Source organism: Mastacembelus armatus, chromosome 7 (assembly GCF_900324485.2).
Source record: "Mastacembelus armatus chromosome 7, fMasArm1.2, whole genome shotgun sequence".
NCBI lineage: Eukaryota > Metazoa > Chordata > Actinopteri > Synbranchiformes > Mastacembelidae > Mastacembelus > Mastacembelus armatus.
In genome coordinates, this window is record NC_046639.1 from 17,868,697 (window position 1) to 17,995,143 (window position 126,447).

The window sequence follows — 126,447 nt, forward strand, 5'->3', positions numbered from 1 at the left end:
GAAGAATTAGTCTGGGATCTCTTTAGTGGAAATCAATTTCCAGGGGGCGGGCCAATGGATGCAGAATAAACCAATCAGAGAAATGAAGGATATGACACGGGCAAAACTACAGTGAGACCAGCGAATGTTGTAGAGACACTACTACAAGCTAGTTGTTATTTTTGTTGTGAAAACATTAGAATACATGATGTTATCACCTGTTGTGTGCATATTTTTGATTGGAGTAAAGAGCAAAAGCCACTTGTAGAAAGATTTGTGGACTTGGGACTGGCATTGAGAAATGTTGCAAACGACACAGTGCATTTACAAGGTTTGTATAAGTCTGGCTGGACAATGAGCGTAAAGCCCGACCATTTGCAAATAAATGGCTGTGATTGGCCCGGCTCTTTTGAGGCCAGAGGAAAAGCCTCCATATGGCAGGGGGCCCAGATTCTTTCACTACGAAAGGAGTGGGTCCTGGCTGGCCAGGCTGTAGTGTTGTTATCACAGTTAAATAAGCAGATAAACACAGAGGGCTGTGTAGAGTCTTCACTAAAAGTAAAGTGAATCTGTTTTTCAGAAAAATGCAGGGAATGGATTTTGTTTCTCAGTGACCTATTCATGGAGGTTTGGTGTAAAACCTTTGCTCAGGACTCAGACTTTTAGAGGCATTAGTGAGTCCACATACCACTGAAAAAGATGAGAAGAAACCCTTATTGTTGACTTCCAGATGGATTTCTGTGACAGAAGTAATCTCCAATGAGAACATATTAATCATTGGATATGGTTGGAAACATCAATTCATCATTTCTGCTGAATAGTTTGTCTGAGTTGTGTAGAAATAACTGGACATGTAGCAGCTAAATGTTACTGTACCTTTAAGGAAGCTTCTATTTTGGAAACAAACAGGAAACAGAATGTATGGATTCTTAATGAAAATGTTGTAAACCTCTTTATTCTGAAGTCTGTGAGGGTCTGATGGGACATTTGGAGCAAAGATTTTATGGCATGACTATAAATGACTAAAGCTAATGGTATGATGGTTGTGATCCAGGTCCTCCCGGTGGAGGAAAGACCACCAGCATCTTGTGTTTGGCCCGAGCTCTGCTAATTTCTTGTTTTCATTGTTATGCAGGCATCACACTGATATACCTTCCCTTGAGAACTGGTGACCTCAGAAGCCTAGCTGCTACTGTTTAAGGTCTCAGGGATGTTAAATGTCAGATGGTACACTACTTTTTCCAACTTTACAGCTCAAAAACAGAAATTTGAATGTTCAGCCCCCAAAACCTCACAGCTCCATCTCTTTGGGTCAGCTACCAACTTATCAAAAACCCACAGCCAAAAATCTAAATGTAATTTAGATATAAATCAGATGCATTTTCTGGTGTGGCTGCTAGTAAAGTCCCAGTCACACCATAAAGTGTTACTGTGAAATCATTGAGTCCCAGTCAGTAGTTTTATGGATGAGTTTATTTGTCATTTAGCAAACTCAGAATGACACTGAATGCAAACATTTTGCTCTACAGGATCAAACAGTTGTTGGAAGCTGTGTTGCCAGTTTGTCACTGAAATGTGATTTCAATAAGAAGACCAAACCAGTCCCAGCATGTCTGTGGTGTGTGTTATATACAGGCAAGGCAAGTTTATTTATATAGCACAGTTCATCACAGAGTAATTCAAAGTGCTTTACAGAAATAAAAGACAAGTTGAAAATACATAAGCAAGAATCAAAATAAGAAACAGCAAATAATGAAATTAATATTAAAGGAAACTGAGTGCAGATACATCACTTTGGATAAAACACGGTCAGTTGTCATGTGTTATATGCCACACTAAAAAGAAAGGTTTTTAGCTTGGACATAAACATTGCCAGACATGAGGCTTGTCTAACATCATCAGGAAGACTATTCCAGGTTTTAGCTGCATATGACTGAAACGCTGCTTCTCCCTGTTTAGTCCTGACTCTGGACACGAGCAGAAGGCCTGTCCCTGATGTTCTCAGAGTTCAAGATGGTTCATATGGTATCAACATGTTAGACATGTAATGTGGTGCTGAGCCATGAAGAGACTTATACACAAGCAGTACAGTTTTAAAGGCTATTCTCTGAGAGACAGGAAGCCAGTGCAGAGATCTGAGAACAGGAGTAATGTGGTTGTACTTCCTGGTTCTAGTCAGGACCCGAGCAGCAGCGTTCTGAATGTACTGTAGCTGCCTTACAGCTTGTTTTAAGAGCCCCGTAAACAGGCCGTTACAGTAATCTAACCTGCTAGAGATAAATGCATGGATGAGTCTTTCCAAGTCTGATTTAGACATGATCCCTTTGATTCTGGCAATGTTTTTGAGATGGTAAAATGCTGACGATGTTATCGATTTAATGTGGCTGTTAAAATTCAAGTCTGAGTCCATGATTACCCCTAGATTTCTAACTTGATTTTTAAATTTTAGAGAAAGAGACTCGAGGTGACTGCTGACACTTTCTCTTTGTTTCTGAGGCCCAAAGATGATTATTTCAGTCTTGTCACTGTTTATTTGGAGAGAGTTGTTTTGCATCCACAGAGTGATCTGTTCAGTGCAGTGGCAGAGTGAATCAACTGGTCCATATTCACCAGCTGTGAGTGAAATGTAAATATGAGTGTCATCTGCATAGTTATGGGAGGACACATTATTGCTGCGGATTAACTCACCTAAAAGAAACATGTAAAGATTGAACAAAAGGGGTCCCAAGATGGACCCCTGGGGGACCCCCACATGTCAACGCCATTTGGTCTGAGATACAGTTCACTTCAATGAAATACGTCTTGTCTTCAAGATAGGACTTAAACCGTTTAAGGCAGTACCAGAGATGTCTATCCAATCCTCTAACCTCCATAACAGGATCACATGGTCCACTGTGTCAAAAGCAGTACTTAGATCCAGCAGTACTAAGACAGAGACTCTGCCAGCATCGTTGTTCAGACAAATGTCATTTGTAACCTTGATAAGTGCAGTTTCAGTGATGTAATGGGGCCTAAAACCTGACTGAAAATCATCAAAGCAGTTGTTTAGCATAAGAACATCAGTAAGTTGTTGTTAAACAACTTTTCCAAGGATTTTGCCTAAAAACGGCAGGTTTGATATAGGCTGGTAGTTGTTCAGTACCACAGTATCAAGACTACTCTTCCGGAGAGGCTTGATGACAGCAATTTTCAGGGCTTTTGGAAATGTTCCAGACTGTAATGAGTTATTAACTAATTGAGTGAGTTGTGGTAACAAACTGCTTAGTACTGATTTCAGAAACCAGTGGGTAAAACATCAAGGCAACAGGTGGATGAGCTCAGACTTGAGATGGTCTCTTCAAATGTTATGTCATTTACTGGTGTAAAGTGTCAGTTCTACCAAGTGTTTCCTGGATGGCTGCAGAGTTGGTATCTGCCTTGTGCAATTTATTGTTTGTTTAATACCCTGAATCTTGTCATTAAAAAATAATGCAAATTCATTACATTTAGATGTTGAAATTAGTTCCAGTGGCAATGGAGACGGAGGGTTTGTTAACCTACTCACTGTAGCAAACAGGACATGTGAGTTGTAACTGCTGTTGTTGATTTCTCTCTTTCTACGTAGTTTCACTGATATCATAATGCCATAATATCATATCAAATATCATAATGAACCTGGAGCTTTGATTTACACCATTTTCATTCGGCCTTCCGGCACTCCCTTTTCTCTGACCTGACCGAGTCATCATTCTCCACGGCGGTTTTTGCCTGTTTCTGATTAATTTATCTTTAACTGGAGCAATCACACCTATGACATTTAGAACACTTGAAGTATATGAATTCAACAAATCTTCAACATGAGAGAAAGTGGTGTTTTCAAACCTAATTATCTACATAAACATTTTCCTGGTGTTATCACTTATGTGTCTTTCTGAACAAGTGTCCAGTTGCATCTTTGGGAATTATGGACAATTCAAAAAAGACACAAAAATGGTCAGACAAAGCAACATCAATCACAGTGACATTAGAAACGTTAACACCCTTAGTAGTGACAAGGTTCGGAGTGTGACATCTGGTATGGGTCAGCTCTCACTTGCTGACCCATACATGGCCTTAGAGCATGCTGACTAAGGCCATACGTTTCAAGGACGGCAGAAAGTTCTTTAGCATATCTGTCACAGGCCTTTTCCATGCGAACATTAAAATCACCTGTAATAACCAAACAGTCAAACTCTGTGAAGACAACTGAAAGCATCTCAGTAAATTCATCAATAAAATTTTGACAGCATTGGGGAGGTTTGTAAATTATTATAAAAAGTACAGAGGGAGATAATTTTTGCTCCATTTTAAAAGATACATACTCAAATGATAAGAACTTCCCAAATGACAGCCCGTGGGTAACCATATTATCCCTAAAAACGCACAGACGCCACCACCCTTTTTCTCATGTTTCTGATAGAAATGTAAAATTAGGTAGGGTGGATTCAATAAGAACTGCATTTGCTGTCCTGCTATTTAACCATGTTTCTGTTAAAAACATAAAATCAAGATTGTAAGAGGAGATACAATTACTGATTAAAATTGATTTGTTACATAAAGATCTGACATTGAGCACTGCAAGTTTCAAATTAGTTTGAGTAGGGCCTGAAACTATCTGCCTGCAAGGGATTTGAATTAGATTTTTCTCACTGATTTCTCTGATATATAGCATATATTGACTTCGGTGTGGGGAGATCAAAGGATCAGGGGTTTGAATCCTGACCAGGGCATCACCAGTGTGGGCCCTTAAGCAAGGTCCTTAGCGCTACTAGCCTACCTCAATACAAATGAGCGATAGAAATACTGGAGTCATACCGGCTCAGACGTCACCTGGGTCAACCAGGTCCGCATCAGGTGCTAGGGGACCAGGGCAACCTGATGAGAAACGGCCTACTGGAATACAACACTCATGGACGAGGGCTGAGAATAGAGAGTGCAGAGAATAGAGAACTGTTGGAATGCTACTACATGAGTAACCCCAGCGACAGGGGTGGTTGAACCCTGTGGTTGAAGAGGATGTGGGACCTATGGAAACTTCGAAACCCAAAACAACTAGTAGCTCAATGTTCCAACATCTGGAATGGCAACTGCTATCACTACTGGAGATTGAAGAGGGGCAAGGGGGAGTCAGGACGCAAGGTCAGGGAAGAAACAATTCATCCCCACCCGAGATTGGGTACCAAGCCCTGATAACAAGCCCCTACATGCTCAACACAAGAGCAGCTGACCTGAGAGTGAAGATCGCGAGTAAGATGGACACCTCGTTACAAAGACTAAGTGATGTACCCTCTGAAAGTCTACTATAAAATATGAATGCAGCATTCCAAAACAATCCCTACTGTGACCATCACTGAGACCAACAAGCTGATATACACCATGGCAACAGTGATCCTTTAGATGCTTGGCCACAAAATACACACCACCACCAAGGAGCAGTATCCTACATGGAGAAGGAGGTTAGAGGCAAAAATAAGGGTAACACGAAAAGAAGTTAGCTAACTACCAGAACTGCAGAGAAGTGGGCTGAAGTTGGGTAAGATGTACAGCAAGCTGTCCATACCAGAGGCCCTGGAGACTGCTAAACAACGACTCACCGCCCTGGCCACACGCCTGAAAAGGTACACCAGAGAAATAGAGTCAAGGAGAATAAACAGGATGTTCTCCACCGAACCGTCCAAAGTGTACTTTCAGTGGCAGGGTAGTTACATGAGAACAGACCCACCAAGGCTGGAGATTGAACAATACTGGAAAAACATATGGGAGAGGGAGGCATCAGATAACACCAATGGCCAGTGGCTGGCAGACGTCAGAGCAGACCACAGCAACCTCTCTGAACAGGAACCAGTAACCATCACAACGGCAGATATCTGAGAAAATGTCTCAAACATGAAGAACTGGACAGCACCTGGGCCTGACATGATCCACACCTACTGGCTAAAGAAACTAACTGCACTCCATGAGCGCCTGGCAGCTCAAACGAACCAGCTGCTGGATGAGACTCACCCAGAGTGGTTAACTGAAGGCAGGACAGTCCTGATCCTGAAGGACCCCCAAAAGGGAGCAGTCCCATCCAACTACCGCCCGATAACCTGCCTCTGCACAACATGGAATCTCCTGTCAGGAATCATAGCGCCTAATATGAGTAAGCACATGGCTCCATACGTGAGCAGGGCCCAGAAAGGAATGGGTAAGGACACCAGGAGAGCAAAACATCAACTATGGGTAGATAAAGCAGTCACTCAAGACTGGCCTTGGATACCGACTATGAAATGGAAATGAGCCACCTCCTGTACATGGATAACATCAAGCTGTACGCCAGGACTGAGCGAGACATCGACTCACTGATCCATACCACCAGGATATACAGCAACGACGTTGGAAGGTCATTCGGACTGGACAAGTGTGGTCGAATGATAACAAAGAGAGGGAAGGTTGTCAGGACTGAAGAAGTTGAACTTCCACAAGGCAGCATATCGGATGTTGAGGGAAGCTACAAGTACCTTGGAGTCCCACAGGCAAATGGGAACCAAGAAGAAGCCACAAAGAAAGTGTGGGGGTTTTACACCAGGTCAAGGGGTCACTTGAATGTTTACTTAACCCATTTCTGGTATGTGGTTCTGTCTGTTTTATTGGGTTAGTGTTTTATGGTTGTAGAGGGTTGTAAATAACTGCCAACAATTTGTTTAGTTCTGGTAGAGGCCAGAAGATAGAGGACACTTGAACAAACATGTAGGGTCTTCTCCAACAGGAGCCCACCCCTTGTGACAAAGATATATAAACCTGGTGTTGTAACACAAAGTCAGAGGATTTTCTGCAAGGACGTCCTCTCCGGGCCCGTGATTAAACCTGAGATGATTCATCACACTTGCGGTTGTTTCTGAGAATTAGCAACTCTCAAACTTAAAGAAATTTCCACGACAAAAGCCTCCACAGCCAAATACCTACAGAGAGTAAGGCCTAAGAAGTCAGCTAAATGGGAAGAACAAGGACCAAGCCATCAACACCTATGTCCTGCCGGTCATCAGATACCCCGCTGGCATAATAAGCTGGCCAAAAGAGGACATAGAAGCCACTAATGTCAAGACAAGGAAGCTCTTCACAATGCATGGAGGACTTCACCCCAAATCCAGAGACTGTACACTAAGAGGAAGGAAGGAGGCCGAGGACTGGTGAGCGTCAGAGCCACCATCCAAGATGAAACAGCAAAGATCCATGAGTACATCAGGAAGATGGCCCCAAGCGATGGAATACTTAGCGAATATCTCAGGCAAAAGAAGCCTGATGCAGAGGAAGAGGAGCACGAACCATCATGGCAGGACAAACCCCTGCACGGTATGTACCACCGACAGATACAAGAAGTGGCTGATATCGAAAAGTCCTACCAGTGGCTGGAAAAAGCTGGACTGAAAGACAGCACAGAGGCACTAATCGTAGCAGCACAAGAACAGGCCCTGAGCACAAGATTGATAGAGGCCGGGGTCTACCACACCAGGCAGGACCCCAGGTGCAGGCTGTGCAAAGATTCCCCTGAGACAATCCAGCACATAACAGCAGGTTGTAAGATGCTAGCAGGCAGAGCATACATGGAACGCCATAACCAAGTGGCCAGCATAGTGTACAGGAACATCTGTGCAGAGTATGGGCTGGAGGTCCCAAGGTCAAAATGGGACACACCTCCAAAGGTGGTGGAGAATGACCAAGCTAAGATCCTGTGGGACTTCCAGATACAGACCGACAAACTGGTGAAGGCTAACCAACCGGACATAGTAGTGGTGGACAAACAGCAGAAGAAGGCCATAGTGGTAGATGTAGCAATCCCAAGTGATGGCAACATCAGAAAGAAGTAACATGAGAAGCTGGAGAAATACCAAGGGCTGAAAGAAGAACTAGAAAAGAGGTGGAAGGTAAAAGCAACAGTGGTCCCCGTGGTAATCGGCACCCTCAGGCTGTGACCTCCAGACTGGGAGAGTGGCTCCAACAGATCCCAGGAACAACATCCAGAAGAGCGCAGTGCCAGGAACAGCTAAGATACTGTGAAGAACCCTCAAACTCCCAGGTCTCTGGTAGAGGACCCGAGAGTGAGGAAGACACACACACACCACCCATAGGGGTGAGAAGAGAATTTTTTTAAATATATATGTAAATATCAGAAATCTAGACATAAAGCTTTTATTTTCTCTAAAGCTGAAGCGTTTAAAAAAAACATTAGAAAAACAGCACTGAGTTTCTCTGCTTTCCCCTCAGCTCCTCAGTCACATGGATGCTCCTTCATTCTGGGCATTAATAGTTTGATTAAATGTTTGATCTGAAAACCAGTGACTGCAGTGGATCCACTGCTCATAAACACGAGTCAGTGTGTGGATGGCACAAGGTGTGAGCAAAGGTAAAGTTGCATCAACCAACTGTGGAGAATCAGAGCACCCTGGTAGCAGGACAGTTACAGCGGCTGCCACAGTTTGGTTCTGGCTGCAGATGTTTGATGCCTGTTTTCCTTCTCTCTCTGTCCATGTTTCCCGTCTGTGTCAGTGTGTGAGCTGTGCTACTGGCAAACAAAACAATCTTTAGATTTTTATAGCACCAGTATTGCACCATAATTCATCAGAGTTTCACTGATCTTTAATCTGAGTTGACCAAAATGACAAACTATTATATTGTAATACAATATATTGTGATGTGATGGCAAACTTATATATAAAATCCAGAAATGGAAATCTATAATGTACTATGTGGCTTCTAGTATAAATATTACACAAATGAAATAAACATTTCCCTGTGACAGGCTGATGATCTGTACAGGTGGTATGATTTCTCACCCACTGCATGCTGGGATTGACTCCTTCATTGTGTATGGTTCCCATGGTTACAAGTGTTCAAACTGGTTCCTTTACATTGTGACTAGAATCCTGTCCACAGTCTTTAGTGGGAAAAGCTGCATTGATGGATGACTGTTTCAGGTGGAGTTCTTTAGTGAACTGACTGTAGAAATGTGTAAATATACACACCAGAGATCTGTATTCTCAGATTTTACTTTTATATTTTTTCCATTTGTTATATATTTTTATAGAAAATAGCTAGTTTTTCATTTTCTTATCCTGCTCCTGTTTTGTATCTTGTGTCTTACCTGTTGGTGTGATTATGTGAATTTCCCCACTGTGGGAAAAGGTTGTTCTCACTGCTGACCTATGACTCTGCACGCTGAAGCATCTCTGACCTCTGGTGGACAGTCTCTCAGGTTCCATCCGATGTTCCTGAAGTAACAGTACAGATTTCTTAGCAGTACTTTACTCTGACTGTGTGGGATTAACACTGAGTGTTGGTTGGTTGTTCTGATTTTCAGTCGGATTTGGCTGAGTTCTGTCTGTGGCCCCCTGTGCTGTCAGGCTGCTCCAGCACTGACACAACCCAGTAAAAATGTCTGTTCAGTCTGAGCTGTGCTTCCACAGTGTGTGTGTGTGTGTGTGTGTGTGTGTGTGTGTGTGTGTGTGTGTGTGTGTGTGTGTGTGTGTGTGTGTGTGTGTGTGTGGGCATCTGGAAGCAGAGTTTGGACTCAGCTGCTGTCTGGACACAGACTCTGTGTCTTTGGGATGTGTCTGATTAAAGGATCAGTGCCGGCACAGCAGCGCCTCCTACTTTTCAGAAGAGAAAGTGAAAGTATTCAAACGAGGAAAACAAGATACAGCAGGTGTGTCAGACTCTGCTGGTCACAGCATGATTCATATGGTTCCCTCTGTACTTTCACATAAGGATGGCAGTTGGTTCTTTACACTTTTGTGTTCCTAGTTCAGAAACTGTAAATTCTTAGTTTACCATATATACAGGCCATAGGGGCCAAACTGATCCTGAAGCTTGATGAGTCCATGTTACAGATTCAGTGTGAGGAGGAACAGGGTCCAAGCCTTTACAACAAACATTCACTCTGTTCTGGTTCTGGAGTCTGGTCCATGTGAGATCCTCAGGCTGAAGCTTTTGCAGGAGAAGCCAGACACATCAGCCCCTGTAGAAATGGACACACAGCTTCACAACATACTGAGAAATATTGGATGACTATAGTTCAGCAGGTTTTATTAAGCTGTAATGTGTAATTATACTGTTTCTGCTGTGTTGCACATGTGATTATCATCATAGTCATTATCCTCAATAACCAGTGAAGTCTGATGCTTATCAAGCAATACATGATGAATCTATTACACATTTCCTGTTTACTTGGTAAGATATGTAAATTCATCATAGTGCAATTTTTTGTCATATTACAACTTATCAAAAAAATGCTCTCAATTTGACATCTGCAACATCTGTTACGTCACTAATGAGGGAAACGTAGAGGACCCAAAGACAAATTCAAAAACAGAGTCAATTTATTCTAACACAAAATCACTGGAGGTTAATCCACACATAAAACTCTCCAGGTGCTCAGGACAGTCTTTCCTGGAAGTACAGGGCGGCGAATGCCTTGATCAGACTGCGTGGCTCGAAGGTGACAGGGTCAGGCACACCACAGAACTGATTTTCTCACTGAGTGAAGCCGGCGAGAGGCTACCGCGTGTAGATAACGGGAAGAACTGGCGACGCTGGAGAGGTGAACCGGAACCTTTATTGACGATGGTGAGTAATTGGGACCAGGTGATGCTCATCATTATTCTCAATAATGAGTGAAGTTTGATGCTTTTCAAATAATGCATGAAGAATTTATGACACATTTCCTGTTTATTTGGTGAGATTTTAAAAGAATCAATGACTGAAAGAAATGTGTAAAAAACCTTGGATTACAGAGACTGTAGTGTTTCCATTTGTTCTTAAGCTCAATGGTGCACTGGCGATGTGTCGGAGCAGCTTCACCAATTTCACTTCCAATAGACACTACTGCACCAATAACTCCATATGCTGCCCCTGCTACATCAGCCATGATGGATCTGTTCAAAGAGACCATAATGTACCATTGTGTTGTTGAAAGAGGTGGAATTAAAGGGATGATGTGTGCATACTTTACATCTTAAGGATATTAAGAATAGGACATTAAGTTGAATGTTGAGTAAAAATCTAAATCTACTGATAGAAAAGAAGAAAACAGTTGAATAGAAAAGTTTAAACTGATCAAGTATTACAGTTAAAAGTTTCTGTCCAATTGAATTGAGGCTTTAAGTTCAAGTTTAAAATATACTGGAAACTTTTTACCACTTTGTGCAAACCACACGAGCTATATTTATATATAGTTAACGTAGCTATATTTGATTGAGCTTGCATACACATTGTGAGCGGATGTCAGGCAGTGCATGCATGCAGAAACCATCATCCAGAAAGTCATAAACATAAAAACTAGTTTGAACCAGTCCAAGTGGGGGATTTTGGCCTGTGCTCACAGTGGGGAACCTGGGGAACCACCAGCAGAGACAGAAGGTAAGCACAAGAACTCTAGGGAAGAACATCAACTAACAATTCAGCAAACAGACAAAGGAATAGGCAGGGAATGAAGGAGAGAGACAAAGGGGCAGAGCAGGGACAGGTGAAACAGATTAAGACTGATGAACACAAAGCTGTCAGGGACCAGCACAGGGCAAACAGGAAGAAAATGCCAAATAAAAATCTTCAGCGGGAAGTCCCTGACTCTGGTCATGACAATACCACTCCCCGAGGGCCGGCTTTGAAATAGCCAAAGTCCTTCTACAAACATTGAGTGGGTGGAGGGGGAATCAGGAGGTGGTCGCCACTAAGGGCAGGCAGGGGGGAGATAGTCCAAAGTCCGGAGGTCGGCCCCCATAATGGCCCAGTAGATGGAGCGAACCGAGAGGGCAACCACAGTTAAGGATCTGGGGGTGCTCTGGAGGACAGCCTCTCAGAAGAACCAGAACCCGGGTTGGTTACGGAGGATGACCCTTCGGGAGTACTGACAACTGGGGCCGCGTACGAAGTAGACCTCCTGGAAAGCCTGGAGTCTGGGGCCGCTCTGGAAGAAGTTGAAAGAAGATCCCTCAAAAAGTCTGGGGTCTGGAGCTGCGCTAAAGGACGGCCCCTTGGGTAAACTGGGGTCTGAGGCTGCATCAGAGGAAGACCCCTTGGAAGTGCCGGGGTCCAGGACCGCTTTGGAGAATGGCACCTTGGAAGTGCTGGGATCCAGGACTGCTTTGGAGGATGGCTCCTTGGAAGTGCTGTAATCCAGGACCGCTTTGGAGGACAGTCTCTGAGAAGAGCTGGAACCCAGGGGTGCTGTGGAGGAAGACCCCTCTGGCAATCAGGGACTCAGGCTACAGCGGTGTTGGTAGGGCCGGTCGACCCACTTGGATGAAGTCCAGCTCCAGGGAGGCATGGCATTAGCTGGACCAGCCGACCTGCTGGAATGAGGCCCGAGAAGGAGCTGGGGAGAAGTCTCAGCAAGGACATCTCTCTTGGCACACTGAGGTCCAGAGAGCTGTCAAAGAACCTCAGCTGGCACAATGAGGACCAGGAACTGGGAGAGGGCCTCAGTGGGGATAACTTTGTCGGCCCACTGAGGTCCTGGAACCTGGCAAAGAATCTCAGTGGGGACACAGTCATCAGTGCAATGAGGTCCTGGGATCCAAGACTCGGATGGGGAGGCTGGAGGCTCGGGCTGACAAGCTGTAGGCACAGGCAGGAAGGCTGAAGGCTCGGGCATAGAAGCTGAAAGCCTGGACAGGAAAGGCTCAGTCAATGTCGAAGGGGACTGGAGAGCTGGCGGTGGAACCTTGAGAGCCAGCGAGGAAACCAGGAGAGCCAGTGGGGAGGACTGGAGAGCCAGAGGTGAAACCTGGAGAGCCGGCAGTAATAAACATTGCTGCACCAGTAGCTTCAGATGCTGCCCTTGCTACATCAGCCATGATGGATCTGTTCAAAGAGACCATAATGTACCATTGTGTTGTTGAAAGAGGTGGAATTAAAGTGATGATGTGTGCATTCTTTACATCTTAAGGTTATTAAGAATAGGATGTTAAGTTGGATGTTGAGTAAAAATCTCTTGGTAAATCTACTGATAGAAAAGAAGAAAACAGTTGAATAGAAAAGTTTAAACCGATCAAGTATTGCAGTTAAAAGTTTCTATCCAATTGAATTGAGGCTTTAAGTTCAAGTTTAAAATATACTGGAAACTTTTTACCACTTTGTGCAAACCACAAGAGGAAACAGTGAACGTAGCTATATTTATATATATTTAACCTAGCTATATTTGGTTGAGCTTCCATACACATTGTGAGCGGATGTCAGGCAGTGCATGCATGCAGAAACCGTCATCCAGAAAGTCATAAACATAAAAACTAGTTTGAACCAGTCCAAGTGGGGGATTTTGGCAGTGTTCACAGTGGGGTAGCCCTCTATCCTCCAACTTGTGCTTAGGGTTCTTATAAAAAACCCTGATTTTGTGTAGATAAGGCTTTTCTCTGGCTCTATTTTTAGAGGCTCTGTGCTCTTTTTTTCGAAGCCCTCTGAAGCTCTCTAGTTTAGTTACCTTGTTTTGTGAAACCTAAACCCAATATATTCTGATTGACTCTTAATACTTGTGCAAGTTTTTCTTCTGAGAGAGAGAATAATTACATAAGAGACCATGGCATCTTCAAAAGAAGACTGAGATGGGCCCCCAAAGGTGAGCTGATGCAATACTCACACCTTGTCACACACAAGCTTTAGGCTCACCCACACACACCTCATATAGATTTGGGGCCAAAAATCTCAACAGACCTTTTCCCTTAATTTAGGGAAATTCCTATTTTAAGATACACCTATAACTGTTAGGGTCTTCTAGGAAGGGAGTTTCTGTAGGATTTTTGAGTTGGAGTTAAAGACAGGTTTGTGAGTTCAGTGCTAACCACAAAGTCACTGTGCTGCCCAGTTGAGTTGAGTTGAATTGAATTGAAGAGCAGGACAGCTTATGTTAGACAGATAGCTTAGTTAGATTTGCGACTCCGTAAAAGTTAAGAAGGGACCCCACCAGCACCTACAAGAAAAAGGTGATTGACTGTTTAAATCACCTAGAAAAGGACAATGCCATTGACAGGACCACCTACTACAAACTGTATCCAAGGGAGACCACCCCTGTCTGTATGGGATCCCTAAGATACACAAACAAGGAGCCCCACTCAGGCCTATCGTCAGCAGCATAAACTCAGTGACATATAACATTGCCAAACACCTTGCCACCATCTTAGCACCACTGGTAGGTCACACAGACCATCATATCTGGAATGCAGAGGAATTTGCCTCCAGAGTCAGGCATCTAAATCTGGATAGAGATTAAACTATGGTATCCTTTGATGTTACATCCCTCTTCACCATCATCCCCACCACCGATGCCTTAACATCTGTTAGGAGAAGACTAAAAGAGGACAGCACCCTGTCTACCAGGAGCAGCCTCAACGCAGACCAAATCTGCCTGCTATTGGACCTTTGTCTAAACACCACATACTTTTCATACAGAGGTGAATTTTACAGAAACATGGATGTGCCATGCCCCACTGTGTCACCAATTGTTGCCCATCTGTACATGGAAGAAGTGGAAAAGAAAGCTCTCAGTTCCTTCACCTGGATGACACTGACCTAAATATGTGGATAACACCTGGGTGAAACGTAAGACCTAGGAATTTCAAGCCTTCACAGATCACATCAATGCTGTTGATGCAAACATCAAATTTACCAGATAGGACACCAAAGAGAACAGGCCAGCCTTTTTGGACTGTGAGGTCATCCCTGGGTCTGATGGTAACCTAGAGAGTCTACAGGAAACCCACACACAGACCAAAACCTTCTTTTTGACTCCCACCACCCACTGCAACACAAACTAGGAGTCATCAGGACTTTTCGGCACAGAGCAAACTACATCCCTACCTCTATGGAGGCCAAGAGAAAGGAGGTCACACACTTGAAGACAGCCCTTAAAACCTTTGGCTACTCTAAGTGGGCTTTCAACAAGGGAACATCCACATCAGGCGTCAGCCTCAAGATGCACAGAGGAAAAACCTGGTCATTCCCTTTGTAGCAGATGTTTCTGAGTGGCTTAAACAGATTTTTGGGAAGCATCAGATACAAGCTCACTTCAAACCCACCAACACACTGAGACAGAGACTGGTTCACCCTAATGATCGGACACCAAAACAAAAGATCAATATAGATCTTTTGATCAAAAGATCAATTCCTGACATCCAGTGTCAGGAAGAATGGTCAGAACTCTACATTGGAGAAACCAAACAACCACTTAACAGGAGAGCGACCCAGCACAGGAGGGGCAGCTCCCTAGGACCACAGTCAGCTGTGCACCTCCATTTAAAAGAGACAGGACACTCATTTGAAGAAGGATGTACATATTTTGGACAGAGAAGATAAGGGGTCAGAGACGCTATCTTCCAATATCTTCCAGGGAGGACACATAGTTGGTGAATCAGATGGGTCACATGAGTCTATCATTAGATCCTAATGACCCCTGCCTGAGCTCACTTCCATTGTTCACCTAACAAGCCTATTCAGACCAGGTGTGAAGTGAAACCAACTCAGGAGTGTGGGTCTAACCACTCTCACCTGATTTACATAGCTCACCTAATGAGCCTATGGGTCTAGGGGTGGAGTGAAACCAACCTGGAAGATAAATTCGTGGTTCCATACCTGCTTATTCTGAGATTGATGAAGCCACTCAGATGGGTGGTGAAAACATTTCAACCTAAAAACTAGAAGTCCAGTTGCCATGACTCATCTGCATCAACTAGCGTCTGCTAAGCTTCAGCTGGTGGACAACCACCCTCACATTTTTGGTAAACTTGGGGATTCGTTTTTCCCTCGATAATGGCAAGTGGTCTGTAACTGTAGTTAATGTAACATCAAACTTAAAGCCTCACAGTTACAACCAGTCATTAGATTTGGGTGTTAGAAAGCATTTATGGAAAAATCTGTTTTATCAGCAACAAAGATAAAAAAGGAAATAAAAACCAACAGAGACAGAAGCTACCAACAGTTTAGTTCTGTGTGTTTTCCATATAGATTCAGGTGTCTGCTGATTGGCTGTGCAGTTGGAGGCGTGTCCACTTGTTGGTACATATTCTTGTTTCAAGCTGCAGCTCTCAGCAGATACAAACTGTTCTCCAAAGATGAAGGACTTCTTGGCACATTTTCCCATTAAGAACATCGGCACCTACACCACAGTCATTGTGGTTTTTACTTACAATGTTTTGCTAGACGTGGACATGGGATGCAAATGCAAACAGGAGCAAAAGCTTCAGTGTAATCTTTACATGACTTTACCCTTTTTTACTCTAACTGTCTTGATAATTTGTATGGACAAGACATTTCGGGGAGTTTCAAGATTTATATGTACATGTAAATGGGATGGACTGGGCAGTTGCAGATTTTGCTGGCTTTTAGTCCTTCGCATTCTTAAGGCAGGTTTAGTTGGTCTGCTGTGGGTTATAACTCTGTTGATCGATGGAGACTGGTATGTCTGCTGTCAGAATAAGAATAATAAGAACAATAGCACTGAATATTCACAGTTGGCCTGCAAAGACAAGAGCAACCTCACTGCTGAGGAACGACTCATCATCGCTGACCTGAAAAGTGAATCAAAGGTGAGTGTGTTTCTTTGTTCATACACACCATGTCCACAGTCCCTTTGTTTCACTGTGCTCTTATTCACTGTGTATTGACCTGTAGACAAACACTGTAAACTCTCAGTAATGCTGGTTTTTCTTTCAGGTGTATGGCTTCTCTATACTCTTTGGTATCATTTGTCTTGCAGCCATAATGTCACTGTTTGATTGGAGGAAATGCTGTGAAGGAAAATCAGACTGTTGTGAAAGAGAAACTTTATACGACACACTGATTATAGAAGAAGAGGAAAATGTACTAAAAGAGATTTTGAGGGAAAAAGCAAAGGAGGAGTTGACTAAAAAAATAAAGGAAAAAATTAACAGTGGAGCTTTGGGAGAATGTTTTAATGTTAGTGAAAACCTAATCAAAGAAAGAGCAACAGGAAGAATACCGGCAACAACAGAAACATCTGCAACACCAGTAACATTTGTCAGAATGGGAACTCCTGAAGCAGTAGTAGTTCCTACAGATGAAACAGTAACAATATTTGGCACAATAAGACTTTCTAGAACAACAGGATCAGCTGAAACAGCAGAACATTCCTCCTCATCAGTAACATCTGAGGAAGCAAGACCATCTGCAATACCAGGAAGATCTGAAACAGCAAGACCATCTGCAACACCAGGAAGATCTGAAACAGCAAGAACATCTGCAACACCAGGAAGATCTGAAACAGCAAGAACATCTGCAACACCAGGAAGATCTGAAACAGTAAGACCATCTATCACAGCAGCAACAGTTCAGTTGAATCCAAAACACACTTGTTTCACTGTGGACAAACCTCATAGACTGAATCTTTTTTATGCAGAATATTCTGTTCAGTTCTAACAGGATTAACATGTCAGGCTTACATCACTTCAACTAGTTTCAGGGTTTTGTTTCTGAACATGAAACTTTGACTCATGGTAGAAACTTCTCTGCAGGGGGGAGGAATTGAACTGGAATCATTGCTGAGCACTAGTAAGTATCCCCATTTCATATCATACAGAACACACCTGTCTAACACTATGAGACAAAGGCTGCACACTGCAAGTGCATGATACACGATCCGTTTTAACTCTGCTGCTGTATATAATCCACAAGGCTGGCATCAGGCACACACCCAGGGCTTCAGTCCAAAAGGTCATTGGTTATGGGAAACAATGCAGTGCAGGTATGTATGTTTTGGAAGGAGGAGGAGAACTATAGAAGAGAAAACACATCTACAGACTGATTTCTGTTAATTCTCTGCTGAGTGTTGTGTACTCCAGGTAGCCCACACTTATCACTAGTAGAAAAACAGGAAGAAACACAGTAATTTATATGAATAACTGTGTCTTGAGATGACTGTATTGTTATTTGATGCTATGGAAATAAGCTAAATTGAATTGAATATTAAAAATGTAGCAGTCGATCATGAGGAGCCACTTTTAAAGATGAAAACTGAACACTTCAGGTTATAAATGGTCAACACAGATTAATTCAAAGTGTTTTACATAAATAAAAGTTAAAGTTACACAGGCAAGAGTTTAAATAAAACAGTAAAATATAGGTTAATAGAGTAAAATGTCATTTTAATGTCATTCATTAAAATTAAATTAGAAGAGAATTAGGGCAGATTAAACACTTTCAGTTGTCATATGTAGACAGAAAAAGAGAAGTTTATAGCTTAGACTTAAACATTACAGATGAGGCTTGTCTAACATCATGAGGACTATTCCAGATTTTAGCTGCATAGAACTGAAACGCTGCATGTCCCTTTTTTGTCCTGACTCTGGGCATGAGCAAAAAGCCTGTCCCTGATGTTCTCAGAGTTCAAGATGGTTAATATGACATCAACATGTCAGAGATGTACTATGGTGCTTATGCCATGAAGAGACTTATACACAAGCAGGGCTGTTTTCTCTGAGTGACAGGAGCCAGTGCAGAGATCTGAGAACAGGAGTAATGTGGTTGTACTTCCTGTTTCTAGTTAGGACCTAAGCAGCAGCATTCTGAATGTACTGTAGCTGCCTTACAGCTTGTTTTGAGAGCCCGGTGAGCAGGCTGTTACAGTGATCTAAATAAATCAATTAATTAATTAAAAAAATATATATTTATGATAATGTAATTATCAACAATGCTAATGGAACAGCATAAGAAACATGATAGAGAAACTCACCCCAACTGGTCGAGGTAGATGGCCGCCCAAACTGAGCCCGGTTCTGCTGGAGGTTTTTTCATCCGTTAAAGGGAGTTTTTCCTCTCCGATGTTGCCAAGTGCTTGCTCATAAGGGATTTGTTGGGTTTTTAGTTTTAGTTTTTGTAAAGTGCCTTGAGATGAGTTGTATTGTGATTTGGCGCTACAAATAAAATTGAATTGAATTGAATGCTGTAGTCATGTAAATCTGCTTTAATTATCACGAGTGAGTTTATGAAATAAGTGTTGTAACAACATCCAGAGTGAATCGTTTGAGTTTGTTTGATAAAACTAGTCTGTTTGATAAAACTAGTCTGAATGATTCATTCACAAATAGAACTGATTTTTCTCGAGTTCAGCGATCCTGTCGCTGTTTGTGTGAAACTTCTAATTCACTCAGAGAATAATAATAATAAACAACAACAACAACAATAATGATGATAATAATAATAATAATAATAATAATAATAATATTAATCTTGTTCATGTCTAAGCCGTTCCTTTACCTATAAACTCTCCCTTCTGTGTCAGCCACAAAAACTGTAACCTGAGTGAAGAAGATCGGAGACAGGAAGAGGGGAACGTAAAATGTGAAGAAGAAGGTGAGCTTTAGAAAACATGCTTCATTGCTGATGTTTAAATTTTTTACATGTTAATTTTGTCATGTAAATGGTATCAGTGTTTAACAGCTCATGAGGTATGTGTGCAGAAAAGGTTTGTAAGTTGCTAATGTAATGTATATGGTGTAGTTCTCTTAATGTACAGTCTAAGATTGACAGACTTATTTTATTAGTATGTTGAAACATGTTGACTTGTCCAGACCCAGCTTGTGCAGCTCCAGCTTCTTTATTGTCTCTCATTGAATATGCAATAGTTCTAATGCTCATTGATAGTGATTGTTGCTACATATGGCAAGAAGTTAAGATAATTGGGGGATGGGGCCTTGGGGCCTGAAGTACAAATTAGCCAGGGGACCCAGAAACCCGAGCAACGCCCCTGTCCATGGCACTTTTTGCCTGTTCCTGATCAGTTTATCTTTAGCAGGAGCAGTCACATCAATAACATTTAGAACTGCATCTTTGGGAATTATGGACAGATCAAAAAAGACACAAAAATGATCAGACAAAACAACATCAATCATAGTGACATTTCAAATGTTAACAGTCTTAGTGATGACAAAGTCCAGAGTGTGACCTCTGGTATGGGTCGGCTCACTAACATGTTGACTAAGGCCGTAGGTTTCAAGGACAGTAGAAAATTCTTTTGCATTTCTGTCACAGATTTTCTCCATATGTACATTAAAATCACCTGTAATAACCAAACAGTCAAACTATGGAAACAACTGAAAGGATCTCAGTAAAATCATCAATATTTGACATGATCTTGTAAATGACTTGACTGACTTTATTATTGATTTACTGATTATTTTATTTATTTCTTGTCATTGTCCATCTTCAGTCTCTGCTGAGCTCAGTCTCTATTTCCATACAGAATCATATGTTGTGTGTTCACATGAATGAATCTGATTCACTGACAGATCATTTCCTTCCACAGAGGAAAAAACTCCGCTTGATCCAGAAGAAAAGAAAAAGCAGATGTGATGTATCAGATGCCATATACCACCATAACTCATCAAAGTTGCACTGATCTTTAATCTGAGTTTATCACCAAACAGATAGTTTTGTTTTTTTTTTAGTTTTAGTTTGAAAGAAATGTTTGATTGATTTATATTTTCTATATTGTTTCCTGTTCATTCAGAAAAAATTCTTCTTCAGCATATTTAAGAACAAATGCTGCTGTATTATTATATTGTAATACTCAGAATTATCAGGGCCAAGATAAATATAAAGTAACAACTGGATATTAAAATCTAATTCCTTATGTCTCCTATATTAATGATACAAAAAATGCATAAAAATTACACAGATGAGATAAACCATATGGGCACAGTAGGTTGTAGGTCTGAACCCCAGTGGACCTGGGGCCTTCCTGTGTGTAGTCTACATGTTGTCCCCTTGTCTGTGTGGGTTTTCTCCTCCCACTGTCCAAACACATGCAGGTTAGGATTAGGGTCTGAACCCCAGAGACCATATGTGCATAAATGCAGATACTGCATATATATATATGACTGTATGTGACCCAAGTTTCCTGTTTTCATGTAGTGTTTGATTTTATTTTTGGTGTTTCCTGTTAAGGTGTTTTATTCGGAAAAGCCTTTGAACACAAGGAAAGGAAACAGTATTAGTTTTAGTGTCAGGTTTGTGTTTTATCTTTATATATGTAAAGGTTTGCGGGTAGTTTTTACATGTCAGTTCGCTAACTTTGTGTTGTTAATGATCATTTGTTGTTTTCTACTGTTTGTTCATTCTGGTTCATTGACTGATTCCAATGTAAAGAAATAAAGGTCAGACCATCAACCAACGCTTTTTATTGACACATATATAGTTTTGGAAACAGACAATAAGTTAAAACAGTAAGTCATAAAAAGCAAATACTAAATACCTGAAATACTATCCCGTTCACACCCGTGTTAATTTGGCACCTGATTCTGATTTAACTTTGTTCTGCAAACATTTATTTTTATGTGATTGTTAGTTTTAGTCTGGTTTTAAATAATAGAAAAAATACTCCAGTGTTCGTTAATGACATTTTAGTCTTATTTGTTCTATAAAATAATTTAAAGCCCTTTAAGGCTCCTGAACACAAGAACTGAGTCACAGCTGGTTGATATAATTTCCATGTTGCTGATAACGTCTCTATACAAACATACAAAGCTGATAGTTCACCTCTTTAAGTCACTTTATGTTGTAGAGACAAACTAACTGACTTATTGTAATAATTCAACACTAAGTTTATGGAAACATCCGAGATTGATGCAGCTCAGCGTTTATAGTAATGGAGATGGAAATATCGCGAGGTTTTGCGGCGTTTTCTTGGTCAATTACCGTTATCCCCCATCGACCAATGAAGTGCCAGCCTGCTGTCACGTGGTCATCTGGGAGGGAAATCGTGTTCGCGGGCTGAGGGAGTCAACATGGAGGTGGACATGGTGGAGGCTGAGCCTGAGCAGAAACCGAGACAGAGCGCACAGAAAGCGGACACGGAGGCCACAGGAGCCTCGTCCAAAAGCTCCACTGGAGCCTACGAGCTGCCCTGGGTGGAGAAATACCGTCCGCTCAAGCTGAACGAGATCGTGGGGAACGAGGAGACGGTGAGCCGCCTGGAGGTGTTCGCCAGGGAGGTCAACGTCCCGAACATCATCATAGCAGGTAAGTCGGAGGAGAAACACCGAGGAGGATTATGATGCTCCCGTTACAGTTGTCCGCGAGGAACCTGGGTCAGAATCAGCCAGTGTCATTGTACTGCAGTCTATAATCCTGAGTATTTATACTCTCAGTAACAGATCAGAGTACTGCACAGGTCAGCTGTACAGGTGTGTTTAACATAGAGCCAGGTGTTAGCAGGTAAAGACAATGATGCTACTGCTTGTTTTACCTGCTCAGGTGTTTAGGGTTGGGATGTGTGTGTGTTAGTTGGAGCTCGTCTTCCTTATTGAAAACCATCTGTAGCCCGGGTCAGTGTGTGTTGTCTTCATGTTCGGCTCATGGTCCGCTGTCTGTAGCTGCGTGATGATGATGATGATGGTGATGACAAAGGTGATGATGGTGAATTAGCATGCACTGATACAGGGTGTTTACTTTATGACAGACAGCGACTGTCATTTTTGTTGTAATTTCAGAGAAGTGTCTGTAAGATGCACACAGCTGGCTGGTATGAATTCTGCAATCTCACCATTAGATGTCACTAAATCCTTCATATTTAAACGCCGCATCTTTAACAACACAAAATGAGATTGTCTTATCTTATTTATTAGTCATTTATGTTTCATAATCCACGTTTATAAAATCTGATTATTCAAAATGTCTCCTGTTCCTCTGCTGTACCTTCATTAAAGTTCCAGTATCTCCGTCAGTATTTTATTTGGTAATTGGGTCAAATTACACTGTAAATACTGTTTTAGTGTTTTTCTGTCTGTGGATGTTAAAAATAAAAATAATCCTATAGATCAGTTGGAGTTTCTTCACCATTGTGAGGTTCACTGACCTGGTCTCCAGAGTGGCCACCAGGGGTCGCTCCGCTGTCACTTTTCAATTGGACATGGTTCCAGCTCCAGGATCTGCGGCCTGAAGCCTCAGATCTCCATATGAACAGCTGGGCTGACTGGTAATAGTCCAGGATTGAACTGACTGGGCACATGGTGGTGCACCCTGGCAAATAATGTTCTGTGGTGACTGTAAAGATTAACTGTTGGAGAGCAGACATGCTGTGTAAACTGTGGCATATAAAACTGCACTCAGACCAGCTGTCGGGTCACCTGTTGGTGAAGCGGCACTGATTGTCCCTGCGACGACCTTCCACAGTGGGCCAACAGAACCTGAACCAGAATCAGAAGAACCTTCCCTCCTGCATGTGTCTGATGAAGTCATGGTGTCCACAGCATCCAGGAGAAACCTCTTCCTGCCAAAGAGCTGACAGCTGGACAGGTGAGTGAACCTGTGATGCAGCTGAATAACAACCTGACACTTAAGTGACTGCTGTGCTGATCAGTTGATCAGTTTGCTGAAGTTGCTGTGTTAAACGTGTGTGTGCATATGGTGAGTGTGAGGCTGCGGGAAGAAGGTACTCATAGAACTACACAATACATATGTGTATGAGACATGCATGTCACCAGAGATTCACGTTAGTTCCCTCTGTACTTTCACACAAGGATGGCAGTTGGTTCCTTACAGTTTTGTGTTCTTAGTTTAGAAACTGTAAATTATCTTATTTTACCACATATACAGACCTTCAGGTTCCAAACGGATCCTAAGGCCTGATGAGTCCATGGCACAGATTCAGTGTGAGGAGGAACAGGATGCAAACCTTTACAACAAATATTCACTCTGGTCTAATTAATTGTCTCTTCTTGAAACTGAAGACCACAGTATTGCACCAAAAGCAGAACCAAGACAGAAAAAAGAGCAGCAGCAGACAGCCTGTGGTCTGCCAGTCGTCTGCCAGTCTCGCTGATTATGAGAAATTGTTGTGCAGCAGCAGGGATGTGTGTTGCATCATCAGACCAACAGTCCACAACCAATTTTAGTCCATTTTCACCAGCCTGTCCCTGTTTATGCTGCTGCAAACATTAAATCCACTGTAACTAGTAACTGTCTTTAATCAAACCAGCTCAGGAATTTCTCACAGTCTCCTCAGGTCTGGGTTTGATTTATGGTGACGATACTGGTGATAACCAGTGGTGGAACAAGTACTCAGGGCCTTTACTGCAGTAACAGTACCACACTGTGAAAATACTCCACCACATGTAGAAGCAGGTCAGGTCGCTGTCTGTGTTTTACTGTTGTATCTGATGTTTCTGGATGAATGTTCCTGCTGTAGTTATGTACTGCGTATTTTGAATTTACGTGTGAACTCAATGGAATTAATTAATTAATTGGTTTTCTGTCGTAATTTGCCAAAAATATGGTCTGATCTTTAAGTCACAACAGTAGACAACCAGTGTTATTAAGCTGGTAACACACAGTCGCTTCTAATTTCTCCTGTCATTATTGAACACACCCATGAAACACTGTTGGAGGAAAGGTGAACCCAGACCTGCACAACATATAAAGGACCATACCTCTGCACAGAACTGCTTCAGCTCAGACGCATTTTATACGATGTCTGGTGTGAATGGCTCTCTTGTGGTCATTTCACCGCATTCGATAGGATCAAGGTCTGGGCTGTGACTCCAAAGGGCTCATTTTCTTATTCTGCAGCCATTCTGTGGTGGATTGTCTAGCTCCATCAACCAGCGTCTGCTAAGCTTCAGCTGGCAGACAGCAACCCTGACATTTTCTTGTCGGGTATTTTGGTAAACTTGGGCATTCATTTTCCCATCGATAATAGCAAGTGGCAGCCATCATGATGGTCCTTCCACCGTATTTCACCACACCACCAGTGGATCCCTGGCAGACAGGATGATGGGTATCTTGCCTATTCTTGTGGCTGCAGTCTAACTAAAAAAACTGTACATGGTAAATATACAGATTGTCGTTCTGCATTTTGGCTGCAGGCAGCATATCATTTTGACATTTCCCACATGTATTAAAATATATTGCACTACCTTAACTGTACCTCATCTGTACTGGTCCTTAAATGTGTGTTTGTTGTACATTGTCTAATGCACTGTCTTCATGGAGCTTTCATTTATTTTAGGGCTCTTAGATAATTATCAGTCAACCAGTGTTAGAAATGTTTATTATTTTATTATCTTTATGTTGCACCATGGTTCTTGGAGGAATATTGTTTTGCTTCACTATGTTTTGTGTTTACGGTACATGGATGGAAAGACAAAATCTTTTCAGATGCATCATCAGTCGTTTTCCTTTTGCCCACACTAGTGTTGTCATGATACCAAAACTATGACTTCAATATCAACTCTGAATCAATACAACGGGACAAAACTAAACCATCAAGAAATGTAATGGATTTATAAATGAGAGTCCATGGAACTTAATAAAAACAAACCAAAGAAAATTTGTTTCAACTGTGTCAGTGCAGTGAAAGAGAGAATGTGAAAAGTGGCCATAAAAACACCAGATGTGAATTCTGTTAGATGACAGTTGTCCTTAACTGGCGAAAAGAGTTTGCTTGTCACAAAATAAATCCCACTTCTTTGACTTGGCAAATGTCATCTTTTACATTGGCTAATCATTCACCTGTCTCAGCAGGTTGGACTTGTTGGCTCCGTTGGTTTGAAACATCTTTTACAGACGGGCTTTGTCTGTTTATTTACAAGCAAAGGTAACGTTCTAAGTTCATAAACCAACTGTGGAGAATCAGAGCACCCTGGTAGCAAGACAGCTACAGTGGCTGCCACAGTTTGATTCTGGCTGCAGATGTTTGATGCCTGTTTGTCTTCTCTCTCTGTCCATGTTTCCCGTCTGCAGCAGTGTGTGACCTGTGCTAATAAACCTTTAGAAATCTTTAGAATCTGGACTGAAGGACCAGATATAGCCTTTGTTTTCAATAAGGAAATAAACAAATGCAAAGTTTCCCCCATATTGAATAATGTTAAATTTCCACCATCCAGTTGATGTTTCTTGCACATGCAGACATCTAGACTGGTGTGAGAAAGGTCTGACAGACTCCTATCATTTTGAATGTTATTTCATGTTTTCAGTGAGTTCCACAGATTCCTCCATTTACATATGTGGAAGAAACAGGATTTAAATGAAGATTTATACACTTGGACTCAAGTCAAGATGTTCTCTTCAGTTTCCTGATTCATAAAAACATCTTTAAACCACTGCACATACAAGTCATTTTAAATGAATGTAACAAACTTAAAGCCTCAGGGCTACAACCAGTCACTGGATTTGGGTGTTAAACAGCATTTACAGAAAAATCTGTTTCATCAGGAACAAAGAAAAAGAAGGAAATAAAAACCAACAGAAACCGAAACTCCCAACAGTTTAGGTCTGTTTGTTTTCCATACATGTTCAGGTTTCTACTGATTGGCTGTGCAGTTGGAGGCGTGTTCACCTGTTGGTTCATGTTCCTGTTTCAAGCTGCAGCTCTCAGCAGATCCAAAGTGTTCTGCAAGGATGAAGAACTTGCTGACACATTTTTCCTTTAAGAACCTCAGCATCTACACCACAGTCATTGTGGTTTTTACTTACAATGTTTTGCTGGAGAGAGATGTGGAATGCACTTGTAAACAACAAAGGTTTCATTGTGATTTCTACATAAGTGTGCCATTCGTTGTAATATTTTTCTTGATTCTTTGGATGGATGAGACATTTCGAAGAGCTTGGAGAATTACATGTAGATGTCTGGTCAAGTGCAGATTTTTTGGGCTTTTAGTGAATCGCATTATTAAGGCCGGTTTAGTTGGTCTGCTGTGGGTTGTATCTGTGTTGATCGATGGAGACTGGTATGTCTGCTGTCAGAACAATGGGACTAAACAGTCACAGTTGGCCTGCAAAGACAAGAACAACCTCACTGCTGAGGAACAGGTGATCATTGCTGACCTGAAGAACTGGTCAAAGGTGAGTGTGTTTCTTTGTTCATACACACCATGTCCACAGCCCCTTTGTTTCACTGTACTCTTATTCACTGTGTTGACCTGTAGACAAACACTGTAAACTCACAGTAATGTTTTTTCCTTCAGGTGTATGGCTTCTCTGCACTCTTTGGTATTGTTTGTCTTGCAGCCATAATGTCACTGCAACACCAGGAACATCTGAAACATCTGCAACATTGGGACCATCTGAAACATCTGCAACACCAGGAACATCTGCAACACTGGGAACATCTGAAACATCTGCAACATTGGGACCATCTGAAACATCTGCAACACCGGGACCATCTGAAACATCTGCAACACCAGGAACATCTGGAACATCTGCAAGACCAGGAACATCTGCAACACTGGGACCATCTGGAACATCTGCAACACCGGAAACACCAGGAACATCTGCAACATCAGGAACATCTGAAACGGGAGCAACACCGGGACCATCTGCAACACCGGGACCATCTGCAACACCAGGAACATCTGCAACACCGGGATCGTCTGCAACATTGGGACCATCTGCAACACCAGAAACATCTAAGACAGGATCAGGATCAACAGGATCAGCTGAAAAAACAGAAACTTCCTCCTCATCAGCAACATCTGAAACAGTAAGAACATCTATCACAGCAGCAACAGTTCAGTTGAATCCAAAACACATTTGTTTCACTGTGAACAAACCTCATAGACTGAATCTTTTTTATACAGAATGTTCTGTTCAGTTCTAAGGGGGGGAGGAACTGAACGGGAGGCGACAGGTAAATATTCACACTTCATCTCATGCAAAACACACCTGTCTAACACTATTAGACAAAGGCTGTGCACTGCAAGTGCATGATACACGATCAGTTTTAACTCTGCTGCTGTATATAATCCACATGGCTGGCATCAGACACACATCCACTTCAGTCCAAAAGATTATTGGTACCAAATACCAAAGTAAACGGCAAAATAAATTAGCTGACTTTCTTATTGATATATTAATTATTTTATTTGTTGTCATTGTCCCTTTTCAGTCTCTTCTAAGCTCAATCTCATATTCCTTACACAGACATGTGTTGTGTGTTCAAATGAATGAATCTGATTCACTGACAGAGATTATTTTCTTCCACAGAGAAGACGCCTCTGCTCAGACAAAACAGGCCCAGGCATTAAAAGAAAGAAAAAGACATGGTTATTATATAGCATGAGTATAGCAACACAATTCACCAGTTTCACTTGCATTTAATCTGAGTTTATCCTTGAACAAACTGTCGAAAATCTGGTTTTGTCTTGTTTTTTTTTTTTGTTTTTTTGTTTTTTTTTAGTTTGAAAGAAATGTTTGAATGGTTTATATTTTCTGTACCAATGACTTCTTCAACATTTTTAGAACAAATCCTGCTGGAACTTGCCTTTGACCAGTCTTAAACAATAGAGGGCCTGAAGTTTGTGGGTCTGAACCCTGGCAGACTTGGGGCCTTTCTGTGTGGAGTCTAAATACAACAGAGTTGAAGTGGGCCCCACCTCTCGCTCTAGGCCCCCTGTGGACTAAGCGGTATAGAAGATTGATGGATTAATAACATGCTCTCCTTGTATAAAAAAGTGATTTCTGGATAAGATAAATAACACTTCCAAAATATAAAAAAGGTGCAACTAATAAATTGTCTTTTCAATTTTTTTATTTAAAATCAATGTGAAAAATTCAAATTCTGTGATTTAAAATCAGATATACTGTAAATTTTTGTTTATTTTCAATGCCATTTTGTTGTTTATGATGTATATACATTTTGATAATTCTTACGACATATATAATAAACTATAAATGTTACTTACAAAATATTGCGAGATATGCAATATATAGACCTACTATGTCGTATTTTTGGCACCTCATACTTCAATTGTAGATTTAGTTCTGCAAAAATAATTTCACTATTTGTTAGTTTTTGTCTGGTTTTTAAAAAAAGATATTTCAGTCTAGTTTTCGTTAGTGACAATCTCATTTTTTAAATTATAGCCTAAGCATTTTTACAAATGTTGCCATCTTTGTTGTGTACAGTTACTGCTAGCATCCTGAGACTGCTGTAAACACTCCTGAACACTCCCAAGGCTCCTGAACACAAGAACTCATAGTCACTATACAAACATACAAAGCTGATAGTTCACCTCTTTAAGTCACTTTATGTTGTAGAGACAAACTAACTGACTTATTGTAATAATTCAACACTAAGTTTATGGAAACATCCGAGATTGATGCAGCTCAGCGTTTATAGTAATGGAGATGGAAATATCGCGAGGTTTTGCGGCGTTTTCTTGGTCAATTACCGTTATCCCCCATCGACCAATAAAGTGTCAGCCTGCTGTCAGGTGGTCACTTGAGAGGGAAACCGTGTTCGCGGGCTGAGAGAGTCAACATGGAGGTGGACATGGTGGAGGCTGAACCTGAGCAGAAACCGACACAAAGCGCACAGAAAGCGGACACGGAGGCCACAGGAGCCTCGTCCAAAAGCTCCACTGGAGCGTACGAGTTGCCCTGGGTGGAGAAATACCGTCCGCTCAAGCTTAACGAGATCGTGGGGAACGAGGAGACGGTGAGCCGCCTGGAGGTGTTCGCCGGGGAGGGCAACGTCCCGATTTGCTCCCGTTACAGTTGTGTGCGTGCATGCGTTTGTTTTTGTTTTGGAGTTCATCTTCCTAACTGAAAACCATCTGTAGCCCGGGTCAGTGTGTGTTGTCTTCATGTTCGGCTCATACTCCGCTGTCTGTAGCTGCGTGATGATGATGATGAAGAAGATGGTAAAGGTGATGATGATGAATTAGCATGCACTGATACAGGGTATCCACCTTATGACAGACAGCGACTGTCATTTTTGTTGTAATTTCAGAGAAGTGTCTAGAGGAAGATGTGGAGCAAACCGGGATCAGCTGGTTAGGACAGAGAGAGACTGGCGACATTAACCAGCAGGTAATATGTCAGCAGTGTGGACATACAGGGCAGACTGCAGGCTGTGTGCTGCTCAGGTGTCCAGGGGAGGCAAAGAGAATACGTGGTTTAATACCAGCAGTTTGATAAAACACCACAACACTCATCACAAAGCTGAGTACACGGAGTTTGCTGTTTATTTTTATTTGTTGTTACAAGCAGAGAAGAAGATAAAACCTGTCTTCCAGTTCATTACATTTTTATCCTTATAGTTATTTTTTTGGTGGAAATATGTATGGGTATGGGTACATCCATGATGATGATGATTATGATTATGGTGGTTATGTTGATAAAGCTGTGAATCTGGACTGGACCTCGGTGTCTTGTTTGTGTTTTAAACTGCCACAACTGTGGCAGTTAACAGGTTGGAGTGTGATTCATAGTAAACTGGATTTATGGTCGACCTGTATTGTTTAGTGTGGCCACCCAGACAAGAGTTAGTCTGGAATCTCTTTGGTTGAGATCGATATCTAGAGGGCGGGTCAATGGATGCAGAATAAACCAATCAGAGAAACGAAGGATATGACACCAGCAAAGCTATAGTGATACCAGCGAATGGTGTAGAGACGCTACTACAAGCTAGTTGTTATTTTTGTTGTAAAAACATGAGAATACATGGTGTTATCACTACTTCTGTGCATGTTTTTGAACAGAGTAAACAGCAAAAGCCAGTTGTAGAAAGATTTGTGGTCTTGGGACTGGCATTGAGAAACGTTGAGAATGACACAGTGCATGTGCAAGGTTTGTTTATACCTGATTGGACGATGAGTGTAAAGCCCGCCCATTTGCAAATGAACGGCTGTGATTGGCCCGGCTCTTTTGAGGCCGGAGGAAAAGCCTCTCTATGGCAGGAGGCACAGAACCACATTCTTTCTTTCTTTAAGAAAGGAGTGGGTCCTGGCTGGCCAGGCTGTAGTGTTGTCACAGTTAAATAAGCAGATAAACACAGAGGACTGTGTAGAGTCTTTACTAAAAGTAAAGTGAATCTGTTTTTCAGAAAAATGCAGGGAATGGATTTTGTTTCTCAGTGATCTGTTCATGGAAGATTGGTAGAAAACCTTTGCTCAGTACTCAGACTTTTAGTGAGTACACATGTCACTGAAAAAGATAAGAAACCCTGATTGTTGCTTTCCAAATCGACTTCTCAGAAGTAAACTCCAATGAGAATATATTAATCAGTGGTTATGGTTGGAAACATTAATTCATAATTTCTGGTGAATAGTTTGTCTGAGTTGTGTAGAAATAACTGGTGATGACGCAGCTAAATGTTACTGTACCTTTAAGGAAGCTTGTATTTTTCGAAACAAACAGGAAACAGAATCTATGGATTCTTAATGGAAATGTTATAAACCTCTTTATGCTGAAGTCTGTGAGGGTCTGATGGGACATTTTATGTCATGACTATAAATGACTAAAACTAATGGTATGACTCTTGTGGTTCAGGTCCTCCCGGCACAGGAAAGACCACCAGCATCTTGTGTTTGGCCCGAGCTCTGCTGGGAGCCTCCATGAAGGACGCCGTGCTGGAGCTCAACGCCTCAAACGACAGGTGAGACTGGGAACATGATGCTGTAGGAGAATCATGTAACGTAAGCATGTGACCTGATGGTGGCTCTGCTGGTGTCTGCAGGGGAATTGACGTGGTGAGGAACAAGATCAAGATGTTTGCTCAGCAGAAAGTCACACTGCCCAAAGGACGACACAAGATCATCATCCTGGATGAAGCTGACAGGTGAGCCGACAGGAAGTGACAAGACAGGAAGCGACACTGTTGTTATTGAGGACTGCCGTGCGGCTGAACACAGCTTGCTGTTATGTTATGTTTTGAGAGATTGTCAGACTGGAGTGTCTGACCTGCAGCTGTGCAGTTTCTGTCACTTCAGCCTCTGTGCTGAACTATTTTGACTTTGCATGGACTTTAGGAAGCAGTCTAAGTCATGTTATGTGTAACAGAGAAACACCGGGTTGCTGTAAATCTTATTGAACTGTGGTAATGACGCTTACTGGTGGTCCAGACCACAAGGCAGGCAAGCGTGCCCAAATCATGATGGTCAATGATGATACCAAAACTATGACTTCAATATCAACTCTGAAGCAATGCAATGTGTGGCATCTGGTCGAAGAAGAAAGCCTAAAACTGATGGTTTTGTAACTTTACTTTATTGTCCTCTTAAACCAATGTAAGAGATGAACGGAGTAAAAATAAAAAAGACAGAGAATCACCTGAAAAAATGGAAGGCTTTTCAGAGCTTCACCATAAGAACAGTATTTGCCGGTTGGAAGACACACCCACCAAAGATTGCCCGGTTAGAGACAATAAGACTTTGAAGACCAGGGAGGTAGTACTTGACGTAGTGTTTCCAGAATTGGTCCGCAAGGATCTGACTGTCTCTCCATCGATGGTGACTGATCAATTCAGATTGTGGGTAGACTGGGAGTGATGCGTCTGGCTGCCCCATCAGCAAACAGTTCGGGGTAATGGGATCAAGGTCTGTGTGACCCACCGTGAATGTAGTCACATTTGTGGGTTATCTTTATATTATTTAGATACAGATTAGTCTTGGTGATTGCCTGTTTATTGGCTGTATACATTGGCCTGTTGGATTCCTGCCAGGCCAGTAGGGGGCAGTGGCGGAATGTTTGTGGCCCGAGGGAGTGTTGTCTCACTGCTACAGCTAACCTCTCGTCATTCTGCTGAGAACGAGCTGATTGATGACAACTAACCTCCTCTCTCGTAATTTATCATATTAAACAGGTCAGTTTAATACACAGCCGCACCAGATACTATTAATAGTACATGTTGTGACATTAGGAGAATGGTTTGCGATCAGGACCTGTCCTTGAAGTACTTAAAAAAAAAAAACCCTAGTATTTGTGGAATACTAACTAAAGGCAGGCAAAGGCAAATTTATTTGTATAGCACCTTTCATACATTACGCAATTCAAAGTGCTTTTGCACTAACTAGCACTAAAACTGCAGCAGGATAGGCGGGAGGCTAGTGCTAGTATGTTAACAGCAACCGAGATGATTTGGCGATTAATAATGTAACTGCTCCCACTTTAAAACTTTATGAAGCTCCCGGTTAACCAGTGCTAATGTATTCTTTGTTGAAATGTTTATCTAAAACGTTAGAGATAGTTAAGTGTTTAAATAATGATCCATATTCTCAGTAGTACGCTCATGCAGAAATTGTGATGCTACATATACATGTTGTTGGAGAGTAACAGACAAAAAGGAAAATATTATTTAGATATTTAATGTCAGGTTCTTGCACCTGTGGAACTGCAAATGTAAATTGATGTTGTATGAAAGTACAATGGGTACAGTAATTTTGCTTTTGATTTAATGTTAGACGGGTGAATAAGTTCTCATGTAACGATGTGATATTATAATGTCAATAAAATTCTGCTGAGCGCGAGCTGAGTGATGACAACGAACCTTCCTTTCTCGTAATTTATCATATTAAACAGGATAATTTAATCTGCATACGCGTCCTCACCACTGGGACCTGTAACATCTGCAACATCAGATGATGTGTATCCCAGCGGCTTTGAATTAAGAAACTGTGTGATCTCAGGCCAGATAGCAGCTAGTTCCAAGGACCACCTTTCCTGAAAGATCCACCTAATCTTTGGCCACAAAGCCCTACCACGGAGGAAGTAGACAATATAGAACTTTGTAAGACTAGTTTCAGTGCATTCGCTTGCTTCACATCCTCGGTTTCAGCCAGTTCAACACTTTTGAAGAATTGATCGAGCACACAGCCTGTAACGGGGTGGCAGATGGGAAACCTACAGCCACTGATTTCATGAATGCAGAGATAGAGTTGCTGCAGCACGCACATTAAGAAAGCTTCCCCAGAGTTAGACCAACTAAAGTCTGGTAAAGCACTTGATCAAAATAGTCGGCCTTGCTGCAGAACTTGATCCTAACACAAATCTAATCAGAGTTGGAGGCAGTTTGCGATATCTATCTTGAGCCTGAAAACATGCACCCGATCGTGCATGTGAGCACGGTGGTGGAATCAGTCCACAAGATGGTTTGATGTATGGGCAGGTCCAACTCAGAGTTGAGTAGAGTAAACAGCCTGAATGTTTTCTGGTCACCAGTAGCGATATTTGGGCCGTCCATTAATTCGGCTATACGCTGAAGGGCAAGCAGGTGTGACTGGCCATACTGCTGATCTAGGGCAGCTGTTGTTTTAGTAAAAGGATGCTGTGACTGGCAATATGAATCACCAACTAGTAAGGCTTCTTCCAATTTCAAGTATTTGGAATTTGAATCGTTCAGTTGCGTGAGCTAGGAGTATGTTTTCCAGAGCAATTTTCAAATGTGAAAACTCTCTTGGATTGGGGTGAACGAAGTCTGGAATCCTTGGAGTAGGACCTCAATACATCTGTTCTACCTCATGTGATAGTGGGAGGCTGACTTGGAGCTCAATAATTCCTCTCGGTGTCATGGGAATCCCATTGTGTAGACAGTAAGGGTCTGCCTGGTGCAGGTTGTAACCTGACACCTGATCATGTGTAGCGCTGACATGCTTCTCTGACACTCTGAGGCACGGAATTATGCATCGACTAATAAACCCGTTTTAGCCGAGTAAAGAATAATACCAATCCAGACTACTCAATAAAGTGCAGCTAAATATCAAGCATGTCAATGGTAACATCTCTGAATAACTGAAACTTTGATAAACAGATAAATACATTTGGCATTAATAAAGTCACACACATCTCTATACGGCAGCATTTTGAACACACCGGCTTATAGTAATGCCTGAAAGGACCGTCGGTCGGCGGAATATGTAACATCCACTACTTACTTGTCATGAACGTACAACAGTTGAACAATCAACAATGATAAACTTTTAAAGCCAGTGTAAAGTTCAGTCCATCTTTCATGCTCCCAATGAGATTCTCTCCTGTCTCTGTGCAGGAAGAGGAAAGGGATGTGCCTGCGCAGCAGCTGCATCTCAGGCTATCTGTACATGAATTAACTCAGAGGAGGGATGAAACACAAGGGAGCAGAGTTAGTTTATGGCCATTTTAACATCACCATAACTTATTAGCATAATTTATCCATTTCACAACGTAAAATAACAGTACATTTTAGAAACATTAATATTCTTCACAAACCTTGTTCCCCAATCTCACCGAAGCTAAACCTTTCCCTTTTGTTTCTCTTTTAGCTCATTCATGCGTCCGTCCTCTGTTCAAGCACCGTTTGTTTTTTCTCCGTTTTTACTTCTCCACCATCAACCTTCCTTTCAAATTAAAACTTTTGCCCAAAGAGGAAATTACCAAACTAAAGGCACATAACTCTTTCACATGACTTTACCGTTACTTACACAATGGGACAAAACTAAACCTTCAGGAAATGTAATGGATTTATAGATGAGAGTACAGGGAACTTAATAAACACAAACCAAATAAAATGGTTTTAACAATGTCAGATAAAATGAATTTTAAGTGAATGTAACATCAAACTTAAAGCCTCACGGCTACAACCAGTCATTAGATTTGGGTGTTAAAAAGCATTTATGGAAAAATCTGTTTTATCTGCAACAAAGATAAAGAAAGAAATAAAAACCAACAGAGACAGAAGCTACCAACAGTTTAGTTCTGTGTGTTTTCCATATAGATTCAAGTTTCTGTTGATTGGCTGTGCAGTTGGAGGCGTGTCCACCTGTTGGTACATATTCTTGTTTCAAGCTGCAGCTCTCAGCAGATACAAACTGTTCTCCAAAGATGAAAGGCATCCTGGCAAATTTTACCATTGAGAACATCGGCACCTACACCACAGTCATTGTGGTTTTTACTTACAATATTTTGCTGGATGTGGATATGGGAAGCAGACATGAACAGTGGCAAAAGCTTCAGTGTATTCTTTACATGACTTTACCCTTTTTTACTCTAATTGTCTTGATAATTTGTATGGACAAGACATTTCGGGGAGTTTTAAGATTTATATGTCCATGTAAATGTGATGAACTTGGCAGGTGCAGATTTTACTGGCTTTTAGTCCTTCGCATTCTTAAGGCAGTTTTAGTTGGTCTGCTGTGGGTTATAACTCTGTTGATCGATGGAGACTGGTATGTCTGCTGTAAGAACAATTGGACTAAACAACAGTCACAGTTGGCCTACGGATTCAAGTGGTACCACAGTGATGAGGAACAGGTGATCATTGCTGACCTGAAAAGTGAGTCAAAGGTGAGTGTGTTTCTTTGTTCATACACACCATGTCCACAGCCCCCTTGTTTCACTGTGCTCTTATTCACTGTGTGTTGACCTGTAGACAAACACTGTAAACTCACAGTAATGATGTTTTTTCTTTCAGCTGTATGGCTTCTCTACACTCTTTGGTGTAATTTGTCTTGCAGCCATAATGTCAGTGTTTGATTGGAGGAAATGCTGTAAAGGATGCTGTAAAGGAAAATCAGATTGTTGTGAAAGAGAAACTTTATATGACAGACTGATTATAGAAGAAGAGGAAAATGTACTGAAAGAGATTTTGAGGGAAAAAGCAAAAGAAGAGTTGACTAAAAAAATAAAGGAAAAATTTGAAAATGGAGCTTTGGGAGAATGTTTTGATGTTGGTTCAGAGATAATCAAAGCAAGACCAGCAGGAAGAATATCTACCACACCAGGAACATGTGAAACAGCAAGAACATCTGCCACACCACGAACACGTGAAACAGTAAGACCATCTATCACAGCAGCAACAGTTCAGTTGAATCCAAAACACATTTGTTTCACTGTGGACAAACCTCATAGACTGAATCTTTTTTATACAGAATGTTCTGTTCAGTTCTAACAGGATTAACATGTCAGGCTTACATCATTTCAACTAGTTTCAGTGTTTTGTTTCTGAACATGAAACTTTGACTCATGGTACAAACTTCTCTGCAGGTGGAAGGAATTGAACTGGGTCTACTGATGACAGGTAAACATCCCCACTTCATCTCATCTCATACAGAACACACCTGTCTAACACTATGAGACAAAGGCTGCACACTGCAAGTGCATGATACACCATCAGTTTTAATTCTGCTGCTGTATATAATCCACATGGCTGGCATCAGACACACATCCAGGGCTTCAGTCCAAAAGATTATTGGTTTTGGGAAACAGTACAGTGCAGGAGGAGAACTATAGAAGAGAAAACACATCTACAGACTGATGTTTGCGTATTTGTATTAACTCTGCTGAGTGTTGTGTACTCCAGGTATCCCACGCTTATCACTAGTAGAAAAACAGGAAGGAACTCAGTAATTTATACGAATAATTGTGAATATTCCAGGTTTTAGCTGCATAAAACTGAAACGCTGCTTGTTCCTGTTTAGTCCTGACTCTGGGCACGAGCAGAAGGCCTGTCCCTGATGTTCTCAGAGTTCAAGATGGTTAATATGACATCAACATGTCAGAGATGCACTGTGGTACTTATGCCATGAAGAGACTTATACACAAGCAGTGCTGTTTTAAAATCTAGTCTCTGAGTGACAGGAGCCAGTGCAGAGATCTGAGAACAGGAGTAATGTGGTTGTACTTCCTGTTTCTAGTCGGGACCCAAGCAGCAGCATTCTGCATGTACTGTAGCTGCCTTACAGCTCTTTTTGAGAGCCCCATGATCATTACAATAATCTAACCTGCTTCAGAAAAATGCATTTATGTATTATTTATTTGTTTATGATACTGTAATTATCAACAAGGCTAATGGAGCAGCATTCATGAAAAGATGAAAAATTACCAAGCAACAATAACAATAAAACTGCTCTAGTGTTGTATATTCAAGGTTTCTGCAGCAGTGGAACAGTTTTCTGTGAGGAATCAATTGAAATTTACGCTCACGGGTGAGTTTATGAAATAAGTGTAATAACGTCCAGAGTGAATCATTTGAGTTCCTTTCATTGAATTGGAGAAACTCATTGATAAAACTAGTCTGAATGATTCATTCACAAATAGAACTGATTTTTCTCGAGTTCAGTGATCCTGTCGCTGTTTGTGTGTGCTGGTGTGTGAAACTTCTAATTCACTCTGTGAATAATAATAATAAATAACAGTAATAATAATAATGATAATACATGTTCTTATTCTTGCCTAAGCTATTCCTTTACCTATAAACTCTCCCTTCTGTGTTAGATACAAAGCCTGTATCTACCGTGAGTGAAGAAGATCGGAGATAGGAAGAGAAATGTGAAGAGGAAGGTGAGCTTTAGAAAACATGCTTCATTGTTAATGTTTAAATTTGTTTTATCATGTAAATGGTATCAGTGTTTAACAGCTCATGAGGTATGTGTGCAGAAAAGGTTTGTAAGTTGCTAATGTAATGTATATGGTGTAGTTCTCTTAATTTACAGTCTAAGATTGACAGACTTATTTTATTAGTATGTTGAAACATGTTGACTTGTCCAGACCCAGCTTGTGCAGCTACAGCTTCTTTTTTGCCTCTCATTGAATATGCAATAGTTCTAATGCTCATTGATATTGATTGTTGCTACATTTGGCAAGAACATATGATAACTGGGGGATGGGGCCTTGGGGCCTGAAGTACAAATTAGCCAGGGGGCCCAGAAACCCTAGTGATGACCCTGATCACTTCATCTTTAGTAGCATCAATAACATTTAGAACTGCATCTTTGGGAATTATGGACAGATCAAAAAAGATACAAAAATGATCAGACAAAACAACATCAATCACAGTGACATTTGAAATGTTAAGTCTTAGTGATGACAAAGTCCAGGGTGTGACCTCTGGTATGGGTCGGCTCAGTAACATGTTGACTAAGGCCGTAGGTTTCAACGACAGTAGAAAGTTCTTTTGCATTTCTGTCACAGATTTTCTCCACATGTACATTAAAATCACCTGTAATAACCAAACAGTCAAACTCTGAAGACAACTGAAAGCATCTCAGTAAAATCATCAATATTTGACAAGATCTGGGTGACTTGTAAATGATTGACTGACTTTATTATTGATTTACTGATTATTTTATTTATTTCTTGTCATTGTCCATCTTCGGTCTCTGCTGAGCTCAGTCTCTATTTCCATACAGAATCATATGTTGTGTGTTCACATGAATGAATCTGATTCACTGACAGATCATTTCCTTCCACAGAGAAAAAAACTCTGCTCAGCCTAGAAGAAAAGAAAAGGCAGATGTGATGTATCAGATGCCATATAGCACCATAACTCATCAAAGTTTCGCTGATCTTCAATCTGAGTTTATCACAGAACAGATGATTTTGGTTTTGTCTTTTTTAGTTTGAAAGAAATATTTGATTGATTTATATTTTCTCTGTTTCCTGTTCTTCTCCTAATCATTTAGAAAAATAATTTCTTCTTCAGCCTATTTTAGAACAAATGCTGCTGTATTTGCCTTTGACCAGCCTTAGACAACAGAGAGCTTGAACGGTGAATTGTCATTTCACCAAAATGACAAATTATTATATTGTATTACTCAGAATTATCAGGGCCAAGATAAATGGAAAATAAAAAATTGGATATTAAAATCTAATTTAGTGTCCTATAATAATGATTACAAAAATGCTTAAAAATTACACAGATGAGATAAACAATATGGGCACAGTAGGTTGTGGGTCTGAACTCCAGTGGACCTGGGGCCTTTCAGTGTGTAGTCTACATGTTGTCCCCATGTCTGCATGGGTCTACTCCTCCCACAGTCCAAACAAATGCAGGTTAGGATTAGGGTCTGAACCCCAGAGACCATATGTGTATAAATGTAGATACTGCATATATATAACTGTATGTGACCCAAGTATATATTTTATTCTGAAAAGCCTTACTCACATATAAGGAAAGGTAACAGTATAGGTTTTAGTGTCAGGTTTGTGTTTTATCTTTATATGAGTAAAGATTAGCAGGTAGCTTTTACATGTCAGTTCACTAACTTTGTGTTGTTAATGATCATTTGTTGTTTTCTACTGTTTGTTTATTCTGGTTCATTGACTGATTCCACTGTAAAGAAATAAAGGTCAGACCATCAACCAACGCTTTTTATTGACACATATATAGTTTTGGAAACAGACAATAAGTTAAAACAGTAAGTCATAAAAAGCAAATACTAAATACCTGAGATACTATCCCGTTCCCACCCGTGTTAATTTGGCACCTGATTCTGATCTGAACTTTATTCTGCAAACATTTGGTTATTTTTATTTGATTGTTAGTTTTAGTTTTAAATAATAAAAAAATACTCCAGTGTTCGTTAGTGACATTTTAGTCTTATTTTTTCTATAAAACCATTTTAGCCCTTTAAGGCTCCTGAACACAAGAACTGAGTCACAGCTGGTTGATATAATTTCCATGTTGCTGATAACGTCTTTATACAAACATACAAAGCTGATAGTTCACCTCTTTAAGTCACTTTATGTTGTAGAGACAAACTAACTGACTTGTAATAATTCAACACTGAGTTTATGGAAACATCCGGGATTGATGCAGCTCAGCGTTTATATTAATGGATATGGAAATATCGCGAGGTTCTGCGGCGTTTTCTTGGTCAATTAGCGTCACCCCCCCCCCCCCCGTCGACCAATGAAGTGTCATCCTCCGGTCACGTGGTCATCTGGGAGGGAAACCGTGTTCGCGGGCTGACGGAGTCAAAATGGAGTTGAACATGGAGGTTGATCCTGAGCAGAAACCGACACAAAGCGCACAGAAAGCGGACACGGAGGCCCCAGGCGCCTCATCCAAAAGCTCGGCTGGAGCCTACGAGCTGCCCTGGGTGGAGAAATACCGTCCGCTCAAGCTGAACGAGATCGTTGGGAACGAGGAGACGGTGAGCCGCCTGGAGGTGTTCGCCGGGGAGGGCAACGTCCCGAACATCATCATAGCAGGTAAGTCAGAGGAGAAACACCGAGGCGGATTATGATGCTCCCGTTACAGGTCTGCCAGAAAGCTGGGTCAGAATCATCCAGTGTCATTGTACTGCAGTCTATAATCCTGAGTATTTATACTCTCAGTAACAGATCAGAGTACTGCACAGGTCAGCTGTACAGGTGTGTTTAACATAGAGCCAGGTGTTAGCAGGTAAAGACAATGATGCTACTGCTTGTTTTACCTGCTCAGGTGTTTAGGGTTGGGATGTGTGTGTGTTAGTTGGAGCTCGTCTTCCTGATTGAAAACCATCTGTAGCCCGGGTCAGTGTGTGTTGTCTTCATGTTCGGCTCATGGTCCGCTGTCTGTAGCTGCGTGATGATGATGATGGTGATGACAAAGGTGATGATGGTGAATTAGCATGCACTGATACAGGGTGTTTACTTTATGACAGACAGCGACTGTCATTTTTGTTGTAATTTCAGAGAAGTGTCTAGAGGAAGGTCTGGAGCAAACCGGGATCAGATGGTTAGGACAGAGTGAGACTGGCGACATTAGCCAGCAAGTAATATGTCAGCAGTGTGGACATACAGGGCAGACTGCAGGCTGTGTGCTGCTCAGGTGTCCAGGGGAGGCAAAGAGAACACGTGGTTTAATACCAGCAGTTTGATAAAACACCAAAAGACTCATCACAAAGCTGAGTACACGGAGTTTGCTGTTTATTTTTGTTGTTACAAGCAGAGAAGAAGATAAGGCATTTTTAGCCTTATAGTTTTTTTTTTCTTTGGTGAAAATATGGGTATGGGTACATCCCTGATGATGATGATGATGATTGTGTTGATGAAGCTGTGAATCTGGACTGGACCTCGCTGTCCTGTTTGTGTCTTAATCTGCCACAGCTGTTGCAGTCAACAGGTTGGAGTGTGATTCATAGTAAACTGGATTTATGGTCGACCTGTATTGTTTAGTGAGGCCACCCAGACAAGAGTTAGTCTGGAATCTCTTTGGTTGAGATCGATATCCAGGGAACGGGCCAATGGACGCAGAACAAACCAATCAGAGAAACGAAGGATATGACACCAGCAAAGCTACAGTGAGACCAGCGAATGGTGTAGAGACGCTACTACAAGCTAGTTGATATTTTTGTTGTAAAAACATGAGAATACATGGTGTTATCACTACTTCTGTGCATGTTTTTGAACAGAGTAAACAGCAAAAGCCAGTTGTAGAAAGATTTGTGGTCTTGGGACTGGCATTGAGAAACGTTGAGAATGATACAGTGCATGTGCAAAGTTTGTTTAAATCTGATTGGACAACAGCTGTGATTGGCCCGGCTCTTTTGAGGCCAGCCTCAAAGCCTCTCTATGTCAGGGGGCCCAGACCCTAATTTTTTCGCTAAGAAAGGAGTGGGTCCTGGCTGGCCAGGCTGTAGTGTTGTTGTCACATAAATAAGCAGATAAACACAGGGGACTGTGTAGAGTCTTTACTAAAAGTAAAGTGAATCTGTTTTTCAGAAAAATGCAGGAATGGATTTTGTTTCTTAGTGTTCATGGAAGCTTGATATAAAACCTTTGTTCAGGACTCAGTGCTTTACAGGAACCTTTTAGGTGCATTAGTGAGTCTACATACCACAGAAAACCCTGATTGTTGACTTCCAGATCTATTTCTGTGACAGAAGTAATCTCCAATGAGAATATATTATTCATTGGTTGTGGTTGGAAACATTAATTCACCATTTCTGCTGAGTAGTTTGTCTGAGTTGTGTAGAAATAACTGGACATGTAGCAGCTAAATGTTACTGCACTTTTAAGGAAGCTTCTATTTTGGAAACAAACAGGAAACGTATGGATTCTTAATGAAAATGTTATAAACCTCTTTATGCTGAAGTCTGTGAGGGTCTGATGGGACATTTGGTGCATAGATTTTATGGCATGACTATAAATGACTAAAACTAATGGTATGACTGTTGTGGTTCAGGTCCTCCTGGCACAGGAAAGACCACCAGCATCTTGTGTTTGGCCCGAGCTCTGCTGGGAGCCTCCATGAAGGACGCCGTGCTGGAGCTCAACGCCTCAAACGACAGGTGAGACTGGGAACATGATGCTGTAGGAGAATCATGTAACGTAAGCATGTGACCTGATGGTGGCTCTGCTGGTGTCTGCAGGGGAATTGACGTGGTGAGGAACAAGATCAAGATGTTTGCTCAGCAGAAAGTCACACTGCCCAAAGGGCGACACAAGATCATCATCCTGGATGAAGCTGACAGGTGAGCCGACAGGAAGTGACAAGACAGGAAGCGACACTGTTGTTATTGAGGACTGCTGTGTGCAGCAATCCCCTGCTCACTCCCACACCCCCAGTGACCTCCTCCAGGACCCTGCAGAGCACAGAGCTTCCCCCTGGAGGCCTGCAGCTCTCTCCCACACCCCCAGTGACCTCCTCCAGGACCCTGCAGAGCACAGAGCTTCCCCCTGGAGGCCTGCAGCTCTCTCCCACACCCCCAGTGACCTCTTCCAGGACCCTCCAGAGCCTATAGCTTCCCCCTGGAGGCCTGCAGCTGTCCCCTGCTCTCTCCCACACCCCCAGTGTCTTCCTCCAGGACCCTCTTTAGTTCTGCTCAGTAGTTTGAACTGTGGTAATGACGCTGACTGGGTTCAGTTCCTGACAGAGCAGGGATCAAGCGCTCAATGCTTTTAGGCTGGTAGAGGCCTCTGTGCTGCTGTCAGTGTTACTGTCAGTATGGAATCAGCGGTTGTTACTGTCCCTGTATGCAGAAGTTTCTGACCCCTTCAGGACTGTTCAGGGCCCAGTTTAATGCTGTTAATGAAACATCCCTGAAGCTTAATAAGACTGCACCTCCCATAATGCATTTTTAGCAGACGCTCCACAAAAATCCCCTTTGTTCTGTCCAGTCTAATGCAAGAGTCAACATCACACTGAAGGAACTGTGTTCAGCCTTTATTTGCTGTCGATAAAGTTTTTAGGTGTTAAAATGAAAGGCCACAGTCCACTGGAAGTTTTTGAAATCATTTTTTATTGATTTTATTTTGAATGTGTTTATCACACACCTGTTTGGTCTCCACCTGTCCCTTCCTGAAGCATGACGGACGGAGCTCAGCAGGCTCTGAGGAGGATCATGGAGATCTACTCAAAGACGACGCGCTTCGCTCTCGCCTGCAACGCCTCTGATAAGATCATCGAGCCAATCCAGTCTCGCTGTGCAGTGCTGCGTTACTCCAAACTGATGGACGGACAGATACTGGCCCGGCTGCAGGAGGTGGTGGAGAAGGAGGGTCTGTGTGTGTCTGACGATGGGCTGGAGGCCGTTATCTTCACCGCCCAGGGAGACATGAGACAGGTGAGGGGGGTGAAGAGTCCGACAGTTGGCTCCACACTGGAGGATTGTTTGTATTCACTTCCTGTTTATGTTTCCAGGCTTTGAACAACCTGCAGTCCACCCACTCTGGCTTTGGCTACATCAACAGCGAGAACGTCTTTAAAGTGTGTGACGAGCCCCACCCTCTGCTGGTGAAAAGCATGCTGGGACACTGCGTGGACGGGAACATCGGCGAGGCCTACAAGGTGGTGGAGCAGCTGTGGGCACTGGGCTACTCTCCAGAGGACATCATCGGAAACATCTTCAGGGTCTGCAAGACCTACCAGATGGCCGAGTACCTGAAGCTGGAGTTCATCAAGGTGAGAGAGCTCTGTCTTCAGAGAGAAAAAAATCAGAAAGTCAGAAAACACGTCCCCACTCAGATCTCTGGTTTAACAACCTGACTTTAAAAGAAGCTGCTACAGGGACCTTAAGTTACAGCTCAACAATAAAGGAACAATTCAGGGAGAGGAACAGTGGACAGAAGAGGAAGACAAGAGGGAGGAGAGGCAGGGGATAGGAGAGGAAGACAAGAGGGATAGAAGAGGGGGGGAGTGAAGAGTGAGAAAAGAGAGGTTAGTGGAGGGGAGAGGAAAAACAGAAAAGAAGAGGACAAGGAGAGAGAAAGATGGAGAAGAAGCAGAAACAGAGGGGAGAGGAGGAGTGGAAGATGAGGGGAAGGAGTGGAAGAAGGAGGAGAGGCAAAGGAGAGGGTAGGAAGGAGTGGGAGAAAAAAGAAGGAAGGAAGAGGAGAGGAAGAAGAGGGCAGGGGAAGAGGAACAGGAGAGAAAGGAATGGAAAAGGGGAAAGAAAGAACAGGAAAGGGACTTCTAACAACACCCGTCTCTACTTTACATCACGTTGGGTGTGAACTTTTTTAGCTATATGGGAAGAACAGAAGTAAAACAGCAGGATTGCTGGGCCGCATCTGTTGAACGGTCAGGTGTCTGACGAGGAGCCCTACGCAGTCATTTCGATGGTGTGTGGCTCTGAGTGTTCAGGCCTGGTAGAGTTAGCGCCCTCTGGCAGCGTGTTGGCGGTACTGCGGCTCTGGACACCATCTGTGGATCCGATACTGGAGGCCGAGTGAGTCCTGTAGCGAACCAGCCGGGTCATACCAACTGTGGGCACTGGGGGTGACACAGACACGTAAATGTGTGGTTAGTGGCAGAACAGTGACACGGGACGGAGCAGATGAATTCAGATCTGATAAGGATGAGTCTGGTGATCCACACGGGATCCACACGGAACGGGTACTGACAAACTATGTCAGTACCCGTTCCGGTTCATGGGACTGCTGGTCAGCACCCGCCCCATTTCCTGGGACTCTATGTCAGCATATGATGTATTTTTGTGAACTTGACATATTGCTCAGAGACATGACATATTAACTCATAGTGAAGTGCCTGGTTCAACAGGCAGGGGAAAATTTTGCTGTGCCGTTTCCATCAACAGTGTTGGTGTCACTCATTTAGAAGTCCAACAATTCATCAGTTAATCAACAGAACAATTAAACAGCCGTCACAGACTGAACATTTCATTTTGTTATGTCCTGCAGGAGATCGGCTACACTCACATGCGGGTGACTGAAGGTGTGAACTCATTGCTGCAGATGGCCGGACTGCTGGGTCGACTCTGCAGCAAGACGGCACCCCCTGCTGCCAGCTGAGCCCACAACTGTGAAACCTGCTGCCTCCTCCCTGATGGATTGACTCTCTAAAATCAGGCATTGTTTTAAATGCCGACTGCACTTCCTTTCAGATGCTTGTGCTGTGGAAACAAAATATGTAAAACAAAAAAAAAAAAAACTTATTTGCAATAAATCATCTGTTACTGAGAAGTGTTCACATGGTGTGTTATTGTTGAAAAAGAGAAGGAAAGAAAGGAGAGAAGAGGGAGAGGCAGATGAGGGAAGAGTAGAGAAGAGGACGAGGAGGTGAGACAAGAAGGCAGAGGACAGGAAAAGGAGAGGGAGAAGTAGAGGAGAGAGCTCTGTCAAAAATGAAGGTTCCAGCCTTAAAAGTACAGAAGGTGTTTGCCTCCTGAACCCAGACTCCCTGCTGGGAGCTGGTTCCACAGGAGCAGCCTGATAGCTAAAGGCTCTGCCTTCTATTCTGCTTTTAGAAACTCTGAACGACAAGTAGACCTGGAGGCTTTTTATGGAGTTGCTGGGACATCCTGACAGTAATTAGTTCATCTAGCCTTGAAGTAACAAATGCATGGACTGGTGCATCATTTTGACACAGGATGCTCCTAATTTTGACAATTTTGTGCAAGTGAAAGAAGGCAGTAACATCTAACATTTGTTTTACGTGTGAATTAAAGGACATATCTTGGTCAAAAATAACTCCACAGTAGTGCTGGAGGCCAGAGCTACGGCATCTGAAGTAGCTATATTGTTAGATAAGCTGTTTCTGAGGTTTTTAGGCCCAAATACCATAACTTGTCTAAATTCCTCTAAATTTAAAAGTAGAACTACTTTATACCAGCAAGAATGTTACTGTGGATATGTTTACCCATTGTGGATGTCTGGTGATGTCTAAAATCTGTGTTCTGCAGGAGATCGGCTACACTCACATGTGGGTGGCTGAAGGTGTGAACTGCACTTCCCTTCACGTGGAAGCAAAATATGGAAAACAGCATAAAACTTGTATCGTTTACAATAAATCATGTTACTGAGCAGTGTTGACATGGTTTGTTAGTCAAAAAATTCAAGCTAACATTAAATGTCTCCTACCACCATATTATATTTGACTATACTTACATCCAAAGCCCAATTTAGCTTCTTCATCTCCAAGTAGAATTAAAAATGATCTCCGTTAAACACATCACCGAGCTGGTGTGTGGCGCTGCTCTGGCACAGGGAACTGAGGCTGTGGAAACACCTGTTAACAGCAGGAGACATTGGGTGGTAAGTTTGGCCTTTTAAGAGGATTTGTGAGTAATCAGAAAACAGCAGCAGTGAAAAGAACATTGACTTACCTTCAGTTGGTCTGATGTATCTTGGTCCACAGCAGTGAAATCATTACAGCTGGAAGTTTTCTAGAAATACAAACTGTAGACCAACTCTGAGTGGCACCTCAACCAGTAAATGTTGCTTCTTACACAGTATTAAGATCCAATATTGTTACTTCGGTTTCACATCAGACTCTGAATCCAGGAACAAGTATTTCTGCATGGCAGTGAAAGTGTTTCCTCCAGGGAAGGGGATGTTCACATCAAGCCGTCTTTTTGGATAACAACTTTTATTTCATTACAAACCTGGTTTACAGAAAAAGTCACGGAGCAACATCCAGAAAGTGCAAACCCACAGTCACTAATGCTTCAGTACAAATCTCCAAAGGTCCAGTGTAACAAATAATTAGAACAACAGCTAAAGTACAGTGAGTATTTACAGAATACATGTAGTAAATTTCGGGAGCGACGGTTTGTGGGTCGACCCCAGTGATCCAGTCATGTTCCCATAATGTCATCAGGAAACAAACTTTCAGAGCCTCTGAACCTCTAAGAGCCAATATGAAGCTGAATACAAAGACCAGGACTGACCTGCTCTGGAAGCTGTTGGAGTTCCCCAGCAGGGGGCAGCAGCATCACAACCAACCAACACAGCACAGAGCTGCAGCTGCACCATTTACTGTTGGAGAAGAGTTCAGCGTCTCCATCAACAGGTCGAGCCGCACGGTCAGTGCATAGCTCATTGACTTCTGTCTGTGCAACAGTCATCAACATGTCACTGTCCAGTGAAAACTGCTTCTCTTCCTTCCCACATATCGTTTTAGCTGATGCGAAGCTGACACTGAGCAGATATGCAGTTTTCACAGGACAGCGATGTTGCTGTGACACCAGGTGACAACTTTCAGTCCAGGGGAACAAAAACCAACACAACTTTCTGTTTTGTCTATCGGTGGAGGTTGTTCTTCAGAGTGGAGAGACTAGTTTACAGCTGAACACCTCAGCTACCACTGACAGACACCACTGCACAGTTTGCATGCCAACACTCCACAATGAGCATGCTGTCACAGGTCCCATGCACAGGGAGCAGAGCTCGACTGAGGAAAGAAAATCAGCAATAGAGAAACAAATGAAGCAGTCAGGGCATGAAAAAACAATGAGCCTAAAAACGATTGAAACCAAAACTTGCCTCAGACACTAATGGCTGTCCTGCAGAATAACTGCAGTGTAACAGTGGAGCTGTTTCTAACACAATGAACTTTAGCGTCCTGTTTGAACCATAAAGCAGGTCTCAGATGACCAACCTTTTTTTTTCTCCCTTATTCATAAAAAAGGAAGTTTTACTAAAGTAGGCACATCTGAAGAAATTTCTACAAGTTTGTGCTTTTGTATTGAAGTTACTAAATCACAGAACTAAATTGGAGTTTTTCTGAAAAACAAAAACGTTTAATGAACCATCACTGCTGTGAAGCTATTTCCCAGAAAGCTGAAAAAATATTTAATCTGCTCCATAATAAAAACTAGTACTGTGAGTTATTTGGTTCTCGATAGTTTCCAGAAACTAGTTTAGGGCCAAATACATACACATTTGGTGAAATACTAATTGTACCAGCAGGAAAATTGTACATCATTTCAGAAACTCCACATTAGCTCATCAGCCAACAGCACCAGCATGAACCCCAATCATAACAACATAAGAAGAAAAAGGAGAAAGAGAGGGATCAGAACTGCAGGAAGAACAGTCCACTGAGAAACACAACATGACCGTGTATATAACAAGAAGCAGCTGAACTCCAAGTACGGTCAAATCTACAGAATCAGCATAGGGAGTAGGGCGTCACAGTACACACCAACATCAGCATCCAAAGAGCACTGGGTAACAGAGCCAACATGGCTGCCACAGACCTGGTCAATTCTAAACTTCCTGAACCCAGTGGGCCGGATTAAGAGAGGGACTTCTAACAACACCCGTCTCTACTTTACATCACGTTGGGTGTGAACTTTTTTAGCTATATGGGAAGAACAGAAGTAAAACAGCAGGATTGCTGGGCCGCGTCTGTTGAACGGTCAGGTGTCTGACGAGGAGCCCTACGCAGTCATTTCGATGGTGTGTGGCTCTGAGTTTTCAGGCCTGGTAGAGTTAGCGCCCTCTGGCAGCGTGTTGGCAGTACTGCGGCTCCGGACGCCATCTGTGGATCCGACACTGGAGGCCGAGTGAGTCCTGGAGCGAACCAGCCGGGTCATACCAACTGTGGGCACTGGGGGTGACACAGACACGTAAGTGTGTGGTTAGTGGCAGAACAGTGTGACACGGGGACTGAGCAGATGAATTCAGATCTGATAAGGATGATTCTGGTGAGGGAGACATCATCACACATCAGAGCCTTTGTTGTGTGTCGAGAAAAAAAAATCTGCAGAGCCATTTTTAAGTCTTTGAAGACTTAAAAACAGACAGTGCTGCAAAAGGTGAATCAAAGGCATCAAACTCTGAACCAATGAGCCCAGGAAACTCATTGACCTGGACTGCCACCATATTGGAAGCTTTACAAGAATGAGCTGCAACTTAAAACGAGCTGCACATTCTATCTGTTTCCACTGGACTGCACCTGTTCCCAGAACTATGTCAGCACCCGTTCCGGTTCATGGGACTGCTGGTCAGCACCAGTCCCAGTTCATGGGACTGCATGTCAGCACCCGTCCCGGTTCCTGGGACTGTATGTCAGCATCTGATGTATTTTTATGAACTTGACATATTGCTCAGAGACATGACATATTAACTCATAGGGAAGTGATAACCTGGTTCAACAGGCAGGGGAAAATTTCGGCGGCATATTTGCAGATACCGATATGTCTGCAATAGGCTCATATCGGCCGATAAAATCGGCAAAACGATATATTGGTCGGGCTCTAATGGTTTTGACTTAACTGAAAGAATAACCAGGGATTAATACTTTGAGCCAAGTTTAAAAACGGTTTATTCCATTTAATGTCATCTGCCTCAACAAGTTCTGGTTTAAAGGAAAAACCAGAATCTAAAGACTGACAAGTCTTGGATCAAAGTCTTCAGCTGCTGCTGCAGTGGAAAAGGCTATTTTATTTGGATGGAAACAGATGTGGTGTTTTATCTTCACCAGTTTGTCACCAGTACTGTTTTTCCATCCAGTAGACTCGAGCAGCCTGTATTTCTAGTGTGAACGGTGCAGAAGTGTGGTAGCACGGATGTACCATAAGAGCTGGATACTGAATCACAAGATGGTTCCCATTCTTCCCACTCAAAGTTAATCACCTGGCACATATCAAATAAACCGGTTTTAAATTTGGCATTGTGGACTCCGCTGCACATGCTCATTAGTGTTTACTGTGCTGTCCCTGCGGTCTCTCTCAAAGTTTAAAAATACAAAGTGGGAACTGACTCAGTGTTCAGGCAGAGGAGCGGTTTTATGCCTTTACCTCTGAGGTCGAATGAGAAAAAACGTTTTTTGGCCTAGGAGGATTTTGGTTTTTTATAGTGGCACCATATCCAGCTGTCATATTACAGCCATGGTTGACATGCAGCGCAGCCTGCTTGTCACTTTCACTGCAGAGGGAAAATTGGCTGATCAACAGCATGCAGACACACGCAGATATGGAGAGGACTAATGACCACAGCAGAAAAATAACGACGGACATGGAGGGGGGTGAGGAGGGCTTTAAAACCCTGGTTGAAATCCTGATACCTGATTGGCTGCTCAGGTGGTTTAAGACAACATTAGGGACTGATGGAAACAGAGAGAGAAAGAAGAACAGAGAGGAAGGCGGGCAGGTTGACAAATAAGCAACAGCTTGTACAACACACACACACATTTAAACAGTCATTTGTGTGTTGAGGAAAACCAACAGCTTCATTCAACCACTGGAACCTGCTACTTCCAGTCAGTGAGAAGCTGCTGGAGACACACACCAAAACCTGAGAACAGTGTTTAGTTTTCACTAAGACTAAACTAAAAGCAAAAATACTTTCTACAGTGTGACTGTTACTACCACAAACTGAAATATCAGGGTAGTTGGGACGTAACAGGATCGTTCAGACATCAGGGTAGAAACACGAGAAAGACAAAGACAAACAGGAAGTTGTAAACATGCCCGATCCAAATAACATAATAATCTGATCTAGTACTGGTTAAAGGTTTTACTTAATAAAAAGGAATCAAATTGTAGTATCTTCATCAAACCATAGTATCTGCTCCTGTGTGGGGAAAAGGGATGTGTGTGCGTAAAAGCTCCAGAAACATGATACTTACTGTAGCCCATCCCCTGGACAAAGTACTTGAAGGCCTCTGCTAGTTTTCCAGGCTAAGGAAAGAAAAATACCACTTCAGTTTGGCAGATGTATAGAACTGCTCATGTGACAAATACTACAATACTACATCTGACTGGCTTTTTGCTTTTCCAGTTATTCTAGTGTGAACCTTCAGAACAGGTAGTACAGAAAGCGTTGCCCATGCAATCATCTGGGATCACGTGAACATCATATGTGAACAGAGGAACAGTAAATCTGTCACAGCACACAGGGGCCATGTCTGTATGGATCTAAAAATAACAAACTTATGATTTCTAATCCACAGCATGAGACAATAAGTGGATCAGACCCACCTGTACCACCTGAGGAAGTCCTCCACAGTCTGCCATCTAGTGGACAGACAAATGATAACAGGTGGTGAGAAAGAAAGAAGTGTTTTAAACTGTTTTCAGCTTATAATTGAATCATATTACACATGGTAAACAACATCAGCCCCAGACTCACTAACAGGTGCATCAAAACAACAGCTGCACTCTCAGTCAGGAAGTACAGACCCTCAACACAGACAGACAGATGAGAAGAGACAAGTGTGAGGAGACACCAGCAAAAGGACAGACAGGCAGACAGACTGGTACCTTCAGCAGGGTTGTCTTGGTGGGGTTCAGTCGGGAGTTGCACTCCACCTGCAGGGCAAAGCAGCACGCGCACGCACGCACGCACACACAGAGACATGTTTCATCACTTCAGAAGACATCACATTCATTTCCTGGATTACTACACAGTGCAGACACTCACCACAGCATCAACAGCAGGAGACGTGTCTCCAACCACCAGCAGAGCAGGACACCTGAGAGTGACTACCGTGTTTTCATTCAGACCAGGAACTGGCCGCTCCATCTGCAGCTCAGCGCGACTAACAGACACACAAACACACACAGAGACAAGAATAAGAATAAATAGGAATAATAACAGCAGCTGAAACAGAAATTTGTTCCCAATAGGTAAAAAACAAAATCCATAGTGCCCAAAATGTCCAGTGTGCAGTGTCCTACCTGTCGTAGCTGTTGTAGAACATGGCCAGGTTATCCTGCGGTATATCCTGAGAGATGTGCCGCCTGTATGTCTGGATGATCTCCTTGTTCTCTGTTAGCTCGTCCTATAAACACAGTTAGAGTTCAGCAGAGCTTTACTAAGTGTCAGAGTTGATCCTTATAAGCCAGTGTCAGTGTCTGTGTGTTCATCCTCACAGTGCTGAAGTGGTGTCCCATGATGATGTCGACCAGGTTGCTTGTCCATCCACTCAGCTACAGGAAACAGAAACATCTCAGTTTAATTAGATATTGCATTTACTGTGATTTTCAACTGGAATGTTAGCATGAGTTCATCTCAGGATATTGTCAGTGTACTGATTTCTCCATTACGTGTGTGTGTGTGTGTGCTTTACCTTGGAGGCAGCCCAGTCCACCCAGCCCTTGGCACAGGGGTCAATGTTGATCAGAACTAAACCTTCCACCAAACCAGGTTCATTCAGCTGAAACACAAAAGCTAGTGCCATCACCGTCACCATTACAATTTGTATCATTATCGTCATCCTCATTGTCACCATTATCATTATCATCATCACAGTGAGCTGTGGATTGATGGATTGTTTCTCAGTTGCTCCAGGATTCAGACCAACAACCCTGCGGTCACTGGCTGAACTCTGATTAGCAATCGATCAGGTGAAGTGATGAACTCACAGCCAGTTTGGTGAGGATGAAGGCGCCGGCTCCAACCCCAATACCAATCACGCTCTTCACCCTAATGAGAATAAATACATAAAATATTCTAATACCTGTATGCACACTCATATCCACACAATACCTATAATATGCACATAGACCTAATTAGTAAAAACTTATGCAGTAATGCTGTATAAACTAAGAATTAACCAAGTATCTGAAGTTCCTACTACAACATCCATCATGCACTTAGACGAGACAGCAGACTTACTGCAGCTGTGTGAGGACAGAGGGCAGCATCTCAGCCAGCTCATCCACGGTGGGGTACTGGTACCTGCACGTACACAAACACTGACTGTAAGTCTGCAGAACTCTGCCACATACGAAATCAGTCTCACAAGAGAAATGAGGAAAACAGAAGCCAAAAATTACAACACAGCTGATATTTACTGGTGACTGTCTCGTACACCAGCAAATCAAGTGAGCACCTGGGGAAAACTCTGTTGTGTGTCCCAGTGGAAAATGTGTGTTTATCCCAGCAGAGGTTGGTGAGGGTGTGGTGCTGTGTTGTTAGTGAGTTACCCAGTGGGGAATATGGGAGCGTTCTCCTGTTGTCCTGGAGCATCCACATGCAGAACTGAGAAATGCTGTGTGATCTCCTGCATGTCCTCGTAGTTAAAGAGGCTGTTAAAACAAGACTTATCTACACACACACACGCCACGTGTTTAGTCTTTGTTTCTTGTATGTTTCTGTCCAAACTGTACAATGAGTGTAGGTTTACTCACGGTTGAGTCCGATGTCATGGTAGGTGAGGATTGTGGGTCGGTTGCCCTTAGCAACTCCCCTCATGGTAACGTGCAGCACACCGTGGGCTGTCTCCACATCATGCTCCTGAACAAACAGACATCATGTTAGCATGGACAACAAACACTATATCACAAGCTCACAGGGGAGTAATTAACCTTCTGCCATGCTGTAAAGTAACACTCACAGGCCAGCCTCCATTCTAACAGGAGTACAGAGTAAAACATCAGTTAGCAGCTGCTAACTGGAAAACCAGCCAGCAAGCAGAAGCTTTAGTGTCTAAGGAATGTGCACAATAAGAACACAATGCACTTTTCTGGTCAAATGTGAACACACAAAATGTGGCAATTTCTATCTATAGGCGCTGTCAGATACTGGTGGCTGGAGATAAACATCTGGCATAGATAATTCCCCAGTTGGTGCCTTCAAACCATCACAGAACAGGAAGACAGAAGTTGAAAAAGCTCCCATGAAAGGTCAAAGAAAGAAAACATGATGGAGAAATGACATTTCTTTCTTCCATGCATAGCTTTTCCACCCTGATGTGATGTTTTCAATAAAGTGCAGGCTTCATGAGCTGCTGAGGGTAAACAAGGTGAACCAGTTATGTAGCTAACCAGGTAAACGGATAACTCCTGTAAGCTAGCAGCTGGCAAAGCACAACTCAGGAGAGCAGGCCAATGAACTGGCTAACTCACCACCCCAACTCCTAAAGAACAGGAGATCTGGTGCAAATCCAGAGAGACAGACATCCGGACACAGCCAATGAAGAGTTTCAGAGACAAAGAAAAGGACAGAAGGATCCACAAAGTAATGGAGCAAGCAAGAAAGAGAGAAAAGCAACAGAAAGATGTCAAAACAGAAGAGACACAGGTCAGCTATGGTGTCCTTTAGACCTCTGCTGAGTGCAAAGTGTGGGTGGTGTGATTGGATCAACAGGAATAATCGCTGCAGTCATTGGCCGACAGCTGATCATCTTAAGGCCTGAACAGCCAGTAACTTGGTGCCCTTTGTCCAGCTCCATTTTATTTAGGGCTTCAGTCTTTCCTCTGCTGCTTTCCTTCCATATTTCCTGTTCCTCCTCCACTTGTTCCATCCCACAGGAAAACCAAACTTCACAACCAGCTACAAAAATCTATAAAAACACTTATTTAATTACATCGGTCATGGTGCTTTTAATGAAAGCTTATCTCTCACAGTTCTGACTGTCAGGTGGTAATTTACTGAAATTAGTCTCCATTACTAGGAGATACAGATGGAAATCACGCTAAAGTCTGTGGCCTTCCGAGGACTTTTTTCAAATTGACTTTAAAAATAAAGAGTGTTGAAGTGAGCGTAAGCTCAGCAGGCAAAGAGTTCCATCGTTTAGGCAATGTTACCTCAGCAGACTTGTTAATTATTGTGTGTACAAGAAGAAGAAAGAAAATGGGGGAGGTTCAGGAGGATCGGAGCGGTGTGGTTTAATCTTTGGTCCTGTTAAAAGTGTATTCTGGATAAAGTGTAACCTCTCCTCTTGTGCTGAAAGTGCATAAGCAAAAATATATACATAAATAGATGAATAAAAAAAAAAAATAACTGCAGGAGTCTGATTTGCAGTGTCAAACACATGATTGAGCAGGTCAGAAACCAGGCTGGGAAAGATGGGAAATGTTCCATAACTGTGAAAAAGCAACAACTGTTGTTTGGTAACACTGAAGAATTTACCAACCATCTCTCTGAGGTGCCAACTACAAAACCCATCATGATTTATTTCAGTGGCATCAGGAATTTACTTCCTCTCCTTTGTATTGTGTTGCAGGACAGTGGACACTAAAAGACACACACCACGCAAAGTGTTTTGTAAATGTAGCACTGTCCAAATGTGTATTTGCAGATTCTTTATTCAAAGAAGTGTCGTATGGATGCAGGCGTGCCAGACCTGGACTCAGTGTCCCAGCTCACTGCCAGATGGGGATGTGTGATTCAGAGGCAGAGCTGTGACGCTGTGCTCTAATTTAAAATAACTCATTGATGCAACCTGACCTGCTGGACTGACGTTAATCAGTTCAACTCATCAATATCTGACTATACTTGCTGTGCTGAACTAACTCAACTGTCCGATTCCTGTTTTCCCAAAGTCAGAAGACTATTCCTTTCCTCCAACGCTGCATCAAGCTGCTCTAATTCACACACGTTTGAAATACCAAATAATGTCCATAAAAATTGGAATTATGATGAAAAGACTGAAGGTGTCAGTGCTGAACATACCTGACAGTCAAAGTCCTGGAGATTTCTCCCATTCTGAAGAGACACACAAATTCTTTAGTCATTTAATTATCACAGATAATGTTAATCAGTGTCAAGGTCTGCTTTGGTTTTGTTATCTTAACCTATTCTGCAGCTGGTCAGCTACAGGTCAGTATGACTTTCTGAGTGAAAAGCGCATTATTTCCCACCCTCACCTGCCCTGTCAGGAGAGGTTTGATCTCCGTCAGCTGGACGTCATGAAGCTCTTCCATCATCGGGTCGCTTTACTGCCAGTCGACTTTATAAGACCCGCCTTCTAGACAGACACATGAAAGAAAACACACACAGAACACAGCCAGCCTGCATCAGTCATTTAAGCTGTTAAATTATCACAGGACAGCGTGTGTGTTATGATATGGTTTACATGTTTACTGTACATCATCTTACAGGTTGCAGCTAATGATAGTGTGGTCCATTTATTTAAAGGCACGGTTACAGCCATAAAGCATAAGCAAAATGCAGTCACAAGCTTTAAAAACATGTTTTCATTTCATTATTTTGGGTTACTGACAGTAACTTCATGGGCAAATGGTGCAATTTCATCCACTTAATTGTACAACAGAATGAAGTGTGAATAAACAGAATTAAAGTGATGAGATCTGAATATTCTCTGCAATGTGGTCTGTCGAACCATGTTATCCAACAGTGTGAATCTGATGGAAACAGCCAGTGATCTCTCATTGGCAGAAGGCCATCAGTTTTTTCTGTGTGTGTGTGTGGGCACACGGGTTGGGTAACAGTGTTTCAGAAGAACAGTTTGGATGGATGTCGAGTTTCCTGTGGGCTATCTGGCTTTGACCCAAACAGACAAGTGACAGTAACTCATATGAATCAAAGCTCCCACACACAGACCAAAAGGTGTACTCTTAGTTAAAAATGCTTAAATCCAAGTCCAACTGTGACAAACCATATTTGACTATTACTGCAATATGTTTCTGATGCCCTCTCAGAATAATCCTCCATGAATCCACCTAGAAATCAGAGGAAAAAGAGGCTGCAGAACCTGCTTTTCTTCAGTATCACAGTAATCAAGTGAAAACTGTCTGTAGATCCATGGTTGACTGCAGACAGCAGCTGATCACTGCTCATTCTGCTGCTGATAAATATAGGCTAAAACCCGAGAATTACAGCCCAGCACATCTGATGAGCTCTTGCTCTCCGGATGTTAACACTTGTTTCCAAATAAAAAAGCTTTTTCAAGTATCAAGCAAAGATGCCAAACGTTATTTGATTTTTGCTTCTCAAGCGTGACGATCTGCTACTTTTCGTCGTATAAGACCATTATAAAAAATCTTTTGGTCACAGTGGTGTCTGAGAAATTCTTAATGCCATGATTCCCTTTTCAAATGTTTCATATTCTAAACAATCAAGCCGTTATTAAAGAACACAATAAGCACGTTAATAAAAATAAGTGCGTGGTGTTTTGTTCCCACTATAACAGTACAACTGTTCAGACCTGACCTTTTTTTCCCTGTTATTTTTGTGAAAAAACTGATTTTGGCTTTTGCATTATGCAATTTGCTTTTCAACTTTCTTTTTGTAAGGCCGGTGTGCACTACTGCACCTGAGGGATTCATGCAATACAACCCTGTGAACTACAGTTGTTTGTCAATAACGTGATGCAGTTCTCACCTTGTACAAAACACAAACTGGACACAGGTTAAGCTTTGCACCTGAACACTGCAGCTTGCATAGAGACGAATGATAAAATCAGGGTGGTTGGAGGCTGTTTGGCTGGAGAGTAGCTGACCTGGTTCTCTGGCTTATTACAGACAGATGATGAAACGATTATCGGACAATAATCGATAGGGAAAGCTAGGGGGAGCCCTGCTCAAATCTGAGCTTCCCATGTCGAACCGAGTGTACCGATGCTATACGCCCACACACATACACACACACTCACACGCACGCACAAACAAACAACAAAGACCTCGGTATCTGCAGATGAGCTGATGTTACGGTTAAACGGGATGCTAGCTAATGCAGAATGTTAACAGTTAGCAACACACAGACCTTAGTGACACTCAGCCCCATGTCTGGACTCATGTCTCTGTGAGGACACTCACCGACATAATGCATGCCCTAACTAACCTCACTAACCTAACCCCAACCAATCTAAGCTCCACAGATAGTCCACCCCAGACCGTAAACAGCCTTTGGTTCCCTGACTGTGTCCTCACCCCTCGAGAATAACGTTAAAACTCCTAACTGGTCCTCGCAAACACACACACAGCGGGGACCAAACGCGCCATGGCCGCAGAGGACAGTCTCACACGATGCTTAACCAGCTCGTTAACGCTATTTACCGTTAGCACGCGCACGTTTAATTAATTAGCCTAAAACACGTCACCTGACCGCTAGCTGGCTAAGTAGCGTTAACAAGGTTAGTAGGAGTTGAAGCAGCTAACTAGTTAACGTTACTGAACCGAACTGATGTCACTAGTTAGTTAGCAACTCACCTTTAGCAGTTAGCTCCAGCAGCTAGGCGGGTTATGCCTTTTGTCCAACAGCTAACTATTTAACTAGTTAGCTGGTTAGTAACCGACGACCGTTGGAACGAGAACGTTGGTCGAGAGAGTCGTCACTGACTAAACTCCGCTGCACGCGGACGGCGAGGGGCGTGGCTACACCGACGTAAATACGCGGTCACATGGTCAAACACTGAAATCACAGGTGTTAGTGCATAGATGCTTACACATTAGATCGTGGCGGTATGCAAAGGATTAAATGGAAATTCACTTCACACCAGAGAGGATCTTTCATCTAGAGCAGGGTGACCAACGTTTGGTCCTTCAGGGTCACAGTCCACCTATCTCTATCCTGCTGATCACCTGCATCCTGTGTGCTGTCAGGGATAGTTGGAAAACCAGCAGGACAATGGCGTAGAGGAATATGGGGAATACGTTTAAATCAGGGGTGTCCAATCCTGGTCCTTGGGGGCCACTGTCCTGCTTGTTTTCCAACTATCCCTGCCCTACCCACTGCTGATTACCTGGACCGAGTGTGTTCAGCCAATCAGAAGCTTTCACTTTGTCTTCCCTCACTTCCACCCTCATCTGGACTGAACACACCAATCAGCAGAGGGTAGGGCAGGGATAGTTGGAAAACAAGCAGGACAGCGGCCCGTGGGAACCAGGGCTGGGCACCCTCGAATTTAAATAAAGCACAATTTAACTGAATTTGGAGAAAAACAACAAAAGAAATATAGATGAATAAATGTTGATATTAAACGCTAAAACATCTCATAGGGCTCATATTGGTTTTTATCTTTCTCAAACTGGTTTAGATGATTAAAATCTTTACTTTGTGCATTTGACTGCAATAAAGAGATGTCTCCTTTATGTTGTTACCATAGACCTTACCATAGTGGAAAGTCTGGCTCAGTTTACAGTTTCATGTCATTCTCTGCGCACAGCTCAGCAGCTCCAAACTGGCTTTTTACAAACTTTGTTTAAATTTGTTTACCTAATAAAACAAAACATAAAAGACAGTGACTGGCCGACACTGTCAAGGCTGAAAGAAAATCCATATTTAGTTATTTGCTCAATGGACCGTACTCTGTGTGTGCGTAGGAACTACTGAAACACACACACACACCCACACAGGACACGGGGAGTGTCCTGTGAACACAGTGTGACCATCTGTCTGACTAGATGTGGCCTAGCAATTGGACTATAGGATTTTGTAAATTACACAAAAATTCGGATGAATTTCTGCTTAAAGCACCAATGGATTGTACTCTGCTTTTCTGAATATGTTTTATTTTCAATTTCAGAACAAAAACCATCTTCAAGACTTCCAGAAATAAAAGCAAGTGATCATCTGGAGTAAAGAAGTTATTTCAGTTCAGATTTTTCTAGAATCGTTAAAGTATGTCCAGGATCATATGGAGCCCTGTCAGAACCAGACTACTCTGTGGAGTAATCCATAAACTACATGCATGCAGAATCTAACGATGACTCTTTAACTTGCAGATGAAGGGTTTATTTAACAAACATATCAGATCAAAACAAGAACTGAAATTAATTAAATATTTAAAATTTTAAAACCAAAGAAAACATGGCTGCACTGTGATCATACTATAAATTTAGTATTTCCAGACATTCTACAGTTACACATATATTTAGTGGTTGCAGGAAAACTGTAATAAGTTGTATCTTTGCATTTAGGAGAAAATAAATGCATTCAATCAAATGAATGGAATTTTGTATTCGGTATAATATGTTGAACCTGGCTATAGGACATGGGGGAAAATTAAAGAAGGTATGAACACAACAAAAATAATAAATAAAATACAAAATATTGATAATTCTTTTTATAAAACTCTAAAATTTATACAGAGTTTGGTTGGTAGTGGAACAACCTTTTCTGAGGGGGAATCTAGACTCATGTGACATCAAAATTTCTAAAAAGTCCTGAAAACAGGTTTTACACAAGATGTCCTGAATGAGACACATGTGTGTCCCACAGGAACTGGGATTTTAGTATTTTAATCCAAGTTAAACAGAGCAGGAAAACAAAAAGTGTGAAAACTTGATGTGCGTCAACATGTAATCACACAAACTAAACTGGGCTGCAGGCTGGAAATATTGAAACTGATGAAACAGATGAAAACAGGAATTGAAACGATAAGGGCCACATAGTTAGCAAATAATGTGCAGAGAAAAAAGTCAAAATATTTTGAGGAAAAAGTCATTTTAAGATATTACAAGAGAAAATTTGGAATAATCCGAGTTAGATTCTGAGTTGTAATTGTTGTAATATGAGAAACAATTATTGCTCTTTTTTTTCTGGTAATATTTGGACTTCTTCCTACAAATCTCTAGTTTCCCCTGATACACCAGTTGAGAATCATTACCAATGCGTCTATCAAAATAAATCTGCAGCTTTATACAGTTAGCTTCTCATACAAGTGTATAAAACATTCCTTTAGACATATTTACACTTTAAAATAGTTTCTGTGTCACAACAGGTTGGTTAACAGGTTGGTTTGGTTAACTTTACTGAAAACTGCAGATTAGACTGTTACACCGTCAAACTGACGCAGCCCATGTGTGACGAATGATCTTTTGGTTTAAATGTGTTAATCACTGAAGTGAAACGGTACAACAGCATTTTAGGATCCAGCTGTTTGCTGAAGAAGCTGTGTGTCTTAATAGGAAGCCAGGAAGGAAGCCTTTTTTTTTTTTTTTTTTTACATTATTTTCTTACATACCTGTTACATTTGTCTTTGTAAAGTCAAAGACTTTGTAGAAAAAAAAAGTTTGTATTTGTGAAAAGTCTAGAATCTAAAAAAGTCGAAGAATTCAGCTGAAACCTGAAAACTACGTACGTATTACCTTGAAACAGGTGCTACTCAAGAGGAAAAAGCTGATCGCTGTAATGTCTTTTAGTTGATACATATTTTACATGTGTTTACATTTTCTCCACACTCTGCTGTCTGGTCATCTGAAACTGACTTTCAGACAAAACCAAAATGGAAACTGATATAGTTTCAAGATAACTGCAGAATCAAACCCGAAGCTTGTTCTTCTACCAAACAGGAATCTGCTTTAAGCTCGTGTTTTATCTTGTGTTTGTGCAACTGCGTCGTAAATGCTGTCATCTGCCATCATCTGGATTCAGGCAGCAAACTGACTGTGTCTAACTGAAAGAATTATAGTCTTTTATCAGAAAGGTGGAATCTTATCTTCAGCTAAAACTTGGATGGACGCCTCCTGCTGGACAGGGCAGTGCCTGTTACAGCAGCTGCTACAAAATCCATTTAGAGTTAATGCACATATGATCTTTTTTTACTCTTTAAAAGGTGAAATAATGTGAATCCCTGAAAGAAAATGCTACAGGAGGATAAATGGACTAGTACAGAGAATAGAACTGGAACATAAATGGTCACCAAATATTTCAAGGAGACAGACAAAAGAATTTGGCTGCTCTGACCAGCCCTTAACCCCCTTCAGTTTTTAGTTAAATATGAATTGTAGAGTTTTAGTACCATCACAAAATCTCTGCTTGGATCAAATTAATGAACTGTCACTGTGGAATTTTCACTAAATCCTGGTGTGTTCAAAAATCCCTTGTGTTTGGAAGCATTGATGTTTTGAAGGAGTTGCACAGCAGGAACTTCGTCAGCTTACAAATGAGAACGTATAAGAATCAGTCTAAACTCAGTTTTTGTCTGATGCCACTGTGTGGTGTTGACCCAAGCACACAGCAACTGATCAAAAACCAGATCTGAACAAATGAATCAACATCCAAACCTGTCGCCACCATAAACAGCGTGGAGTCCTCCTGCAGGAACACTTAATAATTGAAATCATCCCCTTTGTGCAGTTCCCTACTGTCCACCGGGGGGCGCAGTTTCTCTCAACCTCTCCCCAGACTCAGCTGTGATCTGTGGCTCGTTCTCCACAAATCGTGTTAACTCTACCGCTCAGTACATCTGTCTGTTCGCTTTAAATAAGCAGCAGTGACTGGCAGGGTCAAAGGTCAGCCGGCTGAGACTGAGGAGCGGAAAGTATCAGCGGCAGACTGACAGGCGCCTCACGGTGCACAGGTCACATAGCAGCCGCCTGATTCTCTGTTTCAGCTGTGGGAGGCGGGACAAAGGGTCGGGAGGCTCGAGCTCGCCCGAGTGGTCCAACCAGGACTCTAACACTGAGATAGAGAGTAAAAACACACATGGCCAGAGTGTCAGGAAACGCATTTTACAACGAACTACATCCATTTTCACCAATCACACTGAGCAGCAATTAAGTATAGTGCAGATTTTTAAATCTGACTTCCCACATAAACAGATGAGATGATGGATTGAAGCATAATAAATGAACAGGAAGCCAAAGTGAGAAGATCCTCCCTTCTCATGGCAGTTTCCAGTTTGATGACTTCAAACTAGGAACACAAGCTCTAATGTGTCTCCCATTTATTAAGGTCCAGCCAACACACACACATTGACCAGAAACATCCTCAGGTAGATGAAACAAGCCTATAATGTTAGCTAGCCATTAGCACATTAGCAATATGTTGTTGGTGACCGTTTGTTTGTGGGGACTCAGGTGCAGTTGCTGGTTTTCAGGCTAAAACTAAATCAAAGGTGTGTGTGTGTGTGTGTGTGTGTGTGTGTGTGTGTGTGCGTTACCATCCAGCTCTCGCTCTATCAGGTCCATCCTAGTGCTGATCTGCTGGTGAAGAGACTCGACGTGCTCCAACAGGTTCAGCTGACACTCGGCCACAGATGCTGGGCGTGGCTCAGGTGTGTGTGTCTGAGCATGTTCCTCGCTGCCTGTGTGTGTGTGCTCTTCCATTTTCAAGCCTTTGTCGCCGTGTGTGTCTGAGTGTGTCACTGTGTTTCTGCTGTCGTCTTTTGTGGTGTCGGGCTCTTGTTTGATGACGTCTTCAGGCTTCATGTCCTGCAAAGACACACAAGCAGATTTCCAGTGTTAGTGAAGACAGGTTGTGTACAGGCTGTGTGTTCATGTTAACAGTTTCCTCGGTGAAGCTCTGTGCTCACACTCTCAGAGCACATGGAGGTAAAAATAGTCCCACATCTACCAGAATAAACTCAGAGCCTCAAACTGGTTTTTAGTGGTCTCATAGCAACAGCAGGAGCTGGTCTGGTGCTGGGGACATGCTTCTACTAAACGTCTGTCTCTGGCAACCAAGCTTGTTCTTTTTCCTCCATAACTACAGACTTCAACAGTACCTGACAGTATATTATCTGTATTCAAGTAAACAAGTGTGCTTGGACTTCAAAACCTACTGTATGTGTGTGTATGCATGTCTGTTTCCATGTGTTATGCAAATGTGAGGTGAAAAACTGATTTAAAAAAGATCACATGAGTTTTTACCTCCTGCTTCACTACAGCTGTCTGCCTTTCCTTCTCCTCTTTTTCCCATGATGCCCCGGGCTTCTGGTAGCAGTGCTCGCTGCTGACATAGCACACGGCAGACTCTCCTCTTGGGCTGGATGTCAGTTTTGGCCCGTCTTCTTGTCTCCACGGCAACCTCCACAGCTGCAGGTCGGGATGCGGTGGAGAGCTGTGGGCAGACGGACAAACGGACTGAATGGACGTCTCTTTTGGACGTACGCAGACATACCTGCCGTAACCGTACTTACTGTAACAGGCTGATTTTCAGCTGCAGCCCACTCATGACCTGACTCAGGCCGTGTGTGTGCGCAAGCAGATGGCTGGTGTGAGAGATCTTGGAGGCGTTGATCTCTGAGTAGTTCTCTTTCACACATGACAGGCCAAACATGTGACCGGATATCAGCAAATCAGGCTCTGACAGGAAGCGCTGGGCCCGCCTCCAACCTGAGCATGAGTTTTAAAATTAATCAGGAGAAAGGAATACACACGGAGTTTTTTTTTTTTCCATTCAGTTCAAAAGCAACAGTTTGTACTTATCAACATAATATGTAGAGGTTAAGTAGAACAAATCAGCTTTTCTAAACTAAAAGTTTAGATAAATTTTTCTTTAGCCCTTTTACGCTGCCCATCCAGAGCAGCAGTCTTCTACTCTGATCTCTATATAAAAAGCATCTGATTTCTTTAGGACGACCACAGCGCAGAATGCATTAGTGGATGTGACAGAAGAAGAGAAAGCTGAGCATTACCTGCAGTGTGTCTGCAATAGTAGCAGATGTAGTTGTGTGGGACGTTGTCTTCATATAAACCCATGCAGGTGCCATGCTGCCAGCATAGACACGACTCACACTACACACACACACACACAAACAGGAAGGATTAAAATCTCCAGATAATTGTAACGAGAAATGACGAGCTGCAGTTGTATCTGTAAAACTTCTTGCGTACAGTTGAGTGTGGTGTGTTTTACCTGGATCATGAAGTCGTTCTCCTCGTCCACCTCGCACACACACCTCACCACCTCACACTCCTCTGTCTCCATAGCAACAGGCCAACTGGACGTGTCCTCGCCGCTCTCGGCCGTTAGTGTTGACCAATCGCTGCCGTCATCGACTGAAAAAGTGGAGAGGCGCTGAGGTCAGAAACCAGCTGTTCTTTACATTCATCACATGTACCAATAGTGAACATTAACTGGGTCAATAAATCACAGGTACCACAGCAGAAAATGAAAACTTCAGTCTGTGTGTGGGTCAAACAGAAAAGAGAAAAGAATGGAGCCTGGAGAACCATGATTGTAATGATACGTGGGAGCAGCAGACTAAAACTACCAAAAGTTGTATTTATTGTTAATTTAACTGGAGGGGAAACTAATGAAACTAATGAAATTGCTCTTTGTCACATTATAGCAGACAAACTCATGGCTCAGCACACAGCCTTCTTTAAAATATATCACATATACTTAACACCGGACAACTGGGCTGCAAAGGTCAATAAAACAGACTTTATGAAAAAACCCTGCATTCCTGTATTCTAACATAAGAGCGACATGTTCAGAGTTTCTGTGTTGTGCGTCATGTGAGGTCCCACCTTGTGTGTGTGCACTGTGGTGTCCGGTCGGCAGCTGCAGAGTGACTGGGGGTCTGTCTGAGTTCTCATCGTCGCTACTGCAGATCCCTGATGAGAACAAACAGTGCAGTCAGTACTGACACTGAAACTACTGCTCACACAGTGATGCATCAGCTGAGCTTGTTATTCAAATATGATTGGTGATTAATCAGAACATGGATTTAAAAATTTTTTTATCCAGCCCGGCTGGCTGAAGGGTGTGGCTGTAACAACTGTGCACCGACTCACCTGACTGACTTTTCTTCTTCTTCTTCTTTTTCTTCTTCTTCAGTTTGACTCTCAGAAAGTTCCTCCTCTCTTTCCTGTCTTGGCCCCCCGTTTTCTCTCTCCCTCCGTCCTTCTTCCCCTCTATGTGTGGACAGGTAGGTGAGGTAGTCAGCAACACACTGCTGTCTGATGAGCTCAGTTCAGTCTCCTGTGTGTTTGTGCAGGTGCAGACCTACCTGTTCCCACAGTGCTGTGCTCTCTGTCATCACGGTGACCGGCGCTGTTCTGGTTCTCGTTCTTCCTGTCTGACATGAAGTTGCCTCCTTCAGAAGACGATCGCTTCCTCCTACAACAACCGCAGTCAGGTGTTAAACACAACCTCCCTCCTGGTCCTGCTCTGGAATTTGAGACGCAAGCCTACCTCTGTCCTTCCAGCTCGCCGCTGTGCTCGTCCAGCTGCTGGTCCGAGTGGTAGTACTTGATGTGGTAGTGCAGCAGACTCGCCTTCCTGAATGATTTGGTGCAACCTGCCGCAGGACACTTGAAGGGGTTGTGATCCAGCTCGATGGAAAGGATGGGAGGAGGCTGGTTCTTTATCACCCTGTACACTGAGAGAAAACTGGAAAGAGTGACTTTCTGAAATGGTGTGTGATGAGTCTGTAGCAGCTGAAAAGTTAGCCGTGCACAGCTGGCAAAATTAGTGGTGTAGTTTTTGTGTTGGTTGGTTCAAACTGTTTTACACTCGTTATTATTTACACAATAATGCAGCACGAAAATCCATATCTGTTTCTCTATGTTTGCGTTGTTGTGATGCATTAAGCTTTGTACAGTGTGTAGTTCATTCACTTACATGGTTCTCGGCTGAATTTGTGTGTGGTGGGCAGGTGGGCCTGACGCTCCAACAGGACGTCTGAGAGAGAGAGAGAGAGAGAGAGAGAGAGAGAAGGATAAAGACATGAAAGAGAAAGAAAGAGGCTAAAGTTAAAGTTATACACTAACCGGAAACGCTGCTAATATTATATTGGCCTGAATATAAGACAAGTTTTATTTTGTTGTTCTGAATTTATGATGATTTATTTGTCATTTAGCACCAAATCAGTGTCTCACTAAGAAAATACATGTAAAATCAAAAATCAGATATTTTACCAAGGAAAAAGATTCTATTTGTTTTCAATAGTCTCATGATGTGAATCATGCTCTTCACTCTGAACACAACGTTATCATCAGAGCTGTCCTGTATTCAGGCCAGTAATCAGCAGTCTCTAAAATACACTGGTGTTTACTTCTGTCGATGTGGGCGGGGCTAGGAGGAGCTGGCTGGGTGGACTCAGCGGTGACATAATCATTCTGAGCTCCACTGCTTCCACCTGGAAGACAAGAACCGAATAAGCAGTGATCCTACTTACTGGCCCTCTGCTTATAAATCCATTTTCCAGTAATCCAGTTTCTGATTACACTGATTCTGAAAATGATGATGAACATGTAACCCACTAGTGTCTGCTTTCTTCTTCGCTGGTGTCTGTGAGGATGGAGCTTCTGCCTTCCTCTTCCTCTCCTCCTCCCCCTCCACAGCTCCCTCCTTCTCATCTGATGCCACTTTCTCCTGCACTTCCTCTTCCTTCTTCTCCTCTTGCTGTCTTTCTACACCATCCTCCTCCTCACTCTCCCCTTCCTCCCATCCTTCGCTGCCCACAGCACTTTTCTCAGATCTGGACTTCTGGTTACACACACACACACACACACACACACACACACATATAAAAATAGAAATTATAATGAAAGAAGCTGCAACTGCTGAAGCTGATGTGGTGGTGTGTAGTGTTTCTTTTCTTACTTTCTGAAAGGGTTTGACCTTGGTGGGCTTCACAGTCCGAACCACGCCATCATAGAAGCGCACTGTGTAGGAATCTGACACACGCAGACACACACACACACTTGATCAAGTTTCTTGAACATTTCCTCCAGCTCAGTAAGGCCTGTTCCACTAATGACCAGTCTAACAACGTATCTTGCTGTGCTCTGACTGACAAACACTAATGTACAGCAACATGAGAGCAGGGGTTAAACTGAGCCTCACCGTCTTTGTTGACCCGGAGAATTTTGGCCGGGTAGAAACGACAGTCTGTCCAACAGGCCAGAACCTTGGTACCGGAAACAAACATCTGACGCAGACAGACAGAAAGAAGAAATGTGTTCGACAAGGAAAACAGAGAAGAGCAGTAAAGAGCTGTGGAAATGATATTTTTGTGAAAACTTACACATGCAACTTAATATAATCTGTTTCACCTGAACATGTCAATCAGTTTTAAGAGCTGTCAAACTGATATTTCAGACATTTTAAGGCCTGAAATGTGGGGGATTGGATTTTCAAATTTTTAAACCCTGTTGTCTGTCCCCCACTGACCAGGATGTATGAAACAACACATGCAGTGAGTATGTTGTACCGGTTGTGAGCGCATTGGGTGCAGACCCCGCCTCCTTAGACTGACTCGCTCCAGCGGCCGCAGGTACGGCGAGTTCCAATGAAACCATTCATCGTGTCGGCGACTCCACTGGCGGTAGTGGATCAGAACTCGTTCTTTGTCGTAGTCGATTTTTTCAATTGTAGCTGCGTACCTGACAGGAAAACAACATAATGCAGGGCAAGATTTTGAAAAAAAAAAATTAAAATTGGTTTAAATTTTTAATGTTAGGACATAAATTTCATTAACATCATGACCACTAGAGATACATCTGAAAAATTATTTTTTGTATTCTTTTGAGTGTTTTGTCGTCCAGACCAGTTCTTGTGGCGGTCTCGGGCCTCCAGTTGCGCTCCAACCTCGAAAGTGATTCCTGACCTGTCTGGAGCAGTCTTCATCTGCAGGAACACAGACAAAAATCTGGTCCAGTAAAATCAATGGAAACACTGCAGTTCTAAAGGTCGCATGTCTGATATGACTGTGCCTGAATTTGACAGTGTGGGAAAATTAACTTTTCTGCTTGTTTAGGTGTTTTTATCCAAGTTTCATCATGGAGCTTCAATGCTGAGGAATACCCTGAAGATTAAACTTTTTAATATTGTCTGAGTGGTACAGAGCTACATGTTTTTATCCTTTGACAACATTAAAATATAATAAAAACATGAAAAAAACACGATAAAACTTATTTTAGTGAGGGTCAGGGTTACGTCTACTGTACGTGACGTGATGACAACATAACGTTACGACGCTAACGTCTCGGCGATACATAACGGGTGCAAACGACAAACTTAAGAGTTTAATTTATTCACATACTTCCACCAAAAATGAGTTTATGAGTTCCCATATAGAGTTGTGAAAGATTCGACGTTGGCTTTAATAGGTCAAATATCAAGCAAAATCAATCAATCTTTAATCCACGAAACTCTGCCTTTGACATTTCTGTGTTTGCTGGGTTAGCCTCCTCTGCCGAAAAAGCCGATTGGCCCACAACCCGCCGAGGACACCTATTCAGACTTCTCATTGGGCACCTCTGCTGTCAGTCAAACAGGAGTCCCGCCCTAGGGAGCTGCTGAGATATTTGACAGAGGCTAACGTGCTAACGATACCTGTGTTAGCTAAAGTACAGCGAGCTGTTATGTACAATGAAACGCAAACTGATCTTTACGGTGACACGTCCGTGAAACAAACGCGTGGCGCACACTACACAACCAAGTGTTAAACAGACTTATATGTCCTCTCTATTGACTGTTAATAGATAAGCTAACAGAGCTAACTGTTAGCCTCCGCTGAGGTTAACCAGCTCGGTGTAACAGTGACAGCTGCAAACAGATAAAAGTTAATGTCGGCCAGTGAACTGTCATGTACAGGGAGAGATGCATGAACCCACCTGCGTTGCTCAGACATACTGAGACAGGTAAAATGCGAAAATAAGACTCAACAAGCTTGTTTACCTCTCGCGCTACTTCTGCACCGCATTCCTCATTCTGTGAAAGCTGAAGAGCGCATGCGCCGAGGCAGAACTAGAGCTGGTTAAGTGCTTATCTGTAAATACAATTACAGTTCATATGCACGTGTTTGTTTGTCAACAAACACGTTTAAATACTTACACGTATATAGATATATATATATATATCACATCAATGAAACAGACATAAAACTGTGAAATCAGTAATAACAGGGTTTATACTCAACATAATAATATGATGTAGAATAATGCACATACTTATGTTTGGGTTTATTAAAAATATATTTTTTTATTGTTGTATTTTCATTATGGAATAATATGATGATTGTTTTGCTTGGTTTGTAAAAATTCTGACACTAGTTAGAAATACCATTCTAAATGCTCTGTTTTATTCAGCTAGTTGTCCAAACCCAATAATCCATCCACCCATTTAATCCTAATTAGGGTCACAGGGATCTGCTGGAGCCTATCCCAGCTCTCTTTGGGTGAAAGGCAGGGGTACACTAAATAGGGATAAGCTGGTATAGATAATGAATGAATGGATAGATGATTTAATAATGCACCTTTAAACATTTTATAGACTCTTCATATGTTTTATATGTATTTTTTTTTTATTTCTAAAGTGAACAGTAACTAAATTTATCAACAAACTGTACAATATTGTGTAAGTATATAATTTATAAGTAATACTTATATAGTGTACCCCACTAATCCCAGCTGCTACAAAATACCGATTTCTTAACTAGCACTGCTGGAGTGAAGGTCTATCTCTGAACTTCATAGTTTCAAATGTTTGTAGATTCCTATTGGGTCTATTGGGTCTGCCTGTGGGACAGAAAATTAATGGAAAAATGAACCCCTTAATTATTGTTTCCAGCTCAACTGTAGGCCTTTTTCATGCTGCAACAGATTTGGTTCACCTGTTACTATACACGTACTGCAATTAGACTGAGTAACACAGTTATTAATTGGTTGAAGAACTAGGTAAGATTTATTGCAAAATACAGAGGAAAGAAAGCCCACTACTCTCCTTTAGCTGAATGAAAATATGTGCATGTATAAATGTACACATTCAATATGCTCTTTTAGAAGAAGCCAGGTGTTTGGCTCAGCTGAGCAGGTGAGGGGCCAGTCGAGGGTCTTGTTTCAGCTTCTGATCGAGGGCACGGTACTTCTGAGGCGCTGCTTTTTTGTGCCTGGAACAAACACAAATGAATGTACACGCCATTCAGAGAAATAATTTGCAGGTGGCCAAGCAAAGCTGTTACAGCTTAACATCATGTTATGACCTGTTAGAAATCTCTGGGTGTAAAAGTCTAGTTTTATGGTGTGGATTGGAAAATGCTGATGATGTGAGTGTGTGTGTGTGTGTGAGTAAGTACATGCTGAGCCGTTTCATGGCAACATGTATTTCCAGAGTTTTCTTGGAGCAGTGGATCTGGTATTCATTCTCCTCCTTTTCCGTCAGATGGAGCTGGTTCATCTGGTACCACTGCTGTTTCTTCTGCAGCTCCTGTGTCTCCTAAACACATTTTTTGGGAAACATTTCCCACAAAAAGTTTCATAAGAGTAGAGTTGTAGTGTCTCTAAATCCTGTCCTTTGTCCCCTGTGGGCTGGATCTGTGGGCATGTAAACTCTGAACAGACATATTATGTATCTGTATCTGTCTATAAACCCAACTACATTCAGATGTACACCATACAGAAGATAAAACTAAATGAGAAAAAGAGAAATATGACAATTATACATCACACTTTGTCAAGTTCCTGCAGTGCAAAAGGGCTATGGCTAATATGCATAAACGAGTAAACATGTTCTGTACCTTCTCCAAACGTTCCTGAATGAGGTTGGCATGCTCCACAAGTCTCTGTTTAAACTCGGCCAAACAGTCCTGGTGCAACTGCTTGGCGTCCTCGGTGCTCAGAGTCTCCCCGTCGTCCAGCCGGATCAGGAAAGGAGCCAGGGTGTCCTTCTCCTTCTCCTGCAGCCACCTCTGCTCCTCCATAGCCACACGCTCCTGGAACAGCAGAGGAGCAGCTGAAACAAGGTGCTACTAACATCCTGGGCTTTTGTTCTTTTCTTTATGCCAGAATGTGTTACCCGGAGACGGGGAGGCAGGTGGTAACTGTACAGGTTATGATAATCATGTCAGTGTTGGTGGGTGTCTCACCATTTCCTGTCTCTGCTGATGAGCCTGGGCAGCTCCTGCTGTCGTCCACGGGGAGAAGTGAAGCTGGATGGCCTTCTCCTCCTGTTCTCTATAGTCCAGAATGTTTCTCACCTACTCACACATATCCAAATCATTAGAGCAGCACCGTGTCAACATCTGGTGAGGACACGCTGTCATAAAAACATTAAACTCACAGAAAAGAAAACATATCAGAGGAAATGTATGGATTTTCTTAAAAGCACCAGCAGTGTGATTGGTGTTGGGTAAACCATGTTCCAAACATGAACTTTATTTACTTTATTTTTGGCTCTTAGGAATTTATTCTTAGTAGTTTGACAAATGTGCGACCAGATTTGTGACACAGCTTTTCTGTTCTTCCAAGAGAGAACATGTTACCTCTTTCTTAGATTTTTTGATTTGCAGAACCACCTTCTCCTCGTCCTTCATCAGGGCCAGCAGCATGTGATACAGAGTCAGGGTACTAAGAGGCTTCTCAAATGGATCCACCTGAATCGAAGCACACAGACAAGTGTTCTGATGATCTCAGAGGCATTTTTCAGAGACTTTTAGATTGAAAGGTCATGAAATCTCCTGTCTGGACTGTATCTGTACCTGGAAGCTGGAGACCATGTCAGCTGTGAAGTCCTCTGCCTTTTCTTGTTCCGTGGACTCCTGGGGTTTGAAGAAAACCCTTTTTGAAGGAATAAACCGGTGATCCTCGAGGTGATAGGTCACCTCGATTTGTCTTCGAGTCAGCAGGAACACTCGCTCTGCCACATCTTCATTAGCTGGTTTGGATGAGTTCCTGTGGAAACGCTCCACCACTTTCTGCTTGCATGAACACACAAACACACACGGATACATCAGTCTCCTCTCTGATTTTCAAAATTAGACGAGATGATGCAATTTCATCCACACTGGAAAGGAATTTCAGACATTTGACAGTAATGTATATGATGTCACTGGATCAGGATTATTGCATTTACTTTGTACTTAGTGACGTTCCTGCTCAGATCAGGAAGTCCTGGCTTGAGAATTGTTGTAGTGAGTAAGCAAACTGATTGTTAGTCACTCCTGAAAGCGGCCATCTGGTGATATGTTTTTCTTATTGTCCAAGAACTCAAAAACTAATCTCAGTGTCCATGTGATGGTGAAACTGCCTCATTGTAAGTTTTCTGGCTATTAGGGATGACTAAAGCAATGTTCCTGCCGTATCTGTGTTTAACCTGGAATTGTGTGCAATCTGCAGCAGTGGCCATGTCTGAAAACTGCACATGCTGAGAGAAGACGACATGCCGATAGTACAGGAAGTCGTCCCGGCCCTCAAAGAGCTCTGTCATCTCACTGGGTGAGAGCACCCTTCGCACCAGACCGTCGACATGAGAACTGCTGAACTCCATCTCATGAACCGCATCTGAGGTCTGGGATGAAAACCTGTGAACTAGAGGAAATGGACAGACAACGAACAGCACAGTGAATGTGTTGTTCATACATATTTTCAGAATTTTGTGAGTGTATTTAGTTTTTCTGGAGTTAGTGTGTCTGCTGAAGCACCAGCAGATCAGATTTACATAAAAGATGGAAATGTTGTCCATGTGTGAAGCGCTCTGTGGTGAAGTTGTCGACCTTGTTGACCTCCTTCTCCTCCAGGTAGTCATTTCTGTGCTTGTACCATTCTTTGACTCTGTCAACCTCGGTGCCTTCAGCACACACACATGTCAGGATTATACACAAACACAAATTACAAACACCTAAATCAAAATGTGTTCAGTGATCCATTTTTATATGTCTTCCTCCTTTCTATTTAATCTCAACAAATGCCAAAAAACATTGAATTATTCAAAGTTAAAGGTTCAATGTGTAGTATATACAATGATCTATTAGCAGAAATGGAATACAGTATTCATAAATATGTTGTTGTTGCTGATCACCAGAAAATACCATCCGTTTCAATTTCTACATTGTGAAACAATCCTTCCAAATCTATGTAGGAAGCGGGTCTCCTTTCACAGAAGTACCATGTTGCACCTCCATGTTTCTACAGTAGCCCAGAATGGACAAACCAAACACTGACTCTAGACAGGGATTCACATTTTGTTTGAAAGGTGATGACCACCATACCCTCCCTCATATCTGGAAACTTGGGTGTGGGGCATGCATTCTCCAATCTCACCACTAGATGCTGCTAAGTCTTTCACATTTTCTACATTGCAACTTTAAAGATAAGCACTCACAGTCCAGGTCTTTGTATACAGTGAGGCATATGACCAGGCCGTCTGGCCTCAGGTACGGTGCACACTGCTCCAGCATTGCTTTTCTGTAGTAGCTCAGCTTGTGTCCTCCTGGCCAGCGGGTCTCCAGGTCTGAATAAGAGAGGGGCACCAGTTTGTGGAGGATTTACAGCAGCTCAAATTTTTTACTCTGTCACATTCACTTTATGTGAATGATACTGAGATGCTCTGTTGCAGGAAGATGCTTACTGTTTTCATTATGATGCTGATATGATGCTATGATGCTATGATGATAGATGCTGCTAATGTGGAGTTGCTGTACCTTTCTTTGAGATTGAGATATAACTGACCCAGGACCTCGGCATCTCAAACACCTGGGGCTCCTCATCATCATCCTGCCAAACAAACAACACAACATTTACAATAAAATGTGAAAAATAAAAAATATGTTTGTTCAATCTCAATTCAACTTATTTATATAGCACTGTAGTTTAACATGAAGCAGGTCATTTGTTAAAGGCTAATTTCATGAAGGTGATAATACTCCAGCCCAACAGCAGGGGTTCCTAATAAACTGACTGGGTCTGACCCAGGGGTTCCTAATAAACTGACAAATGTTCATGCACACCTCGTCGTCATTGCTTATTTTTCTCATCATCTTAAGCTCTTTTTTCTTGAAGACATCCAGAATCAGCTGCTTCTTACTGACTGCACCGTACAAGATCGGCTCCCATGTCTTTACATCTTCCAGGTCATAAACCATATCCTACAAAGGCAAAAATAGAGCATATCTAATCTGTTTATTTATTCTGAATGACTGTTGTCTGCTAATTCTCAGCTACACTTTCTGCTGACTCTGACAGTTCTCAGGACTGGACTCACAGCGCAACCGTTACTGCAGTCCTGCATGTTGACATAGTAGTTGAGGTTGTTCCACACGCTCTCGATGCCCAGGAAGTTGTTGTGGGTGGTGCTGTAGCTGTTCCCGGTCAGAGGGTCAATGAAGAAGTTCTCCTGGATGTTCCGACTTCCTGACAGGACCAGCACCCAGCAGTGCACCCGCAGGCCCCGGAGAGGGTCATCACATGGCTGCTTGCTCTCCTGTCATTTGGTAGAACCAAAAATCAACCTCAATATATCACCTTTGTGTGTGGGATATTATTATCAGATTTTTCAGAGATATTATAAAGAAAGCTCATCTTACCTCCTGCAGTTTTTGTTTCTGAAGTAATGTAGCTTCTGCATCCTGTTTCTTCTTCTCCTGCTGCATCAGAAAGCGGCTCCTCAGCTCCTTCAGTGGTTTCACAGTGTATTTATTCTGCTGTTGCTCTGGCTCAGAGCTCACACTCTGTGCCCACAAACATACACACACACAAATGGAGCAGTCACTTTAACATCTGTGACTGTGGGAGAAACCCACATGTTCAGGCCGTTCAGAGCTGTAGGTTCACAGTCACCCGCAGAGCAGCGCTTACCTTGGCCTCTGTGTCCAGCAGGGGGCAGTCCTGCATGCTCTGGTCGAGCAGACACAGCTCTTTGACTGCGTATCCGCTGACACAGTAGGCGTCGTATTGGGCGCCGAGCAGCAGGCTGCATAGCAGGGTGGCATATTCAAAACACGTGGCTCTCTGTCTGCGCAGCACTGCGGTGGAGGAGAACAGGTACCTGGGCTGGGACAGCAGCACAGACACTGACATTGTCAGTCACTCATTGTAGAGAAGCATTGTAGCAGAGATCCTGTTCTATTACAAACAAAGGATTTTAAAACTATGGCTGACTTTCTCATCCCACCAGCTCCTGACATAAATTGATGAAATTATATCTGCACTGATTTTCTGACCAGGTTGACGGGCGGTTCCAAAGAGTCCAGAGACAGGAAGTTAGCAACGAAGCAGGCGCAGCCCTCCCAGGTAAAAAGTTCTGGATAGGTTGTTGCTGTGGGCCTCAAAGTCGTCGACACAAACTTCTGTCAGTTACAAAATATCCACAAGTATTAGACATATGCAGAGTATGGGCTGTTTGATGATGTAGGGACTATGTGGTGTTTCTGTTGAGAGAGGAAAACAGTTTGTCACCTTAACGCCATATTCATTGACAGGGCAGAGCAGCAGCGGTTTGCGGTCTGGATACAGCTGTGAGTACTGACGCTGGAAGTTGTCGGCGATGGACAACAGTCGAATCTCATCAGCAGAGTTAACCCTGTAAGACTCAGGACACAAGTCTTCTGCTTTGTCCTCTGTCAGACTGGCAAAGACAGAAAATTACTGGTCATGTGATCTCATAACCATCATCACATACATGCATGTAATGAGACTTTTCATTGTTAATAAGATTTTAGTGAACTTATACACCAGCCATTTATAACTGGCCTGTGCAAATCTGGATTTAAAGTATCTACATGTATATATTAAAGATTTTATAGAATTTCCAATTTTAACAACTGGAAGAAATTGTTCAATTAAACTAGGAAATAATTCCTTCAAACTGAAATAATTTGTTGATTCATTCATTAGCGGATTGACATAAATTGCAACAAAACTGATCACCCATTAATGATAAATCTTTTTATTCTAATCTTTCTAATTCAAGTACAAGGGATTGGGGTTGTTTAATGTTTAATCCTTGAAATATGTAATGTAATAATAGGAAATAATGCTAGCTTTTCCCTTGTTGCTCCTTCTGTGAAGATTTGTTGATTTAAACATAAACAGTTGATCAAAACTGTTGCCAAATAGTTTTCCGGTGAAAACTGAGGCCTCCTTAAGTGTGTGTGTTTGTGTGTGTGTGTTGATGCTCACAGGATATCCTGAGATGCTGAAACAGGGACGTTACTGACATCCAGGTGTCGATCATCATTCTTGCCCTGCTGTAAGTCTCCACTTATGAGTTGCTCCTCAATACTAGATTCCACCACAGTCTCCATCTCTGATGAAAGTACTAAATGTGCTTATCTGCATCTGAGGCTTATACATAAATAGAGAAAACAGTCACTAAACATTTGTGAACCCAACTAGCAGCTCATGATGAATCATATCTGCTTGTGAAACTAGTCATTTAAATAAAGCCTAGACTGGGTATAGCGATATGAAAAATACAAAGCACACAGGGGGTACAAAACCCACTGAGGACATGCGCTGGGACTAATATGTAGGTACAAGTGAATCAGTCAGTAGAAAATCTATGAGCGACTCAGGGTTTTTTATTATTTATTTTATTTTATTTATTTTACAAAGCTCTGGCAGTATTTATTGACTACAAGATAAAAGTAGCATGAGAGAGAAAATGTGCTTAAACTACCAGACACTGAATATAAAGCAACTGAAACTAGTTTTATCTGAAGCAGCTCCAAGAGTGAAGTCAGTCATTTAAATTCTATAATGTCACATAGATAATGGCTAATATCAATATCAATAAAAGCAACATTTTTTCTACAGCAGCAGCTACTTTTACTGCTGCCTAATATCAGAGGATTTCTACTGTGTTGACTTAATAATTCTCCACCTTTAATAATAATAATAACTGTGGACACTGGCCGCTGACGTTATGCGAGCTACGCTAGGCTAAGCTAAGATAAGATAGCGTTAACGTTAATAACACACAGTTGGGTCTGATTACTTCGAGTCTCGTGGCTAAATGTGCAGAATCATCACAAAGTTGTTCCCTAAAATAAAACACGTTCTACTCACTCGGTCTTACCGGCGAATAGCGGGTGATGTTAAGTTTACACGTTAAATTAACGTTAATTCTGCTGGACCAGAGCGGTAGCGCTGGACGACCGAAACTTGGAGCGTCGCGGCCACTCCGTGTCCATGGTAACCACGTAACAGCAACGTAATACGTTTTACGTTTTCATGCATCGGGGCTTTTGAGCTGCGTCTCATCCGCGGCCATGTTGGGACGGTACAACCGGTTCAAAAAGTAGAAAGTACAAAACACTTTGTGCTGGTTATGTATGTTGTAATATCAAGTAGCAAAGAAAAACAATTAACAATATTTTATTTTTTTGAACGTTCTGAGTTTGTTTTTATTGAAATACCTTAAATAACGTTAACTATTTGTATTCGTTAACTTGAAGTGACTTCTCTGCGCAAGGTTAACGTTAGCTAATGCTAGCGCTAAGCCATGAGAAGAAAGGTGCTGTGTATTTTTAGTTATTAAAGTAGTAGATGCTGACTCTCACTATGTCTTTACAAAGCAGTTTCTTCTGACTCTGATACTTGGCTTAGCTGGTGTAACAGCTACGGATTTACCGTTCCAATATGGCGATCGCATTCTTATGAGTCATATCCGGTCAACACATGCGCATAAGCTTCACTTCCTGCTTCCTCAGCTTCCTAACAACAGAAACCACCTGTGCTCGTTTCAGGTTTCTGGGTTTCGTGGGATTTTCTGGTTCCGTGTCTTTGGCTCCTCATCCCCGTTGGGTCTCCATGCGTGCTCCCGTGTGCGTGGCGCTGTTCGTGTGGCTTCTGAGCAGCGTGGAGCCGCACCAGTTCACGGAGGAGGAGATGGCTGCAGTCAGGTAAGGACAGTTTAAACATGATCCTGGACTCTGATGAACCGGGTCCAGAAACTGAAACTCCGCTCTGAAGCAGTTGTCAAAGGTGGAGTACACCTTAAGTACATTTAGGTCGAACTTTGAGATTATTTTGAGGTACTTGTACCTCACACAAGTACTTCCATTTTCTTTATACTTCTATTCCACTGTTGTCCTTTTTACTGCATTAGCTAGTTACTAATTACCAGCAGTGGAAGAAGTTCTTTATTACAGTAAGAGTACAAATACTACAGTGTAAAACTACTCTGCTACAAAAGTCCTGCATTCAACTTGTTACTGCAGTAAAAGTACACAATAAGCAACATCCTCATGGTAAACTACTTCACTTTGCAGACAACGCATCAAATCCATGTTCTACCACGCCTACAACAATTACCTGGACAACGCCTTCCCCTATGATGAGCTCCGCCCAATCACCTGTGACGGACAAGACACCTGGGGCAGGTGAAATGATGATGAAATGATTTTTAGTTTCACCATAGTTTTCCTTTAAGTTATATCATTTCCTTTAAACATTTTCTTTAGCACATTTTTTTTGATGGCAGCTTTTAATGCAAAATGACTCAGTAGTCATTCCCCCCTCACTCTTTTCTCCCCAGTTTCTCGCTCACCCTGATTGATGCTCTCGACACTCTGCTGGTAAGATCTGAAAAAAAGTTTTTAAAAAATTTCTTACATGGAAACATGATCCAAAAAGAAAAAAAAAGAACTGATTTCTTTCATTTTGTTTCCATCTTTGTGCACATCTGATTGAGAGAACTTATTCATTCCTGTGTTTTAACAGACGTCACATTGTTCTTATAATCTGAAGTTTAAAAAATGAATCTCTGAAGGTTTTGGGAAACCGCACGGAGTTTCAGCGCGTCGCGTCGCTGCTCCAAGACACGGTGGACTTTGACATCGACGTCAATGCATCTGTATTTGAAACCAACATCAGAGGTAATGACTGATCATTAGCTTTATGCTCAATACTTAATAGTCACGTTTATGTGTTTTGCAGTGATGAAAAATCTATTTACTCCAGTACTGTTCTTCAGCACAATTCTGAGGTATTAGTACTTTACTTAAATATTTCCATTTTACATTAGCTCCACCTTTACCAGCTGCAACATTAAAGCGATGAACACAATAATGCATCAATAATTAGAATCCAATAATATCAGATACATTCATGTGAAATGGGCCATTCTGCACAATGACTACTTTTACTTTGGATACTTCAAGTACATTTGAATGCTGGTACTTTTGGACTTTTACTGCAGTAACATTTGGAATGCAGGACTTTTACTTGGAACAGACGAGTTTTATTCTGGTAGTTTTACTGCAGTAAAGGGTCTGAGTATTTCTTCCACCCCTGTGTGCAGTGGTGGGTGGTCTGCTGTCGGCCCACCTGTTGGCTGGGAGGGCAGGGATGGAGCTGGAGCCTGGCTGGCCCTGTTCAGGACCGCTGCTGAGAATGGCCGAGGACGCTGCCAGAAAACTGCTGCCTGGTATAAACATACACACGTGTCTATAAATCAGCTATTTGCCCCTGTTATGTATTTGCAAAACATTTGATAATCTCAGTTTTATCTGTTTTTCTGTTTTATATCAGTATTCGTTTTATTGATGAAGTCTGTTTATACACACACATACATATATGCTGTACATATGTGCACACACATATATACATATATACAGCGAACGTGTGCTGTCAGTACTGTACGTACAAGTACACTGGATATTCAGTAAACAATTGACACCAGAATTGATGCTGGAAATACCAATTGAAGGCCTGTCACGTTCAATCCCTGTATTGCACCAATGTTTGCAGCCTTTCAGACTCCCACGGGGATGCCATACGGCACAGTGAACCTCCTACACGGCGTAAGTCCCACTGAAACCCCTGTCACCTGTACCGCTGGCGTGGGAACCTTCATCCTTGAGTTCGCCACGCTGAGTCGCCTAACAGGAGATACAACATTTGAGAATGCAGCTCGCCAAGCTCTGAGGGCGCTGTGGAAAACCAGATCTGACATCGGACTGGTACGAGTGTGTCTGGGATCTCTCACACATCCTCTCTCATACTGTCCCTGACCTGTTTACCTGTCTTTCTGTCCAGGTGGGGAATCACATCAATGTCCTGTCTAAGAAGTGGGTGGCTCAGGATGCTGGCATCGGGGCCGGTATTGACTCCTACTTTGAGTATCTGGTGAAAGGAGCCATCATGCTGCAGGATGAGGAGCTGCTTAACATGTTCCTGGGTAATCCTCACCTTACCCACCTCAGCTGCAAACACACCTGCATCCTGATATCACACAGACAATGATGCTTTAATGAAATGATGAAATCCAAGATCTGTTATTCTCAGAGTATGATCGGGCCATTCAGAACTACACTCGGTTTGACGACTGGTACCTGTGGGTGCATATGCACAAAGGAACCGTGTCCATGCCTGTTTTCCAGTCTCTGGAGGCCTTCTGGCCCGGCCTGCAGGTGCACACTAAATACACTCACACAGTCAATATGAGGCTTTTGTTTCTAAATTATTGTCATAAATATTCATTTCATTGTGTTCCAGTCTCTGCTTGGGAACCTGGACAGTGCAGCCAAAACTTTCCAGAACTATTACTCAGTATGGAGACAGTTTGGAGGTCTGCCTGAGTTTTACAGCATCCCTCAGGGTTACACTGTGGACAAGAGAGAGGGATACCCACTGAGACCAGGTCAGTCCAACAAACCAACAAAAAAGCACAAAGTAATTTTGGGGCAGGTGTTGATAAATGTTAAATACATTTTTCTGTTTGGTAATTTTACAGTTTTATCATCATTACTAAGACCTAAACTGTGACAGGGCTTTTATTTTGAAAGGCGGGAAGGTTTTTGCAGGGTGACACTAAAACCAGAGAACCAAATGGCCTTGTGTGTTTCTGTGTTCCAGAGTTAATAGAAAGTGCCATGTACCTGTTCAGGGCCACAGGTGACCACACCTACCTGCAGCTGGGCTTCGACGCTCTGGAGTCCATAGAGAAAGTTGCCAAGACCCCCTGTGGATATGCCAGTGTAAGGGCTCTGTTCACAAGGATCCGGTTCCAGGGCTTCCTAAGACTGCTAAAGGATCAGTTTGGTCATTTTATTTATTAACAGAATGTTCAACAGTCCCCCTACAGGAAAAGTCCGTCAGTGTCCGACCTGGATTAGTTTGGAGGTGTGTTAACGACAGGTTTACAAACCAGACCAACAAACCTAATCCAGGCTGGAAACAGACAGACATTAATTATGAGTTTTTGGTTCGTTGTGTGATGATCAGACTGATCTGCTGTGAAGAGAACCATAAATAAAATCTCAATCCCTAAAGTGATGAAACATAAATAAATAGCATGTCTGTTCTGCAGGTTAAAGACCTACGAGATCACCAGCTGGACAACAGGATGGAGTCCTTCTTTCTCGCTGAAACCGTCAAATACCTTTACCTGCTCTTTGACCCCACCCACTTCTTGCATGGCGGGGGGACAGAGGGTGATGGGTCATGGGAGGAGGGTGGCGAGGGAGGGCAATGTGTTTTAGGAGCAGGTGGGTTCATCTTCAACACAGAGGCCCATCCTCTGGACCCGGCGGCGCTCTACTGCTGCAGCCGTCACGCTCAGGACCACCAGGAGCTCCGCCACATACTGCTCAACCTCTCACAGCCCACAGAGAAGTCCAGCCGCCGATCAAACCCACCCACCAAACACACAGACGGCCCTTCCCTCAGCCAGTCAGAGAGCATCGCTCTGAAGCCAGGCGAGAAGAAGACACCCCCGCTGCTGTCCTGCCCCGTTCAGCCGTTCAGCGCTCGCTTCGCCATCCTGGGACAGGTTTTCACCGACAACACCTGATCCCCAGTGCCTGGAGTCTGCTTTCATTCAGCGACTGATCACACCTGCTCCCGTGAGCGGAGGATTTAAAGCAGTTGGGGGTGAATCTGGACATCACAGCCACAGTTGGCCCTGTTCCAACCTGAGGGGAATCCAACCCTGAACAGCTTCACCAACTTCTCCTTGTGACTCTGACTTTTGACCTCCACTCAGGGGTGCTCTGCTGACTCTGCTATAATTTAAATTAAGGATTAAAATATATTTTATTTATTTGAAATAACCTGGGGGTTGTGTGATTTCACATGCATCACATTGTTTTGTTTATTTTTATGTGTAGCAGGTGTCTTCATGCTAAAGGCTGCAGACAAACAACAGTTGTACTAAACAAAATCTCATCGGGCGGCAGCAACCAAAGAAATCCTGACTCCACCTCACTCCTGTCTAGACACTAAGTCAGGAGATGGTCTCAATCCTTTTATCTACACCCGCTAATAAGTGGATTGGTGGTAATGTTGAAGCATTAATCAGATTCTCAGGTTTAAAGAAGCTCTGATGACCGACAGGTTGCTGCTCTCTCCAACTCCAGACACACAGTTGGACTGGATCCTCAAACCTTTTCTGATGTTCTTCATCATAGTTTGTTTTGTTTTTTTATTTTTGTTTTGTTGGTGAAATAATTTTCATTTTCCATTCAAAAGGAAAGTAAATAGTCATTTCGGTCTATGTGGGCGAGGACATGCTGTGTTTCTCTGAAGCTCAGGAGGGAACTCATCAGTGAATAAAGAAATAAAAAGCAGCATTAAACTAAAAACAAATGGTTTCAGTGTGGACTCAGGGCTGGGCCTTAAATGTCACAAACCCAGGAAACCACAGCAACAGATGCAGAGATGAATTGTCCCAATGTGTCCTCAGAGGCCTGACTTGCAGCACCAGGTGCTCTGTCTGACTCTGTGTTTACATGGAGACCAGTATCTCACAGACAATGGGAGTAACAGCCCAGCCACAATAAAACTGCTGCAGGTGAGTAATAAATATTAGACACTTTGACTAAGATAAAGAGATTTTACCTTAGAAGCAGGTGAACTCATAAAAGAGAAGTTAATATGCAGTTTAATATTCTTGTTAAATTCATTAGTCTATAAACCGAGACTCCAATTTAATCCTAATTAAAACAAGGTTTAGGTTAAGGTGGAGATAAAGTCTTTGTGACCACAGGAACACCTGGGGCTGAGTGGGTCTGCTGTCAGCGCTCTGTGCTGCAGGTGGTCACAGCTTCAGTCACTCCTAAAGACCGCCGGGGATCGACCACATGAAGGATGCGTCCCCGAGCCCTCGCAGCTGTTTTACATCACATGTTATTTCATTTGGTGTGAACCACACAAAGATGGAGCTACAGCAGAAATCCCCTCTGCTGTCATTCAGGGTGGGACTGCCTCTCTTCTCCTTTCAACCCTTTAACGCTCTCTCCTGTTCTTTGTCGTCTTATTCTCTCCATCCTTCCTTCTTTTGGCGTCGTGCTGCCCCTGGGTGAGGTCCCTCTCTTTAATTTGACCTTTTCTCTGCTCCTCCCTCACTCAGTCTTTGTTTTTTCTCTTATTCCCTTTCTCTTCTTCCCTCTTGCCCCTTGATTTGCTTCTTTTTTCTACCTTTAACCTTACTTCCAAATGCCCTTGCCTTCTCGTCTTTTCCCTTTCCATTCTTTTACTCCTGCATCCTAAATCCTTCCATCCATTGTTTTTTTACCTTTTTATTTCTGCTCCACCTTTTTCTTTCTTTTACTCTTTAATTCCTCCCTCGATTTTTCACTCATTTGCTTTTTCTGCTACCAGTTTCTTTTCTTTCTTTTTTTTTTACTTCCTTCATCCTTTCCTCTTTTTTTCACTTTTCTTTCCTTCCTTTCTTCCTGCCTCTTTGGTTGCTCTGATTTTATTCCCCCTTCATTCCTTCCATCCTTCGTCCTCTCAGGGTGTGTCTCTGGATGTGCCTTTGTCAATGACTAACTGCTCTTACTGTGTTCTTGACTTTATTCCAGATGAGTCTTTAAAACAGATTAGAAAAATTCATACCTCACACTCCTCACTGACACCATTTCTCTCTGTTGCTGCGTTTGATGTCATCTTAGCCAGTTTTTATCTTCTTGTCACATTATTTTAAATTCTGCTTTTACAAAACCACCAAGACCCCATGAATAACCTTTTTTTTTTTTTTAGAATAAGATACACCATACATGATCGCACAAGACAACAAACCCTGCAAATCCAACAAAGGATTCACCCACAGGACACCAGCTCATGGACCTGGACCCTCATGCAGAAATACAGGCTTTGCATTTTTTTTTTTTTGTTTTTTTTTTGCATCTCTGCTTTTTCTGAGTAAAAACAACTTTTACAGTAGTTAAAGTATGTCTTAACTGCTGTCTGTGCTTTCTGTGCTGATAGTTCACACACTTCACCTCCTTTCAGGCTTCACATCTCTGGCATTCTGACTCCAGTCCTGCCCGATCTGGGTTTCTCTGCTCTGCACATCACAATAATAAAAACTGTAACAGAAACATGTGGTGATGCAATCTGCCTCCGCTGCTCTGCTTCCTCTCAGAGTGAAGTCAGTCAGAGGGGATTTCTGCAGCTCAGCATCATCTCCTCAGGCTGAACTGTCTCCAACATTGTTATGTTTGGAATTTCAAGACATTTGACCCCTGACCAGCAGCCCCCGTCTGTGCACAAACTCAAAAACAGAACCAGGTGGCCCAGAGGCACAAACAAGGTTGCTTGTTGTTGTTGTTGTTGTTGTTTTTTTTTTTAAAACACTGAGCTTTGTGCTTCGGTTAGAAAGAGAAACACAACCAGGAGCCTGACAGTCCAGGACAGACTGAAACACACCTGAAGCAGAGCTATGCTTAAAGGGTTAAATTCCTTCCAGTGAGTTTGAAGGTAAATTTGAGTTAAATCCGTTGGGTGACACCTCTATAGTCCCGCCCTCTACGCCCTGTTCCAGCTGCACATTGGACAGAGCCAGGCTCTTTCTTTATGCTGAGCTACGTTAACCCCCGACCTGACTCCAGCTGTAGACTGGAAAGGAACATCCATCTGAGCATTTCACTCCCAGAAACACAGAGAAAAGCATGTTTCCCCTGAAACACTGAATTGTTGCTTGTCAGATGCAAAGAACAAGGAGCGTCATCAGAAGATTAAACTCCGCCCCTGGAGTCATGATGGAAGCTTTTCAGAAACAGTGAAATAAGAACTAGAGTGCGTATCTAACATTTTTACATCGTCTGACATCTTTATGGTCTTACCCACTGATCTCAACACTTTCCCAGACAGGAGGAGATGACGTTCTTCTTATCTGTGTCTTTTTTAATGGCCTGTGACGTCCTGCTGGGCTTCTCCTCGCAGCAGGTCTTTGGAGAATCACCACTCCTCTGCGAAAGTTCAGCCTCAAGACCACAAAGAATTCACTCTGCAGAGCAAAAACTGGGAGACAGTAGTGAGACAAACCCAAAAACTGGAACCAGCAAAGCCAGTAAAAACAGTAAGACTAAGACCAGGAATAAGATCAACAATACCTAGACAAGTAAGTCCATGAATCTAGTGGATTCAGTGGGAATACTAGCATGGGACTGAGACCAGTCAAACCACCTGAAAACTCAGTTAAACTGCTTCAACCATTTAACCCAGTAAGAGCTAAGTCAACCCAGTGTCCTCGGCTCATCAACAAAAGTGCAAACTAATCCTGATGTGGAATATACAAACACAAAGAAATGTTTGCTCCCTAAATAAACAGGTGCAACTGTCAGAAAGGACTGCTGGGAATCTGGCCATCTTAAAGGTGCAGGGAGATGTTTTCTTTGTCCAATCAACGGTGAACTTCCTCAGCCTATCAGAAGGAGACACCTGTATCTGAACAGACACATCCATCCATCTATTATCTATACCTGCTTATTCCTATTTAGGGTCACAGGGATCTGCTGGAGCCTATCCCAGCTCTCTTTGGGTGAAAGACAGGGGGGCACCCTGGACAGGTCACCAGTCCATCATAGAACCCTGAATAGACACAGAAAAAGACAAATAATAAAAATGACACCAATGACCCATCCTGTAGTGTTTTTGCTCTGTCCAAACTGAATTGTGTGGACCTGGGGTCACCAAGTATCCCAGAATGCACTGCACACCAACTAGATGTTGAGCCAGTCCCAAATCAAACTGTCCTCTTAGGACTGATTTTATTCCATGTTATTCCAGCTTTTTTCAGGTGGAAAATCCCTTTTAGCGTTAGAATATATTTGTGTTTGGAGACTAGTGGAACATAGTAGTGCTATGACCAGATTTACTTGTAAACTAGTCTGACTTGAATGTTATGGATCATAACAATAATGCTGTGAATAATAAACGTTACTAACGCACAAGAGAGCTGTCTTTGTAAGACCATCTCCATCGCTGTTTGTATTGATAACAGTGTAAACACTAGAGCTGAGGGTCCTGCGTCCGCTCTGTCTGCTCAGCTCTTGCATAATGTTGCATGTGTCAGATTTGGCTCCAGGTCCCTGAACTAATCAGACTCTGATGGGCTAAGAAGGTCCACACCCCACATACACACACACATGCCCATACATCATGTGAAATGTATGTGAGCCCAGCCCATGTGATTCTGCTGCCATTGACTGGCTGCTAATGGTGAACAGATGGGTCTCATTGTGTGTGTGTGTGTGTGTGTGTGTGTGTGTCTGTCTTTATGAGGACCAGTTCGAGTTGTCCAGTCCTCACAGCTACAAATGACTGAGGGTTCAGACCTAGGTTTAGGGTTCAGGTCAGAACCAGGTTTAGGTCAGAGTTAGGGTTAGGGCCTGGAGATGTTCTACGTCAATAAGTGTCCCCACAGAAATAGTTGGAAAGATGAGTGTGTGTGTATGGTCACCAGTCCCACAGAGCAACTGGGATGTATGGAGGATTTAACATCAGCCCACTTCAACATCAGTTCCAGTCACCTCGCCTCCTTTTACTTCTTTATTCTTGTCTCGTATCATTTCCCTGTTTCTTCTCCTTTCTCTTTCCCCTCTGACTCTATTCACAGCAGCTTTTCCTGGCTCGCAAATAAACAGAATGGTTTTGAACAGAGTCAAGTTTTACATCTCTTAAATTCAGCCTGTATGGAATTAAAGGACAAGATCTGTGAGAGCCGACGGGAAGGGAGCCTGAAAGCAGTTGAAGTGTGTGAACTATGAGCACTTACAGGGACAGCTGGTATCTAAGAACTGACAGCAGATAAAATGTTAGTGTCAAAGCTGAAAGCAGTCTCAGTTCCCCATAATCGTAATTCAGTCCTGTGTCAGTTCAGTCCTGTAGTGAGAAAGTAACAGCGACAAAACTCTGAGCAGAAAGCAGCAACAGCCAATGAGAGCGAGCTGACTGGGAAGAAAAAACTGAACAAACGTAAAGGCTGACGCATTTTGCACAAACGAGTCCTCGCACCAATCTCAAACTAACTTGTCAGAAGCGCCTGTTCTGTTACTTTCATCCATTCTCTCTTTTCTCTGCACAACTGGAGTCAGAAAGGTTCAGGCTGAGGCTGGAGAGCACCTGCAGCTTCAAAGTCTTACCTTTAACGTCTATGAAATTGTGCCACCTCCAGAATGAGCTTTGCATTAACCTGAAAGAACGACACCTGTTACAGCTCTGAGTGCCAGTGACAGGACAGGTGACTGCACCACTCTGACCTGCAGAGCTGTATGAAAAGGACAAATCTGTCTCAACAAGCAGCTACATGACTTTTCAGGTCTTAACAAAAGCGGTTCTGCAGATACTGATGTCATCTCTCCCGGTCCTCACATCAGAACCAACATGACTAAACCTGTCTTCATTGTCACCGCTCCACCTTCCAGCTGGAGCAGACTGCAGGACAGAATATACTGACACATGATGCTCGACTCCACCCTGAAAGATTCACACATCTGGAAAAAAGATCGTCCAGGATGTGATTCAGGAATTCTCTGTTGTCTCTGTCATCTGTTCTCTGATTATTATCTTTGTATTGTGGAGGAGATATCTCTCAGTGGGTTTAAATAAACTCTGTTAAAACCACGAACAATAGTTTTGCCTGGACTCCTTCAAAGTTTCCTGCCTCTCTCCAATGAATGAAATCAGCGTAGTCACATTACCTTATATATCGGAATAGTGATTATGAGCTTTTTATAATATACTGTACAGTGCAACATAATTAGAAACCCCAGAGATTAGAGCGTCTCTGGGTCCAAACATTGGTTCCTAAGATAAACACTATGACACATTTTCTGCTGATGGAATTAACAGTGAATGTTGGGAACACAGAACACAACGTATTTGATGTATTTGGGAATAAATTTCAATTCTATCGTGGGTGTATCAGAGTAGTAGTGACCACAGTCATAGGAACCATTTTCATATTTTACAGGCGTGAAAACTACAGCTGCAGGGTGTGTAGTTGGCAGCTGGGCCATTGCGCTTTGTCTGACAGGAAGACTTTGGATTTCCCCAACACTGTTAATTAAACCACTAGGCTGAACTAAGCTGTTAGACTTGAAAGAACCGTTTGGGTTTGGGACGTTTATGAATAACTCACTCACAAGCAAACATGGCCCTTTACATGTCCAACTGCATAAACAAATGGGATTAACGCCCCGTGACTGGAGAAAACAGTGCAAAGGACGTCTGATGTTGGAGGAGTTCACAAAGAAAGTTCCTGTTATTCACTGAGAGAAACACCACACATCTGACACACAGGAATACGATTGGATATCGGTGACGTTTCCCTATAACAGACAGGCTGGAAAAACTCCAATGAATCCAGTTCCCTGAAAAAATAGCCATGGAAGCCTTACGTCAGCCAGCGCTGTCCCCAGTTGAATGTGATTAGACACAGATTTAAATGACATTGTGCTGGGTTTAGTGTTAGCAACCTTCACAGGACAAAGTTAGATTTTTCTGATGAGTGTGTGCGTGTGACAGCGGGTCAGGACACACATGTACACCAGGTCGGTGTCATGGAGCAAACGGTGACCCCACAGGATCCAATTTCCCACATTCACCTCCTCAGTTTCCGTCACACGCTGAGGAATGTGGCGTACAGTGAAATGTGAGCCTGTGGGTACAGCTGGGTGTGTGTTATGATGTACTTGGCTGAAAGAGAGAAAACACAGCTTCAGCAAGCCATCACACCACGAGTCATTGGCTCTGCTTGGATCTGAGCCTTAGACTTCAGGTCCTGGTTTCTGTCCTGACCTGCAGTATGAACTGTGTAGTCTTATATACACAGATGTGTAGGTGTGTGTCTTTCCAAACTCTGTCCAATCTGATCAGTGTGTCCCAGGTGGACTCCAGTCAGGTTCTAGACCCATCTCAGGAGAATGAAAGCAAAAAGGAAGCAACTGAGCCCAATTTGGATCCACAGGGAAGGACCTGAGGACTGTTGGAGATTCAATTCAATTCAATTCAATTTAATTTATATAGCGCCAAATCACAATACAAATCATCTCAAGGTGCTTTACAAAAACCTGTTCAGTGCACCGATGGTCCTCGGGCAGTCTAGGCCTATAGCAGCATAACTAAGGGATGGTTCAGGGTTACCTGAAGCCAGCCCTAACTATACGCTTTGTCAAAGAGGAAGGTTTTAAGCCTAGCCTTAAAAGTGTCTGCCTCCTGAATCCAGACTGGGAGCTGGTTCCACGGGAGAGGAGCTTGATAGCTAAAAGCTCTGCCTCCCATTCTGCTTTTGGAAACTCTGGGAACCACAAGTAGACCTGCACTCTGAGAGCGAAGCGGTCTATTGGGATAGTATGGTTCTATGGGGATAGTATGGTACTATGAGGTCTTTAAGGTATGAAGGAGCTTGATCATGAAGGGATTTGTATGTGAGAAGAAGGATTTTAAATTCTATTCTGTATTTTACAGGGAGCCAATGAAGAGGAGCTAATATAGGAGAAATATGATCTTTCTTGTTAGTTCCTGTTCCTAGTTCCTAGTCCATTATCTGGGGCTAAGAGAAGATCATTGGTGACTTTTAATAGTGCTGTTTCTGTACTATGATGTGCTCTAAATCGTGATTGAAATGGAGATGAGAGGGTGTATATGAAATCACACCTGGGTGGTCCACACAGCTCTGTAGTTTAGACCCAATAGGCATGTGTAAAAATGTATTAAAGTGTATTCAATCTAAAACTGATGTACTCTCAAGTACTTCAAACTAATTAACATTAGCTTCACCTTTACCAGCTTCAACATTAAAGTGCATCAATAATTAGAATCCAATAATATCAGATACATTCATGTGAAATGGGCCAATCTGCACAATGACTACTTTTACTTTGGATACTTCAAGTACATTTGGATGATAATACTTTTGCACTTTTACTGCAGTAACATTTGGAACGCAGGGCTTTTACCTGGAACAGAGGATTATTACCTTGAGGTATTTCTTATGATACTGCAGTAACTGCTTCCACCACTATCACCTCTCACACTGTCTTCACGTCATCATTCCAGTAAAACCTTAAAAAAAAAAACCACACAACAACAGTTGCTGTGACTTGGAGCGCAGGGGCCTTTAACACAACAGACTCACACTGAGTCACTGTATCAGATGATCAGTGACTCAGTGTGAGTCTGTGCGAGTCCATAGCAGAGACTCCCACATTTCAACAAGCTTTTCGGTTACAGAGTCAGAGGCATGAGGCAGAGAGGGAAAAAGAAATAGCTGATTTTGCCAAAACTTCAAAAGATTGAAGATACTGATCATGGAATCTTGAAATAAGAAGAAAAGGGAAAGAAAAGGAGAGAGAAATGAGGAATGGAAGAAGAGAGGAAGGAACAGGGATTTAAAACCATTCCCTCCTTTTCTTTTGGGGGAAGGACAGAAAAAACCTCAACAAGCACACACATGAAAAACAACCTGCCAACACACATCAGACTGTGTTAACTGGCACACACATATTATACTATTTAGTGTATAGATTTAACATGTATGGGGCTTCTGACTGTACAGTACTGTGAACACAACACATTATGGATACTTTACACACCTCTTACAATAAAACGTGTCACTAACTGTCTGTAAAAAGTGAAGACTGTTCCACTGGAGCTGGTTTTTAGAAAAAGACGGGCCTCCCATTGTTGGTGAGGAAGAATCACATGAGACAGTGCAGCGGTGTGGCTCTCTGCTGTGTTTTTAATAGTTTTTGGACAACAATGGCGGTCTACAACACAGACCAATAAGCTAAACCAGGTTCTGGATTCATCACATTCATTGGTCTCTTTTACTGATAAAGTGAAGCTGAAGGAGGGTAACAAAGCAGTGACAGGGAGGAGAAGAGGAGGAGGAAGAGATTGACATGGAGAATATGGAAAGTGCAAGGATGGGGGGGTGTTGTGCGTACCAGTCGGTGCAGTGTGTGAAATGTGAACTTTGTGTGTGTGGAGGGGAGGATCCTCTCTCTCTCTTAAAGCCGGGTCAGAAACAGAGATCGGTAGAGCTGAGAGTGAGAGGCACTGAGGAGGGAACACACACACTTTTATTGACTCTTAAACACACACACGCACACTGACAAGAGGCCTATTGTACATACACACACACACACACAAACAAACACAGTTGTTCATCACTCACTCACAGACACCCTTTTCTGGACTCTGGTCTGACCCCTCAAGGATACACACCTCAGGACTCTGCTTCCCATCATGCACCAGCGGAACCTCTCAGCGCTCCCGGGGGTCTCCCATCAGCAGACCACCCAGGATCAAGTCTTGTGGCGGTCCAGACAGAGGAGGGGGTCTATGCGCCACTGCCTCTGCCCGCCAACGGGAGCTGCTCTCTGGGCATGGCTCCTGCTGGGGGCCCTGGTTGTTCCCGGAGCCTGGAGCTTTCTGAACGAGGAACAAGAGGAACTGCTGGTGGAGCTTCATAACCACTACAGAGGACAGGTTTCACCCAGCGCCTCTGCCATGCTGCCTCTGGTAGGATACCTGCAGCACATCTTCAAACACAGCACATAGAGCAGTTCAATATTTTACACATTAACACCTTCAAAAATTAACCCTGGTAAAGCTTGGCAGCTCTGCTCAGGTGTGTTTCAGTCTGTCCTGGACTGTCAGGCTCCTGATTCTGGTTCTCCTTCTATCCAAAGCACAACGCTCAGTGTTAATGCCATCATGAACAACTCTGACCCAGAACTGGCTCAGACTCCAAAGTGTTTTCCAAACCAAAGCATCTACTACAGGCCTGATTTTCTCTGCATTTTGAGAACAACCAAACTTCCATCTGGGCCGTGGTTGTGTCTCTGTGACCTCGGTTCAGTTTTTTTAGCTTGTGCAAAGACAGGGCTGCTATCTGGTCAGGGGTTAGCATTGAATACCATTCGTTAAATCAGCTCCAGGGTCATCCACGGAAACACACTCTATAAAAACATTTGATTTTCTCTGTATGTTTTGCTTCTCAGCGTCAAACATTTGTTTTGGCATTGTGGAAGATATTTTCCTTTGATTTAAACTTCATGTCTCATGTTATGTCTCCTGCTGCTAAACCAGGATTTTACTATTGTCATTCTGTCAGAGGTGAGTTTCTCTCATGATGATTTAGAAGCTGATGAGAAGAAAATGTTCTGGGGGCATTAAACAGTTCAACAGATAAACAATAAAATCTAAAGTCTAAAAACATTAAAAGCTTAAAAAAGTGAAAATTTATTTTCATAATGATGAGCTTCATCTATATAACAGACTAAATAGAGAAATCAATTCAACAAGAGATTTGTATATTAGATTTCAGCAGCTGCATTAAAAATCTGTGTGTGAAGAACCGTGGGGAGGAAAAATCTAAATGAACTGCACCTGAAATGAGATTAAAACTGGTTTAAATGAGAAACTTTAACATTACCAGATATTAATGGTAAGTTGAGCAGCCAGTGTCATTACTGAACTTCAATATGACTCATTTTCATGTTAACTCCAGCAGCTCTTAAAAACATTTGAAACAGCAGTGAGGGTTGGCTAACAACCTGGCGTTTCATACTTTATATAACTTTATTCATCGCATCTAGATGGTGGAGAGAGATGTCACCCAATGGGAGACATGTATTATCTTCAGGTCGGTTCATACCCGGGAGTTAGAGAAGCTGGAATTGTGGATATGTGGGCTTGTTTATTGGGCTTTGTGAGTCCTGTAAACCCATCCTGGGCCAGCTGACGTTTGAACAGATTGTTCTCAGTGAGGCAGAAAACACACAGGGACTGTAATCAAAGCAGGATGTGATAGAAACACGGACAACAATTTCCACGTTATCTGCAGATTAAAAAAAAAAAAAAAATCTGTATTGCGAAATTTCACAATAAGACACATCATTTTTTCACTCAGCCAATTTCCACAGCACATTGTCACATGTTGTTTGGACATTCCCTCGGTATTATTGATTTTGTGATGCCTCTCAGAGTCATTCAATATAACCCACTCTTTTTGATGCTGTGGCTGGAAGCTAATCTGTGGGGGGAAAAAAAACAAACTTTATCATTATTTTTATTTAACCAGTAAAGATGTTGACATTTGAGCCCGTCAACAGGAACTAACAATCATATGACAGAAGATATGTCACAAACCTGCAGACGTCACAGACTTGGCAGTAGCTTGGAAAGAGACGCTACTGTTGAGTTTTACTAATCTAATTTTGTAGCAGCAGCAGCACAAATCTGACAGTGAACGTCATTGTGCAAATCATCAGCACAAACCAAACTGTGCAAGGGGAAAATATGGTTTTCTCAGTTTTGGGCCAATATAACATGAACCATCTGTAAAATGCAGGAGAAACAGACGCTCAGATTTACACCTACATGTAATTTAGAATCACCAACCAGGGTTCAAACCCACAAACCATCTATTGGGATTACACACCACTGCACCCCGTGCCCCCTGTGGTACAACTGCAATGGCATCATGCTAACACAGAGATCCCAGACACAGAGTGATGGTCACACTGACCCCAGGCCAGTTGATTTTCAGCAGCTAAGAAAACAAAAAGGATCAAACATGGATTCATCCACTGCTGAAATTAGTCCCGCCCAAAAAGTTGTTTCCTCATGTTTGTTTGATAAAAACTAAAGTGAGCAGCCACTTTAGGAAATGACTGAGCATTCATTGAAAATAAAACTCCAGATTTGTGGATTAAAAGCTTTAAAGGAGTGAATGTGCTCAGAGCTGAGCCACAGACAGAGGGAAGTCAGAAAGTGCTGTAGGTTTTGGTCTTTTGTGGGATTAGTTGACTTCAGCCTTACTCTTTAACCTGTGTTTTCTACAACGTTTCTGTTTGACACGTTCACTGCTGTCAAAGGACACGTACCCCTCGAACCTTTCCTCTGGTACCAAGGTCTGGTCCCAGATCTGCGGTGTGAGTGAGTCGTACCGCAGACGCCACAGGAAGCTGTGGCGAAAAAGGGGAAGGAGACAAAAAAAAAAAGTCAAGGGGGGGTTAAGAAGAAGAGGGAAGTGAAGAAGGAACCAGAAGTCTGATCTGTTCATCTCTGTTAGAGAACTGATCCTAATTTACTACGACAGTCGGTATGTTCAACTTTTATATACAGTGGTACTCGGGTCCTTTACTGCAGTAACAGTAGCAGTGCCACACTGTGAAAATACTTCAAGTAGAAGTCCTACATTCAAACCCTACCGAAGTAAAAGAGTAAAGATTATCAGGAAAATTTACTTAAAGTTTCAAAGTAAAAGTACTCATTATGCTATTGCACTGTTGTATATGATGAATATTCCTGCCGCATTATATGTATATGTAATATATGTATATGTTGAACTTTACTGCAGTATTTGTTTAAGATTGAAGCAGTTTGAAGTACTTTATAAACTGTGGGTAACTTCATCTGCAGCAGCGCTTCAAATTTTACAAGATCTCAGATGTTTGAAGTTTTCACTGAACAGGAAGGGATTGAAAAAACTATCATCGGAAAACTAACCACAGCTGTCAGACACATGGAGTGCAGTAAAAAGTACAATGTTCACTCTGGACACATGGAGTGCAGTAAAAAGTACTGGGGGATGTAGTAACACAGAAGTATAAATTGTCATAAAATGCAAATACTCCAGTTAAGTACAAGTCCCTTAAAATTCGACTTTTTCTTGTTTCCTCTTTTGTTTTTGTTGAGCTCATCCTCTGGGATCTGTTTTGTGAATCTCTTGTTTTTCATGATGAAATAACTTTGATTTTTTGGAATCGTGGGGCAGAGTCCTTCTGTTGTCGTGCCTTTCTGTTTCAGAGCTCAGTCTCTTGGTTTTTTACTCTCACATCTCAGAGCTTTGTCCTGAAGCTGCTTCCAGCCTCAGAACACTTTGTACTGTAGCTCTCAGTGGGACTGCAGGACAGATGAGATCTCTGTTGGTTTTTTGTTTCGGAGTTCCGGGCAGGTCTGGGCCCGCTGCTTGTTGTTGTGGTTGGTGGAGCAGGCAGAGGGGGGCTGTTTAACGCTATATGGATCTGGCTCTTCAGGCTCTGGCTTTCTCCATTTCAGCATCAAAGTCCACATCAGTGTTTGTTGTTCAGCTTGAAGCACAACCATTTTATCAAGCTTGTACCTTTCTGATAAACTGCAGCTCCACAGCTGTTTGACACAGTCACTTTATCGTAGAACAACCGATTTCAGCTGCCTGCACCCTGAGATTTGATAGAGAATGATCCGAGAAGCTGCTGTGAGCAGGCAGCCCGAGCCGCAGGCCAGCAGTCGATAAGGCAGGAATCTTCAGTTTGTTTCTCATATTTCATCAGGAGTTAAAACGAGAAGCTGCTCCTTTACATTCTCCCCACGATGAACTCAGTTTGTCTCCCATGCAGCAATGGCTCGACTGTGTTTCGTCAAACTTACACTGTGACAGAACTAACACCCATCACTGCTTCTCGCATGTTTTCAGTGTGAGCAAATTAAATGTGGATGTGATGTTAGGTCAGCAGGCGAAACCTTTGATTCCATTGTGAAACCTCTTATCACTGATGAATATTTTAACTTTCTCCTAAACTGAATCAGCTGGTTTCGTGTGTAAAGTCCATTCTTATAACCTTGCATGGTAGGTACCGCGGTGAGCGCTTCATGAAGGGGGGTATTTCTAGTTTTGCTTTGTTTTTTTACCTAAACTTTAGTTGCCGCTTGTTTATTTATCATTACTCTTGTTATTTGTCAGCAGCCTTGTGTTTTCTCAGAATTAATGGATGATAAACATCAGACAATAGATGGCAGAGATCCATGTGAATAAACCCTCATTCTAGTTTAAGTGTAACCTTTATTCATTCGTTCCTTTACAGTGTCCTGAGACACTGTATGCACAGGCCTGCAGATCAGAATCCTCTGTTCGTGCAAGTCAACCTGAGAAAAAACAAGCAGAAATGCTGAGGAAATGCAGGCGGTGGGTTCCAGGAACAGGCGGGTGTTTCCCTCTGCAGACTCACTCCAGTTAATAAGATGAGGAACGCAGCAGGGGAATCATCCTGCGGGACAGATGGGGATGGGAGGGGGGAGTCAGCGCTCAGTGTTGAGTAACAGAGGAGGAAGACTGTTGGGAAAGAGCTGGCGAGACAGCAGCACCGGGTTTACACCGACACAGAATGAAAATGAGGCTGAGGATGAATGAGCACAAAGAGGAGTATGTGTGTGTGTGTGTGTGTGTGTGTGTGTGCATAACATGAGGGGTATGGAAGCCCTACTGGGACATTTCCATATTCATTTTTGTCTTCTGGCTTTGCAGCTGAACTGCAGTGGGAGAAGGATCAGCCAGTTCATCAGTCCCATAAATATAGGTCAGAAGGGCCCTACTGCACCTACTGGAGGCCAGTGGCAATTGGCACCCACACTACACAGTGACTGGTGGCTACAGACAAATGTAACACAAGTCACAGTGTTTTCACTATAATGCATAAACATAACCAATAAGATGTTGAGCTTAAACATAAAGATCTAACGTAATGACAACAGTAAAGATCTATGGGATGATAACGACCTACCGAACCTTCCAGCAGGTGAGTATGGACCTACTGAGCCATAACTATAGTCTAATAAAAACCACAGCTGCTAAATAGCACAACATTCCACCTGGGTGGAAGGAGAAAAAAGTGAAGATCCCCAGTACCGATCCCCATGACCCCATGTAGGGTCACAGGGATCCCCTAGAGCCTATCCCAGCTCTCTTTGGGTGAAAGGCGAGGGTACACCCTGCACAGGTCACCAGTCCATTGCAGACAAGAAAAACAGTAAGAAGGAAAAGAAAGACAAGGAGGTAAAAAAGAAATAAGATGGACAGAGGAAAGAGGTCAGTGCACTGAACTGGGAGGAAATTACAAAGGACAGATTTCTGTTTTTGTTGGCTGCAGCCGTTCCAGTCAGACACGCTGCTCAGAAATCTGTACCAGCTGACAAACCAGTCTGACCAGTTCAGGTCAAAGTGATAAAAATCAGAACCACATCCACCCAGTCACCAGGACACAATCGTGATACTGAACTTGAAGCTAATACGTTAATACCTAAATGCTCCCTCCACTAAAACTCATGTTTTAACTGTGTCTGTTTCCTGACCACAGAGTTTGTCACTTCAGGGAAACTTCCTCTGGACTCACTTCAAAACCACAGTCCAGCTCAAAGACGTGTGATAGGGGACCTTTAAACATACTGTCCTGTCCATTCATTATCTGCTTCTGTGTTGGAATTAAATGAAGCAGAAACTGAGCCCATGTGGGTCAGATACTGGGGTACCACTAATAGACACTACGCAGGCTTCTACACTCACCTCTCTTCTGGCTTCTAGCTGAATTTGAAGGTCCATTTGAACAAGCTGAAACCTTTCAGATCAAAACAAACAGCTTTTGTGTGATCGCGGCCTCAGAGTCTGAAACAGAACCAGGAATTCCAGACCTGCACACAGAGAGAATGTAAATCCCCTCAGCAGGAGACAGTAATACTCCACCTCTCTACTTTAGTCCAATGGTAGTTCTGAGAAATCAGACCAGTGGCTTAACGTCACACGCAAATATAAAATGATCACAAGCATGAGCCGACCACAAAAAGATGTAAAGTGACCACAAAGTGACACAGTGACCACAGGGGTCAGAAGATGACATAGAGACTCACAGTGAGATGCAAAATGTGCTCACAGTAACCACAGAGATGCTAAATGACCACAAAGGTGCAAAAATGCCATATGCAGACAAAAAATAGTGTGAAATTATGCTATAGCCAGATTTCAGCCCAAGATCTTAACCAAAAAACTGTAAGAAAAAAAGAATGTACACGTTTCCTTCCATTACTAAGTCAGTAAGCAGCCTCAGATGATGGAGAGGAAACCATGATTTGCTGCAGTTTCCTAAACGCTCCTTACAGATTTGTTTAGACTACCAGTCCTACTTCAGCCACTCCCAGCCTGGTTCTTAATGTGCAGACTGTAAATTTGCATGGAAACAGGTGGTGAGCCTGAACCTTATCACGGAGGAAGGATCGCATGATTGAACGAGGGGCTGTTTCCGACGCAGCCAGTGATCAGCTGAGTACTTCAAATGGGGAAGTGCTAAAATGGAAAGTTCAACATCAGCATCCAAAACGGAATGGCACAGAACTATTGCAGAGTAACCTTTCTGAAATATGTTTGAAACAGACATCGTGCGCTAAAACAGCCAGTTGTTGAGAACTTATTGTATAATTTCTGCTGTACAAACCAAAACTGTGCAGCAGATTGAAGGAACAAGTTCCTGATAACATTCGTGCGTGTCTGTATTTTATTTTTCACAGCTGGAACTTAATTGACAGGAAAAGTTAATCCTGTGGAGATCCTGTGTGTATTTCTACCTTTGGGAAGGCAAATTTTGAGAGTACGGTATTTCTATCAAAGTGAGGATGTTTTCACAAAGTTATGACATTTGGCTGGTGCTCACTTTTTCAGACTCTTGTTTAAAGGTTAACACTTGGTTTTAGGATTAGAATCAGGGTTAGGGTTAAAGTCAGGTTCAGGGTTAGAATCACTATAAATGGCAGCGGGTTCGGACGCAGCGGCTACTCCAGGTCCTATGATCCTGTGAGGCACGAAGTTTCGTTCCATTGTATGTCCCCACATGTAGCGGAATGACGATAAAGCTCAACTTGAACTTGAACCTGAACTTGAGAATCAGGGTTAGGGTTAGAGTCAGGTTCAGGGTTAGAATTAGGGCAGGGTTAGGATAATAGTCTAGGGAATGTGTTATGTCTATGAGTGTCCTAATAAAGATAGAAATATGAGTTTATGTGTGTGTCTGTGTGTGTTCTTGTGCTTGTGTATTTATCTGTGTGTGTGTGTGTCTGGGTGTGTGTTACTACATAATATACTATGTACATGACCCTGGCGTCAGAGCACAGAGCAGATGTGCACGGAGCCTGGGGAGGGGCAGGAATGTGGAGGAGACCCCTGACTATTGTTTGTGTTGTGTGTCATCCTTGGACTAACAAACACATGCACACAGAAAAATTACATTCCTGTTGTTCGGTATTTTAGCTTCTTAGCAACAGCGACTGAAACCACGATGGAGACAACAGGCTGAAAGAAACACGTCACGTTTTCAGTGTAAAACTTTCTGACGTCTTTGCTCTTCCCTAAAAAGACCTCACACGTAGTTTTATTGTGAAAGGCACAGAAAGGTCCTAAAACAGCACGTTCACTGTGGGTTTCACAAGCCAAAGGCCAGAACTTTCTACACCACCAGGGCATATATGACATTGCCAATTTGAAAAAGTCTGGTGAGCAAATCAAACATCACTACAGCTGACTGGTGGCCAGTTCCATTTCTGAAGAGGAGCTTGTCGTACTGTTACAGCCAAAAGCATGATGGGAAGGAAATCTGCGTCAGACAGGTGGTCTACTTGGTGGTCAGGGCAGGACCACTACACTGTGGAGCAGTTTCTCCATTTAGTTTAAGAGCAAGAATCTATGGGAAACATCTCAGCATGGGTTTGAGGTCAGGCCTCGAACACAATGTGTTGTTCATAGTTTCTTTAATTTCCTTCTCCTGTCATTTGCACATTTCCTTCATAATAAAGTCCCCATCTAATTAACTTTGGGGCCAAACAACAAAAATCCTCCTTTCACTGAACCAGCTGCTGTCAGCTCCAAAGCTCCGTGGCTGATTTAGTGCTGCAGAGACACAGGAGCTGTTCGACAACAGACATAAAACACCATCAGACTATTTATCTTGCACATGTCAGTGTGTTTACATGCCATCAAACAATAATAAATCAAAATGATGAAATTACCATGATGATTAAAAGAAGCTGAAGAAAGAAAACAGCAGATTTTAACTGTCACAAAACAAATTAGCTTGAATTATTTCAAAGCTTGAGTTCAGTCATTTTTTATGTGAACAAAAAACTGTCATGCAGCATGGATTGTTTACTGCTAATTAGCAATTCTTAGCATGCTAATATGCTAAATTAAGATGTGATCTTGGTACCTCTTGAGCATCAAAAAGCTAAGGTTTACAATGTGTTAGCATGCTGATGTTAGCATTTAGCTTAGCTTAAAGCACCACTCTGCATGGCTGTAGATAGTTGAGCTGCACTGGAGCTCATGGCAGCGTGCACCAAGGTTCGACATTACAAATGTCTGTTTTTACACGACTGAAGCGCTGAGTCAGGGATCATCTGACTCAGGTCCAGAGGTCCAGAGTTCAATTAACATTCAGGGAACATTATTCAGGCTTTTCCCAAACCTTTCTCCATTACCTTCAATGTTTCTCTGCAGAAATGGGACCCAGGGCTGAAGTTGATTGCAGAGGCCTACGCTGCTAAGTGTACCTGGAACCACAACCCAGACCTGGAGGAGACTGGAGAGAATCTCTTTGCTGGGACAGGGCATCTGGACCTTCGACTGGCTATGGAGAAATGGTTTCTAGGTTAGTCCGGGCCACCGGAGAGCACCTCCATCTTAGAACGCCACATTCAGCAGCCAATCAGAGATGAGGTGGTGAACATAGTGGAGCATTTAACAGCTAAAAACCAGAGATTTACCTCAGGAGGTGGTGGAGTCCAAACTCAGATCTCACACTGAGGGAACACTGGGCTAAGACTCAGCAGGTGGACACAGTATTTATAGTCAACTTCAATATTTACCTCTCTATAGACCACCAATATAATATACTAAAATATATTTTAGACATTACTACATAGAAGAATATACTATTCTGAAAGGGCCATTTTGCATGACAACTACAGATAGCAGCATCTGCTCTTACCTAGACAATCAATAAAATCAAAAACAGTTTAGTTCAGGAGTATTTCTATAATAGTGTATTAATAGTTTTACTTCTTCCAATAGTACTTAGAGTTACCATAATGTACTGTCATGTGATTGACACCTGTAGAACACCTGGACTACAACTTCGAAAACAACAGCTGTGATGAAGATAAGATGTGTGGCCACTATACACAGGTAAGAAACACACACACATATACACACACATTAGTATCTGGACCTGAAGTGTGTATGTGTATGTTAAAATATTTTTGTGTTATTGTGTGTGTGTTGTAGATGGTCTGGGCAGACACACACAAGGTCGGCTGTGCCTTCCACCTGTGTAACAGTATGGAGGGACTGGACTGGGAGAGAGTTTCTTTCCTTGTCTGCAACTACTACCCACCGTCAGTACTGCTGCTGCTACAGTACTATCACTACTGCCATTACCACATGACTACTACTCCTTTTTATTACTACTACAACAGAACCACTACTATTTCTGCCACTAATAGTACCAAAAATACTACATGTGCAACTATTATTGCTACAGTAGTCCCACTGCAATTTCTGTTGCTATAACTACCAGTGTATGACTAAGACTACTACTAACATTATCCCTATTACAACTACACCTGCTACTAGTTCCATTTATAGTACTACTAAAAGATCTAGTTCTACTACTACCACTAATATAATACCACTACTATGTCCACAATCCCAACTACTGGTATAAGTAGTAACAGTACTACTAATAGTAGTTACCACAATTTCACTATTACATTGCTAGTGCTGTACTAGCTATTACTGCTATTACTTCTACTGGAGAATTAGTACAACTACTACTGCTTCTGTGACTCCACCTATCACTTACTATCTGTATACTAGTACTACCATCACCATCACTGCTGTTAATGCTATCCCAGCAATTACCAAGCACCTATTTTTACTGTTACTACTCTTTTAGTACTGGAACAACTACCACACTACTGTTTCTAAAAATACTAGCACTACTAATAATAATATAGTACCCCTACCACAGTATTACCACTGCTACTACTCCTATTATTATTACCATCATTCATAACTACTATTACTATTAAAACTGTCATAACAACTACTGGTGGACTATTTCAACTGCTTCTACTGCCTTTGGTACTGCATCAAGTACTGCTTCTACTGCTACTACTACTACTACTACTGTTACTGTGCTTGACAGTTGAAGTGTTGCTGCCCTGTTAGAAGAACAGCTCCCCCTAGTGGACATGAATCCTTTATGGTTTTCTGAACTTGTGTTACCTTGCATTCCGTGTGTTAATTACAGATATTACTTCATATTTATGCACTGTGTGTGTGTGTTTGCAGAGGGAACTATGAAGGCGAGCGGCCATACGTAGAAGGCGACTGGTGCTCCAGATGTCCTGAAAACCTGCAGAAATGTGAAAACAACATGTGTGGTACGACTCTTGTCTCCTGATGTTGAGGCTGTTAAAGCTGCTTTTTGTGAATTAATTAGATTATCTGGTGATGCAGTGTGTGCACAATCCTTTCACACTAATGTTCAACATGTTTCCCAGAGTTATTCTCAACTTTATCTTGAAACAACATATCTGATCTCACTGCAGTGGGACAGTTTCCCGATTACTGACATTTTAAACATGTACTGTAAAATCATCTGTCTGACTGTGCAAGATGATCAGAGAAGGTGACAAACTATTTTTCTTTTCCAGTCGCTGACACTCTGGAGGAGGAAGTGGAGTCCTCCTCAGGCTGGACTCCCTCTGTCCAGCCTGAGGAGGAGGATGAGGAAAAGACTGTTCCTCCTTCGACAGCAACTGATGCCCAGACTGACCCTACCGGTGCTGCCAGTACTCCCAGAATCATGCACACCATCAGCCCCTTTGCAGAGGACATAGACACCCCAACCCCAGGCACCCTCAGCACTCAAATCCCCTCAACAACACCGGGAGAGGAGGAGGAGGAGGAGGAAGAGAAGGAAGAGAAGGAGGAAGAGGAGGAGGAAAAGGGAGCTATGAATAAGATGGAGGAAAAAGAATTAGAACTACCCAAAATCAAACTTCAGCACAGCGGAGTCAGCACAGTCAGCGCTGCACCTAGTCTCCTTTTAGTTGCTCTGACTGGGATCCTGATTCTGAGGCTGTGAGGAGGAGGAGGAGGAGGAGGAGGAAGAGGACACAATATTTTCACCTCACCTCACCACTGTTGCACTGAGTGCGTTTGTGAGTCCGCTTTATGGTAACATGCTTGCCATCTTTCTCCTGCAGAGAAAAATGGCTTAATTAATAATTCGCCCTCATCAGAAACAAACAGCTTCACAACATCTGCATCTGGACATCTGGATCTGGGTCAACCCATGTGTGAATAACCTGCTTCAGGCTGCTCTTACTGCAAACAGATGCAGTTTCCCGTCAGTGACCTGCACTAATAATGTTGTTTTCATGTAGAGGAGACAGAGGCATCATGTCCTTTGTGGATTTTTGTTGGATTAGTTGTTCTACTCTGTGATTGCTAACGAGGTAGTCTGGAAACAGCTAGCCTGGATCTGTCCAAATTTCAAAAATACCCATACCAGCTTCAAAACGCACAGATCAACATGTTGTCACATGTTGTAACACGATCTTAAACATGTCATATGTTGTTTAACATCGTGACTCAGTGAGCAACCTTCCCCCAAGTTAGTCGGGTGAAAAAAACAACATTACCCTTTAAAATCGTCTTATTCCATGCACATTTGACCTGAAGTGGATTTTAAAGTATAGAATCCTGTATGATAAACTCAAGTTACAAAATGATTAATAAAAACTGTGAATACAGAAGAAAAAATCTCTCATAGTGTCCTAAATCATTTAAGGCAAAAACTGTGTTATACTAAAGAAGCAGGAGTACTGTGCGCTTGTAACATTAAAATCTGTAGCTTTGGTGCAAACATACACAACAATTCATGATACAACAAAGAGCTGTGGATCCTTTCCACTAAAAAGCAGAAAGGTTTGAGTGCCGTAACAAGAGGCTACTCACGAACTGAACAGCAGCCGGCCCTCGCAGGTCGCCTCTTCATGTTTGGCACCGGTTCATTTCTGTTTGCAGGCTGAAGGTGGAGTCGGTGCATGTCTGTCAGAAGATTGAAACTGCAGCATCATCTCATGGAACAACCAAAGTGGGAGAACTGACTGATGGCTCAGATGACCCTGCTTCTTCTTCGAGCTTTTTCACTATTATATATCTACTGTACACTGTATACTCACCTGGAACTACAACTGGACAGACTCTCTAATGGTTTTATTAGTAATTTTTCTGTTACACTGTCTTAGCAGCAAACTCACTATCTTCAGTAACTTTAGCAATGAGTGCTGTAAATGTCTGTATATAAGATTAATAATGAAATAAACTGTATTTCTTCTGTTTGACAACATACACGTGGCTCTTCATTAATCACTTCAGGTTTGTTCCTTAAATCTCTGTCCAGATTTTAGTACATTTAATTTCTCATACTTCTTGAGATAACATGATAAATAGAACTAAACAAAATTTTGGTTTCTGAAGATTTATTTATTTGTTATTGATTTTATTATTTAGATCAAAAGATCTTTATCTCAGTGGAGTTAATATTTGTTTTTATTTGTTACTTAAGCTCTTAATTAATTATTACTATTAGTAGTATAATCATATATTTTTTTTCTTGACGTTTATTATGTAAAAACATTAGGCCAGGTGTTTTTCTTTTTTGAGGAAAATAATCATTTCTTTTAACAGTGAGGTCATTATTGAAGCAAAAACCTTGACAGCCTTAGGTAATGAGATAATTAAATTAATAAATTAATAAAAATCTCGAGATAGAAAAAAAGCACTATAGTGACTCTCAGCCTTTTATGTCAAAAAACTACTATACAAACTATATTTTTGTCTTCGTGAGTTCCATCTAATGTTCTTTGTACAACTTGACTAAAGCTGCTCTACCTTATGTCTCTTCAGTCTCTAGACACATGGCTGTCAAGCTCCAGTCCTCCAGAGCCACTGTCATGCCTGTTTAACAGCCATCAATGCCCTAGCAGCTTCTGATTGGTTGAAAACACCTGATCCAGGTAATCACCAGTGGGTAGGGCAGGGATAGATGGAGTTTGACACCTCTACAATGTGTCCAAACAGACTCCCCCCATAAGCCCCTCCTTCCCGCTCTTTCGTCCCTCCCATCCCATCCTGTTACCTGAAGCTGCGATGTGAACTATGGATGCCTGGTTGGAACAAAGTGTCCAGTCCAAAGCTAGCGTAAGCTGATTGAGGAGTAAATGTGTCAGTCCAGTAAAACGCTCTGGTTCCTGCTAATGTGACACAAAACACTAACGTTACACAAAGCTACATTTCCTCCCAAATTCCAATCAGGTTCATTCAAACCAAAGGTCCAATCATGACCAGACTAGGTGGCTAATGCTACCAAAACCAGCAGGTTAGCTTTAGATGCTAACACATCCAGAAGTAAGAAGGCCACATGTGAATCCAATGAGTCCTTTGGCTGCTTTGGACACTCTCCATGTGAAAAAGCCAAAGCCATGTTAACCCTGGTTTTTGCTCTTTCTTTGTCCCCCTCTCTCTGTGCTAAAGAATGCCACCTCTTGGCTCTGGCAGCCACTGTTTCCCACTTTTAGCTGCAGAGAGCTCCTCCATGGCTGGCTGTTGGTAATGACTACTGGCCTTTGGAAAAACACTTCTTCTAACCTTTGCTAGGTGGCAGGTGGTGCTCATTTATGGAGCGGACTTGGCCAACACAGGGTAGAGAAGCTAGAATAACAACAGAAGGACTCTAGGTACGGTAATATAGCAGAGGGACACCACGACCTGGCTCTGGTTACCTGAAGGTACCACACTGGGTGTTGAACATATTAGTTCATGCTTCTTTTTTGTTTATTTGAAAATGTGGCTTCTCAATTCCTTCAATATGTTTTCCCAGCTGTGGTAATTGAGGTGAGACAGCAGGAGAGGATGGTGTCAAGCTGCATGGACTGGAACAAAGTGGTTCAGATTAAAAGGCTGAAGATTAAAAGTTGAAAGAGAGGTGAAAATAGAAAAGGAAAAAAACACAAAAGAGGAACAGAGAGGCTTATGAGTGGATAGATTAGCTAAAATATTCATTGCTAACTGCTCTTACCACTCTCGAGGCTATTTCTGGTGCTATGAGATATGTGTGTGTGTGTGTGTGTGTGTGTTGCAATCAGCATTTCTGTTCTTTTATTAAAATGATCCTGTCTGATTGCATTTGTTGTGCTTTGCTCTTTTGCCTCGCTCTCGCTGCTTCCTCATTTCACGTTCGTGTCGTGTTTGTTTGATGGATGGAGACAGTTTAGGTTTTAAGGTGAATCTACACACACTGGATGAGATTTGGACTCAATAACACACAGAATCAGTGAGTGATCCTTCAACAACACTGATCAGTTTGAAATGGAAACAAACAGCTGTGTCCTGTTTGCAACAAGCAGCTTTTCCTCCATTCGGTTAGAAGCACTGTCACGTGGTTGGAGTAGAAACCAAGTCTGTGAAACAGCTACGGCTGCTTGTTGTTGGGGTGTGACTGAATTGTCCTCAGCTTTGTCTCCATCTCTGTACTTTACACACACTCTGCATTTACATGGAGCTGAAAAGTCTGCTAATAAACGGGACTAACAGCTGTTTAACTGGTCGGATGCAACATGCACGCCCACCAACTTCTAGCTCTAAAGGGCTTGTGCTTGCAGGAGATAGACTGTGTCCTGCAGCGACCCAGACTGGGTCCTCCAGTCAGAGAGTGGGCCTCCCACTGCATCACAGGCCCCTGGTGACCACAGTACCAACAACCTTCCTCCAGGGAGGATGTGTGCGTTTGCACTGAAAGACAAACTGTCAGGGGGATGGGGGTCTGACACCAGATGAAAGGGGAGGAAGAGCTAGAGAGACCAAACCAGAAGAGAAGAGGATTTAATGAGCGTTACAGAAGAAAACGATGAAACCAGAGAAAGTTCGAGTGAGAGCAACAGAGAAGTGAGGCAGAGAAAAAGTCGCTGAAGCCAGAGACAACTAACTATGACGTGGCCTCTGGATGCCCTCACTCCTCCTTTTCTTTCCCTCCATCCCTCTGTCAACTCATTTTATTTTCTGTTATTTTTTGTTCTGTTGGGCAGTCTAGCTAAGACACCACACCCTGTCCCAAATCTTTCAAATGTTTACTGCTGTAGTTAGGTTTCCTTAATGCCCTGTGTGTAATTATACTTTCGAAACTGCACCAATCAATACTTGTATATTAACAATGAGTTTGTGCAGTGGAGCCACACTGCACAGAGGAAAGGTAATGATACTGTACTGTGTTTGGTTCCTCCAGCACAGCTGACTCTTCGTGGCACTTCAGCAGGTGGTGAACCACAGACTGTAGATACAAACGGACTACATATCGACACACTCGGGCTGACATCTTGCTTTTGTGACACATTTTCAGGCTGCCAATCACAGCTGTCAATAATCTGAAATCCACCTTATAACAAATTAAAAACAAACTGATGAGAAACATGACACTTGTAAACAGATCGGTGTGATAATGTCAACCTGAAATGACAGAAAGTAGATTGTGGGGAAAAAATGTGTTTGATTTGTGCTTTGAATTTTTTGTTTGGCTCACATCCCATCCACTAACATGGCGTGATGGTTTTGGCTCTTTTTGCGGGGACTTTTGGCTTTGTGGCACATTTTCTGACAGTCTTAGTGATACAGAACCTGACATTTTTCTCTGGAACTGGTAGAGATCCAACAAGAGCTTAAAAAAAAGAGTCAATATTGAAATGAGGCTCTTTAAGTGGACCCAGACTCCACTAAGATGAGCAGATCATGCTAAACTGAACACCACCCTGCACTTACCATAATGTCTATAACGTATTAGATGATCACTGAGTTCACAACAGGCCTTTCTGTATGCTAATGTGTGCATGCACCATGCTAGCTTGTCTCCTTGGACTCATTGTAGCTTCATTAATCTACATTCATTTGACTTATGTAACTCTGTGTCTCTCCGTCTTCCTGTAATCAACCCCATTGTTCTCTCTGGAGGACTGCTCATCACCCGAAAAACAATTATCAGCGCTCTTCTTCTTCCTGACAAAGCCACAGAGCAATTTTAGTCTAGTGTTCTTGAAAGTCCCATATTATTCGGTTTCTTTTAATGTACTTTTGAACACCCTGTGATTCCGGTTCAGTCTTTTCTTCTTCATTATGCAGATAAACGTAGTGCATCGATTATATTAGACACAATGAGCAAGATCTTCGTCCTGGAAAACATAATGCATTTTAAATATAGCCAAGAACTCGTGTGTGTCTGTAGACATCCTGCCTGCTTCATGAACAACAAAAAATGTCTGATTTGGATTCATCGCATGTCGTTGTTTAAAGTGTTTCTGAGCATCATCATTTGTGACTGACATGCTGCTGTGTGAAGGGACGATAATGACACTGGCTTCATCTTTTCACTTTCACTGGATCCCCCTTATGCACTGACGACACGGCACTTTTGTTGTACTATTTTGTTTTCAGTGTGTGTCACAGTAGAGAGCTGAATACTGCGTCTCATTTCTAAAGCCACCAATCACATGAAGCACAAACAGCTAAAAGACAGTAACACACATTATGCTCAAACTGAACACACACACACACACACATACAGAATAATAGCATCAGTGGAGGCAGAAATGCAGTGTATCGCAGGTGGATGAGGCATTTTCAGACAGTGACGAAGACGTGTAAAGAAACAGACTGGAGGGAAAAGAAAGACATGAAAAACAGAGAGAGGTGGAGGAGAGGAAAACCCTGAATGGATGCTTAAACTGACCCTGCTCTCAGCCAATCAGAGAGTCCACCTCCCCTCCTCCTTGAATCCGGGCTCTGTGATTGGCTGGTGGCAATAGAGATGCAGAGAACCAGAGCAAAAGAGAGAGACAGGAGAATAAGAAAGAAGAAGAAACTGTCAGATGAGGACAGCTCCGATCTCAACACCTACATCTCTCTCTCTCTCTCTTAGTCTGTCATTGGCCACTCTACCTTGTGCGCCCCTTTCTGTGCTGCTGCTCGTTCGCTTGTGTTGCTTTCTGATTCCTGAGGAGGACAGAGAGGTTTAATGTGATGGACCTGCTGCCCACTGACTTCTGCTGCTGCTGCTGTTTACAACACAGCATCATGGGAGCTGTAGTTTCCTCAGCTGCGCAGGAGGACAGCTGATTAGCCAGGGATTGTGGGTTACCAGAGTTTGGAGATGTGAGCTGGTGGGCGGCCAAGGATTGACAAACTCTCTTTTCTCTCTCTCTCTTTCTCTCACTATTTTAACCCTCGTTCTCCCTTTTCCTCTCTCTCACCCCTGCAGTTTCTTTCACCTAATCTCTGTCTTTTTCTCCCCTCATTCTCTCTGTTTCTTCCCTGTTTTTCCTCCTTTTCCTCTCCTCTCACTCCTCCTGTCATTGTCCAAGGAAGCATCAGAATGGGCTGCCGTCTCACTCGGACCAAGGTGAGTCTGCAAGTGTGTTTTGGAGAGAGTGAGAGAGAGAGAGGGAGAGACAGAAAGAGAGAAAGGTGAGAATCCATCCATCCTTAAAGAATTCAGAGCAGAAGTGCAAAATTAAAAAAAATATAGGGAACTATCATAAAAAGCATTGGTGCTTGGCGGATGTGGAGAAGTTTCTGACAAAGTGTAGTGGAAGCAGAAATAAACCTGATAAACATCATCCTGTATGTTATGCTAACACGTACTACATGTCTTATTCAGTCTGAACCTGGAGCTTCTCTACTCATGCTGTACGGGGCAGTCAAAGCGTCCACCAGGAGGTGCTCACACTGAACATAACATGAAGCCCATGATTTGATTTGTCCAGTGACAGTTTCAATAGTTCATTCAAAGAAGAGAGTTGCTTAGGTGTTGACAGGAGGAGAAAAAAAGATGCAGATGCTGTTCTTGGTGTTAACTCTGTAACACTTCAAACATTATAATAAGGTCAGGAGAGTTTCAAACAGGTCTTTTGGAGTGACAGACACTTGACCAAACTTTCCAGACAGTTTTCTGGGATCCAACTCACTGTTCACCTGATTGCGCACAGGACCCAGCTGGTGGAAATTTGTTGAGAGTTTCAGGACTAAAACTGAGCCAACTCCATACAATGTATGCGCGGCTTTAGCTCGTTAATCATGATATATACGGATCAGAAACAGACAAACAGATCAGGACAGTTTTCTTCCTCACATTATTACATGAAAATAACAAAACCACTACATTTTCCCATCAAGATTTAACTGGAGCTCTTTTAGTCATGTTCGTCACGTCCACTTCTTGAGGCGTAAAGGTGCCAACAGCACCCCCACCTGTTTCTTGCAACGACCAAACGTGAATGATTTTCCAGGGTGCAAAGAGTTTTCACTAAGCAGAACTAAAGCAGCTGCTGGAAACCTGAAAAACTATTGTCTCTGAGCTAACAGCTGACTGTCTCTGAGCTAACACCTATCTCTGAGCTAACACTCTGAGGTAACACATAACTGTCTCTGAGCTAACACTCTGAGCTAATAGCTGACTGTCTCTGAGCTAAAAACTGTCTCTGAGCTAACAGCTGTCTCTGAGCTAACAACTGTCTCTGAGCTAACAACTAACTGTCTCTGAGCTAACAGCTAACTGTCTCTGAGCTAACACCTGTCTCTGAGCTAACACTCTGAGGTAACACATAACTGTCTCTGAGCTAACACTCTGAGCTAATAGCTGACTGTCTCTGAGCTAACAACTGTCTCTGAGCTAACAGCTGTCTCTGAGCTAACAACTGTCTCTGAGCTAACAGCTGTCTCTGAGCTAACAACTGTCTCTGAGCTAACAACTGTCTCTGAGCTAACAACTGTCTCTGAGCTAACAACTGTCTCTGAGCTAACAACTAACTGTCTCTGAGCTAACAGCTAACTGTCTCTGAGCTAACAACTAACTGTCTCTGAGCTAACAACTAACTGTCTATGAGTTAACACCTGTCTCTGAGCTAACAACTAACTGTCTCTGAGCTAACAGCTAACTGTCTCTGAGCTAACAACTAACTGTCTCTGAGCTAACACCTGTCTCTGAGCTAACAACTAACTCATGTAATAGCTAACTCTCCTCCCATCAAAGCTGTCAGGACCAGACAACATGTCCACACTCTCACAATATAATGCACAACCCGGTCCTCACATAGACAGACCTACAAGAGCACACATATGATTATACATATATATACATATATATATAGGCTACACACACACACATTCCAGAACCAGTGAATCCAGACTGTGGCTGAAGCTCACATGAAACTAAACACGGTCTCTGGTGAGGCAGAGCATGTGAAAGGAATGTGTCTTTGTTACAAGTCTTAAATAATCTTACTTAGCCACATTCACTGTTAAAAATGTTTTAGTGCTTTTGTTAAAAAATAATCTCAGCCAACATATTGTTCCCATTTTTTTTAATAAACTGTCAAATGCGAATGTAGGGTTGTAATAAACATCTCAGGCCTGTTTTTATATTGAAGGCAGAGCTGTGATTGATCTACCTACTTATTTGATTCGACATTTGCCCATTTATCCGAAACAAAAAACTGCCAAGCATGACTTCCACTGGTGACTAATCTGGGGAAATAAAAGAGCGCTCTGAAAGGCAGCGAACAGACTTGTTTTCATGCTCTGTTATTCTATCGAGCCTGAACAGCACACTAACACATCGCAACGAAGGCTCCAGATTAAATTCAGCAAATGAATCTTTGACTGGCACTTTGTTTTGGAAAGTGTGTGTTTGTGGCCTGTTTGTCTTGGTTACTGAGCGCTCCTCCTCGTCTCTGTCTGCATGCTGTGGTGTCAGGCCATGTCTCAGTAACTGCTGTCTGTGGGAGTCTGAGGTTCATAGCGGAGCCATGTTTTCATTTAGCCCCTCGTCTACTGGCCGAACGCCTGAACACTGCTGCTGGACGCGCTCTTTAAGACGCACAGAGCTGAACAATAACAGAAGGACATGCGTCCATCTTTAAATGCTGCACCACATGATTCTCCAGCAGGTCGGGGGAGGTTTTACCCTGGGTGCTATGCTGCATGTGAGCGAACACCTGATCAGATGCAGCACACACACAAGCCCAGGGGGTACAAACAGAGGGGGACTGCATCCATCTAACTGCTGCAAGACATGAAATCCAGTTTACATTATATGGAGATGAGAGAAATATGGAAGTACATGCTGAGAGGAATAAGGAGAGATAACTGCTGCGTTAATCTTTAATGTGCAAAACATTCTTTAATTTTCTTTAGACGTCCTGACATTCAAATTCTACTCCATCCTGTTTGGAAAAAATAGCTGTGGGAACCTGAGGTTCTTAACATCTACATGAATACACACACAACAGTCAGTGTGTATTATAAATTTATTATATGTATTTATAAATGAATATGTATTACTGTACAGTGAAAGCCAGTGATTGCTAACGAGGTAATTTGGAATTTTTCTGTGAGAATCATAAGGCCAGACGATCGATATCAGTCTGTGTGTTGGAGTCAGGATGGTATTAGCGTAGCTTAGCATAAAGACTGTGAGCAGGTGGAAACAGCTAGCCTGGATCTGTCCAAATTTCAGAAATACATGTACCAGCTTCAAAACGTTCAACACGTTGTTACATGTTATAACATGATCTTAAACACGCTGTATGTTGTTTGATAGGTTTCTCTCAATCAGGCACATTAGAGACACCTCCATCCTCCTCCACCTGCAGTTCTATGCTTTCCTGTTGTTCTTTACAACACCAGGCTAACAACACACAGCACTGTACTCATTACACAGACATGTCAGTTTATTCGGAACCTATGATCAGGAGAATGAGTTTTTGCTGTATTTTATATGAGTCTGTATGTTGACTGAGCTCTATTAAAGTCTTTTTTAACTGCAGTGATTGAGATCTGATAGCTTTACACAGCTTGCTGTATTTGATATCTTTATTGAATTCTGCATGCTAAGGAGAAGGAGTGTTGCATTGTGCAGTGTCTTTCAGGTCTGCTCAGGGAGAACTGAGTCAATGCTTCATAAAGACTGGGGGACAGAGAGAGGCAGATAGATGAGGAGGGAGAGGGAGGTCAGTCTGTGTTAGTGTCGGAGTGCAGTGGAGCGCAGCACATGTCTGCAGGGTACAGCACATCACTCTCCCACTTCTGTGTGTGTGTGTGTGTGTGTTTCTGCATGTATGGCTTCATGTGAGGTTTCCACATGTAAGAACTTATATGTTAATGTGCGCATCTGTCGGGCTGTATGTTTGTGTTGATGCGGCTGAATCCTGACCTACATCGCTCTGCTGTTAAGGCTTGAGTGTCTCTAACTTCACCACATCTCAGCGTTCACATGTGATTGCACAAACCAGCACTATCATAGTTTTGTCAACACTTGGACTCAGCAGACACAATGACAGAACGGCCTCTGGGGGCCTGAGCCGTCCTTTATGTTCTGACCTGACAGAATGGTGACACAATTACAGTTTATATTTGAGGCCCCCTATTTTTTTAAAAGCTGTCCAACGTAACGTGACAGATCACCCAGTTATCAAGTCGTGCAGTTATCAAGAAACAATATATAATAATTATGTCTTATCCACTGTGAATTATAGCATCCTTAATGGAGATGATTTAGCGGTCAGAAGTTAAATACTTTAAAAATCTGCTTTGCAAACATGGGATGTAATGTTTTCCACACACAGTATGTTGTCATCACCAGCTAATCTGAAGATTTCCCAAAGAGCTACAGTACAGTGGATAAAAGCCTCTTGGTTCACACACAGAGCAGCATGACCTTTCCTCTGCCTCTCCATCTTTCATCGAACGGTTTTCTGCTGTGCAATGTTTTACAGCTTAACAGTAATACCACTGTGGCAACAGTAAAGACTGTTAACACTGTTTTCATATTCATTCAGTCCAATGCTTTTAGTCTAGAAATCCTTCAGGAAAGAAACGAGAGCTTAAACAGCTCAACACTGTGGTTCAAATCAACATTTCTCTGCAAAATGAACCGACCCCCCGACTGACCACACACTGTTGTTTGAGAAAGTGTTTACATGGTTACCGTCATATTATCCAGATTCCAGTTTTGCTAAAATATAACTTGTGTGCTTCACTCTATACAGCTTCCTGGTGTTTTGTTCAATAAATGTGATTTTGCGTTGTTGATGTTGTCACTTTGTTCAATACCAATGTTTTGTGCTAAGGTAATAAACGAGTACAGTATAAAAACAGCAAACTATTGTAAAATGGGACACACCAGTAGGGTCAGCCGTCTACATGTTGTAGAAAGTCAAGGGTCTGCAGATTTGCAGAACATTGTATCAGCTGTTTCATTAACACAGCTGCAGCCGCAGCAGAGGAAACTATCCCAGAAACCAGTCGCTGTTTAGCGGCAACACAAACCTGCAGGCATTTCCTGCCTGGTCTCCTACTGCACGCTTCAACTTTTTTGTTTTTTATAAAGACAGTGTGAATCATATGCCTTGTTATGCAACACAATTGTAGTCAGGCACGCCAAAAACCTAGATCAAAAGAATTGAATGACCTTGTACTGGAGGCCAAACTCCCACTTTCCACTGAGCATTTATGCTGCCTCGATCCTTCATCAATAAAACGGTTATACTGTAGAAGCAGGATGATATAGGACCTGAGGTGTTCGACCAAACTGCTACCAACACTTTTCTTCCAGGCTGAATATTTGAAAAAATAAAAAGTAAAAGTAGTTAAAAACCCCCTACAATAAAATATGCACGGATCCGTGCATATTTAATCGTTTGTAATAAATGTTTAACTTGCCTTTTATTCCACGTTTTGAGTGAGTTCAACACAAACGTTTCTCTTTCTGGTCAGGCCAAGACCCACGAACCTTCTCATCACTGCCGCCGGGAGGAGCTGCACTTTGTGGATGAGTACGGCCAGCCAATCAGAATGCAGGTGGAAGGGAGAAGTGAACGTGGTCACAGGAGGCGGCGGTCACATTGTGCAATTGAGTGCAGCGCCCCAACTGAAAGACATTGGGAGGCCCTAAGAGCAATGGGACTGATGGAGGGAGAGGACAGCCAGGGAAATGGCTTCAGTCCAGGGTAGGTGGTGATGGGAGAGTAAAGGGTAAGGATTGGACTTCAAGGGTTTTGGATGTGCCTCGGACAAGGACAGAATATGTGAAACATTATGTAGTGTTTACATGCAAATTTAAAAAAAAACAAACTGTGGTGTAGGACCAAACGAACAGGGCTATGTGCTGCATACCACACATCCAGGCATTAAAAGAGGAAATTTGGGACAAATTTGGGATTAGGGGTTATGGCTGGAGGGAAGTAGTTTAGCATGAGAAAAACAAACTGGAGTAATAAAGAAATTAGCGCTCTAGGCAGGTTCACACCAGGATTAAGGTTTGGGAAACGGGCAAAAGGTTGTGGCTATGGTATAAATTTGAGCATGTGGTAAACAATTTGGAACCAGAGTAGGAAAGGGATAAAATGTTGATGTTGATTTAAATGTATAATATTCCGGTGGTAAAAAACAGCTTGGTATATCAAGGAGAAATGGCTTGTTATAAATGTTGAGAGTAGGGAATAAATTTGGAAATTATCCATAACTGCGAGAATTTGGTCAAAGACTGGGAAAGAAATGTAACTTGGGTGAATTGTTACGAGTAGGGGTGAGAGCCGGAACATGGGTCTAATTTTAGAGAATGAGATGGGTTTGGATCTGGGGGTAAAAGTGTAAAAGCATGGGGAATCTGGGGAAGACTTGGATACAAAAAGTTTGGACTGCAGTAAGGGTTTGCAGTGGGCCAACAAGTATGGCCTAAAGTGGCAGGTATGAAAAGAAGACTAACACCTATGTTTTGATGATTCAAATAGAGTGACAGCAGTTTTTACTTGAGGGTTTGTGGATCAGTTCAGTTTGGAAGGTGACTGAAGTTGCGTCTGAGGCTCATGTGTGGAAGGTTGTTCTGGTGACACAGCTGTCGGTGCAAAACATGGTGTGATTATGCATGTAAGTAATTACCCTTCCCCTACACAGGCCATACTATGGTCACATGACCGTGTCACCTGATCTATACGCCACCAATAGTCGAATGATGATGTCACCTAATGTTTATCCATCCAACGGGTACTTGCCCAGATCATCCAATGACCAGCACCCAGGTGGCAACTACGTGCCGAGTGTCTCCTACAGCTTAGACCATCTGGACAGACTGGACTTCCAGGTGATTTATTATGGTGTAGTCATCTATTCTGTTATAGACTGTATGGATTACTGTCATATGCTATAACAGTAACTAATTTACACTAATTTCTATTTTTTTATTCTAGCGTCCAGAAATGTTGCCCTACCAGCCGAACTCAGAGAGCTGTCTGATTGGCTGCTACAGCACAGAAGAGATGGAACCAAAGAATTTCCCCAGGCAGGTATGTAACTCATCCTAGGTATTTGCATCACTACTTTTGGACGGACAATGATAATAATGACCATAATTAACAAACAAGACATCCATGGAGGAACATGTGTAGCTGTGCGTAATAAAAAACCATTCAGAAGGGTTCATTGAGGTAGATGCATGAAGAATCAGTCTTGTATAGCTTGTATAGTACAGTTTTGTTATTTAGGTAGTTTTTATCCTGGTAAAATGATCACATATGTTTTGCACTTGTCAAATAACGTTTTTAATTTAAAACTTTTCTCTCGCCCTCCCTTTAGTCTGATTATCATCCTCCTTGGCGGTCGGATCGTCCTCTTGGATACCTTCCCCTCAGTGAGCTCGACAGCGGGCTGGGATGTGGTCCTGACAGCCCACATCACCAGGTACCACTCTCTGAGGCCGAGACAGACGCCATGTCGTCACTGCCGGGCCACACCGCTTCCTCTCAAGGCTCCTCTTCTTCTTCTGAGTCATTGATCTCATCTGAACCCAGTGACTCCGGCTTCCATAGCGTTAGCACCGGGGAGCACAGGCGGCTACACAAGATTCATGGAGGCCACCGACAAGCTCACCACCTCCGCTCAGGCCAATCCCCACGAGAGCAGAGAGGACGCTGGGACCTGGAGTCCATCCCTGAGACAACGCCAATGAGTCTCCCTGGAGCACCGCAGGCATCCCGCTGCACTGTGGGTAACAGCACGACCACAACAGTTCACTTCCACAGAGCCGAGAGGAGTCCCACCTTACCTCGCCACCGCTCACCACCTTCCCCTTTAATTGGTTAGTAAAGCACAATCGCTTCCTTTAATTATTCATTCGATGCCACAGTCTATAGGTTCTTAAGACAAGAAAATCAGAGCAACTAGTGATAATTTATTCAAAATATTAATCCTAAAAACTGAACTGAAAGTGATTAAACTTTTAGGGATCTTTCTTACATGTGAATCCATGATGATGGTGGAAATCTTGAGACAGTTTTGTCAAATGGTATAAGACATGTTTTATTCTTCACAAATTGTCAAAGAAGCAGAGCTTGGTGTCCTTCTCACAAACACAAGCTGTTTTGAGCTATGACAGGTTTAGTAATCAACACATTTCACCATAGCTCTTACCTGCCCAGGTGAATCCACAAAGGCAAGCTCGGTACTTTGATCAAGTTCTGGCCCACTATGGTAGGAAAATGATCAAGGGTGAAAAATCCAGCTGAGATGGGCAGTAACATGAACCTATTGCATCCTTTGAGATGAACCTGAATCTAGTATTTATTTAAAACCATTTCAGTGAATCCCATCAACCCTAGACAGTACACCAATGCCAAGAAGCTACAAGTCCCTTACTGAGACATTCCCAGTGTGAGGAAATATCTGACTCCTAGACCAACAAAGTTAGTCCAACAGGGCCCTGATTTTCAAGGCACTCTTGCTAAGGGCTTGCTAAGGGCTTAAATTAATATATTTACAGATATAATGTAACACTCTGGATCTGGATACGTCTTTCTGTCTGCAGGTTGTCGTACCGAGCCCTGCCAGAGGAGGGCACTGTGGCTGGAACAGCAGCAGGGAATAGGTGGCACGACAGAGGCTCCAGGACGCAGTCGAACGATAACAGATTTGAGTGAAGGACAACGTCGTCGTAGGGCCAGTCACCCCAACATGCCTGATACAAACGCTCTGAGAAACAAACTCCAGCCAGGTACAGCCAACAACACGCTGGGGCCGAGGAGCAGGGCCAGTTATCCCAGTAATGGTCACCCTACCAGTCACCTCAGCCTAGACAGAACCAGTCAAACCAATCATCAGAGTACAGTGAGAAGTGGCCAGAGCACAACCCGAAGCAGAGAGGAGGACTCGCTCTCTAAGAGCCCTGGATCTGGCTCCAGCGGAGCGTCAGACTGGCGTAGCTTTCAGACTATTGGGAATCACACTGGCAATGCTAAGATGCCCTCTGTTACTTTTTTCAGCACCCTGGGGGCACCTCAACGTAGCTCTCGCTCTCCACCTTCTCCACGCTCCAGGCTGTCCAATCAGAAGTCAGTCAGGAACCAGCTGCTAAGAGCCCGAGCTTACCGATTGGCCCGGGAACGCAGTGAGGTCACTACAGATGAGGAGATGCGAGGAGAGGGGGAGAGAGAACGGGGGGACGAAGGGGAGGATGGCAGATGGGCAGGTCGATACTGGAGCCGGACAGAAAGACGACGTCACCTGGCATTGTCACGGCAACACAGAGAGAGAAGGGGTGGAGGGGAGGAGTCGATTGGGGGAGTTCAGGGATCTCTGTCATCACAGACGGTGCTGGAGCTGAGCCACATGAAGCAGAACCGACTGAGGAACAGCAAGTTGCTCGATGACTGGACAACGGTGGAGGAGCTGTTGACCCATGGGACACGAGTGGAGAGCGACAGCCAGCTCTGTCCCAGCCCCCTGTTATCGGTTACCACTGTCTGACACAGAGTCCCACTGATCGAACTTCAGATCTATCACTCAGGCCCAGATTCATTAAAAGTTTGTGTAGTGAAAAGTCAAAAATGAACAACAGCTGCACAATAATAGCTGAAGCTGTGCCGATACCATTTACAATAACATATCAAACAGGCCTACACTGCACAAAATGCACATCTTAATACATTTATAATCAAAACTATGTGTGTCAGAGATACACCCAATGCAATATTTAGCAACATAGCTCTCAGCAATAAATCAGAGATTGTGCAAATGATGAAGGCGCAAAGATGGATTTAGCTATTCAGAACAGTGGCTGCCATTGGTAAAACAAACATTTGACCAGGCGTCAGGAGGTCTCCAGTTCGCCAGGGGAAGGTTTATTGATAAATCTCATAGTTGGACTTTTCACATTATCTTTCATCTTCTTTAGTCCTTAAAGCTCCTTCACCAGACTCCACAAACCAAACGTTAGTGTTACAAATATAGCCGCCGTTTTAGCTAGCAGTAACGGCTAACGTTATGTATCATTAACAACTCGATTCGATTCAACGTTTGACATTGAGATACCAGGAATTTATCAATCGACCTTCCACTTGGTCTTAAACTTTTAGTGAATGCAGCATAATAAAAGCATTCTACTATTAGGTTAGTTAATGGTCCATTTCCATTAAAAAGTGTTAGCACTACTTGGCTCTACTCTGCTCAACTCGTGTCGACTCAAGTTTTGGTCATTTTCCAATACAATAGAGGATCCACATCTCCTTTTCAAGATAGGTTAGATAAACAACCACACATACCAAAAACCCCATTTTTAAGATAGTGATAGCGTTTTTTTTTTATTGGACAAGAACTTAGCTTCTAGAAGCAGCTACCAATGGATTTATACGAACGGGTCGATGACAGCCTCAACACTCAGCACCGCACAGCACACATGCAACTGTAGAAGCAAAAGCTACAAAGAATCAAGGCTGCGTAATGATGCAGATTTGGCGTTGATTCTCAGTGGGTGTAGCAATACTAGTGCTCTTCTCACAGGGTGGTAAATTTAGGGCTAGGAGATAAACAGATGATAAAATTCATCTATTCTAGTACTTGGAGCTTTGATCAAATTTGACCCCAGTTACAACCTTAGTGAATCTGGATCTCAGTTGTGTTATTGGTGGTCTGAGAGGCAGTTCTAACTTATTTGTGTCAATGGTGGAAAAGTCCCTCTTCAAAAGGGTCAATGTAAAAATCTGTGAAATGTGCCCAAAGCTAAAAAGAACAATAAAAAAACAATTTCTCCTGCAGAAGTGATGACAATTCTACCAACGCTGAAGAAACAATTTCAGCCTGAACTGTGCTTAGAGCGACAAACTCTAACCCAAAGTTTTCCACTGAAACAAGTTCCTGTTGGGTTGGAAACGGAAACTGAGGACCAACATGGGCTTCAAACTGTGCAGTGTTAACAAACTTATTGGAAGGACTGGTTGGATTTTTCACGCACCAGACCGCCTGTGGCTGGGATGAAAAATCACACCATCAATTGTGTTGCCTTGTGGAAAAGTGTCTCCATCTCCTTTTCTGGTTTATTGCCTTTGTTTGTGTGTGCGCCATAAAACGCTGTGGAAGACACACTCTGGACTGACAAAACTGTGCTCGCTATAAGCTTGTTAGAGGATTTCTGCACTTTTACGATCACACAGCCTCTAAATCCTCTAAGTCACCACACTGTTGATCCATACTTTCTCCTGGGTGTTGTCCATGTGAATCTCTCTGACTTGGAGACGGACTGGTGTAAATTAATACGATGCCATAGAGAGGTCTCACTAGTCCCCATGCAGCACTGGGTTTCAGCTGCAGATGATTTGTGTTTGGTTCCTTGTGTCCGGCTGCATCATCGCTGTCTGAAGACGATTTATATAAGCATTTAAAAATGAAGATTGGCCTGTTGTGCCAGTATGTCATAAACTGTAAATCAATACATTATCTTTAAAGGAACAGTTTTGGGAAAGACAGTTATTTTCTTTATTCCTGGGAGTTAGATGAGAAAATTCAGAAAAATCAGAGGACAAAGGCTTAAAAAACTGTTTCTTTTATGATGGAGCTCAATGGAGAAAATGATTTGTGAGCTGTTTATCACAGTTACCTTTGTCAACAAAGCTCTGTGGGATTATGAGTAGAAATTTAGTGCAGAAATTTAATTTAGGGTGTCCTTGTTCTTTTTTTTTTAACTTTTGGACAGAGTCAGACTGTTTTTCTGATCCTCTTCCAGTCTTAACGGTAAGCTAAACTAACCAACTGCTGAAAAAAGCTTCACATTGAACAGAAACCACAGACATGGAGTGGTACCTTCTCATCTAACTCTCACCATCCAAAGCCGTTAACGTTATTCTTGTTCTTAACATTTGTGAAAATCTGAAGTGGAAACACGCAGAACACCAACTGGACTCGCACATATCACATTGCTTATTGCGTGGTTACAAAACAAGATCTCAGCAGTAAATTCAACTAAACGATGGTAGGTTTGCAACTTTATATGAAACATTCATTCTGTGGAGCCAGAACAGTGACTTTAAATTTATCTCTGTTATTGGTTTGATTTTTTTTATTTTTATTTTGATGTGTTATTTAATGACAATATTTAAAGGCTCTGTTGTGGCTCTGTATTATCCAGCCTGTCAGGTTTTAAGTGGTTCAGGAGTGGTTCTCAAAATATGTGATTCATTTAAATATAGTGACTGGTGAGAAATCTCCATATCTCTATTATTTTGTGACAGGGACTGTGACTACAGGCACCTTGGAAAGAAGTGAGCGGTCAGATTAATGTGAGAAATGTTAATCAGGTTTAATGTTAGGATGTAATAATGTGTCATTCAATGCAATTTTGTTAAATATAAGAATCTGTCGATTTATTTTCATATGGTCGGGGTTTGGAGGAAATGAAATTATGGTTTGGTGCCAAATGAAAGTATTTAAGGATTTCTTTTTCTAAACTCTCTGTGTGTGTGTGTGTGTGTGTGTGTGTTGAATGGTCATGTAAGAAAGAGAATATAAAGTTTGATACTAGTAGTGTTTAGCCAAAGATAATGTGCAACTTTGGTTTGTGGACAATCTAGAGAAAACTGTACGATGTAAAAGTATATTTTATATTGAGAGTAATCAGATAGTTTTTATATATTTTATCCTTGGTTTTGCCTTCAGTAGATAATTTCTGCTTTACCCCAAACTCTTGCTCTGATCATGTATTATTTTAGTATGTTAGTATACAATGAATTGCTAGCCTACCTAGCATGTGTTTCATGGTTTGCCCATAAACTGAGTGCTAAAGTCTGTGTTGATGCATTTTTTTCCATGAACTGGAGTTAATGAGTTCATTTTAAGTTTATTTGAATTTTCATGACAAAAAAGAATCTTAATATTAATGATGCCAAAACACACACAGCTAGCTAACTTCTGAAACTTGTAAAACCCATGACTGTGATTCCTCAAACTTTTCTTCTTCTGCAGAACTTCTTGAGTTTGCTGTTCTGGATAACTGGTGATATTTTCTTCTGGTTAACAAACTAACAAGTACAGTGTGTGTGTGTGTGTGTGTGTGTGTGTGTGTGTGTGTGTGTATGAATGCATGATTGCTCTGGGCCTCTGAGCTCCACCATCCACCATAAAACTGTGATAAAACATTAGCACACACTGGACTTCATTCTGACTCAGTCCAACACACCTCGACCTCCTGCCACTAATACTCACTGCAGACCAAATGTAGATTCATCCGCCGCTGAAAATAGCCCCCAGCTAATGACCTGTTATCTTGTGGTTGTTTGATTAAAAACTGCAGTGCTTGTCCTGCTTTGGGATATTACTGAGACCATGCAGTGCAGTTTTTGGTCCATTCCAGTGCCAAAACTCAGCGTGAATTCTTTTTGGATCTCTTTTTGGATCTCTAAAAAAAAATTCACACCCAGGAATAAGAAAAATGGAATCGCCATAGTATTTATGGTACTTTCACAAGACCTTCATTTCCAGGTTAGTTCAGTAAACGACTGTGTCTGTAATGTTGAAAGTGGTGAATGAGAACTGAGGAAGAGGCTTTGGACAGATTTCTTGAGATTTGTTGATCAAAAAAAAAAAAAAAAAAATCTTAACATGCAGCTTTCTATTTCATAGATTCTTCAGACTGTGAAAACTTGACAATGCATTGTTTATTTGTTTTTTGAGGAGTTGATCTGACAGAAAATCTGAGAACTTCAATTCTGAACTTCAAAATTTAATTAAATGTTCTTCTGCACGACTGCACTGGAACATCTTGTGCTCAGGTTGTGTCTTTGTGAGTCTACGTGTCTGTTGATCTCACAATGAGACGGGGTTGTGCGATTTGTTTGACAATCGAAATTGTGAAAGTCAAGCAGTGTCGGCTCTGAGCGGCAACAGCTTATTAAAAACTCAAGAAAAAACAAAGTCAGTAAACTGTACAAATTTAAATATGCTGTTTCTGAGCTGAGTCTTCTGTGAAACAGAAACGTTCCATTTCCATAAAGTTTGGGAATTTTCAGGAAGAAAGATCAAAATAAAATCAGCATCAGAGGCAGAGATCTGTATTAAATATGTCGTCAGAACCTGCTACAGAGAATATCTGAGGGCCTTGATGCAAATGGGACTAAAATGATGTTTTTAGTTATTTTGTCATTCTATTTTATTTTACATTTATTTCACTTCATACTTCAAACTATTTTTAGTTCTCATTTCTTCTGCCTTATCATGACAAGTCTCCAGTAAAGCTCCCTGAATTGCACAAACCTGTAGAAAAGGTGTGACGCAAATAAAATCTGATTGATTCTGATTTGTGTGGAGCAATGCGGAGGCTGCAACCTTCCTCACACATAAAACACATAAAACTAAGAGAAACGTCAGAGTTCACCGTGGTTTTCACGTGGTTTGTCGTTTTGACTGGAGTCTTTTAACCGCATCTTCTTCTTCTGCATTGGTATCTATGACAGGAGAATCGGGGGACAGAACGTCACTAACTAATTTGCGCCACATGTGAATGGAAACCTACTGCTATGGTTTAAATAGACCAGGTATCATTAGCAAATCATATCAGCTTTGCAGAAAGATTATTACATGTAGCTGATTTCACCTGCAAAGAATTGTGGGATAATGAGGCTAGTGCCTTGACAAGCTGTTTGTAAAGGCTGAATTCAAAGAATCCTGATAATGGATGCAGCAATACTGAAATTTAGATGAAATTATGAAGTTTACATGGAACCTGACTGGGTTGGAGTGACAGCGCTCTGGAGTTTGGACGCCATGTTGGCACTTCAGTCTTGCTCCATGGCCGTTGCTATAGCAACTGGTGTTTCTACGGCAGCTGATCTCTCAGCTCTTGGCCTTGTCACCATGGTGATGTTTTGTGGAGGATGATGGGGCTTATTTACAGCCAACACTCGTCAGCTGTGCAGAGACAAGCAGCAGTGACATTAAACCAGCTGGACTGAGTGTGGATCTGTAGCTGAGCACTATTCAGTCAGACTGAGTCTCAGCAGTGGAAACAGGGTTCACGTTACCGTCCATGTCCACACACTAATCAAACACAGAGCCTCCTGCTGTTCTAACCTTAGGAATCTAAAAGTGCGTCATGAGTCTAACATGGACTGAAGCAGGATGCCCCCTGCTGGTGAACAGTGGCATTGTCACTGCCAGGCCAAAAAAAAAAAAAAGCAGGAGGAAACATAAATACTGCAGCTGCAGGAGAAGAGTTCATTTATGTCATTGCATATACTCCACAGATCCATACAAGTGAGAGCATGTTGCTTTTGTGAGAATGTATCTCAGCCTGGGTGTAACAATACAGTCAGCTCATCCCCAGATACAGCCTTAATATCAGTATAATACATGGTTCCTCCTTACGTAGCATCTGAACAGAACTTAAATTTCCACTGTTCTAGTCTGCAGTTACTGCAGTTTTATAAACAGCTGTGAGCAGAAGAATGCAGTTTTCACACTGTTGTCCTAGGAAAGATTCATGTGTTTTTGCTGTTTCCATTAATTGGTTCTTTACTTAAAGTGAAAAGCAGAAGTCTATGGAGACAAAAACTATAGGCCAGATGTCAACTACGACTCCCAAGATGCATTTCAGGAAAAAACATCTCACCACAGAAGCTCTGAATAAAGATCACTGACTAAACATTCACACTTTGTTTTTCTTCCATAACTTAGAAAACATAATAACATATTCCACACAGGATGCAGCATGTTCACCAGGTGTCAGCAAACTGAAAATGTGAATTAAGGAAAAAAAAGCAGTTTGAAATTTGTCTTGACAGAACAGAGCAGGGCCTGGTTCTTCACTTCATCAGTTCAGCGTGTTGACGATTCAACGTGAGTTGGGATTTCTTGGTTCTTTGAAGCGAGTTTAAAATCTAAACATAAAAACCTGCAAAATCACAGCTTATGCCAGTTACCCAGACCAAGATCAGAATGATTTATGGTGAACCGCACACAGGATGTGATGACCACATTTGTTGGACAATTCTGATGGAGCCAAACTGGAAGGAACATATGGGAACCAAGCAGCATTGGAGGAAATAGTGCACAAATGACGTTCTTCTAGTAGTACGTGGCTCAATCTGTGCATGGTGGCAGTTTAGGTGCTCAACAGTGTTTACACCAGAGCCTGATACATGTCCCTGACAGATATGTATGGGAAGGAACAAACAGCAGATCTGATGGAAACAGCAGGACACTCAGGCCTGGGATGTGGACTTAAATCACGTTAATGAACCATAACATTATTTTTTCACTCTCGAGGCAAAGAAGCATCAT

At 42.5% G+C, this 126,447-nt stretch overlaps 8 protein-coding genes across 21 annotated transcripts; 5 read left to right on the forward strand and 3 right to left on the reverse strand.

Annotated features, from left to right (window-relative positions):
* The first annotated feature begins 16,064 nt into the window (after nucleotides 1-16,064).
* LOC113145788 (uncharacterized) lies at nucleotides 16,065-21,017 on the forward strand. Of its 2 annotated transcripts, XM_026332870.1 has the most exons (6): nucleotides 16,065-16,547; nucleotides 16,675-17,280; nucleotides 17,493-17,529; nucleotides 17,653-17,722; nucleotides 19,259-19,329; nucleotides 20,282-21,017. In XM_026332870.1, exons 1-6 carry the CDS (start codon nucleotides 16,074-16,076, stop codon nucleotides 20,326-20,328), a joined length of 1,305 nt encoding a protein of 434 aa, XP_026188655.1. In that variant the 5' UTR covers nucleotides 16,065-16,073; the 3' UTR covers nucleotides 20,329-21,017. The 2 variants fall into 2 exon arrangements, 1 of the variants encoding a protein (XP_026188655.1); XR_003297271.1 differs by lacking the exon at nucleotides 17,653-17,722.
* Nucleotides 21,018-21,749: 732 nt separating this feature from the next.
* Nucleotides 21,750-45,855, forward strand: rfc2 (replication factor C (activator 1) 2). Of its 3 annotated transcripts, none has more exons than XM_026331490.1 (6): nucleotides 21,750-21,996; nucleotides 31,246-31,351; nucleotides 31,433-31,534; nucleotides 43,739-43,997; nucleotides 44,075-44,335; nucleotides 45,574-45,855. In XM_026331490.1, the coding sequence occupies exons 1-6, from the start codon at nucleotides 21,762-21,764 to the stop codon at nucleotides 45,682-45,684; spliced, it is 1,074 nt and encodes a 357-aa protein (XP_026187275.1). In that variant the 5' UTR covers nucleotides 21,750-21,761; the 3' UTR covers nucleotides 45,685-45,855. The 3 variants fall into 3 exon arrangements, with proteins under 3 accessions (XP_026187275.1, XP_026187277.1, XP_026187276.1); XM_026331491.1 differs by lacking the exons at nucleotides 21,750-21,996; nucleotides 31,246-31,351; nucleotides 31,433-31,534 and adding exons at nucleotides 40,403-40,659; nucleotides 42,617-42,722; nucleotides 42,804-42,905; XM_026331492.1 differs by lacking the exons at nucleotides 31,246-31,351; nucleotides 31,433-31,534; nucleotides 43,739-43,997; nucleotides 44,075-44,335; nucleotides 45,574-45,855 and adding exons at nucleotides 22,793-26,817; nucleotides 26,940-27,454; nucleotides 27,552-27,601; nucleotides 27,958-28,071 and having other exon boundaries at nucleotides 21,871-21,996.
* On the forward strand, nucleotides 35,265-39,901 carry LOC113145111 (uncharacterized). 6 transcript variants are annotated; one of them, XM_026331497.1, is made up of 7 exons: nucleotides 35,265-35,683; nucleotides 35,938-36,012; nucleotides 36,140-36,499; nucleotides 36,712-36,745; nucleotides 37,580-37,652; nucleotides 37,942-38,007; nucleotides 38,919-39,901. In XM_026331497.1, exons 1-6 carry the CDS (start codon nucleotides 35,639-35,641, stop codon nucleotides 37,967-37,969), a joined length of 615 nt encoding a protein of 204 aa, XP_026187282.1. In that variant the 5' UTR covers nucleotides 35,265-35,638; the 3' UTR covers nucleotides 37,970-38,007; nucleotides 38,919-39,901. The 6 variants fall into 6 exon arrangements, 4 of the variants coding, with proteins under 4 accessions (XP_026187282.1, XP_026187279.1, XP_026187280.1 ...); XM_026331494.1 differs by having other exon boundaries at nucleotides 35,265-36,012; XM_026331495.1 differs by having other exon boundaries at nucleotides 35,265-36,012; nucleotides 37,595-37,652.
* Nucleotides 45,856-47,243: 1,388 nt separating the features above from the next.
* On the reverse strand, nucleotides 47,244-58,670 carry LOC113145108 (protein NDRG3-like). Of its 2 annotated transcripts, none has more exons than XM_026331489.1 (15): nucleotides 58,518-58,670; nucleotides 56,214-56,311; nucleotides 56,020-56,052; nucleotides 53,754-53,859; nucleotides 53,550-53,670; nucleotides 53,239-53,301; nucleotides 52,986-53,046; nucleotides 52,691-52,777; nucleotides 52,494-52,550; nucleotides 52,299-52,402; nucleotides 52,042-52,159; nucleotides 51,882-51,929; nucleotides 51,600-51,635; nucleotides 51,248-51,299; nucleotides 47,244-49,225 (listed from the first exon to the last, which is right to left on the reverse strand). In XM_026331489.1, exons 2-15 carry the CDS (start codon nucleotides 56,271-56,273, stop codon nucleotides 49,056-49,058), a joined length of 1,116 nt encoding a protein of 371 aa, XP_026187274.1. In that variant the 5' UTR covers nucleotides 56,274-56,311; nucleotides 58,518-58,670; the 3' UTR covers nucleotides 47,244-49,055. The 2 variants fall into 2 exon arrangements, with proteins under 2 accessions (XP_026187274.1, XP_026187273.1); XM_026331488.1 differs by having other exon boundaries at nucleotides 56,214-56,314.
* A 1,350-nt stretch (nucleotides 58,671-60,020) lies between these two features.
* LOC113146001 (PHD finger protein 20-like) lies at nucleotides 60,021-69,708 on the reverse strand. 2 transcript variants are annotated; one of them, XM_026333186.1, is made up of 18 exons: nucleotides 69,667-69,708; nucleotides 68,534-68,613; nucleotides 68,198-68,369; nucleotides 67,831-67,915; nucleotides 67,588-67,661; nucleotides 67,245-67,470; nucleotides 67,037-67,120; nucleotides 66,604-66,663; nucleotides 66,175-66,361; nucleotides 65,990-66,099; nucleotides 65,775-65,894; nucleotides 65,508-65,594; nucleotides 64,891-65,033; nucleotides 64,670-64,769; nucleotides 64,172-64,367; nucleotides 63,903-64,092; nucleotides 63,194-63,464; nucleotides 60,021-62,712 (listed from the first exon to the last, which is right to left on the reverse strand). In XM_026333186.1, the coding sequence occupies exons 2-18, from the start codon at nucleotides 68,611-68,613 to the stop codon at nucleotides 62,576-62,578; spliced, it is 2,322 nt and encodes a 773-aa protein (XP_026188971.1). In that variant the 5' UTR covers nucleotides 69,667-69,708; the 3' UTR covers nucleotides 60,021-62,575. The 2 variants fall into 2 exon arrangements, with proteins under 2 accessions (XP_026188971.1, XP_026188972.1); XM_026333187.1 differs by lacking the exon at nucleotides 69,667-69,708 and adding an exon at nucleotides 69,603-69,657.
* Nucleotides 69,709-70,599: 891 nt separating this feature from the next.
* Nucleotides 70,600-78,013, reverse strand: ccdc135 (coiled-coil domain containing 135). 4 transcript variants are annotated; one of them, XM_026332758.1, is made up of 18 exons: nucleotides 77,769-77,878; nucleotides 76,881-77,045; nucleotides 76,158-76,326; nucleotides 75,923-76,048; nucleotides 75,558-75,752; nucleotides 75,287-75,430; nucleotides 74,965-75,183; nucleotides 74,711-74,848; nucleotides 74,405-74,477; nucleotides 74,086-74,214; nucleotides 73,423-73,551; nucleotides 73,078-73,292; nucleotides 72,464-72,679; nucleotides 72,248-72,358; nucleotides 71,852-71,962; nucleotides 71,504-71,698; nucleotides 71,063-71,202; nucleotides 70,600-70,876 (listed from the first exon to the last, which is right to left on the reverse strand). In XM_026332758.1, exons 2-18 carry the CDS (start codon nucleotides 77,003-77,005, stop codon nucleotides 70,789-70,791), a joined length of 2,523 nt encoding a protein of 840 aa, XP_026188543.1. In that variant the 5' UTR covers nucleotides 77,006-77,045; nucleotides 77,769-77,878; the 3' UTR covers nucleotides 70,600-70,788. The 4 variants fall into 4 exon arrangements, with proteins under 4 accessions (XP_026188543.1, XP_026188542.1, XP_026188541.1 ...); XM_026332757.1 differs by having other exon boundaries at nucleotides 70,764-71,202; nucleotides 77,779-78,013; XM_026332756.1 differs by having other exon boundaries at nucleotides 70,764-71,202.
* A 389-nt stretch (nucleotides 78,014-78,402) lies between these two features.
* Nucleotides 78,403-82,750, forward strand: edem2 (ER degradation enhancer, mannosidase alpha-like 2). The gene is made up of 11 exons (XM_026333726.1): nucleotides 78,403-78,604; nucleotides 78,974-79,084; nucleotides 79,240-79,279; nucleotides 79,474-79,579; nucleotides 80,005-80,130; nucleotides 80,454-80,665; nucleotides 80,742-80,883; nucleotides 80,991-81,115; nucleotides 81,201-81,345; nucleotides 81,561-81,682; nucleotides 82,015-82,750. Exons 1-11 carry the CDS (start codon nucleotides 78,513-78,515, stop codon nucleotides 82,495-82,497), a joined length of 1,704 nt encoding a protein of 567 aa, XP_026189511.1. The 5' UTR covers nucleotides 78,403-78,512; the 3' UTR covers nucleotides 82,498-82,750.
* Nucleotides 82,751-91,969: 9,219 nt separating this feature from the next.
* On the forward strand, nucleotides 91,970-105,159 carry LOC113146168 (peptidase inhibitor 16-like). The gene is made up of 6 exons (XM_026333477.1): nucleotides 91,970-92,456; nucleotides 101,236-101,386; nucleotides 101,855-101,922; nucleotides 102,022-102,131; nucleotides 103,090-103,181; nucleotides 103,455-105,159. Exons 1-6 carry the CDS (start codon nucleotides 92,181-92,183, stop codon nucleotides 103,886-103,888), a joined length of 1,131 nt encoding a protein of 376 aa, XP_026189262.1. The 5' UTR covers nucleotides 91,970-92,180; the 3' UTR covers nucleotides 103,889-105,159.
* The last annotated feature ends 21,288 nt before the right edge of the window (nucleotides 105,160-126,447 follow it).

Excerpts from the sequence above, each read along its gene's own strand:
- LOC113145788 (XM_026332870.1), top strand. The coding sequence starts at position 16,074 with ATGAAGGACTTCTTGGCACATTTTCCCATTAAGAACATCGGCACCTAC. Across the intron at positions 17,530-17,652 it reads GGAATCATTGCTGAGCACTA|GCTGGCATCAGGCACACACC; the intron begins GTAAGTATCCCC and ends ATAATCCACAAG. Across the intron at positions 17,723-19,258 it reads TGGGAAACAATGCAGTGCAG|CCACAAAAACTGTAACCTGA; the intron begins GTATGTATGTTT and ends CTTCTGTGTCAG.
- edem2 (XM_026333726.1), top strand. The coding sequence starts at position 78,513 with ATGCGTGCTCCCGTGTGCGTGGCGCTGTTCGTGTGGCTTCTGAGCAGC. Across the intron at positions 79,580-80,004 it reads ATTTGAAACCAACATCAGAG|TGGTGGGTGGTCTGCTGTCG; the intron begins GTAATGACTGAT and ends CCCTGTGTGCAG. Across the intron at positions 80,666-80,741 it reads CCAGATCTGACATCGGACTG|GTGGGGAATCACATCAATGT; the intron begins GTACGAGTGTGT and ends CTTTCTGTCCAG.
- LOC113145111 (XM_026331494.1), top strand. The coding sequence starts at position 35,551 with ATGAAAGGCATCCTGGCAAATTTTACCATTGAGAACATCGGCACCTAC. Across the intron at positions 36,013-36,139 it reads ACCTGAAAAGTGAGTCAAAG|CTGTATGGCTTCTCTACACT; the intron begins GTGAGTGTGTTT and ends TTTTTCTTTCAG. Across the intron at positions 37,653-37,941 it reads ATTGAAATTTACGCTCACGG|ATACAAAGCCTGTATCTACC; the intron begins GTGAGTTTATGA and ends CTTCTGTGTTAG.
- LOC113145108 (XM_026331489.1), bottom strand. The coding sequence starts at position 56,273 with ATGATGGAAGAGCTTCATGACGTCCAGCTGACGGAGATCAAACCTCTC. Across the intron at positions 53,860-56,019 it reads TCCAGGACTTTGACTGTCAG|GAGCATGATGTGGAGACAGC; the intron begins GTATGTTCAGCA and ends CTGTTTGTTCAG. Across the intron at positions 52,160-52,298 it reads TTCTACAACAGCTACGACAG|TCGCGCTGAGCTGCAGATGG; the intron begins GTAGGACACTGC and ends TGTGTCTGTTAG.
- LOC113146001 (XM_026333186.1), bottom strand. The coding sequence starts at position 68,613 with ATGAAGACTGCTCCAGACAGGTCAGGAATCACTTTCGAGGTTGGAGCG. Across the intron at positions 67,121-67,244 it reads GAAGAAGAAAGCAGACACTA|GTGGAAGCAGTGGAGCTCAG; the intron begins GTGGGTTACATG and ends CTTGTCTTCCAG. Across the intron at positions 65,034-65,507 it reads CCACAGTGCACACACACAAG|TCGATGACGGCAGCGATTGG; the intron begins GTGGGACCTCAC and ends CCACTTTTTCAG.
- LOC113146168 (XM_026333477.1), top strand. The coding sequence starts at position 92,181 with ATGCACCAGCGGAACCTCTCAGCGCTCCCGGGGGTCTCCCATCAGCAG. Across the intron at positions 101,387-101,854 it reads TATGGAGAAATGGTTTCTAG|AACACCTGGACTACAACTTC; the intron begins GTTAGTCCGGGC and ends TGACACCTGTAG. Across the intron at positions 102,132-103,089 it reads GTCTGCAACTACTACCCACC|AGGGAACTATGAAGGCGAGC; the intron begins GTCAGTACTGCT and ends GTGTGTTTGCAG.
- ccdc135 (XM_026332757.1), bottom strand. The coding sequence starts at position 77,005 with ATGGAGACTGTGGTGGAATCTAGTATTGAGGAGCAACTCATAAGTGGA. Across the intron at positions 71,963-72,247 it reads TCAAAAAATCTAAGAAAGAG|GTGAGAAACATTCTGGACTA; the intron begins GTAACATGTTCT and ends ATGTGTGAGTAG. Across the intron at positions 71,203-71,503 it reads TTCAGGAACGTTTGGAGAAG|GAGACACAGGAGCTGCAGAA; the intron begins GTACAGAACATG and ends AAATGTGTTTAG.
- rfc2 (XM_026331490.1), top strand. The coding sequence starts at position 21,762 with ATGGAGGTGGACATGGTGGAGGCTGAGCCTGAGCAGAAACCGAGACAG. Across the intron at positions 21,997-31,245 it reads CCCGAACATCATCATAGCAG|GTCCTCCCGGCACAGGAAAG; the intron begins GTAAGTCGGAGG and ends CTTGTGGTTCAG. Across the intron at positions 31,352-31,432 it reads CTCAACGCCTCAAACGACAG|GGGAATTGACGTGGTGAGGA; the intron begins GTGAGACTGGGA and ends TGGTGTCTGCAG.